Here is a 108,759-nt window from a genome sequence, read left to right as displayed (position 1 = left end):
CCCATTTACTGTCGCGAGTGTGGAAAGACCATGGTCGGCAATACTGCATTTGTGACTGGTGGCTTCATATTGAAACACTGAAAAAGCACAGTGTACCCAGAAAACACATTATATGCCGCGATAAATGCACTCCCCAAGTGTCCCCTCTCCCCACTGCCGTTAAGCAGCCGGCAGCAGTAAACAGGTCGTCAGAGGAGACCAAGATGATGATTACGTTTAACACTGACAAAGCACAAGCACCTTTTCAGTAACTTATCTTACTTGTAGAACTATGCTCCAAATAAAGAACTTTGTGTTGACAAGATTGTTAGTTAATCATTTACAAATCAATATTGTCTGTATGGACAGCAAATTGTTACCATCACAAAATTTCCATGCTTACCTGTAAGCTGTGCATTATTAATTTCTGTGGTGTTAGGTGTTTTCCATCACATGGTGATGGGCACAGTGACCCACCATCTCCCAGGAGTGCAGGAGATAATCACAGACAAGAGCAAGAAAAACTGCAGGACGTGAGCGAGGTCAGTAGCAGTTAATTTGAAGAGATGCTATACTCAAAATTAAAAATGTTAAATATTAATTACTTAGTATTTTGGTGCTAATGACTTAACTTACAGTTTTCTCAATTGCTTTTGTGCAATTCTCAGAGCAAAAAAGTCATTCAAGCCACTCTTCATTCAGTTCTCATTTTTCATAACAGAGTCACTTGTGCAAAAGAACCTTTGGGGCGATCGTGGCTCAAGAGTTGGCAGTTCGTCTTGTAATTGGAAGGTTGCCGGTTCGAGCCCTGGCTCTGACAGTCTCGGTCGTTGTGTCCTTGGGCAAGACACTTCACCTGTTGCCTACTGGTGGTGGTCAGAGGGCCCGGTGGCGCCAGTGTCTGGCAGCCTTGCCTCTACCAGAGCAGCTGTGGCTGCAATGTAGCTTGCCATCGCCAGTATGTGAATGACTGAATGTAGTGTTAAGCGCTTTGGGGTCCATAGGGATTAAGTAAAGCACTATAAAAATACAGACCATTTGTCATCAAATTGTTTAGTTTTTTTGTTAGAAAGAGTATTACAAAAATGTAGAGTACACATTTTTTAGAAACAAAAATGAAATATGAAGGACTTTCTTTCTTTCTTTTTTACAAAACAAAACAATGAAATTGAGAAAAGCAGTTTTTTTTAAACAAATCTGAATTCTGAATTCTCTGCTTCAGCAATTTCTCTGACAGTTGTGGCAGCCAAAGATGGACAAAATCTTGACTGAAGTTTCCACCAACATGTCATTCCAGAGTTCGCGGAGGTCAATGAACAGATGAAGAAAGGGTGGAAGTTTTTGGTATCCATTCATACCCCTACCTTCGATTTATTTATCTTCCCCTTGTTTCTGTACAAGTTTCGGAACTGATGCCTGCATGTCAATGAAATATTACGAAGTTTTTTTAAAAGGGACATGTTGAGAAACGACATTGCATGTAATTGGAAGAACCGTTGTGGTTTTAACTGCCTGTTCCTTTGTTGTCATGAAAAGCTTTAACTGTATTCGCCATCTGTTCTTGTGTTTCCACCAAACTTGTGAAATGCTTTCATCATCAGTGAAAGCTGTTGACAGTTATAGTAATGTGGTTACTGTAAATTCAGGAAAGAAAAATCCACTTGCTTTCAGTAACACCCTTCCTTCAGAGTAATGATGGAAGTATTTAAGGTTTAAGCTTATAATGTACAATACCAGGTAATTGTGGACACATAACCCATTCATATACAATTACTTGTTTTCTTCTTTTGCTCATTGTGCCTATAAAAAGCACCATGACAGTATCCAGTCACTGTACTAGCACAGCTGCAGCAGGTGTGTCTGACCATCTGCACTGAAGCTCTAGCTGATGTTCTCTACTCCTGATAATACGAGCCATTAAGCTGCAGGTTATAAACCTCACAGTGTTTGTATATGAGACAATAGATGAATTACTAGTACAATACAAAGACTGACACAGAGAACAGCTTCAGTGCACACTGTGAATGATGTCTCCCCACCAGTAAAACTACTACATAATGCACTGCACTTGTCTGTACTTGCAGTGAATAGACAAGTTTTGCTCTAATAATACAAAACTTAAAAACATGCAAGTAAATTAAAAAAAAAAATCTTGACCTTCATTCATGTATTTACTTAAATGAATGTGCTGGTCAATGATTAATAAGAAACTTGAACAGAAAGTCTGAGTACATGGACAGATTTCTCTTAAACTTATATAAGTATGACTAATTACTCATTTTTAGGTAACAATAAAATACTGAAAACGGTCAGTTTCACTTTTAATATTATAAAAATGAATACAAGACTACAGAGTGTGTGACTCAACAAATGCTAAGTTTCACAAATGCAAATGCACTCTCCTAATTTCTTATCTTTTGTTGTTCTGGTTCAGACCTTTAACTCCATCCGTTCAGCCAAGCTGACTTATTTAAAACATAGACGAAGCTAATAAGTGTGCTGACTGATAAAGAGCCGTTTTTACTTCACTGTTATGAAAAGCGTGTCATCATAAAGATGGAAACTGACTGTAACTGATAATTCTGTTCGATATCAGGTTACATATTTCTGCAAAGCTTATGATGCCTGTGTTTTCCCAGGAGCTATGCTGTTGGGAAGAATTGTTCCCACTGCAAATTGGTCATGGGTTAAGGGCCAGATTAAATGCGATTCAATAGACTTCCATCATGTAAAATATGTAAATGAACCAAGTTAGCTTACGTGGATCTCTGTTTCCAGTGACTCACCCTGGAGCCAGACTCGCTCTACAGTGTTTGCTGTAAGCTGCTTCACGTTCCACCATGGTGAAAAGCATGTTTAACTCCTGTTGACACACAAACTTCTTAAATATTGTTAGTGAAACCCTTTGATCATCTGTTTCGAGCCGACTTTTGTTATGAGTATACAAGCTAACGACAGGAGGCAAAGTCAGCAAAAACAGAACTTGTGACACACTCAGTTTCAAAGGTCAAATTTAAGTTCTGTATTATAAGCACTACAGAAAAGCACTGAAATATGAAAAACAATCTCAACCTCCAAAATGCACTGTACTCTCAGCTGCTAATCTCACTTTTTCCTTGACTTGTTTAAAATCCTGATTCATTTTAATGGTTTTAAGTTAAAACTTGATGCTTTTATTTTTAATAGTTTTTGAGATATTTGTGCTCAAACGTTCTCAGATTTCAGTATGAGAAAAAAAAATGGCTTGATAGTGGGTCGATAGACCTTTTCTTTTTTACAAAACTGTAATTGATGTAATAAGCTAAAATTTCACAGCACTCATTATGTGTATTTAAACATTGGCCCATCCTTTTTACCCCTCAGCCGTAAAAAAGCTGATGGAGTATTGTTGTGGGCGGGTGGTGGTGATGTGCAAATTTGTGAATGTGATCGAATGAGGCGGTGTAGAAGCTTGAAGTCGATGCTATAAGTGCAGCTACTAAAAATCTTAGATGAGCTTGAATCTCAGTCACCTCAAGATCAGAGGTCAGGTTTTCTGAAAATCTTGTGAATGCGATAACTTGAGAATAAGGTGACGTAGTATTTTGAAACTGATACCATAGGTGTATCTACTGGGAGGCTGAGGGGTGGTATTGGTGCTCACTAGTATTTTTATTTTTAGTAAAGAATTATTTATTCTGGATAGAAACATCTTCTGGGGAACATGACTTTGACCAGTTATTTAACCAATGAACTCATTGCTGCCAAGTCTGTGTGTCAAATGAAGATATATTTGTATTTTAGTTGTGTAGGTTACATCTAGCTGAATTCTTCTTAATATCTTTATAGCATTAGTTACACTAGTATGTGTTTTAACTCTAAACTTTAAATCTCTAAACTCATTTAGTGAAAATAGTCAGCATTGATGAATAAAGTGTGCCTTGTATTTTCTCTCATTTATGATGTCATGTCCTTACACTACACATTAAAACAGTCTTTCTTAAACTGTGCAGCTGGCGGTGCATAGACTACTGTAGGGAATAATTGGGAACATTTCAGAGAAAGTTGGAGAATTACTTTGTTAAAGCATTACACGGTCTGGGTTCCCTGCTTTTGGAAAGCTATACATCATATCAAATCATATATCATACACCTGGCTGTTGGTTGTACTTTTCAATTTATTTAGGTTTTTGTGTGGCAGCTTTTTTTTTTAAAAAAAACCATTCAATCATTAAAGTGTGTTGTTTGATCTGTATTCTAATTTTAGATAATTTGGTGTTCTTGCTTTATATCTTTGTGTTTGTTTGTTTTTTAATTGTTTGCTTAAAATCAAACTTTGTTTTGTAATTGTTTTTATGATATGTTATACTGCTAAAATATTTTTTGTTTTAATTTTTCTTAATTATAATTAATAAACATCCATAAAATCAGTACATACATTCCTAGCTTGTAATCCATGATCCTTGATATTGAATTCCAGTTGGACGTTGTGGTCTGGTGGAGAGAAGAAATCAAATGTGAAATTTTCAGTTTAATCTTTGTCAATATGTAAGGAGGAGATCAGGAAAGAGGAAGAACGGTCAGTGCCTACAGACATCTGTAAAACACAGTGGAGGTCTGTCATGGTTTGGAGCTGCATGTCAGCTAGTCGTGTTGGCAATCATGTCAAAATTAATGGAGTTATGAACAAAGTAGAGCACCATCAGATTTAGATCCACCATGAAATTACATCTGGAAATGACCTGATAGATCAATTGCTCCTTATGTTTCTTTTCTTTTCTTTTTTAAACCTGTCCTGTCTAGCTCCTGCAGCAAGCAGAATGGTCTGATTGGGAAAAAATAGGAGAAGAAAGCAGAGTAGAAAAAGATAAGGGACAGAAAGAAAGTGAGAAGAGGGAGGGGGGTGTGTGTGTGTGTATAAGAGTGAACGGAAGTAAAAGGGTCTGTGTATGAGCATTTTGATTGTTTGAATGGCAGAGATGCAGAAATGTCTGCATGTAGCATAGAGCTATGGTTTATGTCTGAATGAGTCTCACAGGCATGAATGTGCACTTGAAGCCATTTATAACAATAATTAACTTGCTGCTCACCACAAACAAGCACAAGCATACTTTATGGACTTTTAACTGTATTTTATTTAACTGAAGTTTTCACAATTTATTAAGAAATGGTTAGAATTTCAAGTTAGCACCATGGACCTGAGTCTCTCCTCTCCTCCTCTGACGGGCGGTACAGGTCCACTGATGAATACAGCTGCATTCAGAGAGTTTACAGTATTTAATAATCCAGTAAAGTCCCGTTTCAGAACCTCCGACTGTTGTTTGGACACATCGCTTGACCCTGTATGCAGAACAATGTTTGTCAGTTAGATATTTATCTGCAATTTGAAGAATTCTCTCCTTCAGGTTGTTGACCATATCCTTAGGAAAGCAGAGGACTTTAGTGTTCTTACCGCACATCCTTTGTACATCCTTTATGGCAGAGTCACCCACAATCAGAGTTTCAGGCCTAGCCTTTAGCTTTCCCTGTGGCCTTTTACTTTTCAACAGATTTTCAGACCTTACTTTGCTACTTTTAGATGGATGGTTGTCCGATATAGATCCAGGGTCCTTTGATAGTGGAGCAAATCTGTTCTGCAGTTTCACATTCAGTTGTTTTGGAGGTTTGTTGTTAACCTTCCTATTCACGGTTGTCCAGTCCTGTTTCCTCCCGTATACAGGGGTAGAAGAGCTTCTCTGTCTCGTAGGAAGTGAAGGCCAGTCAGTTTCAGAGATTTCAGCTCGCTGTGCCCTGCCTGTGATATGTCCTCCCCCTTCCAGGAGACATGATTTATGTCTTGGTTTTGCACCAAGACAGTCCAAGGGGGGATTATCATTTGAGGATTTATTATAATGCACAGAGTCTACTTTCTTGGTCATGTTATCTGTGCTCCTTAGCTGTGTACTAGCTTGCTCATTGCCATTGTTTTGAATCAAAGGCAAGGTTGTTTCATTTCCACACAGTCCATTTACCTCCACGTTTACTTCTAAGCGATGAATTTTTGTCTCCAGTACTGCAATCTTCTGCAGGAGGCTGTGGTAGTCATCTGTGGAGAGGGAAGGCATCTTATTGCTAGTTAGCCTAGCGGTTAGCACCTTTCCAGGCTATTGAGGCTGTTCGGTGCCCAGACACTGTAATCAGGCTTCAGCTGTGTGTAGGCCACAGACACACGGAGCGCTGAAGATAAGATAACTATAAAAATGTTGCCGTTTCTGTTAAGAACACTTTAGTCCAAATGATCTATAAGTAGGTTTGCCACCGTGGTGAATTTTGTAGCTCTTTTTTTTGTGTGTGAAATTATTTTTTTAACCATTTGACTTGAAGTTGATTTAAGTAGATGCATATTCTTTGTGATATGAACACATGGGAAACAAATGATCATTTGTTGGTCAGTTGCAGGTGAGTGCTTTTATCTCCGGGCCCACCCCCACCTGCGGCAGAGGGATAGGCCGTTTCAGCCGGCTGCTCAGCCTTAACACCTGGCTCCCTCCGCCTGTATCTCCCACGGTGTCGGTTTTATTAACAATTTTGATGCCTTCTGGGAGAGGAGGCATCTTTTTGGGGCAGACGGACTCCACCTCAACGCCTGGGAACGCCGTTTGCTGTCCGCCAATTTGGTATTTGGCGTACAGCACTCCCACACACGGCCCTGTCATTACCCCAAACCGACATTACCTGCTGATCGGTCCACCACTGACTGATGTCCCCCTGGTCCCAGCTCCTATATTTGTTCCACTTTTAACAGTAATACACAAAACTCTGGACTCGGACCTCTCTCTCCCACAGTCAACACAATATCCGTCATAATCACAAACAGAGAGCAACACAATTATCATAAATCCAGTAACTCCAAAAACATTAATAACCTCCGGCCTCTTCAAAAATGTCAGCATTCATTGAACTCTACTGTCAAAAATCCACCAGTCTCAATCAGTATGGCACTTTTAAATGTCCACTCTCTGTTGAACAAGTCTTTTATTATTAATGATTTAATTTTAGATAATAAACTTGATTGTTTATTTTTAACTGAAACATGGCTGGGTTCGGATGCACCAGTTGTTCTCACTGAGGCCTCCCCACCAAATTTTAATTTCTCTTTTTCTATTAGAAGTGGTAAGAGAGGTGGTGGGACTGCATCTTTAACCAACAACACACTCACCACCAAACAAATTTTATTTGATCATTTTACCACTTTTGAATTCCATGCTATTGTTTTTAGCAGCCCTCCAGTTTTATCTGTCACAATTTATAGACCACCTAAAGACAGTGCTGCTTTTATCAAGGAATTCTCAGAATTTTTAACAAACATACATTCAAAATATAATATGATAATTCTAACCGGTGATTTTAACCTGCACATAGATAATCCGTCTGACCCTGCATCAAAAGAATTCTTAAACATTCTTCACTGTATGGATTTTACCCAGCACGTCACGCAGCCGACTCACAACAAAGGACACACTCTGGACCTGGTCATCACCCATGGGCTGTCCACCAGTGTGTCCTCTGTTGTTGACTTGGCTGTCTCTGACCACTACTGTGTGTTTTTTAAAATCACCGGTTTTATTCAGTGGGAGACCTCGGTGCGAACTGTGAGGAGGCGCTATCTAACCCCTGAAGTGGCTGCAAATTTTACCAGGGTTTTAGACGAATGCCCCCCTGTGATTCTACCTGCACCCTGTGATTTCATTTTCAATCATTTTAACAGCAAACTGAAGAAAAGTCTTGACTCCGTTGCTCCACTCACCACCAAAAAGATTAACGTAAAAAGTGTATCACCCTGGAGAAACGAAGAAGTCAAAACACTCAAAAGAAATTGCAGGGCAGCAGAAAGGAGATGGAGGAAAAATAAAAATGAAATCAACTATCAAATACTTTGCGAGCAACTTAAAATGTACAATAATACACTAAGGAATTCAAGAAATTCATACTTCACCAAAATAATCAGTAATAACAAAAATAATCCCAAGGTCCTCTTCTCCACTATAGATCACTTATTTAACCCTGATTTTAACAGCTCCCAAAGAACCCCCACAGACTCACTCTGTGAGCAGTTTGCAGACCACTTCAGGGGAAAAATCAACACCATCAGATGTGATATTTTATCTTCTCGTGTTATGATTTTAAACACATCTGAGGGCTCGATTGTACCTGAGGAGACACTGGACAGCTTTGTCCTGGTTAATGCTGAGAACCTTAGGAAGGTTTTCTCCACAGTGAGACCCACCACATGTCTTTTAGATCCAATCCCCTCTTCACTTTTTAAAACACTTTATGGATTTTTTGAAGCTGAGCTTTTATACATGATGAATTGCTCTCTTCAGTTGGGTGTCTTCCCTGCTGCCTTTAAAACGGCGGTGGTGAGGCCCCTTCTGAAGAAGAGCAATTTGGATTGTAATGATTTTAATAACTACAGACCTGTATCCAACTTACCATTTTTAAGTAAAATTATAGAAAAACTTGTTTTTACTCAGATTAATGTTTTTTTGAATGATAAACAGATCCTGGAGATATTTCAGTCTGGATTTAGGGTGAACCACAGCACAGAGACTGTTCTCCTAAAGGTTTTAAATGATATTAGGTGTAACTGGGACTCCCAAAAGCTCTCAGTCCTGGTGCTACTGGATCTAAGCGCAGCCTTTGATACAGTAGACCATGCTATACTTTTAAACAGACTGAAACACATGGTGGGCCTCTCTGGTGCTGTACACAACTGGTTCACTTCCTATCTCTCAGACAGAACTTTTATGGTGTGTATGGATACATGCTCCTCTAAGATCCATAAAATGACATGTGGTATGCCTCAAGGGTCGGTTTTAGGCCCTGTACTTTTTAATTTGTATATGCTCCCTCTTGGCGGTGTCATCAGGAGGCATGGAGTGAACTTCCACAGTTACGCTGATGACACTCAGCTGTACATCTCCGTGTCTCCTGATGACACCAGACCAATGGATGCCCTTTTTAACTGTATTCTAGATATAAAATCTTGGATGGCAGAAAACTTCTTACAGCTTAACCAGGACAAAACTGAAGTTTTAATCATCGGTCCTGAGGCTCAGAGAGAGAAACTCTTGTCTAAATTACAAGCATTTTCACTATGCCCTTCATTACAAGTGAAAAACCTGGGTGTTATTCTTGACTCTGAGCTTGGTTTTATCCCACATATTAAACATGTAACCAAAATTGGATTTTATCATCTAAAAAATATAGCCAGAGTCCGCCCTATTCTCTCTCAGGCCAACATGGAGATGCTGATGCATGCTTTTATTACCAGTCGCATTGATTACTGTAATGCCCTGCTCTCTGGTCTCCCCAAAAAGAATATTTCACCTTTACAACTTTTACAAAACTCTGCAGCTCGTGTGCTGACGAAGACCAGAGGGCGGGCCCACATTACACCGGTTTTACAATCACTGCATTGGCTCCCCGTGTGTTTCAGGATCGATTTTAAAGTTCTTTTATTGGTTTTTAAATGTCTTAATGGTCTTGGGCCTTCTTATCTTTCAGATCTGCTTTTACCATATGAACCCTCGCGGACCTTGAGTCCTCTGGTACTGGCCTTTTGATTGTCCCTAAAGTCAGGACACATACTCACGGAGAGGCAGCTTTTCAGTGGTATGGTCCTCGACTGTGGAACAGCCTGCCGGAGGAGCTCAGGGCCGCAGAGAACGTTCATGTTTTTAAGAACAGGCTCAAGACCCACCTTTTTAATTTAGCTTTTACCTAATGTTTATTTATTTTATGCTTATTTATTCTATGCTGTTATTCTATTTATACTATTAGTTTAGGTTTTACCTAATATTTATTGATTTTATTCTTATTCATTTTTTATCTTCTCACTCTATTTATCTTTATATTTATATTGTATCCCATTCTTATTTATTTTATCTCTTTATCCTGTTTATATTCTTATTAGGTCATATCTCCAGTGTTTCCTCGGAGGGGGCTCTCTGCACCGGGGCTGTGATCGACCGTGGCCGCTTGGGCTCTCTGGGTCCTCTCAGCCTGGCTGGGGGGCTTCTTTGCCTCCCTCCTGCTGTGTGCCCAGCCTGGAGGCTGCGGTCTGTGACCGGCTCCCGGTGCAGACGGCTCCCTGTGATAGTGTTTCCTCACTTGGCTAATGCGTACCCAGCCCCAATTTTACTCTTTAAGTGTGCGTGTCTGTCTGTGTGTGTGTGCGGGGGTGGGGGGGTGGGGGGGGGGGATGTGTGTATTCATGATGTTCCAAAAGTTGAATCTGTTCATCTGGACGTAGCGTTTTGTGGGAGAAACGTTTCGTCACTCATCCAAGTGACTTCTTCAGTCTCAGCTGACTGCAGTTTCCCCAAATCTTATAAACAGTACATTTGCATAATGACTGAAACCAGCCCACTGAAGGAACAATGGGCTGTGAGGTCAGTTCCTTAATCATAACTATGCAAATTCCCATGACCATTGATCAACAATCACTGACCAAAACCCACTGATCAAAGACCACTGATCAATAGCCATGAGTACCATTCACAGAGAGTTGGGGAATGGCTGCAATCACAGCATTGTAAGATGGTGAAAGATGTACCCTTAGGCCCCCTCCTCGATTCAGAGATGGTCTTTCCCTTTTCACGTAAATGGCCTCCTTGACTCCGCGCTCAAACCAGCGTTCTTCCCTGTCCAGGATGTGTACATCCTCATCATTGAAAGAGTGTCCACTGGCCTGTAGGTGTAAATAGACTGCAGAGTCCTGGCCTGACGAGGTAGCTCTTCTGTGTTGTGCCATCCGCTTCGCCAGAGGTTGTTTGGTTTCCCCGATGTATAAATCCTGGCAATCCTCCTGGCACTTATTAGCGTACACTATGTTACTCTGTTTGTGTCGGGGGACCCGATCCTTGGGGTGGACCAGTTTTTGGCGCAGCGTGTTTTGGGGTTTAAAAGCCACAGAGACCCGGTGTTTAGAAAAAATGCGTCTCAACTGTTCCGATACTCCTGACACATATGGGATCACTACAGGTTTTCGCTTGGGCAGCGGTTGTCCTTCTCTCCTGGATCGGCTGGAGCTTTCTTTAGGTGTCTTTCCAGCTTTGACAAAAGTCCAGCTGGGATAACCACATTTACTCAGGGCCTTCTTGATGTGCTGTTCTTCTGCCTCCCTGGCCGCTGTGTCAGTGGGGATGGTGTTCGCTCTGTGTTGTAGCGTCCTGATGACACCCAGTTTGTGCTCCAGTGGATGATGAGAGTCAAACCTTAGATACTGATCCGTATGTGTAGGTTTACGGTACACATCCGCTTTTAGATGTCCCCCATTACTGATGGAAATCTCACAGTGTAAGAAGGCTAACCTGCCACTTTTCATATCCTCCCTGGTGAATGTGATGTGTCGGTCCACCAAGTTAATGTGATCCGTGAAATGTAGTACGTCCTGAGATTTGATTTTCACCCAGGTGTCATCCACATATCTGAACCAATGGCTTGGTGGTGTTCCAGGGTAGGATAGCAAAGCCCTCTTTTCCACTTCTTCCATGTACAAATTGGCCACGATGGGTGAAACTGGGGAGCCCATGGCACACCCATGTTTCTGCCTGTAGAACTGACCCTTGTATGTGAAGTAGGTGGAATGAAGACACAGTTCCAAAAGCAAACACACTTGGTTGATGCTGAGAGTGGTCCTGTTGCTGAGGTTGGTGTCATCCTGTAATCTCTTACGGACCACCTCCAACGCTTCCGTGACTGGGATGCAAGTGAAGAGAGATGTAACGTCGTACGAGACCATGGTTTCATCTGCCTCCATAATGACATCTCTCACCTTCTCAACAAAATCCAGGGTGTTCTGGATGTGGTGTTCAGAGCTGCCCACCAGCGGGTTGAGGATCGAAGCCAGAAACTTGGAGATGTTATAGGTGACCGAGTTAATCATGCAGACAATTGGTCTTAAAGGTGCACCCTGCTTATGTATTTTCGGTAAACCATACAGACTTGGTGTAGACTCCCCTGGGTACAGCCTGTGGTATGAGGTCCGGTCAATAGCCTTGTCTTGTTCTAACTGCTTCAGACAGTCTATCACCCTCTTCCTGTAGCCACTTCCTGGGTCTTGTTTCAGGGGCTCATAAGTATTTTCATCACTGAGTAGTGACAAAATCTTCTCATGATAGTCTTTCTGGTTTAGCAATACTGAGCACCTACCCTTGTCTGCCGGAAGGATGATAATGTTGTTGTCATCACTAAGTGATGTGAGTGCCTTCCTCTCCTCCATGGTGATGTTGGATGCTGGGGGCTTTGCATTGCTGAGACAGGCCGAAACTTTCGTCCGTAGTTGATCTGCTTCCACTTCTGCAATATTGTTGTTACGAATTGCTGTTTCTGTGGCTGTGATCAGCTCCACTAGCGGGATTTGTCTCGGTGTGACAGCAAAATTCAACCCTTTAGCAAGGATGTTTTTCTCTGTTTGGGTGAGCTGTCTGTCAGACAAATTCTTCACCCACTTGTCCACATCCTCCATGTCGCATCCTTGTCTCTTCTGGCCACTGAGGACACTCTCCATATTTTGCGGTGGTTTCTGACGTACAACAAGTAAGTCAAACTTCCTTTGTTGCCTGGTCTTAGACTTCTTGTGCTGTGCTAGACGAGCCTTCTCAGTGAAGTCAAAGACCTTTTTAAGAGTATTTTAAGAGTATTTTAAGAGTATTCTCATCTAAAAGCATTGTCAGTCTCCGTCGGATCCGCTCAGTGGGTTTTGGTCAGTGATTGTTGATCAATGGTCATGGGAATTTGCATAATTATGATTAAGGAACTGACCTCACAGCCCATTGTTCCTTCAGTGGGCTGGTTTCAGTCATTATGCAAATGTACAGTTTATAAGATTGGGGAAACCTGCAGTCAGCTGAGACTGAAGAAGTCACTTGGATGAGTGACGAAACGTTTCTCCCACAAAACGCTACGTCCAGATGAACAGATTCAACTTTTGGAGATTTACTTTCCTGGATGATTGAGAATGCATCAAGATGTATTCATGATGGTTTATGTTAATGAGAGTGTGGGGAGTGAGTGGGAGGGTGGGGTGGGCTGCTTTTAACCATGTAAAGCACTTTGAGCTACATTTTTTGTATGAAAAGTGCTTTATAAATAAAGATTGATTGATTGATTGATTGATCATTTAGCCATTTATTTTTAGCTCAAAATGACAACATTAACACAATAAAACAGGTCTCTTTCTTAAATAGAAGCCTGTCATGCTTAACTTTTGATAATATAAGTAAATCTTTCTTTAAGAGAACTCTGTCCTGCTTAACTTAAAATTATATAAATTAATAGAAAACAATAGAACGAAAAACATTCTTGTAACAGTGCACATATAGTGCATTTAGTGCAATTGGCTTCAGTTGAGGTATTATTTCAGCTTTTCTAATGCTAATCAGCTGCTCCCGTTTGTAAACCCGCTTGTACCCATGATTACGCATCATAACTCATCATCATTATTCATCTATGTATTACTTTTATGTATTAGTCATCTATTTGTTGTAATCATCTATCCTTGCAGTTGTTTATTACACAAAATAAATTATATTATCACACTTCTGGCCACATAGCGCTGATATTCACTGCACATGCCCATATTAACCTTAACCAGAGGGTTTAAAAAAAACAAACCAGTGTTTACATACCATATCTGCTTCTGCCGTGGCCTGGTGGACAAAAAATTGGTTAAGGGTTCCCCGAGCTTTCACGGCCCTCATGTTTTTCATGTGCCCACCATTAGAAGCATGCCTATGGAAAAAGTGCGCCGGCACACAGTGCAGTGCACTTTATAGGTGTTATCGTGCACTTTTTTCCAGCCAGGTGTTTTCCTTTTCCCATTCCTCCCTGTACTTTTGCAGCCTTTTTTTTCTTTCTCTGAGGGGAACAAACATTGCTGGTCTAATGCTGGGCTTACACTGTGCGATTTTTGGCCCATTTTGAGCCGATTTTTGAGTCGTGCGACCGATTTGGTGATCGGCCCGATTTTGGCCTTCATCGTGCATCGTGTAGTATACGTGGGGTAACGAGAAGCGATTAACACCTCACGACCAGCCAGTGGCGGTCCTAGCCTGTTTGGCGCCCTGGGCGAACACTCCCTCTGGCACCCCCCCCCCCCCCCCCCACACACACACACACACACACACACATACACACACACACACACAACACACACACATATGAAGAGAGAGAGAGAGTATGCATAGTATGGAAACGGCTACTAAACAGACATCATAATTCGTCATACAATGAGAACAGGACAAATCAACAATTGACACTGACTAATTAATATTATATTATTGCTTATATTGTTTGGAGTTTAGTCTGTTACTGTTACTATTTTTACCATTTCTTCTTGGAGGAACTGTAACCCACATAATTCCCTTAGGGATTAAGAAAGTATTGTGATTCTTAATGTTTTAGGATACATGACCTGCCATTATCCAATGACACATCTGCTTACCTGTATCTTTTGCTCGTTTCTCCTTCTAGGAGCCATAATTAAATGTATTGAATTTTAATGATCACCGGGTTTTCATTTGTTTGGTTGCTATGGTGATGTGTAACGAGAGTCACGTGGGTGCTAGCGGTGACATTAAGAGGACGTTGTCAGTCTGTCTTTCACTGGTTTGATTTTGACAGAGAGGAGGGCTGGGTAGCCGTAGTAGCCGCAGCCAACGAGTTTCCCCTTCTTGCATTAGAGCCTGTGAAGTTTTAAGAGTTTGAATCGCGAGCTGATCACATTGCTCTGTAAACTTTTCAAGCACTTTAATAAACAAGCAAGCAATTCCACCTCTCGCATTATTGCGTAAAGTTGACAGTGTGTCAGGCAAATAGAAAGGCTCAATCCCCGGCCTCTAGCGACTGTGGAAGTCGCTACACTCCTCCTCTTCTTTCTCTTTTTTTAAACTTTAAAAACGGGTTGTGTGAGACTTTAAATCAACAAAATATAAAATATACATTTTAAAATATTATTGATCCCTTTACCCCTAGTCCTAAAGTGTATATTAATGTTTTTACTATTAAATATTTATTGTTCGTTTACTTGCACTGCTGTAACTGGAGCCTCGTCGTCTCGTCTCTCTATGTACTGGACTGTATGTAGCGGAGATGACAATAAAGTTTACTTTGACTTCAGCAACGAGCAGGCGCACCAAGGGCTCTCGCGCTCACTTTTCGTGTATAGAAAAACACCGGTGCAAATTATAAGTCTGTATCATAATGTCTGGTGTTTTTGTGTTTGTTGGTTTGTTTTTATTTTGTTTTATCTTGCGAGTTGGTTATTAGATGCCGCTCCAGTCAGCCAGAGAATCCCCCCGCCCCGCCCTCTCCTCCCTGTGCCGCAAGCAGCAGGCGCACCCTGCAAACGGAGGGTGCCCTTACTCCCAGCAAATGGGCGATAGAAAACCGATCGGTGCCTATGCCATCCCCAATATGCGCTGGCATGATCTCGGGGCAGCAATTTCCATCCATCCATCCATCTTCATCCTAAGCCTAAGCAGAGAAGCCCAGACCTCCTTCTCCCCAGCCACCTCCTCCAGCTTATCCGGGGGAACACCAAGGCGTTCCCAGGCCAGCCGGGAGATATAATCTCTCCAGCGTGTCCTGGGTCTGCCCCGGGGCCTCCTCCCGGTGGGACACGCCCGGAACACCTCACCCAGGAGGCATCCTTGTCAGATGCCCGAACCACCTCAACTGGCTCCTTTCGATGTGGAGGAGCAGCGGCTCTACTCTGAGCCCCTCTCGGATGGCCGAACTTCTCACCCTATCTCTAAGGGAGAGGCCAGCCACCCTTCGGAGGAAGCTCATTTCTGCCGCTTGTATCCGCGATCTCGTTCTTTCGGTCACTACCCACAGCTCGTGGCCATAGGTGAGGGTAGGGACGTAGATCGACCGGTAAATTGAGAGCTTCGCTTTTACACTCAGCTCCCTCTTCACCACGACGGACCGCTGCAGCGTCCGCATCACTGCAGCCGCAGCACCAATCCGTCTGTCGATCTCCGGCTCCCTTCTCCCATCACTCGCGAACAAGACCCCGAGATACTTGAACTCCTCCACTTGGGGCAGGAACTCATCCCTGACCCGGAGTGGGCACTCCACCCTTTTCCGGCTGAGAACCATGGCCTCAGATTTGGAGGTGCTGATCCTCATTCCCGCTGCTTCACACTCGGCTGCGAACCGTTCCAGTGCGATCTGGAGGCCTTCACCCGATGAAGCCAACAGAACCACATCATCCGCAAAAAGCAGAGATGAGATTCTGAGGCCACCGAAGTGAAAGCCCTCCGCCACTTGGCTGCGCCTAGAAATCCTGTCCATAAAAATTATGAACAGAACCGGTGACAAAGGGCAGCCCTGGCGGAGCCCATCACCCACCGGAAACGAGTCCGACTTATTGCCGGCAATGCGAACCAAACTCTTGCAACGGTTGTATAGGGATCGAATGGCCCGTAGCAATGGGCCAGACACCCCATACTCCCGCAACAACCTCCCACAGGACACCCCGAGGGACACGGTCGAATGCCTTCTCCAAGTCCACAAAACACATGTAGACTGGTTGGGCAAACTCCCATGCAGCCTCAAGTATCCTTGAGAGGATAAAGAGCTGGTCCAGTGTTCCGCGACCAGGATGAAAACCGCATTGTTCCTCCTGTATCCGAGGTTCGACTAACGGACGAACTCTCCTTTCCAGCACCCTGGCATAGACTTTCCCAGGGAGGCTGAGGAGTGTGATCCCCCTGTAGTTGGAACACACCCTCCGGTCTCCCTTCTTAAAGATGGGGACCACCACCCCGGTCTGCCAGTCCAGGGGTACTGCCCCTGATCTCCACGCAACATTGCAGAGGCGTGTCAACCAGGACAGCCCTACAACGTCCAGAGCCTTCAGGAACTCGGGGCGGACCTCGTCAACACCAGGGGCTCTGCCACCAAGGAGTTGTTTAACTGCCTCAGTGACCTCGCCCCCGGAAATTGGCGGGTCATTCCCCTCATCCCCAGACTCTGCTTCCACCTCGGAAGACGTGTCAGTTGGATTAAGGAGGTCCTCGAAGTATCCCTTCCACCGCCTGACAATTTTCTCAGTCGACGTCAGCAGCGCTCCGCCAGCACTATACACAGTGCAAGTAGAGCACCGCTTTCCCCTCCTGAGACGCCTGACGGTTTGCCAGAATCTCTTCGAGGCAGTCCGAAAGTCTTTTTCCATGGCCTCTCCGAACTCCTCCCACACCCGAGTTTTTGCTTCAGCCACTGCCCGAGCCGCATCCCGCTTGGCCTGTCGATACCTGTCGGCTGCCTCCGGAGTCCCACAGGCTAACCAAGCCTTATAGGACTCCTTCTTCAGCCTGGTGGCTTCCTTCACCTCTGGTGTCCACCATTTGGTTCGGGGATTACCACCACGACAGGCACCAACCACCTTGTGGCCGCAGCTCAATGCAGCAGCTTCGGCGATGGAGACGCTGAACATGGTCCATTCGGACTCAATGTCCCCAGTCTCCCTCGGAATGCTGTTGAAGCTCTGCCGGAGGTGTGCGTTGAAGATCTCGCGGACTGGGGCCTCTGCTAGACGTTCCCAGCACACCCTTACTACGCGTTTAGGTGCACCGGGTCTGTCCAGCGTCCTCCCCCGCCACCTGATCCAACTCACCACCAGGTGGTGATCAGTTGACAGCTCAGCCCCTCTCTTTACCCAAGTGTCCAGAACATAAATAAATCATATAATACAAAAACCAACTATTTACATTTCAACTTTTAACTATTTAAATTTTAAGCTTTTTCCTTTTAAACAAGTTTAAAGTGAAACAATACAAAACACTGCAAACCACAGCCAATTAAATATAAATTAAAATATGAAAACAAAAAGAAGATGCATATTCTCTGTCATATGGGCCTGCATGAATAAACTTTCTGAATCCTTTATCATCCGCAACTGAAAATAGTTGTGGATGATTACTATACCTTTCTAATGTGACCTTGTTGTCCCTGGCTCTCTTTCTCTCTCTTTCCCTCGTGCTCTGTTCCTGTGCTACTGCCATTGTAACTACCGCCCCTCCCCCCTCTTCCCAGCGCAAAGCACAAGGCTCGCGTGCGGAGTGAAGAGAGAGAGAGTGAGAAAAAGGGAAAAAAAACCCCACGGCTCCCAATAAGGTGCTGGCTCGCGTCGTTCACTTCAAAGACCCGGCTCTAAGAGCCGTTTCGTTCGCGAACGACACATCACTACTGCAGTAGACCGGTGCTCCGCGCTGAGAGCTGCAGCTGCAGCAATGAGCGAATCTCATGACAGAAGACCAAATGAAGCAGATGGAGTTACATCATTTGTTTGTGTTTTCACGCACAATTAGTAGGATAATTCAGTGCCACTCTGTGTTTTCCGTGATACCCTGTCGTTTGGTGATAATATCTGCGTTCCTGCTGACCAGAGAAGCTGCTGACGGTATGTCGAAACTTTTTCGTACACGCTTGGATAGGCTTGGGCTGAAATGAGATAAACTTGAAGGGTTAACAACGGACAGGTGTCCAAATGTGACAGGGAAACATGAAAATGAAAAAAGAAATGTAACTGAGCATTACCAATGCGGGTCGTAGCGGTGGTGATGTAGAAATATAATCAAAATGGGAATATCTATGCGGCCCCGTTTGTAAAGTGAAACATGCTGAAATTAACGGCAACATTTTTCCACATTTAGCTCAAAACCTTACAAAAACATGTTTTTACGAGTCATTTGTTACAGCATTTAGTAAATTATTTGTAACTTACAATTTAACATTTAAAAATGTGTTTTCAATATGAAAAGTAATTTCAGCATGTTTCACTTTACAGACGGCATCCCCATAGATATCTGGTGGATTAAGAGTGTGTACAGATCGCAGCTCTGTTCATTTTTAGGACAGTTCATATAAACTAAAAAATTCACACTTAAGCGGGATTTTTCACATGAGATAAGATTATAAAAATCCACTGGAATGTAACAGAATTTAGATACAACTCGAAAGATCTTCATGGTGGTGGTTGATGGTTACAAAATTATGCCTCTGTTACATTATCGGTTCAGTACACAGCCAGGGCCTGTCGGTTTTATCTTGTTTGAGTACACGAGGACGTGGGAAACTAGCAAAAATGTTTTTATTTCCCTGTCAGTAGTTTGTCTGTTAGCAAAGTCACACACAAATAAGGTGATCATCTAGTCTCCTGGAGTTGAATAAATAAGAATTTGTAGATTCTTCTTTTTCAATCTGCTGTGAAAATGTAAGCAATAGTAAGGGTGTGTTTACTAAGTCAGTGTCTTGAGCAAAGAATAATCCAGCTAGTCCCCTTTTTTAGTAATACAGCCATGATTTATGGCTGTCAGATTACTTATTACCTAAAGTGTACTTTATAGTTATGTTAAAAGTGATATCAGAAACGAATGGCAAACTACAGCAGACTAAAGCAAGTTCAGTTCCTTAAAGCACATTGTGATACGACTGAATAATTCTAAATAGTCTCTATTATTCTCTTATTTCAAATTATGTAACTTTTATGATTTAAGGGGCACTGTGGTAGGACTTGACTTAAGCGGCCAAAGAAGTGCAGGAGACTGATGCTGTCCAGTGTAGCAAGTGATTAATTCACCATCTTGTGACCCAAACAATATTTACAAAAAATAAATAAGAAACTCAACTCCATAATTAACTCAGTTCAAATAAACATAACTGAACTTAAATCAACAGAAATTAAGGTCAAAATGCACACAGCTACACTGACCTGATCCTTCCATTCAGTAGGTAAGATGAACATTATACATACACAAACCTCTACTGCTACTCTTTACTAGCAACATAAACTCTGTGGTGTAATCACTACATATTACAACAATAAATATATTTCTCCATAAACCCTCTAAAATCATCTTTATTAAATTACAAGAATTCTTCCCCTTCTGCACTTGGTCTCTTCCTGTGACCTCAGATGAACCCAGAAGCTATAAAGCAGGAAGTAAAACTACATTTCCTCCTTTTGTTTCTGGAAGACAGGTAGGTAAGGTATGTCTAAACAATACAAATTAACAGTTGAAATAAATAACATGTTAACTTAACAAACTTGTAGGAATTGATTTAAACCAAGATGTTATATTATATAATCTGTAAAAGTGCAAAACATAAACAAACCCGGGATAGTAGACGTTTGCCTATTGCAGACTACATATGAAATATGGTTAAATCAAAACAAGAATGTTAACTAAGAATATGAACAAGTGGTACTCTCACCCACTTTGTCACAGGCACCTAATATCATTTAAATTATATTGTTTCTGTAAATAGCACAAGTTTTGTTCATGTTTATTGCTTGTCAAGTCGGTGGACTGAATGTGAAAAAGAAATTTAGCAGTCTTTTGTACCACTTAAAAAAATACTGCCTTATGCTAGCCGGTCTACCTATTGTTCCCCTCAAAATTTGAAAACCATTTCCATATTTTCAGTGTAGGTTTGAATTATTGCATCCGTATCATGACAAAATATGTGAGGTAAACACACTGTAAAAAAGAAAATGTTGAGAAAACGTAAAATTTCAAGGCAACATGATGCAAGAGATTTTTGAGTTTTCTCAACTTTTGCCAACTGTTGTTGACTTAACTAAGATTTACAAGTTCTGCCAACTTGGATCTTCTTGTTCACCTAATTAGGATAATCCTGGAAGTCTAACGAAGAAATTCTGGTTTCGATGCCATGTATTTCTGCCTTCACCAAACACAGATATTCTTGTTGAGTAATCATACAATTCTTACTCCAGTGAGTTGAAAATTTACCTATATAAACAAAGGAAAATGTATGCTGTTATTATACTTAAAAAAACACTTAATAAATGATATAGAATAAAACAAAGCACAATTCAATGTTATCTAAAAGCTTTTTTATTTTGTTCAACAGTCTTTTCAGTACATTTCAGAATGTCATGGGTAGTAGGGTGAATTTCTGTAAAAAAAAAACAAACAAAAAGAAAGAAAGAAAAGAAATAACAAACAAACAAAAACGTGTTGCCAGTTTCTTTTGGGTGCTTTGAGCACCCCAGCAGAGACGTTAAAATTCCAGAGTCCAGAACCAAAAAAGAAAAGTGCCCAGCAACTTAATAATTCACCCACACACACCCTGAACGTCTTGTAAAAGCTGAACATAACTATTGCACATTAAATAGCGTAGTGCCACAAACGATTGCCTATGTACCCAGACATTGACATTTTACACAGGCTTACTATGATGAACTATGGAAGTTAAAAGTTATTAGAAATGTTACCATCAATGAAGAGGAAACTAACACAGTTTTTTACAATACTACAAGACAAATTTTCACCATATATTCTCAACAATACAGATTCATCTGACTAAAATTTACATTTCGAATAATGATTTATCCACTTCGCCTTCATATTGTCCGACCAGGTCAAAATAAGATGGCCTGAATTGCTTCAAAGGTAAAACTCATCTGCTTTGGATAATCAATGTTGAGGGCATACAGAAGGCCAAAGAGGTATGCCAGGGCAGTAGAGAGATCTGGAATGTTATGTAGCACGATGTCCCCTTCCAACACAACTGCATGTTCTCGCACAGACGCATCGGCATAGTCATCTTGTAGGATGGTGAGGATGGCAACTGATGCACCATTCAACACTGGTTCCAAAATGTCAGTGTCCTGAAGAAAAGTAAAATATGAATTATTGAAAGCTAAGAAAAACTAAAGACAAAACAAATTTCTAAAGATTTTAACTTTAACCTCTAAACCATGCTGGTCGTTTGACTCATGGAGGTTTTAAGAAGAAAAAGCTTATTTTCCTTTAATTAATTCCACCTTGTGAGTTTTGTACAAAAATATTTTCTGCTATGGAACAACCACCAACAATGCCCAGCTGCTGCTCAGCAGAAAAAAAGGAGTGAGAGTTATGACAACTGCAATCCCCACTATAAAATTATCTGGACTGCACTGAGGAAGTGTACATTTCCATTTTGGATTAACTCATCCTTTAAAAACATCTCATAGCAATTAGTTTTACTTGCATTACTTTTTTGTACTTACTAAGCACTTAAGGAAAACCTCTGTTGCATCTTCCCTTGAGGAAAAAGGGCAGGCCTCTCAGTGCCCGTTGGACACAGTGTTGGATGTCTAAAGAGTATTCAGTGGAAAACAAGAATTTCCATTAGTGAAGTAACATGGTGTACTATACACAATGCAAAATCAATCTCATAGTAATGAAAGTAAAGCACAGATCAGACCCAGCAACACGCAAAAGGTACAATGTTGCCGCCCCCCCCCCCCCCCCCCCCCAAAAAAAAAACAACAACACCATGTTAACAATTTTACTTTCTTTTTACAAATTAAATAAAATACTGCCAAATAAGAACAAATCAATGACTAATGACATTCATTTTTACTGACATGTCCACTGATGTGTTTTGTTTGAAGCCAATATCTTTTTCAGTTTCTGTTAAGAGAAAAGTATACTCTTTTCTAAAAATGTCAGATAAAGGAGCACTTCACTCACCTGTTCATCAAGTTTATCCAGGAGGTCTTCCATGTCCTCACAAAGAGCTCCCTTCTTAGACCAGTAGAGTTTCAGCAGGCCAGGCACAAATTTGTCAAGGGATGCATTGAAGGTCCCCTGGAGGTCTTTGCTTGTGATCCGATGAAATTTTTCAGATATCTAAACAATACATTCACCAAAATATTGTCATTTATTCAGCACAGAAAATTCCTGGGTAGCTGTCTTGGACAGTCTGCACCATGTTATATGCCTGACTATGTTATCAACAGCAAAACCTACTTCAAAAATCTCTCATGAATACGTCTTTTGCACAGGAATAGAAACACCCCCCACAAAACCCAGTATCAAGATGAAAATACACATTATGTTCTAAGTTGCACCAAAATCTGTGACCAATCAGATTCTGTGACCTGCCTTAGTATTCTTTCCCTAACAATCTCAGTCTATAGAAGTCCTATTTCTAGCACAAAAAAACAACAAAAAAAACATGCTAAGTCAAAATTATGAGATTGCCTTTCTGTTTCACAATTTCGATTTAGCATGGGGACTCTTGTACTGGCAGAAATGTTCAGGGTAAGGATTTTAATATAACACTGGCAAAGGTCTTGACTGGAGTGGTAGCACAAGATAATAAAGTTGGCCAATGCATTACCCCAGCAAATACCGTACTACTTCAATATAAGTATAAATAATGGACAATTTGAATAATAATTAAATTGTAAATAAATTAGGACAGTCTTACCTCCTCAGAGGAAAACAGCGCAGGTCATCTCTCCTGGACCTCAGATACCATAGGCTGACACTCCATGACCTCTCTCTGTCTGAGAGAAAATGTTTGCAATAATGAAACATTTTAATATAATGTCGAAAAAAATATGAGAAAAAAAAGTTACAGATCGGACTCCCCGATCCTTACTGCACATGTGCAAAGTCGGACCGTACAGATCGATCTACCCGTGGAATTGTACATAAAATCAATACTCCACCAACAAAAAGGCTCTCAAAACAATACAATACTTTCCACAGCTTTGAAGGATGGGTCAGGTGTATCCTTCGGCCCACCCTATGCCAGAATTCATAGCGCGGCCCAGCCGATTCTAGTTTCAAACAATGGCGGCAGCCACTTAGTTTTAATATTACTCTTATTACTCTTTCTGGGTCACAAAGTAAACTTTTAAGATATTTTCAGGCGAGAATTTAGCTGTATAAATGTCAAATATCTGCTCAGTTTATTAAGACAACACATTTTTGCAAAAATGCTTCTACGTTTTCGGAGACGTCTGCTACCACCAGCTTCGATAGCTAGCTGGGGATTCAAGGCTCGCTAGAGCAGCGAGAACAGCGAACTCCTGGCATATCATTTTCAACCCCCCGTGCAGTCCTTCGCTAGCTTAAACATGATATATAAGTCCCCTAGATGACTTAAATATGTTATTGTTTGGCTTTTTTTCAGTGCTTTACTCGACCCTCCTGGGTCCTCAGGAGGATGCAGCCTAGCGCTTGTAGAAAATCCTAATAACAGATGTCGTTAGCTTACCTGCTACTGCAAATGGCCAGCAGCTCCCGCACCTGTCCAAAAAATGGTCAAATAATACACTCCAACTTCAGACCAGGTAAAATCCGTAATGGTCGAAAAATTTTAATTTTCATCCAACTTTGGCCACGTTTGTTCAAATTTTCTTAGCAGGTTTTCAGTTCAGAACAAGTCGACAAACCACTATCACACAGTCTGCTCAGGCTCGTTTGGTCTAGTTCAAACTTATTCAGACCACATGTGCCAGTCACCTACGGGGTTTCCCACTGGTTCCCAACTCAACTCAGAAAATCTACTCAAAAGTTGATAATCTTTGTTATGCTCGCTAGAAAATCTTAGTTAGGACAACAATGGAAGAAATTTGTTGGGCAGACAAGCTATTTTAGGTTGTAAATGGAAAGTTTTATTTCTAAGTCAGTTTAATTTGAAAACTTTACTCAAATCAACAATTACTAGTTATCGTTTTTACAGTGCATGGTTGCAGATGAAATAATGTATTTCTTGCTAAAGAAATCTTCTATGAAGTGTCTGTTAATATCAGACTTGGTATAATTAATTGAGGATCTTTTATTGTACTATCTATTTTCCCTGTTTTCTGCCATCTATGGCCACTGAATAATGATAGTAGGATTATTCATGCACTTACTCTCACTCACTGTGTTTGCACAGTTGCCTGCACATCTGCATCTGTTTGTTTTTTAAGTTTGCCCACTCCCCGATCTCTTATTCTTTTGCTTGTTTCTCACACTTACATATTTCAGATCAACAAACAAATTTTAATGTCAGACAAAAATAACCTGAAAAAATACAAAGTGCGCTTTTAAAATGTTATTTATTGAATTTTAATTCAATTCAATTCAATTTCAGTTCTTGCTGACAAGAGTTGCGCAACCAGTAATTAGATTTAGGCTCTTAAGGATTGTTTTGAGTCGACTGTGTGGGAGGTGATCTGTGACGACCACGGAGAGGACATCGACAGCCTTACTACATGCATTGCTGACTACATTAATTTCTGTGTGGATAGCACCGTACCTACCAGGACTGTACGGTGTTTCTCCAACAACAAACCTTGGATTACCCCAGAAATTAAAGCTGTCCTCAAGCAGAAGAGGAGGGCCTTCAAATCCAAAGACAAAGAGGAGTTGAAAAGGGTGCAGAGAGAGCTGAGGGGACTGATAAGGAATGGGAAGGACAGCTACAGGCAGAAGATGGAGAACCAGCTTCAGCAAAACAACGTTGGCGAAGTCTGGAGAGGCCTCAGAACCATCTCGGGCCACAAACATCAGAACTCTCTGCCTGGGAGGGATGTGAGGTGGGCAAACGAACTGAATCATTTCTTCAACAGATTTGATTCATCCATGAGGCAGTCTCCAACATCGGCTGCAGACTCACCCATCCCCACTGCTGCTGTTCCACCTCTGACACCTCAGACACTTCACACCTCCTCTACTCACCCTGCTCACTCCTCCCCACCCCCAATAACAGCATCCAATACACACTCAACACAAGGCTCCAGCCTGTCTCTCTCAACCACCCAGGTTAGGAGGGAACTGAGGAGGATTAATGGCAAGAAGGCAGCGGGCCCAGATGGCATCAGCTCAAGGGTCATCAGGTCCTGCGCAGACCAACTGTGTGGGGTGATGGAGCACCTCTTCAACCTGAGCCTGAGGCTGGGGAGAGTCCCACAGCTCTGGAAAACCTCCTGTGTTGCACCAGTGCCAAAGACTTCACATGCCAAGGACCTCAACAGCTACAGGCCGGTGGCTCTGACATCCCACCTGATGAAGACCCTGGAGCGCCTGGTCCTGGCTCAGCTTTGGCATCTGGTGAGCTCATCATTGGACCCACTTCAGTTTGCCTACCAGCCTGGCATTGGAGCGGATGATGCCGTCATTCACCTCCTACATCGTTCCCTCGCTCACCTGGAGACCGCTGGAAGCACTGTGAGAATCATGTTCTTTGATTTCTCCAGTGCCTTCAACACCATTCTTCCCACGGTCCTGAAGGACAAGCTGGAGAACTCTGGAGTGGACCATCACCTCACTACCTGGATTTTGGACTACCTCACCGACCGACCACAGTATGTGAGAACTCAGGGCTGTGTGTCGGACAGGGTCGTCTGCAGTACGGGGGCCCCACAGGTAACGGTTCTGGCTCCATTCCTCTTCACCATCTACACTGCACACTTCTCCCACAACTCCACCCAGTGCTTCCTGCAGAAGTTCTTTGATGACTCTACAATAGTCGGCCTCATCACTGATGGGGACGACAAGGAGTACAGTGGACTGACCCAAGACTTTGTGGACTGGTGCCAGCTGAACTACCTCCAGATCAATGCCAGTAAAACCAAGGAGCTGGTGGTAGACTTCCGCAGGCACAAACATCCTCCACTGCAACCTCTGAACATCCAAGGTATGGACATTGAGGCTGTGGACAGCTACAGGTACCTTGGTGTTCATCTGAACAACAAACTGGACTGGATTCATAATTCAGACGCCCTCTACAGGAAAGGGCAGAGCAGACTGTACCTGCTGCGGAGACTCAGGTCGTTTGGAGTAGAGGTCCCACTCCTGAAGACCTTCTATGACTCTGTGGTGGCCTCAGCCATCTTTTATGGTGTGGTCTGCTGGGGCGGCAGCATCTCTGCTGGGGACAGGAAGAGACTGAACAGGCTGATCAGAAGGGCCAGCTCTGTTCTAGGATGCCCTCTGGACCCAGTGGAGGTGGTGCGTGACAGGAGAATGGTAGCTAAGCTGTCATCCCTGCTGGACAACATCTCCCACCCCATGCAGGAGACTCTGACAGCACTGAGCAGCTCCTTCAGTGGCAGGCTGCGGCACCCACGGTGTGGGACGGAGAGATTTCGCAGGTCTTTCCTCCCCACTGCTGTCAGACTCCACAACAAAGACTCCAACTGATCAAACACACACATCCACACATGTGCAATAACACTAAGTGCAATACTCTTTTTCCGACAAAGTTGTATTTTTACTCAGTTGTATAAATCTGCATCTGTATTCTATTTTTATCCTATTGTATATTTTATTCTATTTATTCTACTGTATATTGTATTTTATTTTATTCTATTCTGTACAGTTGTGTACAGTATTTTATTCTTATTGTATTCTAACTTTTGCACTGTCCACTTCCTGCTGTGACAAAACAAATTTCCCACGTGTGGGACTAATAAAGGTTATCTTATCTTATCTTATCTTATCTTAAAATATGATCAGGTAGTTTTGGAGTTTAGTTTTTATGCATAATAACTAAGAAATCAGAAAAGCAGCAAATGCTTTTTCATAGCACTGTATTTCTGTAATTGACATAGTGTTACTCATTGAGACTAATCCAAAACAGCTGACTGGCAGATCCAGGCACATGGTCAGGGAGAGCTTCGTCTGCTTTTGCTTTGTTTTCTATTTCTATTCTATCACTCAGCCGCTTTTATTTAATTGTTGAAAGTCAAAATAACGATCAAGATAAATCATAATTATGCAGCTTGGACATTAGTTTTTAAGTGTGAAAATCGTCTTGGATGCTCTTCTGTTTCTACTTTTTCAGCTGTGCTGCGATCTTTAATTGTATTTGATTAATTGTGAAGCCCTAAAATTCTTGGACACTCTTGTTTTTATTTTTTATTGTTTTGTTCTGCTCTTTAACAGTATTTCACTTTCCAGCTCTCCAGGTGATTGGTGGAAGTGTGACAGTGGTTCAAGGAGGCACCGCTATCTTACCGTGCCATGTCATCAATACCAATGATGTCCTGACACAGATTACCTGGCAGAGGAAGACAAGAGAAAAACCTCGCAATGACAATTTCCTAACTATCTTACCCAGAAATGGAGTGCAGTTTGTTAATGGAGGTGATGATCGATTTAAATATATCGGGAATTTTAACAATAAAAATGGAACTCTCCAGTTATCCAATGTTACCCTGAAGGATGAAGGCAGCTACACGTGCATCTTCACCTTGTTTCCCAGTGGAAATCAGAAGACAGAAATACCTCTGAACTTGCTTGGTATGAAAAAAAACTTTATTTAAAATATTCTGGGTGTTTGTGTGTGAGACAGAGACAGAGTTACTTTCACCATCTTGCTTGCATATTGACCTACTTGTGTGCTGTACCTCTCCTAGTGCCTCCTTTCACAAACATCAAGGACAATCTTCCCACTTTGGGCACAGAAGAGGTTTTATTTGCTACCTGCACGGCTGTTGGCTCGAAGCCTCCTGCAGAGGTGAGGTGGCTCACTGATGCTTTGGGAGACAAAGTGAGGACGACAACAAACTCCACCCAGTATGACAACGGTACGACTACCACAGTCAGCTCTGTGTTTGGTGTTCCTATGAGAGAGATTAACGGTCACCAGGTCCAGTGTGTCATCAGTGGTGACTCCCTGTCTACAGAAAAAAGTCTGCCCTTCACCATACAGGTCTACTGTGAGTATCAGCTGCTCATGTAGTTTATTATTATTTAATGTCCTTTGTTGTGTCACTGTTGATTTTAGAATTTTAATTGTTTAATCAAATTGTAGCATGTCTGCCACTATGACCCCCCCCCCCCCACACACACACACACACACTTTTCACACGCCGTTTCTTTTATCACAGTGTTTTTATTTACATTTTCTACACTGTTATTTGCTTTAGAGCACTGTACGCCAGCTCTATGCTGTCCTCTCTCTGTCCGCTCAGCGTTTTCTCCCAATGCACCATTTTGCTGCTGCGTAGAAATAGGAGAGGTATAATTAGATATTGGCTGTCAACTGTTCCAGCCGGCCTCTGGGACTGCAGCATTTTCTTCATATGCGATTGTGACATTTCCCCTGCTCTCATGACCTTGTCTCCTGGTAGACAATATTATGTCACAACAGTTGAAGAAAGAATTTCTAAAAGATAAGCAGAGCAAAAGTCAAGACAAAATGAGGATATCTATGTTGATACAAAGGCTATTGTTACGCCATTATTGTTAAAGACTAAATAATACTTAATGTGGGTGTTTTATTTTTGGACTGTCAGATGAAAGACAAAATACCAAGTACCAAAAAATTGATCTTTACTGAGGTCAATTTGGAGCTTTTAGCTATCTTGAATGACCTTAGTTTACCTGAGCTGAGGCATGGAAAAAAGTCAAATTTAACACTCATTGATTTAGTCAGAGACATGCTGACTTTCAGTAGCTACAGTTAATGGACTGAGCTGTGCCAGAAATCCAAGGTAATGCCAGTGAAGACATAGAGGAATGCTCTCTCAGCAGACCTTCATCCCTCAATACCAATCCATGACCATTTCAGTGACACAGCACTATCCTGCAGTGTTACCAACCTTCAGTTTTTTTAGTTGAAGGTGTTTGTAAAAAAGTAACCAAGATTTATGGATTCGTGTGCCATGATAGGATTCAAACATATGTGAAATCATTAATATTTAATTTATTAGTTCAGGATTAACACACTTTTCTCTATATTTTTTTGCAGTCTCACCCACAGAAGTGAACATTAGAGCAATTTCAGAGGACTCGTTTGAGTGTGTGACAGAAGCCAACCCAAATGCAAAATTTAACTGGAGCAGGTAAAGTCATTTGAATAATTACTGTGCATGCGTGTGTGTGTGTTCCTGTCTAGCTATCTTTGTGAGGACCAAAATCTGCATTCTGCTATACTTGTGAGAACCAACAGTCACTTGTGAGAACACACAAGTTCGAAGGCCTATTTGAGGCTCAAAATGTGGTTTTAGTGTCAGGGTTACAATTGGGTTATGGTTAGGTTTAGGGTTAGGGTTAGGCATTCATTTTTAATGGTTAGGGTTAGGGTAAGGGGCTGGGGAAACCATTATGTCAATGAAGGTCCTCACTAAGATAGCTGAACGTGTGTGTGTGTGTGTGTGTGTGTGTGTGTGTAAGAGGTGGGTGGCAGGTGAGGCAGGACCCAAACACAAAGGGATGAACTGGAAGAGGCAGCTTTATTGCTGTAACAAATGCTATACTCAAAACTAAACGGTACAGGCCAGGAGGAAACCAGGAAACTAGGAACTAGAAAACACAGCAAATAGAAACAACACGACAAGGAACACACAATGAGGATGGGCAACAGGTGATAACACAGCTGGACTAAAGAAGCCAGGAAAATAGACAAAAGGACTGTAAAAACTAAAACAGGAAATACGTTAACACAGAGACGGAGACCAAGTCACAAAGGCTTGGCACAGGGACCCGGGAGAAACAAGCATGGGGACATAACTGACTCGGGAGAGGGAAATGGAACAACAAACATTAAGACAAGAGAAAAACAAACGTGAAGATGAGACTGACTAAACACAGGAGAAGACAATGAGCAAGAAAAACTTAAAAAATCACACAAAACGGAAGACTAAAAGAAACATACTTAATAGATGACATACAAATAACCACAAACCTAAGATTCACATAAACTCTACAAAAACAGCATAATGTCCAGAAATTTAGAAACACTGGGCCACAGACCCAGTACCATGACAGTGGGTCTTTGAATGAATTTGAATGACAAATTTGTATTTGAATTCTGTTCTCTGATAAAAAGCCTGAGACTGGTGTTTATGGCTATATTGCCTATAACTAGGTATGTCAAACATCTCCCTGGACTTTCTACTGGTCACGTGTAAGAGTAATCTCATGTAAAATGCAAACTGCTTCTAATGGAGCTGTGTAAGATAATTTCCATAAATGCTCTGCATGCAGCAAGCAAGTAAATTAAATAAAAATTCTGTTAAAGTTGGGCAAATTTGGATACTTGTTGTGCATTAGATACTTGTGGTGGCTCCATAGTGTAGTAGTTTACACATTCGCATGTGAAATCTCGCTGGTTTGAGACCAGGAGGAGACCCCTGCAAGCTCAAATATTCAGAGCTATCTGCTGTGGTGACTGCTTGTGAAAAGGGAAACACTGAAAGAAGGATATTCCATGACAGTCTTTGTGAAGTTTTTTTCACCTGAATAGATTCCGTACCGTATGTTTTTTGTTGTTGTTGTTGTTTATAGGTTTCTTTCCTTTCATTGACACTGAGCTCTTTCCAAGAGATAAATGTGCAAACACATTTGAATTTCAGGGCAAATTCAGCAAACCTTTTGAGCCTTTCATTTTCTATTCCTTTATTATCTTGCACTGACCAAATTAAAGTTAATTTACGTTTAAATCTATTTAAGCTGATTTTCTTCTGCTTGCTGCTCCCTTCAGGGATCATTGCTCATCTGCCTTCACTCAGCATATCCTGTTCATCCTCTTCTTCACCAAACAGCAGTATAGTTTCTACCAGCACCCTACTGTTAGAAATCATTGTTAAGCCAGGCCTCTGACCCATCTCATATGGAAATCTTAATGATACGCACATTTGGTTGATGCAGATCTTATGTGGAATGCCCCTCCTGACAGACTTTCCCGAATTATCTGGCCTTTGAACCAGCACTAGGAATACACTGCAGTCTTTGTTCGTGACACATTTTAAGCTCCTGGTTGAACATACTTGTGATTTTGATCACAAGATGAAACTGGAATAAAGGCTAAACCCTAAAAATACGCAGTAAAACTACAGTCAGCCAGCCAGGACCTGTGGATTCCAAAAACAAACATTCTCATGAGTCCTGCTTTCTGTGGTTTAAAAGCAAAAATAAAAATAATGGTTCTAACCCTCCTTTTTATGTTATACATTTATACATATCTGATTATCTTTTCTACTTTTTTTTCTACAAGAAAACATATTTTTGTTGAAATAATTAATTCAAGTCAATGTGCAGTGACAAAACAGGAAAACTGCATTCAAAAAGCCACATAAGATTATCTGCTGTATTCTACAGCTTTGCTGTGCAATAGTCAACAGACATTGTGACTTGACTGAAAAACAATGTTGTAGATTGTTTTTCAAAGAACAGTGTGTTGTCATTGGAACTCATTGGATTGCGTAGGCTGTTCTAGCTCCGCAGACAGAAGCTGAAAGACTGTTGACATATAGCTTCACTTATCATTGTCAACTTATGTAGTTCAGGATCATGAGTATGGGGGGCTGGGGCCTATCCTATCTCCTATAAGGGTAAGAGGCGGGTCTCCAGCTTACTAAAACAGAGAACCAGTAACTGCATGTCTCTAGACTGTGGGAGGAACCCGGAGTTGCTGATGAACCCATGCAGATACAAGAAGAACAAACAAACTCCCAACAGAAAGGCCGGATGGTGATGGTTTAAAAAAATATATAGAAACTAAATAATGAATCATCTGGTCAGCTGATTCTGAGATACAGAATCATGAGTTGCCTGTTTTGTTTTTTGTTTTTTTTTTGTTTTTTTTAGAGGTTATATCCATAATGTGCACTCAAAATCTAAATTAAGTGATTTTTAACTGATTGTGCCAAAAGCTAATATTAAAAATGTTTTTTTGCTTTTGTTTAATATTAGCTTTTTAAATTAATTAGTGCTTTTTTTTTATCTTCTTGCTTTCAGATATATAGTGTCTTGTACATGTTTGCGAGCCTTTCCCAGTGTTTCCCTCAGTGTTAAGTTGCTGTTTATATGTTTATTTAACCTTTGTATATTTACTTACTGTTTTAATTTCATACTCCTTTATTCTGAGCTTTGTGTTCAGGTTTACTTCCTCCGCTGTGTTTGAAACTAGAAATAGATGCAGAAAAATGTGTCAAATTAACCAACACGTTAGCTGCTGCACCATCAATTCTATTAACAGAATTTATTATAAAGCCACATATACAGATACACATGTAAAGTATTTTTGTTTTCCTTTTTTGTTTTGTTTCACTATTTGGGTCCTTATCCTGCACTTAATAATGGCAAGATGAAGTTTCATGAAGCATTAAAGCTTTTCATCCACTTGGTACACTCATGGGCCAAAGCTTCATTGTGCTTCCTTTGCTCTACTGTGCCAACAAATCAAAATCAAATCAAAATCAAATCACTTTTATTGTCACATCACGTGCAGGTACACTGGTACAGTACATGTGAGTGAAATTCTTGTGTGCGAGCTTCACAAGCAACAGAGTTGTGCAAAATACAATAATGTAAAACAAGCAAAATATAAAAATGGCTAATCTAAAAAGTAATAAATATATGTACAATATGTAAAGGTATATACATTACTGAATGTGTATACTAAATATGTTTTTCTACGTGTGTGTGTTTGAGTGTGTATATAGTATGTATATACATGTTTTACAAATGAAATAAAGTAAACAATAAAATAAGATATATAAAATATACAGAGGTTGGTATGTGCAAAACAGTGGTATTTATATACAGTATGGAGTGCATAATGTTGAAGTTCCAGTAGTGAGGGTGAGGTGTCTATGAAGTGTTCAGCAGTCTGATGGCCTGGTGGAAAAAGCTGTCTCTCAGTCTGCTGGTACGGGACCGGATGCTGCAGAACCTCCTTCCTGATGGTAGTAGTCTGAACAGTTTATGGCTGGGGTGACTGGAGTCCTTGATGATCCTCCCCGCTTTCCTCAGGCACCGCTTCCTGTAGATGTCTTGGAGGGAGGGAAGCTCACCTCCAATTATCCGTTCAGCACACCGCACTACTCTCTGGAGAGCTTTGCGGTTGTGAGCGGTGCTGTTGCCGTACCAGGTGGTGATGCATCCAGTGAGGATGCTCTCAATGGCACAGCGATAGAAGGTCCTGAGGATGCGGGGGCTCATGCCGAATCTTTTCAGTCTCCTGAGAAAGAAGAGGCGCTGCTGCGCCTTCTTCACTGTTTTGTTTATGTGTACTGACCACGTAAGATCCTCAGCCAGATGTACACCAAGGAAGCGGAAGCTGCTCACTCTCTCCACAGCGGCGCCGTTGATGGTGATGGGGGTGTGTACTCCTCTGCACCTCCGGAAGTCCACTATCAACTCCTTTGTCTTTGCGACGTTGAGGGTGAGATGGTTGTCTTGACACCAGTGGGTCAGGGCGCTGACCTCCTCCCTGTAGGCCGTCTCATCACCGTTGGTAATAAGACCCACCACTTTAGTGTCGTCCGCAAACTTCACAATGATGTTGGAGTTTCTAGTGGCCGTGCAGTCGTAGGTGTAGAGTGAGTACAGGAGAGGGCTCAGTACACACCCCTGTGGAGCACCAGTGTTCAGTGTGATGGGGGATGAGGTGGTGCTGCCCAGTCTGACCACTTGGCGTCTGTCAGACAGGAAGTTAAGGATCCAGCTGCCGAGGGAGCTGCTCAGTCCTAGATCCTGCAGTTTCCTGTCCAGCTTCGAGGGAACGATGGTGTTGAATGCTGAGCTGTAATCTACAAACAGCATTCTCACATACGTGTCTCTCTTCTCCAGGTGTGACAGGGCAGCATGGAGTGTCAGGGCTATGGCATCATCAGTGGACCTGTTGTGGCGGTATGCGAACTGTAGAGGGTCCAGTGAGTCGGGTAGTGCAGAGCAGATGAAGTCCCTGACCAGCTTCTCGAAGCATTTGCTCACGATGGGGGTCAGGGCTACGGGTCGCCAGTCGTTCAATGAGGAGATGGTGGAGGATTTGGGTACAGGGACGATGGTGGCCATTTTGAAGCAGGCTGGGACTACAGACAGAGAGAGGGAAAGGTTGAAGATGTGTGTAAACACTCCAGCCAGCTGAGCCGCGCATGACTTGAGGACGCGGCCGGGAATCCCGTCCGGACCAGTAGCTTTGCGTGCGTTCACCCTCCTGAAGCACTTCCGCACATCCTCCTCAGACACAGTGTGCGCACTGACGTCATCCGCGGTGCGCACACTGTCCGGTCTCGTGGTGTTCGCTGTGTCGAATCTAGCGTAGAATACGTTTAGATCCTCACACAGAGAGGCCGTGGTCTGCGGTGTGGTGGTTTTCCCTCTAAAGTCTGTGATCGTGTTTAGTCCCTGCCACATACTCCGAGGGTTGTCAAAATGTTGCTCCACCCTGTCCCTGTACTCACGTTTGGCTGCTTTGATCGTCTTCCGGAGTTGGTAATGTGCGTGTTTGTAGTCCGATGTGTTCGCGGAGGCAAAAGCGGTGCTCCGTGCCGCCAGTGCTGTGCGAACATCTCCGTTAATCCAGGGTTTTTGATTTGGGAAGGATTTAACTGTTCTGGATGGGACGACATCTTCCACGCATTTTCTGATAAATCCGCAGACTGAGTCTGTGTACTCATCAATGTCTTTAGCAGCCACATGAAACATTTCCCAGTCCGCGTGATCAAAACAGTCCCGCAGCGTAGACTCCGATTGGTCCGACCAACGGTGCACCGCCCTCAGGGTTGGAGCTTCCTGTTTCAGCTTCTGCCTGTAGCCGGGCAGGAGCAGGATGGAGCGGTGATCTGATTGGCCGAATGGGGCGCGGGGGAGGGCTTTGTATGCATCCCGGAAAGAGGTGTAGCAGTGGTCAAGAAGCCGGTCTCCACGAGTGCTGAAATGGATGTGTTGGTGTAGTTTTTGTGAGACTTTCTTCAGGTTACCCTTATTAAAGTCCCCGGTCGTGATAAACGCCGCCTCTGGGTGTGCGGTTTCCTCACTGCTGATCGCGCTGTACAGTTCCCTGAGTGCTCGGTCAGTGTCGGCTTGTGGGGGAATGTAAACCGCTGTAATAATCACTGCTGTGAATTCCCTCGGTAGCCAGAATGGCCGGCACTTAATCATCAGGTACTCCAGGTCCGGTGAGCAGAAAGATTTGACTGGGTGCACGTTCGCATAATCACACCAGCTGTTGTTGATCATGAAACATACACCACTGCCTCTGCTTTTCCCAGTAAGCTCCTGTGACCTGTCCGCGCGGTGCACAGAGAACCCTGGTAGTTGTATTGCGGAGTCCGGTACCTTGTCCGATAGCCAGGTTTCTGTGAGGCAGATCACGCAGTCCCGCATCTCTCGCTGGAATGAGATCCGTGCCCGAAGCTCGCACAGCTTGTTCTCCAGAGACTGCACATTAGCCAGTAATAAACTGGGTAACGGTGGTCTGTTAGTGCGCCGTCTCAGTCGAACAAGAACGCCAGATCTTCTCCCTCTGCGTCGGCGTTTGCGGCCTCCACAGGCCCAGAACAAAGGCGTCTCAGGTGAGATGAATGGGGGGTCTGCAAACGGAGGGTCCGTGTTGCAAAACTTGAACTCCGGAAAGTGATGAGAAAGTCCATCTTTTATGTCCAGTAAGGTTTGTCGGTCGTACACAAGGAGACATGTGCTACTCGTGAAAAAATAAAGAAAAAGTAAAATTAAACACAAAAAACAAGTGGACAAAAAATGTAAAACAAAGTGATTATAGTAAGACTATGGCTTCAGTGTTGATTTGAATAAATTAATGACCTTTGTGATGCCAAAACATGAATTCTAAGCTTATTAATATGGTGTCCATCTAATATAATGGTGGGATCAAAAGGGAAACTGGAAACAATTGGGAAAGGTTTGTGATGTAAATGTGCATTACCCTCTCTACCTGCCCGGATCATGTTTTTCGTGGAGCCATATCTTGTAATTGGGTAAAAATTAAATAATGTAACATTTTGGTGTGAGCAAGAAAAGTGAAACAAAAAGCTAATGACTAAAATTAATTTGCATTTTTGCAAAACTCACGTTTTTTTTGCCCTCTCTGTACATTTTATGTGGAGTCTTGTTTGTGTGTTTTTCCAGATATGGCCAGTCTTTGCGGCAGCCTGGTGTCAAAGCAGATGGTGCAAAGCTACAAATGCTGAGTCTTACCTCTGATCTAAACGGCCTTTATCAGTGTGAAGCATCTAATACATATGGAAGTAAACACGGTCAGCTCTATGTGCGTGTGGCATCAGGTGAGGTTGCTGATGCATTCATTCAAATCTTTCTGGATTTGTTTCTTAGTTTTTATTTGAGCTTTTTCTGTCGTTGCTTTATTCTGATCTTGTTCTGAAAACCATCTACCTTGAAGAGGTTGGCTTAAAGTATAGACAGCATGAAACCGACAAGTTACTAAATGGATGACTAAAGCTCCACTCAGTGCAATACATCATGTTAAGTCAGACCACCACTGCAAGCTCAAAACATGTCCCAGCATGGACAGATTCTTTTAATGGTCATATCAAGTTTGTCTTTTATTTTTGTGCCTCACCTGCAAGCAGATGGAAGTTTTTAATATGTTGAGGGCAGTTATAGAAAGATTTTTGAATAGAGCCAATCCACCTGACGTGTCCTATTGCCATTTAGATGACTCACAATACTGTCTGAGTCATCTAAATGCGAAATACAAAACTAAAAGCTGATAGGTCTGTCTAGCACAGGCCTATTGCTGGAACACCAAGACAATTCTACTACAATGGCAAAAGCAAGACGCAAGTCACCAGAGCTCTTTGTGTTGCTCGTGCACGAGGAAGAGAACTGTGACGAGCGCCGTTCCTTCTGCTCAAACCCCAGTCACTCTCAGTTAGCTCCCCCGTAGCACTGCTCTTTATTGTGGTTACATGAATATGCATAGGTTTATTAACATATGACATCATACACAAGAGGACCTTGTCTGTGTTTAATGTAGGTATGCGTGTGTGTGTGGGTGTGTGTGTGTGTGGGGTCAAAATGTGATCCTGTGAAGACTCCCCAGACCTGCTGGCGCCAGGAAGTCCAGCAGTTCACTTAATCAAAAGGCAGTGGCGTGTCTAGAAAATTTTTGTTGGGGGGGCCAGGTAGGGGCACGGATTTGGAGAAGGGTGGCAGATATAATTGGTAGATAATGTTAAAAAAAAATCTACCAACCGTTAACCATAATTCAATAACCCTATAAACCTAATAACTGAATGCGCTCTTATTAGAATGAGATTTTAACCACTACAGTGCAAAGTTTTTAGATACTGCGTTGATAAAGTATTGCATTTTCCTTATTCATTCTCACACATACCTTCATTTGTAGAACTCACAGGTGACAATGATGACTGCTGCTCAGTCCACCTTTCCCTGACATTGCTCTCTGCTTCTGGTTGTATTTTAGCCTTCTTAAGGAAGAAATTCTCAACATTTTGAGACCCTAAAGTAATAAAGCAAAAACTTATGTCACAAACAACAACTTTCCTGATGTATGACCTTGACTAGAAGTCAGGGATGTCAAATTCTGGCCCTCATGGACCCCTATCCTGCACGTTTTAGATGTTACCTATACCAACAAAGCCAATTCAAATCAAATAATCCCCAAACTCCTAGTTGTGCACAAGTCTGTAAATGATTCTTTAAATCAGCTGTGTTGAAGTATGGAAACATCTGAAACCGGGAGGACAGGAGCCTTGAGAACCAGAACTGCACATCCCTGCATTGAACATGGCACAGCCATTTCATGGGGTGATTTACACTCTATTCATAACATGGAGCTGGCAGATAGGATAAGTAATGAGAGAAATTAGCTAGACCGCACAGTGTAGTTTAAGTGCTGCCTTATGGTAAACTTTGGTAATATTGATGTATAAAGAACAACACTGGCTGATGATGAAATACAGTCAGCTGGCATGGTGACACTGCCAGTATTAACCTGCAACCAAATCTGCAGCTCCATACAGCAATGTTATGACTTGGATTATATCTTATAACTCATAACTCTTATGCTAGCTCCCCCCAGCAGCCTACTGTCTGAAATATTTGACGGTTGCAATAATTCTTTAAGTGTTATTTTTTTTCCTTGGTATTCTAATTTCACAGAAGTTTACTAAACTCAACAAACTTAATATTACTTACCGGGACATTTATTCTCTCCTCATTTTCTTTCGCCGAAAAATTGTTTTCTGCGGTGCCGTCCTTCGTGCTTGGCTCTCCTTCCTTTGCTAACATGATGCTCAAAGCGCAGAAGCCGATGCTGCATTCACTTACACTCGGATATCTGAGCTTCACTGTGAAAACATAATCGTATATTTGATTGAATTTTATTGTTTTAGCTTCGGGGTGGCACCTGGGGTGGCCAGTCTGGTTGGGAGGGTGGCCTGTGCCCCCCCAGGCCACCCCGCTGGACACGCCACTGTCAAAAGGCTCTTACACTCAAACAGATATAGGTGTGTTTGCTATACCATATATCAAGAGAGAAGATACAACCTCTCTCATGACCCTAGGAGGTGTGTGATCTATGCCAGAACACTCTGGAAGAGGAATGAACATACTACCCTCTTCACGGTACACGGGGTTGTTGCAGACCTCCTACACTCAGAAAAATTATGGTTCTTAAATGGTTCTTCAGATGTCTTCATGGTTCTTTAAAGAACCATCATATGTCAAAGAACCTTTTTATTTTGTAGATGGTTCTTCAGCTATTACAAATGGTTCTTTAAAGAACAAAAGGTTCTTCATCCTTAGCTATCTAAGTTTGATGGTGTAAAATGGCATAAATATTTATTTACTATAATGAGGTTGTGAATTATACTGTGTGTTTTGTTTGTGTGCATGTGTGTGCGAAGGGGGAGGGGGGGGTTACCCTTTAAGAGCAGATTATAGGAAACTGAATATTCAAATAAAAGTTAGAAATACTTGCTTAAAAATATACTGGCGGCAGGGATGGGGGCCAAAGCCTAAAGACCCTACCCCCAACACCCCTAACCCCGCAAACCCATTGATCACAAATAATGTGGTAATAGAATATGGAATTTATATGGACTATGGAATTTATGGATTTATATGGACTATGGAATTTATTATTAAGAAGTTTATGAATATGATGAGTAGTAGTAGTAGACACAATACACACATTCAAATACTGTACTTTAGTTTTAAATTTTAATAAAGTATTACTATTTTCTGCTTCAAGGCATTACTTTTGAGATTATTATATATATTATATATAATACTAGTTATTGTAAACTTTACCAACCACCCAGCAGTATGTAAAGTCAAATTATAAAATACAAGTAAATAACAATTGCACAACAGAATGTCAGTGTAATGAACACACTTACTTAGTTTTGACAAAGCACACTGCTTAGGTAAATGCTCTGAGTACTTGTTCATCACTGAGCAATTTGTTAATATGTTAATGAGAGAGAGAGAGAGAGAGAGAGAGAGAGAGAGAGAGAGAGAGAGAGATCGCGCGAGCTGCGGGCCTTGAACTTTCTAAGGGAAAAAACACTTTCTCACGGACAGTGACAGCGAAACGGATAGCAGTCTTCAGTACCTGCTGGTCTTTGAAGCTCTGGATTCTGGGACTGTTGGAAAAGGTAAAACATTTTCATTAAAACCTTTTTACTGTTTTGTTTTTGTTACTCGTCATTGTAGCTTGCTGTTAATGCTGTGCTAACAATAACGGTTAGCTATGTTAGATACGTTAGCCGTTGACGTTCACGCAATTTAGTATCAGTATACAGAACTGTTTTCCTAACAAAACCACTGTTATAATTAAGTGAAGGTGCTCCCAACTAATTTGAACCTTTGGCTTCTAAAATATGTGGTTCAATTGCGTGCTGCGTACAGAACGTAATGTCAGCTAGACCGATATTAAAATTTATAATATTGTTAAAGTCACTAATATGGCGCCTGAAGCCTGTTTTGACATGAGCTCTGTGTCTGCTCTAGAAACTCAGAAATTCAGTAGAGCTGAGCCGTACATTAAATACTCACATGAGCCTGTATTTTGAATTCTGTAAGAGCTGTATAAAATACAGCAATGCATAAGTGTTTTGAATGAATAGAAATGTGACACATGAGAAGGTGTGACTGTTCCTGTATAACTTATTTTCGGACTAGTCGACAAGTTATGCTCCGGTCATTGATGTTACCAAGATGGATGTCCTTTTGTAATATAGTAAAATTTTCTTTGTACAGTTCATTTATCCACCATCGTACATTAAGCCAAGAAGAGGCCATTATACTAACAAGAGGTATCAACACTGGGCCAAAGTTCAGCACGTGGTTAAAGTTTGTAATCCAGCCAGGGTGTAAATATCACTCAGCAGCCAGAGCTGAAGCAGGTAGCATCAACACATAAATCTACTCTACCCGGCTTAAATCACAAGAGCACCTCTGACCAAAAAGCTGATTTTTCTCGTTTGCACAAATTAATTCAGATTCACTAATTCTGTTCATAGCTCCAACAAAATGAGGAAGAGGAGGGAGAAACACAATTAGATTTAATTACAATTGGATGGAAGTCGAGGACAAGGAGAAGGAAGCTTAGGATGAGGAGGAAGAGAAGCAGCAGAAACATCTTTAGGGATCTCTATGATGTCATTGAGGTTTGTTTCATTAATATTGTCCTCTCACAAAGAAAGATGACTTGTTTTAGATCACCTACTTCCTGTATTAAATAGTTATTTGCAAAACGTTGTGGAAAACCACAGAGCAGGCACGTATAATGCATCTGCAGGTAAATGAACATCAAATCTCTCAGACTAAAAATCTGTATTATACTTTTAGTCTTAAAAACACATGTTGTATATTTATCACCCTTATGATAAAACCCATGTCAGTCATTGGTTTATGGACTTTGTATTTAGAAGCCTCAACATTTGCTTTATTGCTATTGCTATGGTTTTTTTTGTGAGCCTTTTGGGACCATATTAGGATGAGGGATCCGAATCTGTAGCCGTGCACACTACTGTGTCATTTAGCGTGCATACATAAGATTTGTACAGCAGATCCAAGTTGTGCCTTGAAAACAGGAAAGTCGTCTGCATAGAGGAGAACTTTAATAGCAGGCTTGTACAAAGTGAGGCTTTGTGCTCACATTTGCTGCAAACACTCGTTTTAATTCTGTTACCCTGTTTTGATGCAGAATTCACTTGAAATCACGTAAGAACGGGACTTTTTTTATAATGTGTTCTTGTGAATTACTTGTGTATTGCATACATTTGATTTGACTTTCTGCGAGACAACAGTCGTCCGCTGGCTAAAAAGGTTTTCCAAATACCTCCACGTGATCAAGCCTGGATTTAGAAAAGAACAGCAAAAAAATCTGCACCTCCTGCTTCACATGCAATTTATGTTTGTGTGTTCAGAGGTAGCGGCGAGAGGCGGGACCTCGACTCATCCAGCTGGAGAGCCTGATCAGGAGGCGTCGAACATTAACTCTGCTCTTCCAGGGCACCCTGCAGACTCGGCTGCTGGCAACAGCGAGGGAGTGCGGCCGTCGCTGGGATGACGTGAACGCCAAACAGGAGTCCATCACAGGTCGACTGCAGGTATGCGAGTCAGACCTTCTAAGGAGGGTTTCAGTTTTCTCTCTTCTTTATAATTGACCCTTGTTTTCTCTCTCTCAGCTCCTTGTCTGAGAGTGGGAGGGATTTGAAGCACAAAGGGAGAACCTTGTCGTTTGGTTGGCTTATATGGATGCCCACCTGAGTGAGGTTGACCAGCTGACAGGAAACACCTGTGAAAAGCTGAAACAACTGCAGGTGTTGGGGTTGTTTTGATATGACATACAGTCAGGTCCATAAATATTGGGACATCGACACAATTCTAACATTTTTGGCTCTATACACCACCACAATGGATTCCAAATGAAACGAACAAGACATGCTTTAACTGCAAAGTGTCAGCTTTTATTTGAGGGTATTTACATCCAAATCAGGTGAACGGTGTAGGAATTACAACAGTTTGCAAATGTACCTCCCACTTCTTGAGGGACCAAAAGTAATGGGACAGAATAAGAACCATAAATCAAACATTCATTTTTTAATACTTGGTTGCAAATCCTTTACAGTCAATCACAGCCTGAAGTCTGGAACACATAGACATCACCAGACGCCGGGTTTCATCCCTGGTGATGCTCTGCCAGGCCTCTACTGCAACAGTCTTCAGTTCCTGCTTGTTCTTGGGGCATTTTCCCTTCAGTTTTGTCTTCAGCAAGTGAAATGCATGCTCAATCGGATTCAGGTCAGGTTATTGACTTGGCCATTGCAAAACAGTCCACTTCTTTCCCTTCAAAAACTCTTTGGTTGCTTTTGCAGTATGCTTTGGGTCGTTGTCCATCTGCACTGTGAAGCACCGTCCAATGAGTTTTGAAGCATTTGTCTGAATATGAGCAGATAATATTGCCCGAAACACTTCAGAATTCATCGTGCTGCTTTTGTCAGCAGTCACATCATCAATAAATACAAGAGAACCAGTTCCACTGGTAGCCATACATGCCCACGCCATGACACTTCCACCACAATGCTTCACTGATGAGGTGGTATGCTTAGGATCATGAGCAGTTCCTTTCCTTCTCCATACTCTTCTCTTCCCATCACTCTGGTACAAGTTGATGTTGGTCTCATCTGTCCATAGGATGTTGTTCCAGAACTGCGACGGCTTTTTCAGATGTCGTTTGGCAAACTCTAATCTGGCCTGCCTGTTTTTGGGGCTCACCAAAGGTTTACATCTTGTGGTGAACCCTCTGTATTCACACTGGTGGAGTCTTCTCTTGATTGTTGACTCTGACGCACATACAAGTACCTCCTGGAGAGTGTTCTTGATCTGGCCAACTGTTGTGAAGGGTGTTTTCTTCACCAGGGAAAGGATTCTTTGGTCATCCACCACAGTTGTGTTCCATGGTCTTCCTAGTCTTTTAGTGTTGCTGAGCTCACCAGTGCGTTCCTTCTTTTTGGGAATGTTCTAAACAGTTGTTCTGGCCACGCCTGATGTTTTTGCAATCTCTCTGATGGGTTTGTTTTGTTTTTTCAGCCTAATGATGGCTTGCTTCACTGATAGTGACAGCTCTTTGGATCTCATCCTGGCAGTTGACAGCAACAGGTTCAAAAAGCAAACAGCACACTTGAAATGAACTCTGGACCTTTTATTTGTTCATTGTAATTGGGGTAATGAAAGAATAACACACACCTGGCCATGGAACAGCTGAGAAGCCAATTGTCCCATTACTTTTGGTCCCTTAAGAACTGTGAGGCACATATACAAACTGTCATAATTCCTTTACTGTTCACCTGATTTGGATGTAAATACCCTCAAATAAAAGCTGACAGTCTGCAGTTAAAGCACATCTTGTTTGTTTCATTTGGAATCCATTGTGGTGTTGTATAGAGCCAAAAATGTTAGAATTGTGTCGATGTCCCAATATTTATGGACCTGACTGTATATTTGATATGATACATACGTCAAGAGACATTATCCTAAACTGGACTAACAAAGAACCATGAGTCCAACATGAAACTTACCTTGCATAAGGTAAGGCTGAAGTTCATTGATAATTTTAATCAAAAACTTGTTGTTGAATTATTTTTACTGAACATGCAAACATCTGCTGATGAAAATGTCTTGATTTATTGGTCTGCTATGAAGCTATTGCTATTTCTAATATGTTTTATCACTTTCTGATGTTTTATTAATTAAACAATACATGTATTAATTGTTGTGTTATCTATAGATATAGTATTTACATATATTTATTTATAGTATAGTAAAAATGTTTAATTATTATTGTTTAAATGACTAATATGTGACATGTATTAGTAGTGATGTTGTGCTGAGGGTTAAAATGCCTTTTTGTCTTTTGGTATATTACGAAATGTCAATAAACCATTAATATATGTCTATGCTGTGCTCGTATTTATTTTACCCTACTCAAATTCAATTTATGATACATTTTATTTTGAAAGATTTATATATGGTTCTTTAAAGAACCATTTTAAAAAAGGTTCTTTGAAAAACCATTAAAGGTGCCCCAAAGAACCATTTCTTGATGGTTCTTTGGGGCACCTTTAAAGGTTCTTCAATGAACCACTGAAAGAAATGGTTCTTCAAAGAACCATTGTTTGAAAGGTTCTTTGTGGCACCAAAAAAGGTTCTTCTATGGCATCAGTCTAAAGAACCACTTTTGGTTCCAGTTGGCACCTTTATTTTTCTGAGTGTAGGATGAGACATTCTTTCAATCCACAACGATTATATACCTCTAAGCATATATGAGTATATATTTCTAAGCATAAATGACAATCCACAATATAAACCTAACAAAAGCCATGCAAGTGAAAGAGAACAACATCAATCTCATTATATTCTCTCTTTTTTTTTTTTGTCCTTGTAGGAGCATGTTCTGCTGCTTGGGCCTTATTTGGTCTTTTGCTTTCCCTGAATGTCATTGGAGTTACAGCATCGTGCTTTTATAAATATGGATGTTTTCAAAGGTACTCACAACAGCAACACTGCATACAGTTAATATGTAGTTCTCCTGATGTTAATCCATATACACATAATGTACAAATAGATCTGAAAGTTTTTGATCATTTTAAATAAACAATCAAATGCAATTGAAACACAGATTCGTAGCTTTAATTCTAGGGGCTGAACAAAATCTACACAAGTATCAGTCAACCATTACATTTTGAGGGGCTTAAATATATTTGGATAATTCCCACAAAGAGTATGGGCTATGTTATTGTGGCAAGGCGTGGTCTGCGATGCCACTCGGGTATGTCCGCCTCCCTGCAACAGCACGGTAAATTAAATAGGTAAAACCTATGGAGAGGATTCCAAGTGTGGCATTTTCAGCCTGGAAGCTTTTTCTGTGAGCCTCTCAACATGTGATCTAAGGGGCTCTCACTGCAAGTTAGACAGTAACAGTCAAAGCAAAGTGCACTAGCTAGCTTAGTAACAACTAAAAGGCAAAGTCCCCTGTGCTGAAGACAAAAATAAAGGCAAAACAATTCATGAACAAGAAATAAAAGAAGCCAAATACAGTGAAGTATCACAAAGGAAGAAAGTCATTATTTGGTGACGTCCAAGAGTTTAAGACTTGAGTGAGTCGTTGCTTTCAAAGGATTTAACAAAAATATTCAAACAGGACAGTCTGTTTACCATTATTTTTACTTGTACAGTTAGATTTCAGCTGCATGTAAAACAGTATTTTTTTTTATCAAATCTTCTGCACTTGAATTTCACCTTTATTGTTTTATTTAAAATGTATAGTAGTGGTGTATGGGGGCAAAAATTGTGAATTGTATTCACATGGCATCAGGCAGAGTGTCCTAACAACTGAAGCAGGTGTTGACGCAACGGAGCAAGAACAGCAGGGAGAGGTGAGTTAATTAATTTTAATTGTTGATTTTAACACTTTGTTGAAATGTTTCATTGTTCTCTTTTCTTTTACTCACAGTTGAATTTCTCATTCACAATACTAATTAGTATTAATTTGATGCATATGTCTAGTTTTAGTTATGACATTTTATTAAACATGCTTTTCTTGGGAGAACTGAGGAATTCAGCAGAAAACAGGTTATATTGTTTGCTATTATTATTGTGTTGAAAATTATAAAACTTTAATTTTATGTATAAATAATGTGAAATTAAACAATTTTAAATAAATGCTCTGAATTGTCTCCCTCAGGAATTTGTCTGACAGTTATGGAAGGTATGAAGTCAAATGGAGGAGCAACTGGAATGCTTGCACTTCACTCTTATGGAATTTTTTTGATCATCATACCAAATATATAAATAGACTAACAGATCATTCTCAGTGATATGACTTTTTTCTGCAAACCTTATCACGCCTGTAGTTTTTGTTGAACACTCGAGGATGTGGACAAGTGGGTGAAACATTTGTCTGACAGATAACTCAAGCAGAGAAAAACATCCTTGCAAAAGTGTTGAACTTTTCTGTGTCCACTGTTTCGAACAGTGATTCGAAACAACACCATTGCAGATGTGGATGCAGAGCAACTACAGATGAAAGTTTCAGCCTGTCTCAGTAATGCAAAGGCCCCAGCATCAGACATAATGTAGACTTGTAGTCAAGACCGCCTAAACCGAGACCAAGACAATACCGAGACGAGACCAAGACCGAGACAAAAAAGTCTTTAAACTGCAGCCAGATGCTGCTTCGTTTACAGGTGTCAGGCATATTTATGTGTTTTTGCGATGCACTCGCACAGCCCTCCTCACCGCTGTCTACTGTCTCACTCACTTACTGAGAGGACAGACGCACGCTCCACTTGACTGTCGCATCTCTCACCCTCTCTGTTTTTCACATAATGATATTATCCTATATCCTCACATGTGATTCGTCACAATATGGAGGGATTGGAGCACAGCTGAGCCACTGTGTGAGAGCTGAGCAGCAAAAGGAAATTAAGTGAGGAGCCGGCTCTCGCTCAATGGGAGTCGACTCTTCTGATTCACTACAAAGCACTCTCTAAGCACAGCTCTTAGAGCTGATGCTTTTGCGCATGACACATTATCAAACATTACGTTGTGTGTCATGGATACTGCTGACTCCAGAGGCAGAGCCAGACAATTTATAAACCCTTTATAATTTATTTTAGCCCTAAAGGGTAGTATGCATGTGGGATGGGGAGGGGAAATGACTGAAAGATTTATTAGGCTCTGTTTTGAGTTTTGTTCAAAAAAGAATGACTTCATGACTTCAGGAAAAATATATATATCACATATGCAGGACACCTTAAACTAGTTGTTTTAATTAAGCAGCAAGGCAGAACAAAGTCGGGGCTGTATCAAGACACGCGGACTAAACCCCAATTCAACCAGACCCAGAACTGATCTGGAATTAAAACAGGACTACAACAGTTCAAAATCAGGACTACTGAGGACTTAACCAAGACAGAACCAGAATCAAAACTAGATGATAGTAGCACTAAAAATCATCATAGACCTGCACTACACTTATTTTTTAATTCTACCAAAGTACACTATTTAGATTGAGAAAAGTTTAGATAATTATTTAGCCTTGTTGTGCAAACAAGCCTGCATAACTTAATAAATACAGAATTTGAAAAGTAACAAATGGTATCTAAAAAGAGACACAAGGTACTAGATACATGTAGATTGATAAATATAAAAAACATATTTGTTAACTTGAAGAGTAAAGAGAGAAACTATCTGTATTTCTTAATTATAAATGGCACCAAATTGTATTCAAAATTGAGCCACACTTATGGAGGTCCACAATTCTTTTCCTGGTGTTTTGGTTGACATCTCTTGAATTTCCCATGTCACAGAAACAGGTTCTGTGTTTTGCCTTATATGCATCCACAGGTGTGCCACCAATTTACTCACGTGGACTCTACTAACCTATCAGAAGCTTCTTCAGCTCAGAATGGAATCGTCTGGAGTTTTCTTATTAATTAACAATAAACTTAGTGTATATGTACTCCTAAATTTGATGAAAGTGATAAAAAATAGACAGCTCTGTCTCTCTTTATTCTGACATTTAACTAATTCAAAAGATATTTAAATATTTATTTATCTAAAACAAAACAAGTTTACTCTAAATTGACGTTTAACAGTAAAAAAAAAAAAAGTTTATGTAGTGTATGTAAATATCTGGTTTTAGCTATGAATATACTGCTGTGTATTGAAATTCCTCTTGTTTTGCATAGAAATATACTGAACAACATACAAAGCATAATATATAAAATAACATCTACCAGAGATTTTTCTTTGAAAGAAGCCCCTTATGTCCATTGTTGTGTTCATCAGTACATAACTGAAACCGATTTAAAGAGCTTTGTTTAGGGTAACAACTGAAAATATGAAATAAACACACATGTAAGCTAAGACTCTCTAAAAAACAGCATTGTTGTTCGGCTTTTCATTTCACCATTTGTTGATTCACTCGAAGAGCAAGTAACATAATATGGGTCAAGTAATCAGTTTGATATCAATCTTTTGTGATACACCGTCATATTTACATTATTTGTACAGTACGAATGATTTGCTTTGGTACCTGGTCAAACTTAAGCTCTCCTCTGTCTGCCTGTCTGCGTTTCTCCTACAGCAAACTCGCAGGCAGCAGCTTCTCCACCCTTGCTCACATGTGTAAGTGCTGTGCTCAGTCGCCTAGTGTCCGAGTTCGGATCATACCAAAATCAGGGGGAATTTACGACTGTGCGCTATGTGCTTTGAGTATTGTGTGTAGTTTTTGTGTTATACAGTTGTCAGTCAGGCATCTAACTATGAAACAAATTACACTCCAAAAGACCCCGGGCTTCTGAAAAAATGACCCGGGCTTAAGCCCAGTAAGCCACCCCCCCCGCTCCGCCAATGGTTGACTCCAAATCTCCCGAACACTATGTCGATCTGAAACAGCAAGAGCGAGACCAAGACAAGACCGAGGGATCCGAGACCAAGACAAGACCAAGACCAAAGTCCGTCAAGACCAAGACAAGGCCAAGACCACGTAAAAGTGGTCTCGAGACCAAGACCAGTCTCAAGACATCCAACTCTAACAAAAAGCAGATGCTACACCAAGACTCTATGGTTTACTAAAGATACATAAACAGGGTGTACCTTTAAGACCAGTTGTCTGTAGGATCAACTCGGTCACCAATAACATCTCATATTTTAAAGTAAAGGCTTTAAAAGGCTTAAAAACCAAGTTAACGCTGAAAGTACTAACATCACTAATGTCACATAACTTTGCTGTTTGTGGCCAACAGTAATGTTTTAATGTTCTTCGTTACTAAACATTTGCACATAAATAAGTGACATAATATTCAGCACTTACTTTTAAAAAATTTTATTCTTCGGCCGCCCCGCTTCAGCCATCTGCCTTTTTTTTTTTTTGGCAAAATTATCCACACCCACCCCCGCGCTATGAAGTCTGGGATATGTTGGGCCACGAAGGACACTCTGACCCATCCTTCAAATCCGAGGAAATGAAGGACGCATTTGGAGCAGCCTTCGAATTGGGACAGCCTTTGTCACGTCACTGTGACGTAATTGACCGTAAAATGCGGCCTTCAAGGCTGCAGACCCTGAATTGGGATACAGCCATGTTGAGGAGGTAATTCAGCCATTTCAATCAGTTTTGGATCAAGGACACATCTAAAACCTGCAGGACACCAGCCCTTGAGCCCTGGAGTTCGACACCTGTGCCTTAGCAGAACTACAGTGCTGTTTTGAGGTGACTGACTGGGAGACACTCTGTGAGCTTCACACCGAGGACATCAATGGGCTCATTGAGTGTATCACTGACTACAAACTGTTCATTGTTAGCCAAATAACAAGCCATGGGCATCAAAGCTCTCCTCAACGACAAGAAGAGGTCTTTCAGACGGGGCAATAAAGAGGAGGTGAGAAGGGTCCGGGTGTTACTAAAGGACAAGATCAGAAAGGCTAAGGACAATTACAGGAGGAAGCTGGAGTGGAAACTATAGCAGAACAGCATGAGAGAGGTGTGGAGTGGGATGAAGACCATCACTGGAATCAAGCCAACCAACAGCAGAGGAGCTGGGGGCAGTGAGGAAAGAGTTGAATTTGTTTTTCATCAGATTTGACACTGCAGTGAATCCTCACCCCACAACCTCACCTGCAGTCAGCCTGGAATCCAGAGCCACACCACCAATCTCAGGATTTTCTGAGTCAGCTGTGGCCAGTGCTATCCTCTGTGATGTTGCATGCTGGGGTGGCAGGTTGAGGGTTGCTGATGCCGACAGAGTCAATAAACTGATCCATAAGGCCAGTAATGTTGTGTGTATGGAGCTTGATAGGTTTGTAGCATAAACCTATTCGCTGGAACGTTCAGGACAATTTGCTACACAGCAAAGAACAAGACTCAAGTAGGCAACATCCTTGTGTTACTCATGCATGAGGAGGCCTGCCTGGAGCCAAGTGTCGTTCCACCCACTTGACCTCCGTCAGACTCTCAGCCAGGTTCCCCATAGCACTCCTTTTATTGTGGTTACATACATATGCATAAGGTCATTAACATATAACAGCTTACATAGGTATACATGTGAACAAAGAATACCCTGTGTGTGTGTGTGTGTGTGTGTGTGTGTCCATAAAGTGACTTCCTAACCCTGCTGGCCTGGAAGTCCAGCAGTTCATCTAAACAAAATGCACTTAGAGTAAAACAGACATAGATACGTTTATCCTACCATAAAACAATAAGACAAGGTACGACCTCTTCCCATGCTCCCAGGATGTGGGTGTGAAAACCAGAGTGCTCTGGAATGCACACAACGTGTGTCTGCAGACTACTAAGGATCAAACCTCTATTAATCTACAACTAATTATAAAACTCTAAGCATATATGAGTAGATATTTCTAAGCATAAATGACAATCAACAATACAAAACCTAACATTCCCTCCTTTTTGGCAGTTATGCTAGAAAAGTACCCAGTTATGAATACCTCACGTCTGACAGTGTCAATGCAACCATTTTTATACTCAGCATATGTCAATGTACACCGTTTGGCAAATGTATTAGAAGTTATCCAAGTTTTCATTGATCTCATTCAATGGTAAACTGCATCCTAAAAGCAAACAAATGAATTGTTACTGCTCAAAAGAGAAATTAACATTTTCAAAAACACTCCAGCTTGGTGGTGCTCCTCTGCAAGACATGTAAATCACACGTCTCTCTGCAGAGTGGTTTAAGTTCTGCATAAATGTCTCTTCCAGTTGTTCCCATCACTGTCCATAGGACCAGAGTCCAAATGTATGTAGAATAGACATTCAAACATACCAGTTGAGTTTGTTGTTTGTCACCATGGGTCTCAGCTATCGTGAAAGCTGCAGACCTCTTCAGCACTCTAGTTTTATGGCCTCTGCCAACCCCCATCACCTCACTTCAGGCCTCTGTCCTGTGGGGGATACATATCCTCCATTGTCCATCCTCTGCAGGAAAAACCCTCTGTGGAAAGGGTGCTGGATCCAGTTATCTTACTGCTGTTTATGATCCCAGCAGTCTTCAGGGTGTCATTGTATACACAGTATAGTGACACAGCATTAGGTGATGTTCATAGGAAACTGCTGTCATCACGACCATAGCTTCTGGTTCCTGTGCTTTTCACAGAATCATGATGCCATCCTTGGACTCCGCCTGCGCTGTCGATGGAGCTTGGCACGCTCCCCTTATCCTTCAGGTGCCCGTCTGTCGTCCACAATCTCCTCTGTTGGTCTCTGGAAAGCCCCCTTGGCACAGCTCTCATTCCAACGCAGCTTCGTGGTCCTTGCTCTGGCTCCAAAGTCTGATCTCATGATGGGCCCCAAACAGCTCGACCTTTGACCTCAACCACTGCCTTGGCTGTCAGCTATGCCTGGAATGGGTTCGCTTCTCACTGGGCCTCAGAAGATTTCTCAAGAGATTCCTTTCAGCAATACCCTGGACTGCTGCACCTGTATTTCCTTGCTAGGAGGAAAAAACTTCTATCTGGAAAGCATGTCAATCATCATCAAACCACATTCTTTAGTTCAGTGAGCTCCATCTATGGACCATCAAAGCCTCATCTGAACATGGATGCACCAATTGCATAGGTTTAATACCCGTTGATGAACTGTTAATCACACAAATCACACAAAAATCCTAAAAACATATTTTAGAAAACATAAAAAGATAGTTTCATGTAACTCTGTAATTCTGGACCCCTCCTCTTGACGCATGGACACTCCCATGAGTCAACTCATCAAACCTAGATTCCTGTCTGAAATAAAAAGTTAGCGAGATCATGTCCCAGGCAACATCGGGGTGTCTCCCCCTCTGGAGCAGCACCACCCCGGACCTATAACCCTGCAATAAAAGATGTTAGTGTGTTTTGCATATTAGGTTTGCTTAAAACCCCGCTCCGCCAGGAGCCTGCATACACACCATCATGGCCTGGAAAACAAGATCTAGAAGTAAAATCAACCTTCACACTTATAAACAATTGTATAATACGAGTATGAAAGCATTCAGCATCAAGAGGACAAGTACCATGTGCAGGTTTTCTCAAATCAGTAAACTGCAATTATTGGCATAATTTGCCTCAGACATGGATCATCCCATGTACTCAGTTAACATTAATGTAATCGGTGACTTCCCTTAAGCAAAGTCACTCCACTTAGCTATCACTAGGAGCTCAGTAGTGGCCAGCTAATGAGCCCCATATTAAACTATTCCATAAACACTGTATCTCTCATTTGCTTTCTCATGTTACTTGTCCGTCTCTGCTGAATCCTCTACATGCAAACTTAGAAAAACAAACATTTAGCAACACACATGGACAATCCTGGAGGTCAGGCACAAATTGACAGGGTCCAGAGGTGCTGTAAAAAGAGCATAAAGTTAGCCAACCATAACTGTGGACACAAGTGACACTAGTTTCAACACAGGAAATGTTTCACATGTTATTCACATCGTCAAAATAACCTTCACATTTCCCCAACAACACAGTGTAACAGCATCACCAACTCATAACCTGTAAACACAGTTTTCTTCACACATAAACCCAGAAATCCTGTCGTAGAAAAACATCAACCAGCTATCCTGGTATAAACCACATGATCAAATCACATGAAGAACTGTAATGCTGTAGAAATGTTAGCGCTGCGCAGGTGTATACACACTTTCTCACAGTTACCTCTGTGAGCAACACAAGGTAGTGAATAACACCCTTGGTAGATGCAAACACAGAAAGTGGCATTTAAAAGGCTAAATTGTCATGCAACCTCGGATGGTGCTATCATCTTCCTGCTCCTTGTAAGAAGAAACACACATAGATTTATCTGCACCTTTGTCAGTTGGGGGTTAACTTTGCACAGTCGTGTTACATCAGTAAAATCGTGTCAGCTTTTGTCAGCTGTTGTCAATCAGTCAGTTTTATTTCTCTTACTCATTTGTTATTCACTCATTCATGCATTCATTCATTCTTTGCTAAAAGTGGAACCCATCGACGCATTCAGTTTCCACACATAGCAAAATGACGTCATTTTAAAAAGAAAAAGAAGAAAATTTCAAAAGAATTTAGGCTGGATTATCTCGCTCAATCCTTTTTGACAGGGACTTTCATTTTAATTATCCCAGATAAGTGACTTTCTCCGGAGCCCATTTTAATTTTTTGGAGAAAGTCAACGGTTTGCAACGGTTTTCTCGACATGTCGTATAGCGCTTTTGTTCCAATCGTGCAGATCTGCTCAAACAGAGATTATCAAACAAAACTTTCAGTGCACTGTGAAAGTATCAAAATAAAAAGGCCTCGTTCAGTCATGACACACACTCCTCATCTCAGGAGGGTAAATCATACCATTAGCATGATTTATCAAACCATCATACTAATTGGCAGGCTCAACTTCACAACAAAAGAAAAATCATCAGCTAGATAAACACCAAACCAACCATCAGCCACACAACACACAACATAACCCTAATGTCTTATTAGCTATGAATTTAATCTGTACTTTTTTACTCATTTAGGCCAAAGATCTCATTTAGTTTTCCTTTTTTCCCGTCATCATAAAACATGTGACATGACATCAGATATTTCACAAAAGAAGTTTGTTATGTATTCAGAGTTGTGTATCTGGGTGCAGGATTCATCCACACATCACAACAGGAAACTCAGTGTTTTAGAGTCTCCACACTAATAAACTCCAACACATCCCATTCACTCGTGCTAGAATTCAATCACCTTGCATTAATCTAAGAACGATCAACTAATTTGCATATCAGCTATTAACCCACTAAGATGGCAGGACAACAGAAATGCATGTTCAAAATATTATCACAACAATAGAATTTCCCTCATACAGTAAAATATTTTGTGCTGCATCAATCAGGCAGAAAGCATCTCCCAATTTACTATATTAACAACTAAATTTATTGTCCGATCACTGGTTGGTCAAACCAAAATCTTTTTTCCCACAAAAATTAAACTGTTGTCCTGCAACCTAGAGAGTTAACTGTCAGCTTGGATAAATTCAGTATTTAATAACAAGCGTCTGTTAAATTGACACTATTTTAACACTGATGAGAGATAACAAGCTGATTTTCATTGCATATGTGTTTGTGTTATTAGGCAAGTTTAATGGATGTCTCTGGAGCTGCATCTCCAGCAGGGCATGTTCTTAAAGCTGCCTTTCCTACACACTTCTCTGCTATTAATTGATCATTTTAACTAACGTGCTATGAGTCCACGGGTCTTTGCATCACACGAGGTGACTTGGACAAGATGATAAACAGACTCACATGCTCAAGATGCTGTCTAATCTTCATGAGCTCTCTTGTATCTGTGTTAGTAGGGTTAATGCATGTTCTGCTTGTGTGTGTGATTTTGTATATGTTTCTTTTTGCAGTGTTTCAGACTCCTTCACAATTTTCCTACTTAAGCAGTCAGTATTATTTTGCCCAGATTTGCTAACCCAAAATTTTGATTTCCCACATTAAACAACAGCTTTCCTCTGTGTTCTCACCTACTGCTCTCACTCTGTTGTCCTCTCCCACTTCAACAGTCCAACAGCCGGCAGTTCTTCTTCAGCTTTGTCCTGTGTTCCACTGTCTCTTCTTGCCATTTTCTCCAAAGGTGGCAAATGTCAACTTCCAACAGTCTCCTCAGTTCTTTTCACAAGCACAGTGAAGTTGCAGCTTGTTGGAAACACAGTGCCATTCATCAATCAGTCAGGATGATGGTTTGCTCTTCTTCTGCGATGCTGTTTGTCCACACTGCTGCTGCTTGCTGGGTCTCTTTGCTCAGGACTTTGCTGCTGTCTCTTTATCTGCCATGTTATTGCTCTTGGAGCTGCATTCCTTGTCTTCAGGGAGGAGTGAGAGCTCGCTTGTGAGGTTGAGGGACACATGGAGCTGTAAATAAGTTAGCCAGAAACCTGGCCTGAATGTTTCCAATGATGTTAAACTATAACTTTCTTCCGACCGCTGCATGTGGAAAATCGGTCCAGGTCTGCTTTTCATCTGAAAGTGACAAACTAAGACATTTTCATTATTATCATCACTGCTTAACCGACACACAGAATTCTCTCTCTGTCTTTTGAACTCGTCTTCCTTAAAAGCAGAAATTAGATTGTAGTTGTTTCTTGGCTGATAGACACAAAACCCTTTTCCTATAATCATTTTTCATCTATAATGTAGATTCTGTCTCTTTTTACTCTTTTTTTTTCTTTACAATAGCTGGTGACCTGCAGAATCACCGCTCTCACAATTTGTGACAATTACGTTTACACAACGCACACACACACTGCGACGTCAGGCACATTCACACTCACTTTTTTTTCATCTGCATAAATAAATCATGTGGCTGATGATATGTGCCATGGTGATCCATAAGTATGATCACAAGTTTATGTAATTATTTTTCAGCCCAACAAAGCAAATAAAAAAGAACATGATGCTGATGCTATGAACACTCTACACACGAGTCAAGATCCAGGAAAACTGCTGCGCATCTGAAAGAAGAAGCTGAACTCACGGATACGCTACATACTCGAGTTATCATAGTTCTCTTCCCCTTTCTTTGATGAGTTCTCAGCCAGCTCCTGATCTGATAATGTGTAGCTTGCTCATCAGCTCAGAAGAGACAGCAACGCAACCTCACACAGTGGTTGTGTGCTTCGCCCACTGTGGCAAAGACTTGCACCTTCATATTCACTCAGCTTCTCCGTCATGTAGTTTTCAACTGCTTCATATAGGGTGCAGCATATTAGTTGTTTTCATATCTGTGCTCTATATCTCAACAATGGCTCATAATAAGACGATAGTCTTTCAAACAGGTCAAGTGCCCCTATGCACGTCATTAATTTAAATATTTACCTGTTTTACTTCATCTCATATGTCATTGTAGTGAATTTGAGCAACCTTAAGCTTAATGCAGATTACGTTTAACACTCATCCAACTCAATTAAATCTGTGGTCTGGAGCACGGCAGTTGTTGATCAGGGCCAGCTAAAGAATCATCTAAATATTTTGTGTCAGCAAGGGGTGGGGGAAGCCATTCACCAGAGCATAGCTTAAATGCTGCTGATGTGGGCTGGCCTTCTCCACACGCTCTTCAAGGCTGCTGTTTTCCTGAAACCGTCAAACATTTGAATCTCTTCTATTTATAAGCCTGCGATTAAACGCACGGCTAAGGTCCGCGTGAAACCCGCGCGACCGTGCTCGCGTGAACCCGCGCAGCTAAGGAGCCATCGCTCTCTTTTGTTTAAAAACTTTGCGCTGCCAGCAGCGAAGTCCAGTCTGTCAACCTCTGATGCACTCTTGGTTGCTTTGGAACCCATGATAACAACAACAACCGTGTAAAAGACCTCGCCTGCTCCGCAGTCATTCACACAACAACAACAACAACACAAAATAGGCCTATAATTTTCCCCAGCCTGCGCGACCCCGCACGGCTCAGGCCCGCGTGCAAGCCGCGCGACCGTGCTCGCGTTAACTCGCGCAGCTACACTTAATTAAGGAGCCGTCGCTCTCTTTTTTTTATAAGCCTGCGTCTAACCGCACGGCTAAGGTCCGCGTGCAAGCCGCGCGACCATGCTCGCGTGTACCCGCGCAGCTACAGCGCTCTCTTTGTACAGTATTTACTTGGTGTTGCTCTTGTGTGTAGTATAGCCTCGAATCCCGCCGATCGTCATTCATCGAGGAGAAAAGACAGACAGCTAAACCACAGGAACTTCCTGGCTGACGTCTTCCAGCGTGTCCCTTCTCCCCTCGGTGAATGTCGATCCAGAGATCCGGCTCGAAGGACCAATTAATGATAGGTTTGTAGCATAAACCTATTCGCTGGAACGTTCAGGACAATTTGCTACACAGCAAAGAACAAGACTCAAGTAGGCAACATCCTTGTGTTACTCATGCATGAGGAGGCCTGCCTGGAGCCAAGTGTCGTTCCACCCACTTGACCTCCGTCAGACTCTCAGCCAGGTTCCCCATAGCACTCCTTTTATTGTGGTTACATACATATGCATAAGGTCATTAACATATAACAGCTTACATAGGTATACATGTGAACAAAGAATACCCTGTGTGTGTGTGTGTGTGTGTGTGTGTGTGTCCATAAAGTGACTTCCTAACCCTGCTGGCCTGGAAGTCCAGCAGTTCATCTAAACAAAATGCACTTAGAGTAAAACAGACATAGATACGTTTATCCTACCATAAAACAATAAGACAAGGTACGACCTCTTCCCATGCTCCCAGGATGTGGGTGTGAAAACCAGAGTGCTCTGGAATGCACACAACGTGTGTCTGCAGACTACTAAGGATCAAACCTCTATTAATCTACAACTAATTATAAAACTCTAAGCATATATGAGTAGATATTTCTAAGCATAAATGACAATCAACAATACAAAACCTAACAGAGCTGCACTCTCTTAAGGTGGTGTCGGAGAGGCCAATGTTGTCCAAGATAAGGACAATGTTGGACAATACCTCCCACCCACTCCATGACATGCTAGCTAGCCACAGGAGCACATTCAGTGAGAGACTGAGATTACCAAAAAGTACCACCAAATGACAGGAAATCATTCCTGCCTGTGGCCATCTCCCTGTAAACTCCTCCATCTAACACACTATAAAAATGCAATAGTTACACCTTTTTGCACACGCTCCTTTCTACTTGGAAATGTTGCTGCTGTCTATTTTTTTTTTTATATTTATTCGTAATCACATCTGTCAAACCTGGATATTTATTGTTATTAATTGGTGATTTGTATATATTGTACTATTCCTTATATCTTGACATATTGCATTGCTAAAAGTCTAGTCTGTTTTTGTTTTCAAGATTCTTTATTTGTCACATGCATAGTTATACAAGTACAACACACAGTGAAATGTATCCTGAGACGCTCCTTGACTGTGCAAAAGGGGGAGAGGAACATTATATCCATTAAGTTAATATATACATGGGGGAGATTATAGTGCAGTAAGTGGCATTGTGTGCAGCAAGTGGGTAATTTATGTACAGTAAGTAAGTAGCATTGTATGCAGCAAGTAGGTGAATTTTGTACATTACATGAATTAAATAAAATAGACAATCTGAAAATTTTAAATGAAAAATCTGAATTGTACATTGTCCCGGTGGGTGTTAGTGTCTAGAAGAGAGTCTGGTCTCAGTCAGTTTTGTTTTCTGTTTCTGTTTTTCTTAATGTTACTGTACTGGAGCAACTGTAACTCGCATAATTTCCCTAAGGATTAATAAAGTATTCTGATTGTGATTCTGATAAAGCTTGAAGCAGCTCTGGCTGTTAGAACCAGCACTGTTACATTTATACAGTGTTTATACAGCATATCCTTGCCTGTGATTCATTCATCAAGAGATTTTTTATGTGCACATTTTTTTCAGTTATTGTATCTCTTGGCTTAATTACAGCCTTAGCAGCATCTCTAAGAAGAAGACCGCTGTAAACCTTTTGCCAATAATCAGACAAAAAGACTATTGATCCAGGTGTTATTCTTGGGAGTTTAACACCAAAACCGAACTCAAGCAGTGAATTCTCATCAGACTGGATTTAATAATTAATAATGCATCTTCTCTCTTTCTCTCTCTCTTTATCTATCTAGCTACCTATCTATTCACCTCGTCTGTAAAGATAAGTATGACTGCAGTGATCTGCACAACATAATACAAAAGAATAAAACCTTTATATGAATAACTTTACTCCTCTTAAATATAAAACATAAAGCAAGTACAAGTGTGTACAAGTTACAGACATATTAAAATAAATGAACTCAAATCAGTAGTGTCATCTTCAGTCTTCACAACGGGGAATGATTAATCCATTAAGAAAAGAAGAAAAACATGAAGCAAAATAAAAAAGTGAATAAATAAGTAAAAATGCAAGTGAAACTAATCCTAAACTGAGCATATTGAAATTATGGATAGTTTTGGTACAACTACAATTTTTACTCTATTCTTACTAAAATTTACTGGAACACCCACATGTCTTGGCTAATGCTTGTGAAAAATAACAAATCTGTTGAAGGAAGCATGTAGACTAAAAATGTATAAACCATAATGGTCAGTTCACCGAATTCTCAGTTAAACTGAAGCATGTGAAAGAACAGTACACTGGCATGTGTGCTAAGACAAGGCAGGTATTATTGTTCTGCACCAATAATACCTGCAGTGTTTTCAGTAATTCAGGAAGGTCAACAAAGGACTTCTGTGTATGCTTTCATTTTCCATTGTATTTCCAAGTCACTCACTAATTCCAGTTCTTCCTGTGGGACACAAAGGACAAAGGAAGGAGGGACCTCCTCTGACCCTCCTTACTTTGTCCTTTGTCTGTCTCCTCTAAGTTTTTACTCTTGTGATCCATTACCAGAGCTGGGAATTTTAAAGTCAATCATCAGTTATGTTTGAATATTAAAAACACATACCGCTACATACTTTTCCTAATAGTTTTTCCTTGTCCAGAAGATGGACTACAACATGTGTATCTTACTTACAGTTCTGTATCACCCAGACCATATAAAAGAGAACCATGTTATGACAAAAACTGAAAGAGAAAATAACATATAAATAAATCTAATGAAGCTTAAAGTAACTTTAGTATCTTTAATGTAACTTATAATCTTGATTTAAAGAAGCAACACTTGGGAAAAAGAGAATTTTATTAAAACAGTGTGATGTTGAAATTTATATCAGCAAGTTATGCAATGAAATGAAATGAAAAACATGATTTGCCACAGTTTCTAGTTAGCTCAGTGAAGCATTGAAGTTTCGAAGTTTTGGTGTTTAGAGATTTTAGATTTCAGAGATTTCTTTGTTGAATTGCTTTTTAGACAAAAGATAAGTTTTAAGTTAAGATAAGATTAAGTGACTTGTATGTGATGCTGGATAGCTAGGCAAAGAGATGGAGCTGAAATCAATGTGCAGCAAATTAGGGGGATTAAGGATAGGAATGGAAACATATGAGGCGAGTGCGTTGAGAAGATGGAAGCATACTTCCAGCTGATGTATGTAGAAAACAAGAGAGTGGAGGACATGGAGGACAGTTGATGAACCAGGAAGTTCAGAGATTTAGTAAAGAAGTGAGGGCAGCTATTAAGAAGATGAAGAATGAAATGGTCGATAGTCTGGATGACATATCTCTGGAGCTAAGCAGAGCTGTGGGCTTTTGACCAGATTCTTTAGCACAGTTCTGGAGATAAAGAGGATGTCTGAGGAGAGAAGAAGTAGTATTCTGGTGCCAATTTTCAGGAACAAGGGTGATATGCAGAGCTGTAGTAACTAAAGCTGATGAGCTATAACATGAATATTTGGAAAAAAGTGGTTGAAGCTAGGTTAAGAGGAGAAGTGATGATCAGTGATCAGCAGTATGGCTTCATGCAACATGAGCACAGCAAGTATGGAGAAGGGTTTTATAGATCTAAAGAAAGCATATAATAGGGTGCCGAGAGAGGAACGTTCGTAGTGCACGAAGACAGTAAGAATTTAATGGGAAGGATGTGTATACTTCCTTTGTGCTGTTTGAGCGACAGCTCTCACCAATCTCACCGGCATGTCCTGGGTCCTGGGTTACATATGCCCTCAGGCATCCTAGTCAGATCACTCATCTCAATTAGCGCCTTTAAATGAGGACGAGCAAAAACTCTGTGATGAGCCAAACTCCAACGAAGGAGCTTCTCAATCCATCTTTTTTCTTTTCTTTTTTTAATAGCATGGTTAGAATAAGAAATAAAAGTTTTACATTTCAGAGTATGATCTTATTTGTGTAGTCTGAATTTGGGGTGGAGCGGGCAACACATTTGCAATCCAAATAATTTTACTCCTAAAAACAACTTTTTTTTTAATGATTGCTATAACTCCTCCCCTCATTCTTCAGACCTGCAGCCTTTTTTTATTCCAGACTGTGATCCTGTTTCTACCTAACGGGACAGTTTTTCACTTTTCAAAGGATTCAAAACATTATCTCCTCGTAAAATTATTCCTATAATATATATATTATATTTTTCTTCCTTTTTTTTAACCCTTTCCCCTGTACTTAAATAAAAGTAACCTACCGCCCTGGGTCGCGATGGCTGTTTCTCTCCCGAGAACATCCATGCTCTAATGGCGAGAGAGGAAAGCGAATAAAAGGAGCTGCATGTTGTTTTCTTTATGTTACTGCGAGAAGTCATGTCACGCTATTTTCCCGTGATCATCGGTCGTTTGGCGATAATATCTGCGCTGCTGCTTACCAGAGAAACGAACAGTGTGTATAAAGTTTTCGTTTGTTTGTTTGGTTATTCATGGATAAACTTCGGCTGAAATGAAATAAACTGACAGGTGTTAAAACTGATGGCTGTTCAAATCTGACAGGCAAAAAATGTGGGACCTTTGAAGCGAATGCTAAATAAAGTGAGTGGAATAACCCCAGAAGTGATATTGGTAAGTCAGTGCCAAAGTTGAACCATACTGTTGATGTTGTAGAACTGTGATCTTAAACACTGAACACGAAGTAAGTGAAGTACAACCGAAACAGCAATAAAACTTTTTTAATAAAAGTGAAATGTTGCAAAAATCTGCACATTTTGCATCACAATTATTTCTTGGAATGTTGATTAAATAGTGATTACAATGCTATTGCTTTTGCCATGCCTATTTCACGTTTTCATTGCCTGATTGAAACAACTACTTGTACCAGTTTGTAAAGAGAGAGCCAGTTTTATATTGAGAAGACTCGAGTTCGGCTCAGGTACAGACTTCCACAGCAGTTCCAGTTTCTCATGTGGCCCTTTGGGAAAATTAATTACCCACCATTGCTGTAATACACATTGTTACTTTGTAACCTGCAGAGACATCAATTCCCTCCTCCAAGTTTCACAGATAAGAAATAAACCCTGAATCTTCACTTAGTTATGCTGCAACAGGTGGAGGCCGCAGGTGGATTTCTATGATGCACTGATTACTGCTTCTTCACTCACCTTTCTCACTCACTATGTGTTGTCCTTGGGTCATTTCTGTCCCCAAAAGAAATCTTTTGCCATCAAAAATGTGTTTTTTATTCATCAAATGGTCTGAAAAGAACGGGGGTTATTCAGTACTATGCTGTGCATGACTGGAATAAGATTTAAGTAATTTGATTTATTTAGGGGTTTTTAATTGGATTTTTTAACACCTGTTGTCCCCCAAGTACAGCTTTATATTGTAAGGTAGACCCTACAATAATACATACACAGAAAGTATGCTCACGAGCCTCCATTGCAGGCTTGTGAGCTATTTTTTTTTTTACCATGTTGTGGAAAGGAATGGCCAGTGGAACAATGCATATCTTGTCCTCTAATATAATGAGGAGGAAGAATCAACGCTCAGGAGGCTCCAGGGTTAGAAGATAAAGAAAATATTGCCAATATTTAGATCACATGCTACCCTTTCTCTGAAGAAGCCCCCACATCACCTACTTGCAGAAGTGGAAGAATTGTATGAAGTGAAGGAAAGTGATGAAGAATCTGAAATATGTTCAAGTAGGTTCTTCTTGAAGTTTCTAGAATTTTCAGAATGTGAAACTGAAATAGAAGATGTGTCAGTTGCCTACACATCTTCTATTTCAATTATGATGAAGACAAAGAATCAAGTAAGAAAGAGAAGTCAGCTGAGACAGAGCAATGTTTGCAGTAATGTGAGGAAACATTGATCTGGTCTTCTATCCTTCCCAGTGACAGACAATGCATGTCTCTCTCATGTCTCTCTCATGTGTCACAGAGAAAGACAATCTACCACGGTCCAAGCACATATGCCAGGTCCCACACTGATTACATAAAATCCTTAGATTGCTTTTCTACTTGAGCACTGAAAGCATTATACACCATGCATTATGCTTGTATTCTGCTTTTTAACTTTCACATTCCAATGGATGCATCAGAGACCAAGTTGGGGTTCAGTAACTTGCCCAAGAACACCTTGGTAAGAACTCCAGACTAGAGCACCCAGAGACTGAACCAACAACCATCCAATTAGTAGATGACCTGCTCTACAGCCAATTCAATGACAAACAAGGGAGGTCAACAAGAGATGAAGAAAAATGGATCGAATGCAGCTGTAGGCATATGTGGGTATGTTGATTCTTACAGCCTTGCATCTATCCAGTAAGGTCACTTCGGCCAGTTTATGACATCCTGAGTCTTTTAGGGCAGTTTTCATGCTACCGTGACTGACACAAGATTAATCACAGAATCTCAAAAGTGATATAATTTCATGATAAAGACACAATAGAAGATCGTCGTTGATGACACAAACGTGCTCCTGTGAGGTGTATGGAACAAGTGAGTGTTTCTCCTGCTGTTAATGTAAGATACAGGTACTGAAATGACTGTGTATGAGCAGCAAGTCCCCTTCAGAGGACTCTGTCCATTCCAACAGAACATCCCAAGTAATCTGGGGAACTATGAGATAAAAACATGGGCAGTATGTGATGCCAGGTCCAGCTGTACATGGAACATGCTAGTGTACAATGGCAAACCGTATGCAGTCAGGGCATGCGAGTTGTCCCTAACATTACAGAAGGTTTTAAAAAAAGAAAATGATCACCTGTAAGAACTTGTTTACTTTGTATGCCCTTGGCCTGCAACTGCAGAAAAGAAAGCTGTCCATGGTGGGACCAGTGCAAAGGAATAAACATGAGCTTCCTCCTGCACTTGTAACAAATATGTAAACACCTTTGTTCTCATGAAAGTTTGCCTTCACTAAGACCCATGCCCTGGTGTTCCTACCATGCAAAAATATAGAAAAATGTAATGTAATGAGTTGGAATAAAGATGAATAAAACCTTGAAACACAGAGATGGATGATATTTTATCCTTATTGCTTTATAAATAGTCAGACACGATGGGGTCATTTTTGAGCCCAGAGAACAACAGATGTGATTATTTGCCGCCAGTAAAAAACTTGAAGTAGTTTAAAAACAGCTTCCTAAATAAACTTTGACATATACCCGTCTGTGATAATCTGTCAAAGCAACCAACTCTGGTTGTGAAACGATAATCACAATAACTGATGATTTAATTTATTTATTTTTCCCCAAAACAAAGAAAAAGTTAATCTAAATGAGGTTTTAGCAGACATAAATTTGAAATGGAATAAAGAAATAGTGTCAAAATGTTTAAATTACGTTTTAATGAAAAGTGGGTGAAAAATCCACTTCATATTAACTAAGTATCAATCAAACCAGATGGGGTCATTTTTGAACCCTGAGGACAACAGGTGTTATTATGTGCTGCCATTTAAAAATTTTAAATGATTCAAAAAAACATTCTTACTAAAGTTCAACATACAGCACTCTGTGGTTAGTCAAATAGTCAAAATAATCTAAACATTTAAATATTTTATTGTCTCATTTTATTACATAATTTATGTAAACAAGGTCTGGTGGCCCTAAATTGTAAAATGAAGGGTACATTTTGTGGTAATGTGTTGGTCTTAAGTAAAACTAAGGTGTAACACTGAATTGACAATTTATATTTTGTACTTTAAAAAACACTCAAATGAAGTAGGGTCATTTTTGACTCCTGAGGACAACAGGTGTATGGAAATCGGGAGGACATTATGAGGGTTAATAGACCTCTCTGCACTGAATCATACATGTTATTAATCTCTGGCTCTCTTCCACAGCATGTCTTCTGTCCTGTCTCCTCCCCTCACTCAACCGGTCGCAGTAGATGGCCGCCCCTTCCTGAGCCTGGTTCTGCTAGAGGCTTCTTCTTGTTAAAAGGGAGTTTTTCCTTCCCACTGTTGCCAAATTGCTTTCTCATAGGACAATCATATGATTGTTGGGTTTTTCTCTGTATTTATTATTGTAGGGTCTACATTACATAATAAAGCACCTTGAGGTCACTGTTGTTGTGATTTCTAAATAAAATTGAGTTGAATTGAAAGAAAACAGAAAAAAATATGACTATTCAGTTCTGTTCAATCAATCAATCAATCAATCAATCAAAGCTTTATTCGCCACATGCAGGTTGCCCTGCAGTGAAATGGGACCCCCCCCCCCCCCCCCCCCCCCCCGACCTTACACACACAACACAGACATTACATGGGGATACAAGTTGGAGATCGGTAGCGTTACAGAAAAACACTGAAATGTACATTACAATGGGAAAGTACAAGAGGAAAAAAAGAGACCTCTACACATGCTGTGCTTCCATGGTAGGACAGCATGAGAACAGGAAACAAAAAAACTCCTCTGCACAAAAAGCACATAAATGTCCACAGCACAACATTATGAAAGACATGACAAGCCACAGGGTTGGGTGGGGGGTGAGGAGTAATCCGAAGCGAACACAGCAGCCGCCCTGCCCAGCGCTACCATTCCAGCACGGGCTCAGACCCGCCGTGTTCCCCGGCAGGAAACAAGCATCGAAGGCGTTTGGAAAGGGAGGGGGGATGAGTGTGTGCATATCAGTATGTGCGTATGTGTATGCATGTCCAGAGTTTAGCTGAGACAGTGTCCTTCGCCCTGCCAGGCTACGTAAACAGTCTTCCAGCCAACCCAGGTGGCCTTGCATAGAATGGAAGGAACAGTCTAAACACAGTCGTTATCAGGGAGTTTTTGTTCGGCTCCAGCCTTGAGCCCACAGCTGGCGCCGAAGGGATAGCCGAGTTATGATGGTGGTTTTCTTTTTTGCGAACAACTCATGAGAATTTCAAAGTTGTTCTTTAACACTTCGACACTGATCTCTCCATTTCCCGTTGGAGAGCCGCAAGCTTTTCCATGATGTTATCAAGCTTGCGCTCCGTGGTGTTGTCATTCTTGTGCCCAAAGAGCCGATTCTGAGAACTCACGACCGTAGTGAGCTGTTCCAAGATGTTATCCAACTTTCGCTCAGAGGTGTTATCCTGAGTGAACTTTTCCTTGATGTAATCCAATGTACGTTCCCTGATAAGATCTGTACAGTACCAATTCCTTATTCCTCACCCAGACCAGACGCCAAGCTGCTCTGATGGTCCTGGTTCAGGTTTTGAACTAGGACCATTAATCCTTTTGGGATTAATCCTTTTGGGATTTGTAGCTGTAATTGCGAAACTAGTGTTTTACTTTACACAAATCTGGTTCTTTCTTGTTTCTATTTTTCAGCTGAGGTCTGAGCTTTAATAGTGTTTCATGCTCTTTACAGGTCTCCATGTGATTGGTGGAAGTGTGACAGCCGTTCATGGAGGTACCGCTATCTTACCCTGCCATGTCACTGATATCAGTGATGAATTGACACAGATTACCTGGCAGAGGACAACCAGAGAAAAACCTCGTAATGACAATTTTATCACTGTTCAACCAAGGGAAGGACCACGGTTTGTCAATGGACATGATGATTGATTTAAATATATCGGGAATTTTAACAACAAAAATGGAACACTCCAATTATCCAATGTTGCATTGAAGGATGAAGGCAGCTACACGTGCATCTTCACGTTATTTCCCAGGGGAAATCAGAAGACTGAGATACCTCTAATAGTGATTGGTATAGAAAAAACAAAGCAAAAAATGTATTTAAGAGATGTGTTTGTTTATGAGATGTAGACAGAGTTACTTTTACTGTCATCCTTATATGTTAACTTACTTGTCTTCTGTAACTCTCCTAGTGCCTCCTTTCACACACATCCTTCCAACTTTGGGCACAGAAGAGGTTTTATTTGCTACCTGCACGGCTGCTGGACCGAAGCCTCCTGCAGAGGTGAGGTGGCTCACTGGTGCTTTGGGAGACAAATTGAGGACGACAACAAACTCCATCCAGTATACCAACAACACAGCTACCACAGTCAGTTCTCTGCTTGGCATTCCTACGAGAGAGATTGACGGTCACCAGGTCCAGTGTGTCATCAGCAGTGACTCCCTGACTAAAGAAGAAACCCTGTCCTTCACCATACAGATCTACTGTGAGTATCAGCTGCTCATGTAGTTTATTATTATTTAATGAATCACACAGTTTAGTCTGAATGCAGCAAATTAAAGCAGTCAATGAGGTTTTTTGATAGGGGAAGAAATCTGGATGAAACAATTGCTGTTGAGTCCAGACACGAGTGTTTCTTCACTGGCTGGCAGTAGTCTAATACACTATCTACAATCTTTGTGTGCAGTGTAGGTTTATATATGTATTCTAGATAGATACATTATTTAATAATAAGTTATGTCACTTTTTGTCATTTTAGTTGCTCTCTCTGCAGACATTCCCCCCTCAGTACCAAGCATTTACAATTTGAGTGGGACAGCTTGTCCCGCAGAGTAATATTGCTGACCCAACACATCTGATTATTCATTTCCTATTCATGTCCTTGTCCTTCAAGTAAAAGCTGTCTCAGGCTGGTTTCCCAAGCTGGATAAGGAGTTCATTGTGCTTTATTCACCTCCCTCAGTAGACAATCTGCACAGTTACCATGGGAATTATCAAAGGAGGCAGTTTATGTGTCAATCTATAAGCAAAAGTAACTGAGATGTTTTGAAAAAGAAGTATTGTGGGGTTTTTTAGTGACATTGTATAACTGTGGTGTTCTGTTTCTGGTGGAATTCCCCAAAAGACCAAGAAACCGAATATGTTGTTTTTAGTCCAAGCTTACTGTAAACGAGTCAATGACACCTTTGAAACTCTATAAAAGGATTACTACTTGAAACTAAATGAAAAGCAACCAAGATTTATAGTTTTGCCTGACGTGGCAGGATTCAAACATGTATGAAACATTATTTTGACATCATTAGTATTTCATCAGTTCATGTTTCGTTTTCAGCAGGTGTTGAAGAAGATCTTCAATGTTCTCTCTCTCTCTCTCTCTCTCTCTATCTATCTATCTATCTATCTATCTATCTAGCTTATCTATATTATCTATCCTATCTATCTTTTCTCTATTTTTCTTTCCCACTCCTTCTGTACACTTTCTTCGCAACTCGTCTTTTTTTCTTCTTTTTCTTTCCCATGTCCTGAGAATTGTGCAGAGAATTGTATGAAAGCAACTGATACATGTCCAAGAACATTTGCAATTTGTTCAGAGGAAGGAGAAATTGCTACTGTGATGTGCACAAATGACTAAATGTTGTGGAGGTTGCACTAATGGTTTGGAGAATTTCCATTTTGATCTGAGAAAAGCACCAAAGCGACTGAGAAAAACTGTAATATTTGGGTATAAACACAACACCGACAACATAAGGAAAAGCAGTCACCATAGGAATTTTACTGTAGAAGCATGAACAGGTAGAAACAGAGGCTGCAGCCTGATTGCTCATCAGTTTGTTATCTGTTGAAGTTCTGGCTCTGGCTGCTGGCCATTTTATTTATTAACTTACATTATGTGTTTCATTGCACAATCATCTGGTATTTCTATTTCTTATTTGTGTATAATACATATTGAATGTTGTTGATAATGTAATTTTTGGATGTAACAGACATTTGACTCCTAGCACAGATATGCACATTAGTCAAGTAAATCTCACTAGTCCTCTGATTGGGTGTTGGAATGTTTGAGGTATTTTCTTTGTGTATGTAATGGAATGCAGAGATGCTGTCCATATATGTGTTGAAGGTTGGATGGATTTGAATATTCTCATTTAATAGATTCAGTAGTCCCTCTCTATAACGCGGTTCACCTTTTGCAGCCTCGCTGTTTCACTGATTTTTTTTTTTTGTGCGATTTGTCCTGATTAGCTGTAGACCATTATTAATAAATCTTGTGCCGTGTCTCCTGTACAGTACAGAATGCATTCAGCTTGTTAAATTTACATAAATCTTCAATCGCTAGCAGTGTGACTCTGAAATGTTGTACTGTATGTTTGTAAGTTTTCTCCCCAACAAACACAATAATATCGACGAAACGTTTTGCACCATCAAAGGCAGAGGAAGATGCTAACCATCGCATAAAAACTCGGACATGCTAAAGAAAGGTAGACGTTACCGTATTATTTAAGTGAAACAAAACAGTCAGATAAGTCAAATGTTACTCAACTCATTTTTCTTGCTTCCTCTACTCCGTACCATTGATTCTTTAATGTTGGATTCTCTCGCAGCAGCTCTATTCCCATGTTCTGGACCTGAAAACAGGGTTTGATTTTTGGTTTCATTCTATAATACTGGACTTATTTTTCTACCAAGATGTGAACTTTGAGAGTGTCTAAGGCTACGTCCACACTAATGCGTTTTCGTTTGAAAATGCATTGTTTTCTCTCCGTTTTTGCCTCCCGCCCACACTGAGACGGCGTTTCCCCCAAGGAAAAACGAAGTGTTTTGAAAACGCTCTTGAAAACGCATACATTTCAAAATGGAGCTGTCCCGTCGCAGTGAGGACATGCGAAAACGCAGACTTACGAAAATCATGACACATGTTAGTCATATGATGCAGTCATGTGACCAATTAAACAAAGATAGCGGAGGACATTATACAGCAGTTGTTTTGTTTGCTCTCAATTTTGACAGCCCTATTAAAGATTAATATCAGTTTCTACATGCTCCAGATAGCTTTTCTTCAAATTATTTAATTCTCAATCGCTTTGGCAACTTTGTACTTTTGTGTTACTCACAGCAACAACTCCACCTCATTGTTAGTCCATTTAAAAAACTCAGTGCTTTTCCTCGACATTTTGCTGCAACATTTCCAAGAGCCGGAAAGTAAATAAACGGCAGACAGAAATGAGGCAGGCCGAATCTTCTTGCGCTTCACGCAGGCGCAGTACTTGAACCTAAGTGCTTTTGGCCATTTCAATGTGGACGCACAACTCTGTGAAAACGACTGAAAATGCTAGTGTGGATGTGGAGTGTTTTCAGACGAAAATGTAGTTTTCAAATCTATCCGGGCTAGTGTACGTAGTCTAAACAAGAGAGAAAAGTGTGAAAATTTTCATGCCTGTCTGAGAAAAGTGTATAAAGTGTGTAGTAAGGGGTTTTACAGCTGGCTATTTCGCAGATTTCAACTATCGCGGGTTATTTTTTGACCGGAACTCCAGCGATAAACGAGTGAAGCAGTATGTAGGAGTTCCTATTGATTGTTTTTGCAATACTATTACAATGTCCAGAAATGTACATTTGCCTTTTGCTGTTTTTAATTATTATTTACAAATTGGTAAAAAGTTCTTACATTTAGGTAGATCATTATCAATCTGAGGTAAGTGACTTAACCAAATTTGAATCAACGTTAGCCAGCCACAGAATATGGGGCTAAAAGCTGAAGGCCATCAGCAGTGTGTTTTCCACTGGCATCCTGTTGGTCAATGAATCGATCCGGTACGGTCATGAATCATGCCTTCTTAAAAGCTTAAAAGCACAATAAAAATGATGAAAAATTACCTCCTTTCTGATTATTTCATTTTTACGTTTTCTCTAGAGAAAAAGTGTGAGGTTTTTTTTTATTTTGTTTTTTTATCATTAACCAACGCCAGGGGCGATTTTAGCCCATTTTGTGGGGTGCTTCAGCACCCCCCCAAAATGAATCAAAGGACCCCCAAAGATTTCTTACTTTTTTGACAATATTTGTTGTGTGTGTGACACACTACTAAAAATATAAAAAGCATACAGTACTTAATTGAGATGGAACATTTTAACAACAAAAGTATAGATAACCACCACCCCCCCCCCCTCCCAAAATGGTTTGTTCCAGCTCAGCTACTCTGGCTCTAGCGCTGTTGCTTCCAGAGCGATAGTGGCTGAGACGCAGCGGGGCGGAGGTCTAAGTGCCTGGCTTAAAACAGGACATATTAACTGCATTTAACCTTCAGTTACTCTTTATATGGTTAGGTAGGAGTCATGTTTCTTTTTAGCTGAAAAACATAACACCCAGGTAACCTGCAGTGTTGAAAACATGTTTCCCGACGATGTTTGCTACCCTACAATCCGTCCTGCTCTGTAGTAAAATCAGCGATATTTGACCGTCCTGTTGCTCCCATTGAAATGTATACACCCTATTTAAAATTTAAAATTGTCCGTAGCCTACTGTTGTTACCACTGTCCTGTTTGAAATGTAATGAGAGAAACTGGTTATTTTGTCATATGTGCATGTGCCGATATTGAACCCAAGGTACTAACTAGCTAACTGACTGGATGCCCATTAACCTTATAGCTCCTGTTGTGTGTGTGTGTGTGTGTTTGTGTACAGAGAGACAGCCAGGTTCATAATGGATATGAGGAAGTTTTTTCAAAAACAGAAGCCACATTCAGGTAAAAGTGTAAGATTAAATGATCCCTCAATAAAGGATAATGTTGGATCAGTGTTTCAATATTTATATCCTTTATTAGATGTACATGTGGTTTGCTTATTTGCCTTTTGGTTGAAAGTACACTGAGAGAGGACTTTTATTAGTGCTCTTAATAGTATTTTTTTTTTTAAATCTAATTGAATACAATCTATTTGTGTATGATTGTCAGTCCAAAGAGGGAGAGAGGAAAGAAGGGAACATGAGGAGAAAGTACAAGGTCGGGAAGAACCAGGTAAGAAAACAGACAGGGAATACTAACAGGCAAAACAGAAACTGTTAAACTGGCAAAGAAAAAAAACAACTAATTTTACTCACAATCTGGAAGTTGTGTTCTCCCTATATTAAAGCTGCTATACAGAATCTGCAAAACAAACTGGGTTGTCAGCCCTGGCACTGCATTACCATATTGAGCTTCAGTCAGAGGAAGTCACAGTTGCCAAACCTTTTTGAAGCTGAAGAGTGAGGCTGGTGCTATTCCAGATATGTTAACATTGTACAATCTTCTGGATAATCAGATCTTCCCCACACTGAAAACTGTTATTCAGGTTGCCCTAACAAACCCAGTTAGCAGCTGTAGCTGTGAAAGGTCTTTTAGTGTCTTGAGTCAGCTCCATACCTGGCTGAGAGGGACCATGGGTCAAAGCAGACTCCAGCACCTGGCTGTGATGTCAGTTGAGAAAGAGATGCTTGAGAGACTTTACCGCCAAAATGTGATAGACAGATTTGCCAACCTCAAGGTGAGGCGACATAGGTTAAAAGAAAAGAAAAAATCTGCAGAGCCATAGTAGTATCTGCACTAAAGATCTTTTCATACATTGTATACATTGTACCATAGGCCAAGGTGTCTCAATTTTTCAAATTTTTTAATAATATTTTGTACATTTCAAGGACTCTTATATTTTTGGAGTGTATTTTTATATATCTGTATCTGTATTATACATACACATTAAAAGTGAATCTCTGTCCAGAAAATGCACTCAGTTTACTTTTTACTCACTGTGAGCATCATTCATTATTCTCCCGCAGTAATTAAGGTTAGGATATGTATTTTTTTTTTTAGAATTCCAATCCATTCTTCTTTAGCAGCATTTAAATAACCTTTATCAGATTTGATGGTTTTGTTACAGACTTTAAAAAAAAGTGTTTTGCTTTTCTTTCACAAATGTGGGGATTAATTGTGTGGATTGGACGAGGACCCAGGCACAGAGAGACTTGATGAATTTAAGAATCTTATGATTTAATAAAGAAATTTGCAGACTTGCACAGAGATGGTTAAACTATGATGACTGATAGCGGAGATGAAGACACCAGACGATGAGGACAGGGAGGAACAGGGTTTAAATGCACCAAGGAGACAGTCAGAGGGAACTCGGGACAACTGGAGACATTTAAGGATGCAGGGACTGACAGAGACAGGGAAGAAGTCTCATTGTGACGAGTAAAGTTTACCTTGCCTGGATGGGCAGCTCTCTGGGTGCTCAGCACCCCCAAAGCTCTGATCCTAGAATCGCCCCTGACCAACGCCAAAGTCCAGTGATAGATTAGAGCAGATATTTTTGTATGGTTTTCTGAATGCCATTTTCCTATTTTCCATCACAGTAGTCAAGGGACATTGTGTGACAGAAAAGCCAGTTCAAACTTGTCTGAAATCATGTGAGCTGTTGGGTGGAGACCTAGACAGTATTTGCTTTTGCAGTAGTGTTGTTGGGAACTGTCTCCATGTGGACTGCATGGGCTGTTTCAGCTCACCAGACAAGATAAAAAACTGGTCTTGTTTCATTGCTCTCAAATTGGAACAGACAGGTGATGTGTCAGTCAATAATATGGTTGACACTTTCCAAAATAAATAGTAACCAAATAAATCAGCATCTTTTCAGGTGGTTCTGAGATCTAGAATTGCATGTTCTTTAACCTCCTAGGACCTGGCATCCACATATATGGACATCACATTTTGGGACGTCTAGACCAAAATACCACTTACGAGGACATTATACTGCTACCACTGTTCTATCAAAATTTGAAACAAATGTCCTCATATGTGGCTCTCATTTTTCTCAAAAACAAAAATTAGGTAAAAAAAAAAAAAAAAAAAAATCTGGTAATTCTTTGTTTTTACATTCTTTAGGTCCCAATCAACCCAAATAGCAAAGAAAAATTAAAAATGCATGCCATGAAAGAGTTCGGGTCTTAGGAGGTTAAGGTAGGTTATTTTCATTATGCATGCAGTTAATACGGAAAGTTAGGACACAGTAATATGAAATACTGATTCCTAAAATTAAACAATGTTTGTTTGAATTGTCAAATGAGTTGGAGTAAAGGGTGCAAGAGTATATTTACATTTTAGTTGAGTACAATTATGAAATAGAGCAGCATAAAATAGAAAAAGTAAAAGAAACTCAAATTTATAATAACAGAATTTGTGTAAATGTGTTGTTATAACTGATTCTGTAAAACGTCATTAAATATCTTCAGCATTTAAGCTCCATGTTGTGATTCTTCCACAGTAATAGTTAATAAGAAATGCATTATATTCATAAATCGACAGTGAAATTACAAACAACATGAATATTTTTTTCACATGACAAAGCAGTTTTACTTGCCCTGTATATTTGATTACACATAAACTCTTTTCACATTAAACTGCACCAGTATCACTCAGCAGTCCTTGGCTTCTCTGTCTGTACTTCGCTGCTGATCGATTACAAGTGAGAAATTCCTGGTAAATGCGGTGTTTGTGTGTTTAAATATTAAGTGTTTTCTTTTTTGCAGTAAGTAGCTCTAAAACTGCATTAATTGATTTTTTTCACTGCTCGAGACAGCAAACTCTTCTTCGTCTTTCCACTGGTGTTAATCATGTGACATAACTACGAGCTTAATGGACCCTGTGGTGAAACTGAAACATTTTATTGTCTGGTATTAAAACTTGATACTGTTTGGCTGCATTTTATTGAATGCTCTCAAATCATTAAAACAAAAAAGAAGACATTTCTCGACATTTTATTCTCTTAATTTGCAGACCGATGTACAAGACTGTGATCACAGAGTTAGCAGGACTCTGCTTGTAGACACAAGGAGTGTGGTGTGAAACCTCACTAAAACTAAGATTAAGCAGAAATTAACATGTAAAGTGTGGTTTACTCTTGTATTTAGGTTCAAATGAAACAACACAAAATCCTGATGTGAGCAAGGAAAAAGGCTAATAATTCTTTTTTTGGCTTCTGGCACAACTCACATTTTTCTGCCCTCTCTGTACATTTAATGTTTGAGACCCCTTAATGGCCTTAACGGCGCAAAGCTACAACTGCTGAGCCTGACGTTTGATCTAAACGGCCTCTATCAGTGTGACGCATCTAACGCATATGGAAGTAAACACAGTCAGCTCTATGTGCATCTGGCATCAGGTGAGGATTTAGCTCTGCAGTTTGTCTAAATCTTTCTGGTTTTGTTTCTGAGTTTTGGATTTGAGGTTTTGTAGATGTGTCATTGTGAAGTTATTTTGTTTTCTTTTTCTGTGGACTTCTATAAAAGGGAATAAAAAGGAACTTTAACGTCTAGACTTAGATTAAAACGGATGACTGACCCTATGAAGGTAATAAGCAATGCCCAAATGAGGTTTGAAATCCATTACTTCTCCTACCCTATGAAAGGTTTTTCCAAGGTCATACCAAGTTCATCTCCTTTGTTTTTGTACCTTAAAACCTTTCAGTACAAGGAAGTTATGAATCTGAAATATAAAAACTAAATGACAAGAAAGTCAGTTATGTGTACCCATTTGGGTTATTTATTTAGTTATTTTTATGTAAACTGGTGTTGCGCTGCCAGAATCATAATTTCCCTGAGGGGACCTTCTTTCTCACTATTTTATTGAGAAAGAACAATAGATCATCTGAATCTTATTTTAGTCTTCATTCTTGTGTTTCTGTAGGAGCATGCTCTGCTGCTTGGGCCTTATTTCTTGCTTTGCTTTCCCTGAATGTCACTGGGACTGTCATGGTCTGGGTGGGTACCTGTAGGTTTCCGACAGTGGCCCTCCTCCTTTGGGCAGAGATCGGTTGTTCCTCCCTGGCTGACCACCTGTGGGCAATTATTCCAGCAGCATATAAGACCTGCGCACTCAATCAGTCATCACCTGAGTATCTGCTATCCCATGTTTGTCAGTGGTGTGTTATTGCTCTGTCCAGATCCTGTGTGAAAACTTACCTGCTTTTTCCTGTCTTCAGAGTTGGCTCCTGGAGTGGGGTTCTCGCCTCAGTCATCCACGCTTTTCTGGACCTGGGCCACCAGCTGCTGGTACTGCATTGCCAACTAGCCCGCCTCTCACCTGCCTGCCTCCCCGCTCCTCGACCTCATCTGGGCCCTGCGCCCCACCTGTCCCCTTCACCTGAAACCAAGTAAGGCAACTCAGTTTAACTGTGGAGGATCACTGATTGACTGCTGGGCCCCTCTGACTGTGCTCTCTTCTCATTACAGTGCCCCGGTCTCTTCATAGCATTTTCCCCAGCCCAGCTTCCACCTCCCCACTGCCACAGCTGACCCGCTGTATTCTAGAGCTGTCTAGTTTTCCTTTAGTTGCCTTAGTTTTGACAGTGCGCCCACTAGTGTAGTGGCTTCATTTTAATTTGGTTTATGTGTTTAATTGTTGGGAAAAAATAAACTTTTTTGTTCACTCACTGTCTCGCTTCCGGTTTGGATCTTGCACTTGTGTCCATCCCTTTTACCTCGTGCCGCTGGGCCGTGACAGGGACGGCAGCATGGTGCTGGTTGTTTTAGGGCTTGTTTTTTTTTACACAACTCTCAGTCAACCAATTAAATTTTAACAGTCACAAATATAATTGGTTAATTCCATCAGAAATCTCAAAAAGCGGTTTTGTAAATGAAATAGATAAAAAGTATGGAAAAGATTGCAACTGTGACATTTGCAACCTGGAAGCTCCCAACATGTGATCAAAGGAACTCTCAGTAAAAGTTAAACAAGCTATATCACAAAAAAAAATAAATAATAATAATAATAATTAATCAAAGACAGTTGAGGAACACTGGGAGTGGTGCATTCTTTGAAAACCAAAGTGTATAAAGATTAGGCTTTATATAAAATAAAATTCGTATTAAAAAAAGGCAGACCAGTTCTGTAACAGCCTTCTTTGTACTGATGAAAAAGATGGAAAAGCAAGGAGTACCAAAATTATGGGAAGAAAATGTATTGAAAAATGATCATAATTTGGATAAAGTACTACATCCTCTTTCATAAACAAAAACTAAATGAAGCCAACTACAGTAAAAGATCACAAAGAAGGAAACTCGTTATTTGAGGATATATGAGAGTTCAGACTTTCACTTGTTGCCTGCAAAAAATTCATCAAAGTATTCAAACAGCACAGTCTGTTTTATGATTGTTTATTTGTTACATTATTTTTACATTTCAGCTGCAGATAATGCAGTATTTTATGTGCAAGCCTTGAATTAAAAGTAAGAGTCTGCAGTTGTGTTGCTGTACAATAATTTCCAGGCCCAACTTTTTGTTTTAATCATTTTAGGTTTTGTTGGCAGAATTTCTTAGCAAATGAAGCTGCAGATGGGAGAGCAGAGCAAGAACAGCAAGGAGAAGTCAGTAACAGCAAATTTGTTTCAATGTGTTTACAACAATGTTTCTCCTTTTGTCTACTGGAACTTGTAGTTTTTCATTCTGAACTATTTTTAACACCACAATAAGTCAGCCAAGAATTAAGCTGATGTTGAAAGAAACATTGTAACTTGTATCAAGTTGAATAGATGTTTGCAACATTATTAGAAGCTGAATACTTTTTATATATTCTGAATTATCTGCCTCAGCATCCTCTGACAGCTGTGGGTGCAAATAATCGACCACATCTGGACTGAAGGCTCCACCAGCGTGTTTCAGGGTCAGCTGGTAGATGAACACATGAACAGGTCGAGGTACTCGGTGCTTTTATATTCCTGAATCAATTTTTTTAAATCCATGGATGAATGTTTCTCTCTTGCTGTTACTATACTTTATATTTGCAGTAATTACAGTATTTTAAAAGCAAAACATTGTTAATTGACTCCCACTCTGCGACAAGCATTTTGGATGTGGCTTTAACTGCCTGTTCCTTTGTTTTAATGTGTAACAACTTTAATGGCACTTGCGGTCTGTGCTTGTGTTTCTATCAACAGTTTGAACTGCTTTCATCAGAAGCTGTATTAATGTAGTTACTGTAAATTCATTTGTTTATTTTTCCCCCACCTGATTATTAGTATGTCCCTTCATTAAGCGTAACAATGTTAATGTTATGTTTTAAGTTTACAATCTTGTGCAAGGACATAAGTTCTGACGCATCAGCCATTCATATGTAACAACAGATGTATTACCAGTAAATCACAGAATCTCATGCAGACAGTTTAATACAGCACTCAGACAGTGCAAACATTCACACCAGACAACTCCCTGAATGAAGTAATCAGTCTGTCTGAGAGTGCACACATACTGGGTGTAATCCCAACTAGTACGATTACACAATAGTGCAAAATACTGTAAATATACACCCCTGCAATTGTCTGTACATGACAGTGAATGTACATGATTTGCTCTAATAATGCAAACGTGCAAGTAAATTTAAAAACAAAACTTAATGGCTTATTGGGGAGTTTTGTGTTTTGTGTTTGATTTATTATTTGAGGGTGTTTTTTTAATTCATTTTAAGAAAATCAAGGGTCTTCAAAGTGGCAACAGTTGCACAGGAGAAACTATGGTCCCCCTCATTAATCAGCACCATAATGTGGTGGAGGGGTTTGTGTGCCCTAGTGATCCCAGTAGCTATGATGTTGGGAGCAATTTGCCCCTGGTAGGATCCCCAGTTCAAATTGGTGATGGGTGACGGGGCCCTGCTGGAGCCAGACTCAGAGAAGAGGTTGGTTGGGAGCACCTCTGCCCTCTAAACTCTTTTTGTTGTTGTTGTATGTTTTTCACATTGAAGTGTTTCAAATCATCAAACAAATTTAAACACTGGACAATCGATTGTACATTAACAGATTTTATTGTAAAAACTATACTAAACTATAGTATGCAAACAGCTAACAAACAGCTGTTATAATTAGTCATACAATGAGAATAGGACAAATCAACAATTGGCAATGACTAATTAATAATATTGTGCTGAACACAGTCTGAAAGATTCAGTAAGCTACATCAGTGTCTACTGTTTACTATCAAAGCCAAGTGGCCAACAAACATACCAGAAGTTTTCAGTATCCCTACTAATTAATGTTATCTTGTTGTATCTCTGTTGTGGTCAGTGCTATCCTCTATGCTGTTGCATGCTGGGGCAGCAGGTTGAGGGTCACACATGCCAACAGACTAAATAAACTGATCCACATGGATGAGTGACGAAACGTTTCTCCCACAAAACGCTACGTCCAGATGAACAGAATCAACGTTTTGGAGATCTACATGGCCAGTAATTTGTTGGGGATGGAGCTGGACTCCATTAGGGTGGTGTCTGAGAGGCAGATGTTGTCCAAGATAAGGACAATCATGGATAATACCTCCCACCCACTCCATGACGTACTGGCTAGTCACAGGAGCACGTTCAGTAAGAGACTGAGATTACCAAAAAGCAAGGGCGTAGATTTGGCATGGACGGAAGGGACATGTCCCCACCAATATCCAGTGATTATTGAATCGCTGGATCTTGAATTGTAATTTTAAATGGTTTAAAAGCATGTAGAATAGCATATGTAGGCAAGTATATTTGTCCCCTTTTATCAAGAAGTAAAGACAAAAAGGAAAAAGAAAAGAAACAGGGCAGGGTTCGGTGGTTGAATCATCCGTCCCCACCAATGCCAAAACCAAATCTACGCCCTTGCCAAAAAGCATCACTGAACGACACAGGAAATCATTCCTGCCCGTGGCCATCTCCCTGTAATTTTGCACTCCAGTATGAACACCCATCCCCCAACCAGAGGATCACCACAACACATCCTACAACTTAGTTCACAGATTCGCTTTGTCTAGGGTTTATTTCTGGGATTTCGCACAATCCAGGATTCAAATCATGAATACATAATGGACTTGGATTTACAACATTATGAATGAAATGTGCTCTATTTGGAAGCAGCCGCCCCCCTCCCCTTTCGACAGGTTGTGTGTGAGACGTTAAATCATCAAACTGTAAATTATAAATTTTAAATTGTTATTGATCCCTTTACCCCTACTCCTAAAGTGTAGATTTATTTTCTTACTCTTCTTATATTTATTGTTTGCTTACTTGCACTGCTGTAACTGGAGCCTCGTCGTCTCGTGTCTCTATATACTGTAGAATAGAATGCCTTTATTGTCACTATACAGTTGTACAATGAGCAACAGAGCATCTCCTACTCAGTGCTAACATGCTGGAAGGGAGGGGGGGGGCTGCATTACAGCAGCAAGCAGGCGCACCGAGGGCTCTCGCGCTCACTTTTCGAATAGAATTTCGAAAAAAAGGTGCAAATTATAAATCTGTATCATAATGTCTGGTGTTTTCGTGTTTGTTGGGGTTTTTTTGTTTGTTTGTTTGTTTTTTTAATTGTTTTATTTTGCGAGTTGGTGATTAGATGCTGCTCCAGCCAGCCAGAGAATCCTCCTCTGCCCCGCCCTGTGCCCCAAGCAGCAGGTGGGGAAAGCAGAGCGAGTGGATTTTTGTGTTTTTTCATGGGCAATAACTGCGAGAAGTCATGCCACGCTATTTTTCCCAGATAACTTGTCGTTTGTTGCTAATATCTGCGCTTCTGTTTACCAGAGAAGCTGACGGTATGTAGTTTTTTTCCCATACTTTTTCCATACTTCGATAGGCTTGGGCTAAGAGGGGATAATCTGGTAGATGTTACAACTGAAGGCTGTCCAAATCTGACAGGGAAAAAATGTGGGACTAGATAAAGTGAGTGAAGGGAAAACAGACTAGTGAACTTAAAAACCAAGGATGACGAAGTTAAACTTCAACCGAAACAGCAGTAACACTTTTTACGAAGTAAAAAGTTCAAAAACATTTATATTTTGTTCACATTTTCCTTTAGGCGAATGCTACAGAGCCCCTCTGACATGGTCCAAAAAATATTTCGAGGGCACGAAATAGGTATAACGTGCGCACGAAATGCTAATTTGTGGGCACAAATTGGGTATAACGTGGCAACGAATTACGCATTTGTGGCAATGAAATAGATGACGTGAGCACATCATATTGATACAATTCCTGGACAGCTAGGTAGAGCCATATAGGCATAGAAGTAGGCTAAACCTATACACCATGTATAGAGACAGTATGATGGAGTTTTATTTTAGGTTGGGAATGAGCTACAAATGCATTTTGAAAAGCCTGGCAATGCAAGGAACCGTTATTACGGAGAGACATTTAAACAGGACATTGAGAGCCCAGTTGCTTTACAGACGCAAGTACGACCTGGACGCCGGTGTGGGATAGATTTTATTGTCAACCAACTGCAAGGGCCTGGGAAGGATTAGCGGTCAGGTGTTTCGTGCCCACAAATTAGCATTTCGTGCGCACGTTACACCTATTTCGTGCCCTCGAAATAGTATTTCGTGGGCACAAATAAGTATTTCGTGGGCACATTGTACTATTACGAGGGCACGAATTAGTATTTTGTGGCCACAATTTATTTATTTTTTGGACCATGTCATCAGAGGAGCTCCGTAGAATGCTGATTAAATAAGACAAGTTTATCTTCAGCTGAATAAATTCAACTGAAGCCAGACTTTACAGATAGGTAGGAACCTGGAAGGTTTTAGATTAATAAGGCAAAACAAGTCAAATATGTTTTTAAAAGTAGCAGGTAGTAGCACGTGGATTCCTGCCTATGCTTTGGATTTTCAGAGTGTATTTTGGAGCAACAGCTGCTTGTTGAGCTTTTTACGATTACCCAACAGGTTATTTTTACTTTTGTTTGTCTGAGTTTGGTAATTGTGCAGTTGTAATTATGTCGGTCACATTTTGTATGGTAAATGGTATTTTGAGTTTTATTTGTCTTTATTGTACTGTGGTTTGTTGTATTGTAATTATATTGTGGTTTGTGGCCTACAGTTACTAAAACTGTTTAAAACTGTTTTGCTAGTGTGTTTTCTTTTGTTCCTTTTGTTTGTTAGTACAAGACAAAAGAGCTGTTGGAGGCTGGTAACTTTGCAAGACTGAATAAAGTGACTGTTTTGAGTTGTCACCATGGTGCTTGATTTGGAATAATGTATGAAATACCCTGACACCCATTAAGTCCGCTCTAGTGACAAATATCTCATCCTAATGCTAAAGGAAGTGGCCGTACCAACGTTTCTAGTTCTGCTATATTGAACTTGGAAAAATTTGTTTTTATTGTAAGAAGCCTGGACGCATTGTAGCTGAGTGTCCCATTTTAGATAAAAAGCAGGAAGCCAGACCCATGGCTCCGATTTGTTCTGTACAGGCCCAATTCCCAAATCAGACACCATGGTCTGAGAGTTTTGGCTCAGGTTTTGAACAATTTGTCCTAGATGGACTTGTAGCTGTAATTTTGAATCTGTGTTAAGCATCTCCTCTCTTGTTTCTATCTTTCAGCTGAGGTCTGATCTTAATGTTTCATGCTCTTTACAGCTCTCCAGGTGATTGGTGGAAGTGTGACAGCGGTTCAAGGAGGTACGGCTATCTTACCGTGCCTTGTCACTGATATCAGTGATGAGTTGACACAGATTACCTGGCAGAGGAAGACTAGACAAAACCCTCATAATGACAATTTTATTACTATCCAACCCAGAAATGGACTACAGTTTGTCAATGGACGTGATGATCGATTTAAATATATCGGGAATTTTAACAACAAAAATGGAACTCTCCAGTTATCCAATGTTACCCTGAAGGATGAAGGCAGCTACACGTGCATCTTCACCCTGTTTCCCAGTGGAAATCAGAAGACTGAGATACCTCTAAACTTGCTCGGTATGAAAAACATTTATTTAAAATACTCTTTGTGTTTGTGTGTGACATAGAGAAGGCGTTACTTTAACCATCCTGCTTGCATATTGATTTATTTAAGTGCTGTAACTCTCCTAGTGCCTCCTTTCACAAGCATCAAGGACAATCTTCCCACTTTGGGCACAGAAGAGGTTTTATTTGCTACCTGCACGGCTGCTGGATCGAAGCCTCCTGCAGAGGTGAGGTGGCTCACTGATGGTTTGGGAGAAAAAGTGAGGACGACAACAAACTCGACACAGTATGACAACGGCACGACTACCACAGTCAGCTCTCTGTTTGGCGTTCCTACGAAAAAGATTAACGGTCACCAGGTCCAGTGTGTCATCAGTGTTGACTCCCTGACTAAAGAAGAAACCCTGCCCTTCACCATACAGATCTACTGTGAGTATCAGCTGTTCATGGAGTTTATTATTTGTTCTCTTTTGTATCACTGTTCATTTAAGAATTTTAACAGTTTAATGAAATCATTAATAAAGTACACCAACACACCCAGGATCAATCTCAACCTGTTTTATACAAAAACAGGCATAAACGTTCTCATATTTCTGTCTTTGTTCAGGAGAAGGTTTTGGGGGGGGGTTTACATTTGCGGTTGCAACCTTATCCCTGCTGGCATGGCTTTGCCTCGGTGTTAAGTTTCTTAATGTTAGGTTGTCACAGTAGACGGAGAGAATTCCCAAAAAACCTGAAAGACTAAGTGACGACATTTAGACTAATATAAAGGGTGTTGTTACACCACTATTGCAAAAGATGAAATGATGTAATCATGTGAGGCATAACCAGCAAATACAGTGAAGTCACACCACAGTAGTTATTCCAGTGACATGAAACTATTGACTTTGAGTCCAGACATAAGTCTGTTTCTTCAGTGACTGGCGCTACAATATTGGAAAATTTGTGTGCAATGTAGTTCTATACATGCATTCTTATTAGATACATTATTAATATAATGTATGTCACTTTTTGTCAGTTGTTATGTAGTTTTAGTTGCTCTCTCTACAGACCTTCACCTCTCAGTACCAATAAACTACTATTTCAGATATTCAGCCTGTCCTGCAGAGTTGCTGACCCGAGTTTATGTCCTACTGGTTCCAGCATGACAAAACATCATGTCACAAAGTACAAGCTGTCTTCTCAAGCTAGATGTTGAGTTCAATTAGCCTCATTCACTTCCCAGTGAGAAAATCTGTGCAGTTCCCATAGGTATTATCAAACAAGCAATTTATGTGTCAAACTATAAGTAAATTTAACTGAGGCTGTTTTGAAAATGTATTGTGTGCTCTTTTTCTTTAGTGATGTTATATAACTGTGGTGTTCTGTTTCTGGTGGAATTCCCCAAAAGATCAAGAAACTTAATATGTTGTTTTTAGTATTAAGTGACTGTACGTGAGCCGGTGACACCTTTGAATGTGTTTGAGAGGATTACTCGTTGAAACTGAATGAAAACCAAGATTTGTGGTTTTGCCTGACGTGACAGGGTTCAAACATGTATGAAACATTATTTCGACATGATTAGTATTTCCTTAGTTCGGGGTTTACACAGTTTTTTCTTTGTTTTTTGCAGTTTCTCCTACAGAAGTGAAAATTTCAGCAATTTCAGGGGATTCATTTGAGTGTGTGACAGAAGCCAACCCAAATGCAAAATTCACCTGGATCAGGTAAAGCAGTTTTAGTAATGGTTTCATTTGAAATATTAATTTAAATGCTGAGAGAGAAAGAGACGGGTATTTAGAGGCACATTTACACATGTGGGTAAACACAGTTTTTGTAGTGCTGGCAGTGAATTTCACAAAATAAACTGCAGACTATGATATCAGATGAAAGCTCAGTGTGAGTACTTTAAGCACATAATCTACGATCTGATCAGAAGGTCAGCCAGTTAAACTTAATTGCTCAGTGATTTAATCCGCTAAAAAAATCCTCCACCTCACTTTCTCTAAAGTTTATGAGGTCGTTCTTTTCTCAACGATAAGGTACCATGGAAAGTTGTGTTATTGTTAGCTGACCTGGATAGCGGACCGGTGAGCTCATGTCTTTGTGTTTATGAGCAGTGTTGCCAACTTAGCTTATTCACTGTATTTTGTGAGTTTTCAGACCTTCATAGCGACTTTTTTTTCTTTTGCTGGTGTTATTAGGAAGACTTATGACCACTTTTTGACGTGGAAGCACGTATCGCTCAACAAGAAGCAGGTGCTGCCGTGGGCACCTCGTCTGTGCCAAAGCGCTCACAGGTGGCAGATAGTCCTCGTGCAGCAGTCGCCCCCAGCTGCTGTCAGAGCAGATGTTCACCCCTACCCACATAGCAGACAGGTCTGGCCCGGATCTGGTGTCAAGCCGGAACTGCTGGCTGACTTCTGGCATGATAAGTGGTATGTCATCCAGATATGGGCCAGGCCTGGCGTAGATACATCTGGCCTGATTGTGGTTTGGTTTATGTGGCCCAGGCTCATAGAAGAAAGGTCTTCCCCTGATCCAGCATCAAGCTGGCACTTCTGACTGACTGGTGTCATGGCATGGTGTATTTCAACCAGATGTGGGCCAGGTCTGGCAATGATGGCACTATTTGTGTTCCTATTTTCGTATTTTAGTTAGAAGATCCAAATGCCATTTTGCAATACTATACTGCTATGGTGGCCAACGTTTCACATGCAGGTTTGACAGGTTTGTGAGTGTACACTTTATTCAAAACCTAGTGAGGGTTTACTCATGTTTACCACCAGTTGGCTGTAGCTCAGCAGGTAGAGCAGGTCACCTACTGATCTGAAGGTTAGTGGTTCGATATCTGGCTCCTCTAGTCTGCTTGTCAAACGTATGAATGTAGTTAGGAAGCACTCAGTTTAGAGAAATTGTGTGATTCAGTAAATGTTTCATGTTGTATAGAGCACATTGAGTAATCCAGGAGAGTTGAGCTATATAGGAATCAGTCCATTCACTGTCTGAACAGAGTGTTGTCATGTTACTTTTATGTTCCAGCACATGTTGTTATTACATGGCTTGATTAAGGTACACATTAGGCTGACATCTGGGGCCAGAGATGAAACTGTTCTGGGCCAGCTCAGGGCCGGCAGTGTGTCTGCAGCTGGCCATGTGTGGGCCACCTCTGGCAGATCAGATCTGGGTCACCAAAGGGTCGTCATTCTTTGCGGTATGTGGCCCATGTGTAAGCACATTGTGTGGGCCAGATACAGGCTATACCAATTTTGCTATGTGGGTACGCGTCCAAACTGCAAATTGAACCCGCTGCTCCCGCCCTGACTGTAATGCAGTCAGTTCTTCTTTTACTCTTACATTTTGGGCATCACAAGGTTTAAAGCTGCTTAAAAACACACACACACACACACACACACACTTTTTGTGTGTCTATATGTGTGTGTAACTCCGCCAGAGTGCCTGTTTTGGGTCACTTTTGTCGGTGTTCTGGGAATCCATCCTACCTGACAAACCATACTACCCGTTGTTTCTACGCATGCGCACAACAGGAAATAAAGTGGCAAAACGTCCTACCTTTGTGAATATGAGCTACAAACATACTCTGACGGGTAAAATTAAGAGCCAAACCATCCTGCCTTTGTGAATGTGACCTACAAGCATACTTTAACTGCTAAAATTAAGTGGAAAATCGTCCTACCTTTGTTAATATGAGCTAGAAGCATACTCTGATGGGCAAAGCTAAGTGGCAAAACGTCATACCTACTTAAATTTGTGCTGGAATTACTCTCTGACAGCAGCAATCTCCATAAACTGCTTACGGTAGGATGTTTTGCCAATGTAGGATGGTTTATCAGAACACCGGTACCAAGCCCGGATAAAGGAGGAGGGTTGGAATTATGACATTAAAAAAAACAATAATTGCTAAAAGAATTTAATTTGTACTTCTAAATATATTCTAAATGCATTTAGGTTGTTTTTTTACTTACTTTATGTCTCTTCCACGATTCTATTTCTCTCTCCAACAACGTAGGTTACAATTACATAAGCATGACCAATTATGCAAATTAGACGATGACCTCATTTAGCGACTTCTAGCGACTTGTAGGACAACCAATAGCGATTTTCCTTACTGAGGAGTTGCCAACACTGCTTATGAGGTGCAAAGCAGCAAATTTTAACACATTTATTTACTTTAAGGAAGCAAAAGCTTACACAGGGAAAGTCAGTGCTTGCCAGACTTTTTTTTTTATGCACTTCTTTCCAACCATTTCCTGGAAACAGATATGTACGAGACTTTCTTTCAGAAAAACAATTCAGTGTTGCAAAACTTTATTTCATTTTTCTGTTACATTGTAAGGCATCTTTCTCATGTCTTTCCCACCACAATTTACAACAATCTACTCCTCCTCCTGATACACGAGTATCATCTAATGAGCTCATTCGAATTATGCTTAAGGTCATATTTTTTTGTTTTATGGGCACTTTTCCAGGTTTACAAGAATCGCTACTTCTCCTGGAGTATTGGTCAGATTTTAGTGAAATTACATGACTGTTTGAGATCCTCCTTGACCTTTCAGTGGATTTGAATTCTCATTAGTTTGTGCAATGAAGCCAACCAGTCCCGACATAACTTATCACTTTGTTTCGCTACAACATTACGTTTACCTGTGTACAGCTACTGTACTGGATGATGGATAGATGCTCTGGTTAAGTAGATGGTATATTAAGTTATGGTTTGTTCTTCACATAACAATGAATAAAACAGAAATGTTCAAGGTATTTATTTAGGCTGTTACCTTAATGCATTTGCATTTTAGCAGTTACTGTGAGCAGCTTTAAATTTTAAGGTGCTGCCTCTGGTAAATACTGACATTACTTAAGTCATTTAAGTTGAAATCAGATTTTGCTGTACTGGGTTTTACACACACACACACACACATGTCTGGTTTGCTATCCTCGTGGGGACATCCCATTGACATAATGCTTTCCCTAGCCCCTTACCCTAACCCTAACCATTAAAAATGAATGCCTAACCCTAACCCTTACCCTAAACCTAACCATAACCTAATTGTAACCCTGACAGTAAAACCGCATTTTGAGTGTGAAAATTGCTTTCAACCCCGAGGGGACCTGGATTTTGGTCCCCACGGTGCAGAAAGTCCCCACCAGGATAGTAAAAGTCAGATTTTGGTCCCCACCAGGATAGTACGAACCCGTACACACATACACACACACACACACACACACACACACACACACACACACACACACACACACATTGGTGTGGAAAAGTGTTTGCCCCCTTCATGATTTCCTAGTGTTTTGCATTTTTGAAAATTTAAAAAAAGAAAAAAAAAAGAACAGGCAGTTACCTGAACCTGCAGATATAGTGCATGCATACTTCTACTTCAGTGGTGTTATCCCAGAAACTGAAGAGCAACTGGAGGGGAACCCAAGGAGATGATTCATTGATAGAGACGTCACCTTTTGACATTAACGTCATTCATACCAGTATTTTAGGTACTGTTTTTTTTGGCAAGCTCTTTCAGATGCTATCAAGATTTGGCTATCGAGATTTTGTTTTTCTGATCTTTTAGCCCAGTGGTTCCCAAACTTTTTTTACTGGGCCCCCCTTGTTTTACAAGAAAAATGTTCGTGCCCCCCCTCGCGCACGCGCACGCACGAACACATCCTCCAACCACACACACCCATATTTTGCTCCATGGCGGTTTATTTCACACCTCAAACATTTAGTAAACAATTAAGCAAATACAAGTAATCTGCAATAAATTACAGGTAGTAAGAAAATAAACTACTAACTCTTTTACGCTGCGTCCGCACCTACACGGGTATTTTTGAAAACGCAGCTGTTTCGTCCACACGTAAACGGCGTTTCGAATCACCGAGAACGGAGATTTTTTAAAACTCCTTTTTTGCGTTTACGTGTGGACGAGGAATACAGAGTTCGTCACGCAACGTCAAAGGTATGTGCCTTTTTCACGTCACGCTGTGCGCACGTTATTGTTCACATGAGATGAATTGCAGAATAGCAGATAGAGACGAAATACTGTTAATCTGATTATCTGCAGGTTTTACACGCTTACATATACACATGCAGTTACTGTCCCTCCATTTAGAAAGGCAGAGGCGTCACGGTGTAATTATTTTACATGTCGTTGTTTTTTTCCTGTGTAATAATATTGAGCATTGCTATCAATACATTTTTCAATCCCTCTGCAAAATGGGTTCAAAAACATAAACAACTGTTGGATGCTGTTTGTCTGTGATTTGAACAGGGGGAACAAATCGTGGCAGGATCAGCCTGATATTATTTGTATCCCACTGTAACTTTACTGTATAAAGAGCTAACATCTCCAAAATGTCAGGAGTAGTTAGTCATTACAACAAGTGTTTGTGAACTAAAAATCAAGAATGTGGGATACTGTTTGTCCGTGATTTGAAGAGCCCAGCGCTGCTCCCGACGAAGGGAAAACCAATTCTGCAGGGGAGACCTACCTTGGCACCTGTGCAGGTGAAACCAAAGGGAAGATATGCTTCACCATATTTTCTAGTCTTTGGCTTAGAATGAAGTTGGTTTGGAAACATATTCAGCTATGCTTCGTCTCCTGCTTTTCGTTTGTGTGGGCGGCCCGTGCTAGCAGTGTCCAAGCGTTGTTTTTTTTTTTTTCCCCTTTTCATGCCTCGCCCCCCCTGCAATGGCTCTGCGCCCCCCCTAGGGGGCGGGCCCCACACTTTGGGAAGGTCTGTTTTAGCCAATAACCAGAGAAAAGATAAAAGACTTTCAGTTGTAACAGGCCCACCTTTATTTGTATAAACAGGGATTAAATTTGAGTGACCATCAATTGTGCTGCTTTTCCATAAATTGCCTATGTGGCCTCACTTTCATCTCTAATTGATATCGTTGTATAAACTATATAAACCCAGTTTATTTGTGTATAATACATATGTAATGTGGTTGATAATGAAACTTTTAGATAGTTTAACTCTGAACTATAACTACTCTGAAGTTATAGGGAGGTCACTTCAGGTTAATACTGTAACACTGGTGTCTCTGCTAATGCCACTGTCTTGACTGCTAGAGCACGTACATGATGACTCTGATTGGATGTCGGATTTTCCATGTATGTATGGGAATACAGAGATCCTGCCCATGTATCCAATGAAAATTAGATGGACTTAGATATTGCCATTTAATACACATACCAACAATGAGTCAGTATTGTCGTGGAATTTTGTAAATAAAGTTTGCAACACGGAAAGAGCTATGGTCAAGCTATTCATTTCTGCGCAGGAGAGCCAACACACACATCAAACATCACAGTTCACAGTCATGCCAGCTGCAGGTTCAGTTAACTGCCTGTTCTTTTTTTTTCTTTTTTTAAATTTTCAAAAATGCAAAACACTAGGAAATCATGAAGGGGGCAAACACTTTTCCACACCAATATGTGTGTGTGTGTGTGCGTGTGTGTGTGTGTGTATTAGGGCTGTGTGATATGACCAAAATCTCATTTCCCGATATAAGACATTTATCGTCCCGACGACGATATATATATCCCAAAATTTTTACATTTTCTGTAAATTCTGTGAATCTCTGAAGTATTTTCAGCTGGGCAGTGTGTACCTGGAGTCGAGTGTTTTGACCCATGCATGAAATTATGTGGGTATTTATTACATGGCGTGCTATTATACCCCTCCACACACAACTCTCTGTACTTTAGGTTCCACGGCCTGTGGCTGTGCAGAGAGCAACTCCCACTATCTTTTCCCAGGAAGCTCCTGGCGCTGGCCTGCATCCTTCTGAGCAAAACAGTTAGCAGATAACATAATGAAACATCATTGCGCCTAGCTAAGCAGTTTTCCTTACAGCGTCATACTGACACACACACACACTTCACCTAAGCATATAAATGTTATATCAAATCCTACAGTGAGATTCTAAACACATAAATCTAAATGTGAGGCTAACCTAGAATTTTCCATAACAGTATGTAGGAGCTCTATTTGATTGTTGTTAAAATGTACAGACAATTACATTAGCCTTTTACTGTTTTTAGTTATTGCTTCCAAATAGTTAAAGGTTTTTGTGTTTAGTTAGATCTTTATAAGTCCAAGCTTTTGGATTCAAACCCAGGGCCTTCTTGGTGTTGGGCAACAAAGCTAACAAGACTGTGACCATGTTGCCTTTGCTAAAAGTTTTCAACGACTTGAGTGTAAAATTAATAAAGTTGCCTGATTTAAAAATATATATATTTCTTATTCAACAAATGATTATCTCATGTTAGGGTTGGGTGTAGCATTCTTCATTGAATTAATAGCAGCAAAGCAACCCCAGACCATTTAATTTGTTCATGATATGAGGATCCATGAGGTAGTTTAGACATGGTTCCTGGATCAGGCTCATGGTGAAAAAACTCAATGGAAGGTTGTGAAGAGAAGCCAACTGGTAGAAGAGTATTGGCTCCAGTGACAGAGGCAAGAATTGTTCCCAGCTGCCGTGTTTCCTCTTGTAGTAATGGAAAAGCAATACGGTCAAAAATGGCATTAAAAACAAAACATAAACACAACACGATGCACTGCTTTATAAATTGAACACAGAATGCTTAAAGCATTACATTTACCTTCTGCATCTGTTAGGTAGGCTCTCCAAAAGTAATGGCAACTGCTTCAGCATGCCCTTTATTGCTACTAGATGTAGTAAGGCAGATGGTAAAGAGGCTCTCAAGAAGGTCAGCTGTGAGCACTGAAGATCCATTTGTCCTCTTGGCTTTTCAGCCAATCACAGCAGTACAGACACCCTGCCTTCCATTTCCACTTTACTTTAATACACATACGTTATTCTTTTGCATACATATATTTCTTTCAGACATGCTTTTTCAGACATTCTCTTCTTACATACATATATTATTTGTAAGATCAAATGCATATTGAATGCATGTGCATGATAGCAAAATGTACAAGTGCATGAATACATGTATGTTAGAGTGACAGTATATGTATGTGAAAGAAGAATGTATGTGTTTGAGAGTGAAAGAATACATTTTGGCTTACGGCCCTTCATACGTTTGAATGTTTTGAAAGAGCTGGAAAGTGTTTGCCTTTGCAGTAGTGTTGTTGGAAACTCTGCTGCCAGATAGCCTCATGTAATTGGTCTCAAATCAAAACCAATAGGTGATGTGTCAGTCAATATATGGATGACACTTTCCAAAAAATAGCAACTGAGTAAATAATTTTATCAGGTGGTTCTGAACTATAGAAATGCCTGGTCTTCAGGGAAAGCTGTTTTCATGATGTATGATGTTCATACTGAAAGTTGGGACATTTTTAAATGTAATTGTTTGTAAGAAATTCACTATGTTAATAAAACAAAAGTGGAATTACAAATAATATGATTTTTTTCACATACTTATAAACTCTTTTCACATTAAACTGCACCAGTGTCACTCAGCGATCTTTGGCTTCTCTATCTGTAGTTCACTGATGATCCAATAAATGTGAGGAATCCCTGGCCAATGCAGTGCTTTAAATATTTTTAAGTTATATTTTTTCATCTTAAGTGGCTATAATCGTGTGAGACAAATGAGAATCAGATGTGGTGAAACTGAATCTTTTATTGTCTAATATCTGAAATTGATGCTGTTTAGCTGCATTATATTGAATGCTCCAATCAATGCTCCCAAATCATTGAATCATCAATCATTGAAGACAAACGTGTAGACTGATGTACTTTGAACAGAGTTAGCAGGGCTCTGCTGATATGCACAAAATACAGTGGCATGAAACCTTACTCACACAAGATATTCTTCAAAAAAGCAGAAATTAACATGAAAAGTGCCATTTACTCTTATATTTAGGTTCAAGTGAAATAGTACAAAATCTTAGTGTGAGCAAGGAAAGATCTATAACAAAGAGCTTATAGCTGAAATGTATTTGACTTTTGGTACAGCAGTTTTCTGCTCTCTCTGTACATTTCATGTTGAGTCTCATTCATGTTTTTCTAGATCTGGCCAGTCTTTGCTGGAGTCTGCTGTCAAAGTAGAGGGTGCAAACCTACAACTGCTCAGCCTGACGTCTGATCTAAATGGACTCTATCAGTGTGAAGCATCTAATGCATATGGAAGTAAACACGGTCAGCTCTATGTGCATGTGGCATCAGGTGAGGTCTTAGCTGTTACAGTTTGTCCAAATCTATCTTTTGTTTCTGTTTTTTAGATCTGAGCTTTTGTGGATGTTGTGTCATGTTGCGTGTTGATCAATGGTTGTCTGATGCTTCACCCAGTGCAACACATGTTATTAAAGTCAGCCTCACTGACAGAATCTCAGAGCGTGTCCTAGCTTGTGAAAGCTTTTTTTCAGGGTCATATCAAGTTCATCTAATTTATTTTTGTACGTTAAAACTTGTCAGTACAAGGAAGTTTTGAATGTCAAATATAAAACTAAATGTTAAGGAAGTGAGAAAGAACAATGTATAATTTCATCCCCATTATATTGTTTCTTCTTGTGTCCCTGCAGGAACATGCCGTGTTGCCTGGGCATTATTTCTTGTTTTGCTTTCCCTGAATGTTGGGGCTGCAGCATGGTACTTTTATAAATCTGGACATTTTAAAAGGTACTTTGAACAATAACTCTGCACTTAATATGTGGTATAATATGTAGTCATTTTGATATAACAGTATATGGACATAATGGACAACTGGGTCTAGTAATCTTTGGTAAGTAGAAAGGGGTGAAAAATCAACTGCAGGTACAGTCCAGACTCAGGTTTAACTCAAGGGGATGGAAAACAATATTAATGCCTTTCTTTCTTTTTTCTTTTATTTTTTTTACACAATTCAAAATCAACTAGATCAGTTTTGAGGGTCTCAAATTGGACAATTTCCTCAAAAGCTTTTACAGAAGCGTGTGGACTAACCTAGAAATGAAACAAATAGGGCCTGGGAGATCCTACTAGGGGGGAAAAGCCCCTCAACAGTATAGTCCCCTGGGATCTCTGGGACACACAAATCCCTCCACAACAATAAGGTAGCGATTCACGGAGGGGTCTTTCATTTTAAGCTCTACCATTAACAGAGTTAAAGCCCTTTTTATGGGGCTTATCATGACTTTATATTGCACAGACATAAGCACTGGAGGCTTCAACAGTAAGACTTTAATCAAGAATCAATAAGACTAATGCTGCTCACACAGACGTTGGAAAAATCAGAGTGGTGCTCTGTATTATTTTTCTAGTGACTGTGTTGACTAATGCTACTTTAATTGCTTTATGTCTTGGTGGTCTGGCGCTATTGTGGTTAAGAGGTTTAAACAATGTTGTGCATGTTTCTCCTCGTATCTGCTTTACTGCAAATTGTTCTTTAACTTACTTTAGAATCTTCTAATAAACATAGTTGAGCCATTGCTTAGTTTAAGAACTAAAGGGTCGACCCTGAAACTGGTGCATTAACTTGACATTTGCAGATATTCAATCGGAATTATTCTTAAGACACCACTATAGGCTGTAACTAAGCTGCTATTGAAAGACACATTGTAAAATATTTCCAGCTATTTGCAGCATTATCAAGGGCTGAATACTTCTTAAAGCAACATATTTCATTATTCGTTCTTTTAAAAAAGTATGTTGCAATACCAGAGGCAATTTATTAGTTGATGATCTATATAAATGACATTATTATTGGGAGTTGAGTCTCTCTAAAAGCTTCATCCTGAAATTGCCTTGGTTGTGATTAGTTTTACATTAATTTAATTTAATGTAAAACTCTATTATTTGAGGTATATTTATAGTTTTAGTTATGCAAAAGGCATTTTATTAAATATGCTTTTCTTGAAGAAAGAATTTCAAGCAGCTGAGAAGTTAAAATAATAATTTTTCCATTACTATTGTCTAGGATATTAAACGTTTATAATTATAATAGTTTTATAATATTAAACATTCATTAGCAGATAAACTGAAAGTCTTTACATGTTCAGTTGAAATTACATGCAGTTTTAAATGAATCTTCTGCCCCGGCTTCCTCTAACAGCTGTGGGAGCAAATAATGGACAACATCTGGACCGATACCTCCACCAACGTGTCATTCCACAGTCAACTGGTAAACAACCAGATGAATAGATGGAGGTACTTGGTAACCTTTCCTACCCTCGAATCCCTTTTATTTTGTGATTCAGGTTTATAAATGTTTTTGTCTTACTTTAAAATTGCAGTAATTGCATAAATACACGCAAAACATTGGTAACTGACTCCCACTCTCCTTGCATGTCACTGCCACAGCATTTTGGATGTGGCTTTTACTGCCTGTTCCTGTTGTCATAAACAACTTAAACAGTATTTGGGATCCACACTGTTTCCACCAACAGTTTAAAGTGCTTTCATCTGCAGCTGACTGTTGATAGCAGTTGTATTAATGTGGTTACAGCTGTTTTTGTTTTTCCCCATCTGCTTATTATTACTACCCTTCATGAAGGGTAACAATGTTAATTGTACATTTTTAGGTTTAAAATGTACAGTACCAGCACAAGTTTAGACACACAGCCCGTTCATATTAAACAACAGATGTATCAGCAGTACACCACAAAGCCCACGCAGACAGTGGGTTCAAAACAGCTTTCAGACAGTACAAACACTCACACCAGACAACTCCTTGAATGCAGTAATCTGTCTGTCTGATGTATAATTACTACTGAGCAGCCAAAGCTGAGGGTGCAAACACTTGCTCTGTAATTTCAACCAGTATCATTAGTATATCATTTTATAACTATGCAGCCCTGCCTTTGTCCTTTTTATAAAAAGAAAAATGAATCTCAATCACTTATCAGGGACTTTTTTTTTACAGATAAAAGATCCTCCTTTTTGCCAGATTTATTATTTTAGTTGTTTGTTTGTTTTTTAAATTAAAATCGAAGATCTTCATCCTGCTTAAATTTTTTCATTTAACTGTCTATAAGAAACATTAAGTCTGAACATTTTCCAGAAGAGTTTAGTTAGAAAGGAAAGGTTTCTCTGATCAATCCTTAATCTTGATCATTTAGTGTATTATTTTTGCTAAAACGAGTGTTCTGGTCAATGCGATGGTAATGAGAGACTGCGCCAAAAAAACTGAGTATATGGACTGAAGGCCTGGAAATATTGTGGTACCAGATGCACACTGCTGTTCATAATCCTGCTTCAGAATACTCACTGAAAGTATGAATAAACAGGAAAGGAACAGTTAAACAAGCAATTTATGATTTCAGTCAGATCAAACTGTCTAGTTAGAAAGGAATCCATTTCAGATGAGCCCTTCAGTGGACCTACCACCTTCTGGAGGGCCAGTCAAAGGCATCGGCCTTGATTGACTGATCTCAAATTGCGTAATGTCAGGGAAACCCTCTGATTATCTGCTTTGTGTTGAGTTCATTTCTTATGAGTATACAAACTTGAGACAGAAAGCAAAAACAGAGTTTATGACATGTTCAATATCAAAATCAAAATTAAGTCATGTATTACAAGCACTACAGTAAAACATGGAGTTTCCAAAATACACTGCAAGTTCAGCTGCTAAATGACTTACGATGACTGATGTCCTCTCAACTTTCCATTTTGACAGCAGGCAGCTTTAGTTAGACTGTGACTCCTTTTGGAGTCTGTTAGATAGCTTTGGCCTTATCACAACTACTGACACAACAACAGACGAGGATAAATTGTTTCCCTTATTTCATGTTGTTTTCACAGACCTGTTGATTTCCTAGTTGGACTTTTGCACATCAGTTTTAGGTACGAACTTTTACTGCAGTGAATGATAGAGATACCAAATTTATTTTCTGAGGAGCATAACTTTTGACCAGTATCTGACCAATCAAGTCATTGTTGCTAAATCAGTGTTTAGATGTGGTCTTAGAAGTAAATAAGTATTTAGAAGTAAGTATTTTTTGTACCTCCATATTTTTGACTAGAACATATTTAGCTATCTTAATCCTGCTTAGCATTAGATGCACTTGTATATGTATTTTAACTGTACACCTTGAGCTATTTTTCACTTGTTACTGAAGGGTAGACAGCATTGTTTTTATTTTTACACTAATGGTTATTTGTTACATTTGACCTTTCCACGACCTTAACTATCACAGCTATATGCAAAGCCTTAACTTATCCTAAGCCCGAATTTAGCTTTAAACAAAACAGCCAAGGCACATTTGGCTCTTTAAAACCAGGCGAAAAAGTGAAACCCAGTAAAAATGTCTTCCCTTTGGCATCATATCTTTACACTACACATTAAAATTATGAGGTATTACTTACTGGTGGCTTCACAAAGACACTGCTATAAAAGCATGGATTACCTGGGGAAAAACTGAGGTGAAATTAAATAAACTGTTATATTTTTGTTTGATTCTTTGTTTGTTACTTTTGTGAATGTCAATAAACAGCCAACAGTCTGGTTATGTGTTATTGTTTACCTTTAACTACAATTTATCTTGCACCTTACTGATTGTTAATGACTGCCTGAGATGAACTTCGTAAGATAGGGCATAGCAGAAAATGTTTGAGAACCACTTTGTTATACTATTACGATCATATACCATACTGTGGTGTCTCAAATGTGGCAGCTTTAAGTAAAAGATTAAATAACTAAAGCATGGTCTTTGGTCTGTATTGTAAATTGATTTGTTTTTTATTTGTCTTAAAAGTTAAATAAAGCTGCATAAATATACGTTTTTAAAATGTTTTTCTTATTCATTAATCAATTTTTAGCTGAAAACTTGGCATATTTCATCATGGTGTGCAGTACAGTTAGGTCCATAAATATCTGGACAGAGCCACAGTTTTTTTTAAATTTTGGTTCTGTACATTAACACTAGGGGTGCAACGATACACAAAACTCACGGTTCGGTTCGGTTCGATACTTTGGTGTCACGGTTCAATATTTTTTCAATACAAAAAATGTTCATGCCTTTTTAATTTGTCATTTATTAAAATTATAAATATATATTTTAACTCAAAAGTAGAGTTTTCAAATTTAATGTTGCTGAAACAACAAAATAATAATAATAAAAAAAAATCTATCTGATCGAGAAATCACTCATCTTTGGAAAAGAGAGTTTATTACAGAGAAATGGCTCTTTCCAAAATAAAAGCTATACTATACGCTTCTTCTGGGGTATATTCTCAGCAGCATATTAAACATGTCAGGTCCCCATAAGGAGAATCATGTGCTAACGGCTGTCCAAATGACTTGGGTAAAGTTTGTAGCATGCATGCTTGTTGTTTTTGTTTGCTTCCACTTGTCTTTGCACTAGGATGATGTCGGCATAAATGTGCAGTCGTATTCGTTGAGTTCCCACTAGTTCTGTCAGCGTTAAGCTAACTGCGCTAACGCACTAGTTTCCACCAATGTAATTGAGCATTGCGTGGCACATCCAACATACTGTTTTACTTTTGTCCATCAGGGTCATACTTCACATGAAAAACAAAATAGTTCCAAATGCCAGATCTGAATGAGGGTGGGGGAGGTTCAGTTTCAGGTAGCGTTGAGGCAGTTGCCATGTTGCAAGGAGCTTAGCTTCTGTCTCACTAGCTTGCGCTGCGCTCAGTGGCTCTGCGCTGGACAGTGCAGCCTAGGCGGAGTAGTCGAACGCAGATCCACTGAGCTCTCAACACAGACAGCATCGTCAGAAGAAAAGTTTATAAAATAAATTAAAAACTTTGTATTGTTCGATACATATGCGTACCGAACCGAAAGCACTGTATCGAACGGTTCAATACCGATACATGTATTGTTGCACCCCTAATTAACACATAATGAATTTTAAATAAAACACCTCAGATGCATTGAAATTGCAGACTTTCAGATTTAATTCAGTGGGTTGAACAGAAAGATTGCATAAAAATGTGAGGAACTAAAGCATCTTATTCCTTCATTTCAGGGGCTCAAAAGTAATTGGACAAATTAAATAACTGAAAATGAAATGTTCATTACTAATACAGTGGAACCCCGATTACGAATACCCCATTTAACGAAAAATTCAAGTTACAAAGGCACTTAACGGCAATATTTCTGCCCGTGGTATGGCAAAATGCCCGCGTACCGAAATCCGCTGGCTGAGCCCAGAATGCCTTCCGAATCATGTGATAACCCCTTGGCTTTCGTACTTGCGTTTCGCTGTTCTACGTGAAAGACGTATTGTTGTTGCAGTGCGTTTTCTCTGTTTTCGCAGCTTAAGGATGGCTTGTTTTCACCTGCATGAACATAATGCTTGATGATGACATAATGAAGAAATTGCACACAACTGCCCATGAAATAGCCTTTGAATCAAGTGTCCAATTACCTTTGGAAAAAAAAACAAAAAAACTTGTGTTTGTGTCCAAATATATATATGGACCTTACTGTATCTCAGAAATTCTTGATCATCTTTAGAGGAATGGGTGATTTGAAGAGTTTCAGTCAGGTTTCAGAGCTCATTACAGTACAGAAACAGCTTTAATGAAGGTTACTAAGGATCTTACAGCCTCTGACAGTGGACTCATCTCTGTGCTTGTCCTGCTAGATCTCAGTTCAGTGTTCGATACTGTTGACCACAATATTTTATTACAGCGATTAGAGCATGCTATCTAATGTACTCCAATTGGTTCATGCAAATGTCACACAGTGGAAGTTTGGATTTGTCTTATAGTCAATTTCAGTGTGTTTATTTGTATGTGCAGTTTTGATTTTATTTGCATGATTTTCATTTTCATTTTGATATTTGTATTGCATGTTTTTAGTGCTTTGCAGGAAATTGTTTTAATTCACTGTGGACTGGTTGGGCAATGGACGAATTGGTAATTAGTAGCCACCTCTTGAGGTGTGGGTGTGTCCTGAGGTGGCGTATCAGCTGCTGAATGGACCTGTTAAAAAACTGGCTGAGCATCCAAACAGGAAGAGAGGCTCAGACTCCAGGAAGAAGGAGCATGTAGAAGCCAGGCTTGAGGGGAAAGGACCTGGCTTGTGCGAAGACAGACTGATCGGTGCAACACAGTGCCCCATTAGTAGGTTATTAGCAAGAGTATAGAACTTGACTGCATGCTGAAGTGGCAACCCCTAACCCTATTCACTCAGAAAAATAAAGGTGCCAACTGGAACCAAAAGTGGTTCTTTAGACTGATGCCATAGAAGAACCTTTTTTGGTGCCACAAAGAACCTTTGAAGAACCATTTCTTTCAGTGGTTCATTGAAGAACCTTTAAAGGTGCCCCAAAGAACCATCAAGAAATGGTTCTTTGGGGCACCTTTAATGGTTTTTCAAAGAACCTTTTTTAAAATGGTTCTTTAAAGAACCATTATAAATCTTTCAAAATAAAATGTATCATAAATTGAATTTGAGTAGGGTAAAATAAATACGAGCACAGCATAGACATATATTAATGGTTTATTGACATTTCGTAATATACCAAAAGACAAAAAGGCATTTTAACCCTCAGCACAACATCACTACTAATACATGTCACATATTAGTCATTTAAACAATAATAATTAAACATTTTTACTATACTATAAATAAATATATGTAAATACTATATCTATAGATAACACAACAATTAATACATGTATTGTTTAATTAATAAAACATCAGAAAATGATAAAACATATTAGAAATAGCAATAGCTTCATAACAGACCAATAAATCAAGACATTTTCATCAGCAGATGTTTGCATGTTCAGTAAAAATATTTCAACAACAAGTTTTTGATTAAAATTATCAATGAACTTCAGCCTTACCTTATGCAAGGTAAGTTTCATGTTGGACTCATGGTTCTTTGTTAGTCCAGTTTAGGATAATGTCTCTTGACATATGTATCATATCAAATATATGTCATATCAAAACAACCCCAACACCTGCAGTTGTTTCAGCTTTTCACAGGTGTTTCCTGTCAGCTGGTCAACCTCACTCAGGTGGGCATCCATATCAGCCAACCAAACGACAAGGTCCTCCCTTTGTGCTTCAAATCCCTCCCACTCTGAGACAAGGAGCTGAGAGAGAGAAAACAAGGGTCAATTATAAAGAAGAGAGAAAAGTGAAACCCTCCTCAGAAGGTCTGACTCGCATACCTGCAGTCGACCTGTGATGGACTCCTGTTTGGCGTTCACGTCATCCCAGCGACGGCCGCATTCCCTCGCTGTTGCCAGCAGCCAAGTCTGCAGGGTGCCCTGGAAGAGCAGAGTTAATGTTCGACGCCTCCTGATCAGGCTCTCCAGCTGGATGAGTTGAGGTCCCGCCTCTCGCCGCTACCTCTGAACACACAAACATAAATTGCATGTGAAGCAGGAGGTGCAGATTTTTTTGCTGTTCTTTTCTAAATCCAGGCTTGATCACGTGGAGGTATTTGGAAAACCTTTTTAGCCAGCGGACGACTGTTGTCTCGCAGAAAGTCAAATCAAATGTATGCAATACACAAGTAATTCACAAGAACACATTATAAAAAAAGTCCCGTTCTTACGTGATTTCAAGTGAATTCTGCATCAAAACAGGGTAACAGAATTAAAACGAGTGTTTGCAGCAAATGTGAGCACAAAGCCTCACTTTGTACAAGCCTGCTATTAAAGTTCTCCTCTATGCAGACGACTTTCCTGTTTTCAAGGCACAACTTGGATCTGCTGTACAAATCTTATGTATACACGCTAAATGACACAGTAGTGTGCACGGCTACAGATTCGGATCCCTCATCCTAATATGGTCCCAAAAGGCTCACATAAAAAACCATAGCAATAGCAATAAAGCAAATGTTGAGGCTTCTAAATACAAAGTCCATAAACCAATGACTGACATGGGTTTTATCATAAGGGTGATAAATATACAACATGTGTTTTTAAGACTAAAAGTATAATACAGATTTTTAGTCTGAGAGATTTGATGTTCATTTACCTGCAGATGCACTATACGTGCCTGCTCTGTGGTTTTCCACAATGTTTTGCAAATAACTATTTAATACAGGAAGTAGGTGATCTAAAACAAGTCATCTTTCTTTGTGAAAGGACAATATTAATGAAACAAACCTCAATGACATCATAGAGATCCCTAAAGATGCTTCTGCTGCTTCTCTTCCTCCTCATCCTAAGCTTCCTTCTCCTTGTCCTCGACTTCCATCCAATTGTAATTAAATCTAATTGTGTTTCTCCCTCCTCTTCCTCATTTTGTTGGAGCTGTGAACAGAATTAGTGAATCTGAATTAATTTGTACAAACGAGAAAAATCAGCTTTTTGGTCAGAGGTGCTCTTGTGATTTAAGCCGGGTAGAGTAGATTTATGTGTTGATGCTACCTGCTTCAGCTCTGGCTGCTGAGTGATATTTACACCCTGGCTGGATTACAAACTTTAACCACGTGCTGAACTTTGGCCCAGTGTTGATACCTCTTAGTATAATGGCCTCTTCTTGGCTTAATGTACGATGGTGGATAAATGGACTGTACAAAGAAAATTTTACTATATTACAAAAGGACATCCATCTTGGTAACATCAATGACCGGAGCATAACTTGTCGACTAGTCCGAAAATAAGTTATACAGGAACAGTCACACCTTCTCATGTGTCACATTTCTATTCATTCAAAACACTTATGCATTGCTGTATTTTATACAGCTCTTACAGAATTCAGTACAGGCTCATGTGAGTATTTAATGTACGGCTCAGCTCTACTGAATTTCTGAGTTCCTAGAGCAGACACAGAGCTCATGTCAAAACAGGCTTCAGGTGCCATTTTAGTGACTTTAACAATATTATAAATTTTAATATCGGTCTAGCTGACATTACGTTCTGTACGCAGCACGCAATTGAACCACATATTTTAGAAGCCAAAGGTTCAAATTAGTTGAGAGCACCTTCACTTAATTATAACAGTGGTTTTGTTAGGAAAACAGTTCTGTATACCGATACTAAATTGCGTGAACGTCAACGGCTAACGTATCTAACATAGCTAACCGTTATTGTTAGCACAGCATTAACAGCAAGCTACAATGACCTAGTAACAAAAACAAAACAGTAAAAAGGTTTTAATGAAAATGTTTTACCTTTTCCAACAGTCCCAGAATCCAGAGCTTCAAAGACCAGCAGGTACTGAAGACTGCTATCCGTTTCACTGTCACCGTCCGTGAGAAAGTGTTTTTTCCCTTAGAAAGTTCAAGGCCCGCCGCTCGCGCGATCCCTCTGCACATGCGCATCCCAACGATTGACCCCCCTCCCCTCTCTTTCGGGAGGTTGCCATAGTTTGACGTGTTCTAACGTCACTCTCTCTCTCTCTCTCTCTCTCTCTCTCTCTCATTTATTTGGCTCGAAACACATATTAACAAATTGCTCAGTGATGAACAAGTACTCAGAGCATTTACCTTACTTGTCAAAACTAAGTAAGTGTGTTCATTACACTGACATTCAGTTGTGCAATTGTTATTTACTTGTATTTTATAATTTGACTTTACATACTGCTGGGTGGTTTGTAAAGTTTACAATAACTAGTATTATCATTATGCTATATGTAACCAGTATGTAACAAAATATATAAACAATGGGCAAATCAGAAGACTTCAGGAACGACAGGAGCCCAGAGGATGGGTAACCACAATGAAACACAACTGCAAATGATGAAGCAAGGGTTCAACTGTATTTGAAATTTATGCACTGTATTGCATTTGACAATAATACCCAAAATTGTGTGTGCGCGCACAGATACCCAAAATAAAAAGAAACGAATGTTAGACCCGGGTCTTTTAAAGTGTCAATAGGATCCAGATCAGGCCTGTTTGATGATCTGGTGAGTTATTGGTGTGAGTTCAATCCACGATCGGTGTATGGTTTGCACAGTCTTGTCCTACCGCAGTTCATGCAACCAGACTTCAGGATTCAATTCCAAATGGGCTGTGGCTCGCAATCCATTGCGATGGAAAATTATTCCTCTTCTGCGGATTTCCACAAAGTCTGTAATCCAAAGTTCTCCGGGGAGTCTCGGCTTTCTCCAACTCAAAAAACCTGACCTAAGAGTGAGGTCAGAATTACTTCAAATGAACATTGTTCACACTTAACTAACAACACTTCTGTTTAAGGTATAAAGCATGAACAAAATGTGTTTCAATTTCAAGTCCTATTTCTAATGTTGTACAACTAATCAAATTCTAAATGTTTTCATTACATGGCAATGTAGCTATCACCAATAATTAAAGCAATTCACACTGCTCATTAAAAGCAGCAAACTCAATATACTCTGCTCACTGTCAAGTAACAACAGTGATGAATAAAAGTAACACAATAAAACATTTCAATACAACAGATAGATATACAGTTTTTTTCCTTAACAACAGCTAATAAGTTCTCAACTAACACTTAACAACGGGAGTGTGCGTTTAGCTAGTACCCGCTAGCTACTTGCATAGTCCCGCCACCATTAGCGTTTGGTTTTGAAGCAAACAACGTTAACATTTCAGGATGCCGATCAGCGGCTATAACAGTTTCGTTACTCACCAGTGCAAAGCACTTCGTATTCATAAGACTAGCTTCGGCTATCCAAATCTGGTGGCTAATCAAGCAGACACCAACAGCTACCACGTTTTCCCCACAGGTACAGCTATGGCGCGTGTGGTCTAAGCAGCCTTAGCAGCGCAACCAAACATGAAAACACAAGGCGGGACAAACAATCCCATTGGTTGAACCGCATTTGCATCCAGGTCAAAAAATAACCTTTAAGAAACAAAAAATAAATAAATAACACAATTTATACAATTCCATACAAAATAATTTGGATTTTTTCTTTAGAGTCTTTCTCCAATTATGAGTGTTTTTAACTGAAAAGAATAAAACACCTTTAATAATAATTACAATAAACAGTCTAATTGCGTCTGTTTGCCACTGGGCTACACTGTCCCCTCCTAAAGTCATGCAAGTCCCTTTGCATGGGAGATGGCTGTGACCTCACCACTTGAGAGAGTGGCTCCTGGTAAGTTCCAAACTCCTTACTCTCTTGCAAAGCATCAGTAAAAGCTAAGCTCAAGCCTTGGAATAAGGATTGCACAATAGATATCAGGGGATTTCCCAACTGTGTGTACTGCAGTCTTTCTGGCGGACCTCTATTCCTCACTGAACGTCGAAGAGTGTCCGTTTTATCACCTTCCACACTTTGTTGTGAATCTTCATTGTTAAGGGCCTCATGCTCACTGTCCGAGTCTTCTCTGCTTAGAAGGACATCTCCCTGAAAGGTGGATGTGTCTGCTAAGTCACTTTCACTTCCAGGTACATCAGCAGCCGGGCGTTTTTCACTCACGGCATCCAAGGCATTATCCTCAAGAATGATTTCTGCATTTTCATGAGACAAGTCTTCTCTGACTACTGTATCATTAACAGCTAAGCAGTCTTCAGTTAAATTTATCTGTGCTGCCTCACCATCGTCTGCATCAGGGCATGATTTTGGAACTTCGTACACTGTGGTGAATCGAATGGTTTCTTTGGGAAGCCTCTCACGAAACCAAATGGTATCCTCCTCTGTCTCGGAAGGTTCAGTCTCATCATACTGTTTAGCTGATTGCCGTGTTACAGGCTTGCGTGTGGAGTTTGTCATAACAGGATTCTCCTTAGTGGGTGTGACAAAACCACAAGGGAGTAGGAGATCTCCATGGACAGTTCGCCAAGGAGCGTCCTTGTTCTCAGGTTTTATTGTGTAAACTGGGAGATCTCCTGCCTGCTTTACCACCACATAAACATCTGACTCCCACTTATCAGCAAGCTTATGTTTTCCTCTTAGGCGTACAGCACGCACTAAAACTCTGTCTCCTTCTTCCAATTTAGAAGCGGTTACACGCAAGTCAAATCTGGTCTTATTCTTGTCAGCAATTTTTGCTGCGTTTTGTGCCGCGATCCTGTAACTCTCTTCCAGACGTGACTTCAAACTTTGCACATATTGCGAATGTGACTTGTAGCCGTCGTCTCTGAGGGGAAGACCAAAAGCCAGGTCAATGGGCAATCTGGGTTTACGTCCGTACATTAATTCATAAGGTGAGTATCCTGTAACGTCGTTCTTCGTACAATTGTACGCATGAACCAATGGTTTCACAAAGCTATGCCACTGTGATTTGTCCTTGTTTTCCAATGTACCAAGCATGCTCAACAGCGTCCTATTAAAACGCTCTACAGGGTTTCCCCTAGGATGGTAGGGCGTAGTACGAATCTTGTGAACACCCATGATGTTGCATAGTTCTTTGATGATGTGTGACTCAAAGTCAGGCCCTTGGTCACTATGCAAACGTTCAGGAATGCCGTAATGGACAATGAAATTATCCCACAGGTACTTGGCAACTGTTTGAGCTTTCTGATTGGGTGTTGGGACGGCAATGGCATACTTAGTAAAGTGGTCTGTAAGTACGAGAACGTCCTTAATGTTGCTCCTATCAGGCTCAATGGACAAAAAGTCCATACAAACAAGCTCAAGAGGTCTGGTGGATTTTATTGTGACCAAAGGAGCAGCTCTTTCAGGGAGAGATTTTCTCAGAACACAGCGATCACAGGTTTTAACTTTTTTCTCAACATCTGCAGCCATCCTTGGCCAATAAAACCTTGTTCTCACCAGGTCGAGAGTGCGTTCAATCCCTAAGTGGCCCATATCATCATGGAGACTACGGAGGACTGTGTCTCGAAACTGTTCTGGAAGAACAAGTTGCCAGGTTACACAACCTCCATCTTGTCGTGTTCGGTACAGTATTTGATTGTGTAGCTCAAGGCGACTGAATTCCCTGATTAGTAAGGGAATGTCGGGGAGCTGCTTTCTAACTGTGGGTGGAACCTTGTCCCCAGTCTCAAGTTGAGCTATAATTTCCCTCAAACACGGGTCAGCTCGTTGTTCTGCTCTAAGCTGCTCTACTGGCATATGGGGAATAACTGGTAACCCACCACACTGATCTTCATTCACAAACTCATCTGGTATAGCAGATACAGACATGGCTAAAGAGTCTACCAGGGTGAAAGCACAATCCATCTCTTCGTCTTCACTTGGGCTACAGCCAATGAGGTGCCTCTCACAGATAGCTGGGACCACGTCTGGGCCAAGAGTGACTCCTTGACCAGACAGATGTGTCTCAGTGAACCGCTGTATACGTTCCTGCTCTTTTTGTGAAACTGTGTCATTGAGCAGTTCTCCATGTGGTCGTCTTGAAAGACCGTCTGCATCAGAATTTAACTTTCCAGCTCTGTACTGAAGCTGGAAGTTAAATGTGGAGAGTGCTGCTAGCCAACGATAGCTCATTGCATCCAACTTGGCTGTAGACAGAACATATGTTAAGGGATTGCTGTCAGTTACCACCGTGAATTGGCTACCATAGAGGTAATCAGATAATTTTTCTGTAACTGCCCACTTTAGAGCTAAAAACTCTAGTTTGTGGGCAGGGTAGCGAGACTCACTCTTGGACAAACCTCGGCTAGCATATGCTATTACTCTCATCTGCCCCTCCTGCTCCTGATACAAAGCAGCACCCAACCCCAACCCCATAGTGCTGGCATCCGTATGGAGAGTGTAGGGCAACTTGGGGTCAGCAAAACCCAAGATCGGAGCAGTAGTTAGCTTTTCAATGATCGCTCGGAAAGCTTGTTCACACTCTGGAGTCCATCGCTCACCAAAGGGTTTTTTTGGGTCATGATACTGAGGAGTGTTGGCTTTGGGCTTGGTCCCTTTGCGAAGGGGTGGGTAACCTGAGGTCAGATTGGTGAGGGGCTTCACTAGGCTAGAATAGCTTTTAATGAAGCGTCTATAATAGCCTGCAAAACCAAGAAAGGACCTCAGTTCTTTCAGATCAGTAGGCACTGGCCAAGTTTGCAGAGCCTTCACTTTTTCGGGATCAGTCTCCACCCCATTACGAGACACAACATGTCCCAAGTACCTCACTGATGTCTGAAAAAATTTACATTTCTCAGGGGATAATTTCAACCCATACTCTTTCAAACGGTTCAGAACTTTGAGCAGTCGGGTCTCATGTTCTTCCAGCGTTTTAGAGAAAACAATGATGTCATCAAGGAAGACAAGAACCTCCTTCAGGTTCATATCCCCCATGCATTTCTCCATGAGACGCTGAAATGTACTTGGAGCGTTCGTAATGCCTTGCGGCATTCGGTTAAACTCCCAAAATCCAATGGGACAAACGAAAGCTGTTTTCGGTTTGTCAGCCTCATCAACCCCAATCTGGTAGTAACCAGATTTTAAGTCGAGGACAGAAAACCACTGGGAACCAGTCAGCGTGGAGAAAGTCTCCTCCAAGTTTGGGAGTGCATAAGCATCCTTCACTGTTTGCAAATTGAGCTTCCTGTAATCAACACAGAGACGCACATCCCCATTCTTCTTCCTCACCACCACTATGGGAGAAGAGAAGGGTGATGTGGACTCCCTGATCACACCTGCCTGTTGAAGTTCTAGCAAGTGCTTTCGGACAGCTTCCAGATCATTTGGGTGTATGGGGCGTGCCCTGTGCTTAAATGGAGTCTCATCAGATAGCTTGATTTGGTGTTTTACCTGATTAGTTCTCCCAAAGTCAATGTCATTTTGCGCGAAGACCTCTGGCATATTGGCAAGCTTTTGTGTTACTCGCTCTCTCCACTCAGCACTTATGGGTGAGTCCTCGAAGTTGAAGTTGAGGTCTAGCTTCTGCTTGGTGCTAGAATCTGGTGTCACCACACAATGCTCATGTGAGAGAACACGCTGAAATGCACTGATTTCCCCAATCACACACTTCTGGGGAATAACAACATCGTGATCCAGCTCGTTAGTCATTACGACCGGCACTTTATATGGTGCTTTCTGGGGCAAGTCAATGAGGCAAGGTTTAACTAACACCCCACCTGGCAGTGCTGACAAGGAGGGATGTTCTAAGAGGACAGATTTCTCAGTGGTAGGACTGTTTACATCGATGAACCCCTCTAACACTACGGTTTGTCCTGCTGGAACTAGCTGGGGGTCTTTTCCGAGCGAGGTGACCAGACCAAGGCGGTTATCCTTGCACTGCCTGTGTCGCAGCCCCAAAATCTTTAGCACCGCTTTGTAACCATATTGTGATGGTTCATACTCTTCAGGACAGGTATCACGATAGAGTTCGTAAAGTAGATCTAGTGTGTTAGTACCTATCAGAACTAGTGGCTGGGGGACGG

General features: G+C 40.5%; 2 protein-coding genes, 1 long non-coding RNA gene and 1 pseudogene across 6 annotated transcripts; 3 read left to right on the top strand and 1 right to left on the bottom strand.

The window, feature by feature from the left end:
* The first annotated feature begins 18,215 nt into the window (after window positions 1-18,215).
* On the top strand, window positions 18,216-65,338 carry LOC134646257 (nectin-4-like). Of its 4 annotated transcripts, XR_010096636.1 has the most exons (9): window positions 18,216-18,409; window positions 27,702-28,043; window positions 28,160-28,462; window positions 29,497-29,590; window positions 36,621-36,775; window positions 40,062-40,135; window positions 41,003-41,149; window positions 41,912-42,094; window positions 42,173-42,215. XR_010096636.1 is itself a non-coding variant. In XM_063500091.1 (8 exons), the coding sequence occupies exons 1-8, from the start codon at window positions 18,253-18,255 to the stop codon at window positions 46,240-46,242; spliced, it is 1,224 nt and encodes a 407-aa protein (XP_063356161.1). In that variant the 5' UTR covers window positions 18,216-18,252; the 3' UTR covers window positions 46,243-48,080. The 4 variants fall into 4 exon arrangements, 2 of the variants coding, with proteins under 2 accessions (XP_063356161.1, XP_063356162.1); XR_010096637.1 differs by lacking the exons at window positions 40,062-40,135; window positions 41,003-41,149; window positions 41,912-42,094; window positions 42,173-42,215 and adding exons at window positions 44,932-45,031; window positions 45,813-45,922; window positions 46,231-48,080; XM_063500091.1 differs by lacking the exons at window positions 40,062-40,135; window positions 41,003-41,149; window positions 41,912-42,094; window positions 42,173-42,215 and adding exons at window positions 44,932-45,031; window positions 45,862-45,922; window positions 46,231-48,080.
* Window positions 65,339-65,964: 626 nt separating this feature from the next.
* Window positions 65,965-71,907, top strand: LOC134644152 (nectin-1-like; annotated as a pseudogene).
* An 8,503-nt stretch (window positions 71,908-80,410) lies between these two features.
* Window positions 80,411-97,317, top strand: LOC134645087 (nectin-4-like). The gene is made up of 7 exons (XM_063498348.1): window positions 80,411-80,497; window positions 82,323-82,664; window positions 82,779-83,081; window positions 84,265-84,358; window positions 92,651-92,805; window positions 93,162-93,258; window positions 94,670-97,317. The coding sequence occupies exons 1-7, from the start codon at window positions 80,422-80,424 to the stop codon at window positions 94,683-94,685; spliced, it is 1,083 nt and encodes a 360-aa protein (XP_063354418.1). The 5' UTR covers window positions 80,411-80,421; the 3' UTR covers window positions 94,686-97,317.
* Window positions 97,318-100,865: 3,548 nt separating this feature from the next.
* On the bottom strand, window positions 100,866-102,703 carry LOC134644168 (uncharacterized). Its single transcript, XR_010096468.1, has 3 exons — window positions 102,663-102,703; window positions 101,653-101,799; window positions 100,866-100,890 (listed from the first exon to the last, which is right to left on the bottom strand). It is a non-coding gene; the product is annotated as an uncharacterized LOC134644168 (long non-coding RNA).
* Window positions 102,704-108,759: the final 6,056 nt, after the last annotated feature.

The sequence above is a fragment of the Pelmatolapia mariae genome, linkage group LG16_19 (assembly GCF_036321145.2).
Source record: "Pelmatolapia mariae isolate MD_Pm_ZW linkage group LG16_19, Pm_UMD_F_2, whole genome shotgun sequence".
Taxonomy (NCBI): domain Eukaryota; kingdom Metazoa; phylum Chordata; class Actinopteri; order Cichliformes; family Cichlidae; genus Pelmatolapia; species Pelmatolapia mariae.
The sequence above is the reverse complement of the archived record's forward strand: the minus strand, read 5'-3'. Positions and strand labels throughout refer to the sequence as shown.

Bases quoted from the DNA above. Each gene is read 5' to 3' on its own strand.
- LOC134646257 (XM_063500091.1), top strand. From the start codon at position 18,253: ATGACAGAAGACCAAATGAAGCAGATGGAGTTACATCATTTGTTTGTG. The intron at 36,776-44,931 runs GTGAGGTTGCTG...TTGTCCTTGTAG, and splicing joins CTATGTGCGTGTGGCATCAG to GAGCATGTTCTGCTGCTTGG. The intron at 45,032-45,861 runs GTACTCACAACA...ACATGGCATCAG, and splicing joins AAATATGGATGTTTTCAAAG to GCAGAGTGTCCTAACAACTG.
- LOC134645087 (XM_063498348.1), top strand. From the start codon at position 80,422: ATGCCACGCTATTTTTCCCAGATAACTTGTCGTTTGTTGCTAATATCT. The intron at 83,082-84,264 runs GTGAGTATCAGC...TGTTTTTTGCAG, and splicing joins CTTCACCATACAGATCTACT to TTTCTCCTACAGAAGTGAAA. The intron at 84,359-92,650 runs GTAAAGCAGTTT...ATGTTTTTCTAG, and splicing joins GCAAAATTCACCTGGATCAG to ATCTGGCCAGTCTTTGCTGG.